We start from the raw sequence: 121,896 nt of genomic DNA on the forward strand, positions 1-121,896 counted from the left end.
AACTGCAACAGATACCTTTCATAAGAAGGTGCTAGAAGTGTCTTATATGGTGAGCTACCGAGTGGCTAGAACAGGCAAGCCCCATACTATTGTGGAGGACTTAATTCTTCCTGCTGCAGAGGATATAGCTGGGACAATGCTGGGGGAAAAGGCCAAACAAACTATATAGACAATGCCTTCATCAAACAACACTTTCACGACGCATCAGTGACATGGCAGGAGATGTTTTGAAACAACTACTGGTTTGCATACAAGCCAGTGAATTATATGCGTTACAGCTGGATGAGTCAACAGATGTGGCGGGCCTGGCACAGCTCCTGGTGTATGTCCGTTACGTTTATGGGGGTGTCAATTAAGGAAGACATCCTCTTCTGCAAACCAGGACAACAGGAGAGGATATTTTTTAAGTACTGGACAGCTTTGTGACATCAAATGGACTTTGGTGGTCAAGATGTGTTGGTTTCTGTACTGATGGCACAAAAGCCATGACAGGGAGACATAGTGGAGTGGTAACGCACGTGCAAGCATTTGCTCCCGATGCCACGAATACACTGCAGCATCCACCGAAAAGTTCTTGCTGCCAAGGGAATGCCTGACAGCTTGAAAGATGTTTTGGACACTACAGTGAAAATGGTTCACTTTGTTAAAGCAAGGCCACTGAACTCTCGTGTATTTTCGGCATTATGCAATGATATGGGCAGCGACCATGTAACGGTTTTTACAACATACCAGTGCACTGGTTATCAAGGAGCAAAGTACGGTCACATTTTTTAATAGAGAGACGAGCTTAAAGTTGTCTTTACTGGCCATAATTTTCACTTGTCTGACCGCTTGCATGACGACAAGTTTCTCACACGACTGGCCTATGTGGGTGATGTTTTTTCCTCACCCGAATGATCTGAATCTAGGATTACAGGGACTCTCCGCAACTAGATTCAATGTGCAGGACAAAATTGAGGCTATGATTAATAAGTTGGAGCTCTTTTCTGTTTGCATTAACAAGGACAACACACAGGTCTTTCCATCACTGTATGATGTTTTTTTGTCCTGCCTCCAGTCCACTTACCAATATCTCAACAAGAGAGCCTCAAGGATATTGCAGCAAGCGGTTCTGTGAAAATTGAATTTAATCAGAAGCCACTGACAGATTTCTGGATAGGGCTGCGCTCAGTTTCTTGCCTTGCTATATCTCGCTATTAAGACACTGATGCCCTTTGCAACCATGTACCTATGTGAGAGTGGATTCTTGGACCTCACTAGCATTAAAACTAAATACAGGCACAGACTGTGTTTGGAAAATGATTTAAGACTGAGACTCTCTCCAATACAACCCAACATTGCAGAGTTATGTGCATCCTTTAAAGCACACCCTTCTCATTAAACTGTGGTGAGTTATTCACAATTTTTGATGAACAAATAAGGTTTTATATGTAAGATGGCTAAATGAAGAGCAAAATTATTTATTATTATATTATTATGTGTGCCCTTGTCCTATAAGAGCTCTGTCACTTCCCACGAGCTGGGTTGTAACAAAAACTCACTCATTCTTATGTTTAATAAATGTATATATAGTATAGTGTGTGTGGCAAGCTTACAATGATGGCAAAAAACAACATTTGAGAGTGTGCTGACCCTGGTGCTAGAGGGGGTACGCAGCTGGAGGTTGAATTTTTGAAGGGGTCCGGAACCACTGCTCTAAGGTATAGTTCAATGTTATTCAGTTGTTGTTACACAGTTGCTATAGGCTACAGTTGGTATAAGCCTATGAAATGATAGCCTCAAACTAATAAATGTCTAACAGACCTTGATGTAGAGCTTATTACAGCCAACTGAACTTTTCTTTACCTTTGAAACCACACCCATTCAGTGTTTTCATACCCTTTGTTCTGGCTTTCCTCTAGAGAGTTGAATTAAGGGGTCCACACACACACACACACACACACACACACACAGCTCTGAGACAAACACAAATTATAAGGATCAGTGGGAGGGTGGGAGGGTTTCCTGAGGACTGTGAATTCTCACAAACAAAGTAACGGAAAATCAGTCCATAGGGATTTAGACAGACACAACTTTGTTGAAATCAACCACTGGATTCCTGAAAAGTATCCCAGAGGCAGCGACATAGCCTGCACTCGAAAGATGTAAACAATTGTTGAAATGACCACCAATAACTAGATTCCTAAACATTTCCCCCAGGGACATAGGCTACACATACCAGAGACAGTACTGATACTGTACAAAACTATGCCCCCTATCAAAAACCAGCCCTAAATCCCATGACATATCCATGAAATTGAATAAACCCAGTAACAGACCATACGTCCACAGGGATTTAGAAAGATATCAAGCACCATGGGATTCCTTTACACATACCACCCACCACACAGTCCAGTACCGTATCAAACTATGTTGCCCACTATCAAAAATCAGCTCTGGCTAAACCCATGAGCTTGTTTTATATTTAGAAAGTGACCAACTGCTTAGGAAATGTTCAGTGCTCTCCACACCCTGTCCAAACAATCCACAGTCTAACGACCACATCCAGAGAGCCTAGCCCACTGTTATAAAGAGAGACCGAGAGACGGGGGGGGGTGAAGAAAGAGGGAGGGAGAGATGGAGAGAGATTGAAGAGAGAGGACACTGGGAGAATGAGGACAAGATTAGAATGCTCAAACGTTACTGAGAGACTAAATATAGATTTATCCAAAGTCAAACAGCTTGTTTGAAGTTGCTTCTCATTTCATAATCATACACAGGTAGACCGACAGAATCTGGTCTTTTTCATCAAATTGACACCATTAATCAAGTTGTTTATTTTTATCATAACACTCCAACTTGATCTCACGAGCGTAGGTCAAATACCACAGACAATGAGTTGAAAAGAGATGATATGTACCTGTAGCAAAAAGTCAGTCAGTAGGCCAATGTCGGTAGGCCTAGTGGTTAGACTATTAACCGAAAGGTTGCAAGTTCGAATTCCCGAGCTGACAAGGTACAAATCTGTCGTTCTGCCCCTGAACAGGCAGTTAACCCACTGTTCCTAGGCCGTCATTGAAAATAAACATTTGTTCAAAACTGACTTGCCTAGTAAAATAAAGGCCAATGTCGGGTAGGCCGTGTGTGTGTGTGTGTGTGTGTGTGTGTGTGTGTGTGTGTGTGTGTGTGTGTGTGTGTGTGTGTGTGTGTGTGTGTGTGTGTGTGTGTGTGTGTGTGTGTGTGTGTGTGTGTGTGTGTGTGTGTGTGTGTGTGTGTGTGTGTGTGTGTGTGTGTGTGTAACAGTGACTCGCATATGGCAGCCAAGCGGTTCGTTAGACTGACAGTGTGAAACAGTGTCAACAAACCATTCTGCTTTGGCTGTACAAGCAGGGCACAGGAGAAGAGAAGAGAAAGAGAACGGACAAACACAAATATGCCTGCCTTACTGAGTCCTACATGGAGCCTCTAAAGGGGCCCTACTTCAGCATAGCTTTTGTGAAGTGGTGTCAAAGAGTGGCTTGTTTTCCCCCTGCTCAGCCATGAAAGTGAATTTGTCTCGCCAGGTTTATTTGGTCCTATATTTAGTGAGAACAGCATTCTCCAACATCACCAACAGTCACATGGTTGCCATGGATAACATGGGGCTGGAGGGGAAGATTCCAGACTCCAGAACAAGAACATCGGTTAGCACATTCTGACAACAGGATTGGGTTCATTCGGCACCAATTGGAACAAAACAGACTGGATCAGGGAGGGACTAACTGGAGTTGTCCAATAAGAAGCACTGGTTTTAAGGGTCCGTTGCACGTTTCGTTAGTGTGTCATAATGAACACAACCCAGGCAAAGACACCAAGGCTGTAGAGCAGTGTTCCTGTCTCTAGGCCCTTGAGAGAGTCACAAGTCCAGGCTTTTACTCTAGCCTAGCACTAAAACACCTGATTCAACTGATCATAATCTTGATCAGTTCAATGTAAGTTAGTTGTGTAGGCTAAATACTGGGTTGGAATAAAACCCTGCACACCCTGTAGCTCTCAAGGACCAAGCGTGAGGAATACTGCTCTAGTCTATAAAGACATTGTCACACTGATCCTCCCATCTCAGAGCTCTAAATCAGAGAAAGTGACAGTTGTATTTTAGTACCAACGCCTATCTTCTCTGCTGCTTCAGCGTGATGATAGAGTTGTAACTTGTAACGACTGGGTGTGAGTGAGTGACTGGCATGTGGTGGTTATAGTGGTGGTAGGTGTTAGCACATGTCTATGAGAACCTGGTGGGCCTCTGACAAAGGCTGGCTGACTGACTCCCAGGCAGTTTAGTAAAGCAGCTCTGTGCAACCCATCCTGTACAACAGAGCTGCTTCAGCAGCACAACACCGCCACGGATCCTCGCTTTCAGGTTTGTCAGGTGACATGAACTACAAGTGCCTTGGCTTGTTGTTGTGACTTGAGAGTAATCTTGGAAACCCAGAACTAAAATCTTTCGGAGTTGCATCAGATGCTCCATTAAGTTCTGTGGGCAGACGTGTTAGAAAAGATACTCGAACGAGGAGCTGAAGCAGGACTGTAGCTCCACCCCGCTCTCTCTGATGGGCCAACTGTTGCCTCCCCTTCCGAAAGATGCGGTCACCTGCGAAGTCGTGATTTGTCCAAATGATCAGTGCTGAAAAATAAGGGCACCAGAGAAGGAAAAAAAAATGTCCTTGTCAGTCATCACATCCAATTTACGTTACGTGTGTCTGTCCTTGAGAAATGAACTTGAGTGAATCACCCAACTTCTCAAGGCCCCCTATAACCACCCGTCATAGCTCTATGAATCATAACTTTAATGTGAAAGAGGTGCATCCCACTCACAGTAACACAAACAGCCCTACGGTGACTGGAGCACTGAACAGGTTCTCTTACTCTGCTATGCTGTGACGAGAGCGTTGCCCTGAAGGGGAGGACGCTGATCTTAATTGCATTGAGTAATGCCCCTAATGCTAACTTCATGCATGGTTTAACAGTGAGAATATATATAGATCATGTCCGGGGCTCTAAATTATAATTTTTCATTGGTAGCACTGGTGCTCCTACCTTTAAAAGTTAGGAGCACCACATGAAATTTAGGAGCACCAGAAAATAAGACATTAAATTGATTGAGACACAGCCTATATTGGACCTGAATTAATTAGAGCTACTTTCAAAGCACATGTTGTGCCCTATAAACAAATATGTAACACCGTAAACACACAAATTTATTATAAAAGTTTAAATGTTGATACAAAATACCCATCAATGAACTTACATTTTTGGAAGATCAGGTTTCGACATTGTGCAAAAGCACTATAGTCCAATTGAGATGCATTACATTGCAAATTGCACACAGTCTTTAGATTTATGATGATCATTGATCTCCCTTTTACTTTCTTCATGTGCCCCCAAATGTTTGCATATTACTGGTCAAGTTAGTGTAACAGTATAAGCTTCAGTCCCTCTCCTTGCCACTACCTGGGCTTCAACCAGGGACCCTCTGCACACATAGACAACTGACACCCACGAAGCATCGTTACCCATCACGGCCCTTGCGCGCACCACCGCTAACTAGCCAGCCATTTCACATCGGTTACATTAGCAGGTTGTTAGCTAGCTAGCCAATGGGGGAACATAGTTGGACAATGTAAACAAGTGGTTGACCACTTTGAGATGCGAGTAGCTTTAGAACTGCCCACAACATGGTTTATGAATGTAAAATGTGGTCCCGGCCTTCCGCTATGGTGCCGGTCATATGGGTCAGAACTTTGCCTTGGTTGGGCTAGAAGCAAGCCGTTTTCGCTGTAGTAATGGTGCAACCACTTGTTTCTTTAGGGCACTCGGAAACAATGGTACAGCGCGAAAACTTATGAATACAATTATTATCTGGGAGAATTTTTGTTCATAGTCGCAGTGCTCCCAAAATAAAACTCCTGGTTGCACAGCAAATTATTTAGTTGCATATGCGACCAAATTGGTCACACTTTAGAGCCTTGACCATGTCTGTAAACATGTCAAAAGTCATGCTTTTGTCGGTATGATTTAAGCCAAGAGACAATATCTCCTGTCTGAGTCAGCATTTGGAGCAGGCCTCATATTCTGTACATTTTCACCCTTAACTCAAAAGACAACATGCCAGTGTACAATAGCGAAGGTGCATAAAGATGACGGCCCTCATGCACTCACCACAAATTCCTATGTTCGCCTGTATTGTACATTGCTCTCGTTACTCTTTTTTTGTATGGTCATTAGTAAACATGATCCCATTTTTAGCTTGAAGACGCAGACAATTACAAAACCAAGTAGATTTTGCTGATTTATCGGAACACTGAACCATATTGCGCGGCGTCACTGGATGGTGCTAAAACAACGACGTCATATTTGAATTCAGCTAATCTTCATGCGCGTTCGCCATTAGGTTAAAATGGTGACTTATAATACAAGTTAGTAACGATATTGGGATGCGAGCACTGTTCTACAGGGTCATAAAAAAACATTTCTTATGGGATTCATTCAGGTAATACTCAACTATCTACCCTCACTCTTTCTACCCTCTCTCCTCCTACCCTCTCTCCTCCTACCCTCTCTCCTTTCATGCCAACTGAACACGACAGGTCGTTGCCACATACGCCTCAACTCTTAACTGTGAAGTAGACTGACAGACACACACACACAGACACACACAGACACACACCTACACACACCTAACTCCTGGGACAGAGGCCGAGTGGTGACAGCCTTGTCTCCTGGTGTTTAATGAGACCATGTGAATTATTCATTCAGCCCTGAAGGAGTGAAGGGAACACAGCCCTTGGTCCATCCTAAAGGAGAACCATGGGATGGGAGACATCATTAACTATTCACAGCCCACAAGCTGTTTGGACTAAATCGTTATATAGCCTAGCCTAACAAATAATGAGTTAAGGAGATGCTGCCCTGCGCTCTATTCTCCATTAGACTTGGCGCAAAACAGAAGTCACAGATGCAGCCTGAATACAACAACTGGCTGTCAATTTGATATAGGCTAGCCCAATTCAATATGGTATGAATTGGAAGAGAAAGCTCTACTGTATTGCCTATGTACTCACAACAAGTGCTTGGTCCAAAAAGCTCTACTGTAAAAGTAGACTGAGAGCAAGTGCTTGTTCCAAACAAACATCTGGTACAAGAAGTCTCAGTGTATCATGGCCAGTGGATTCTAAAGCCCCTAGAGAGGAGAGGGATGATTGGCTGAGATTCAAGCTAGATGTACTTGCGTGGCTCAGCTTTAAAGCCCATGTTCCCGTTCCTGGCCGGACTCAAACTCTCCCTTCTCCACCATACGTGCAACAACAACACAAAGGCTCATCAGCTGTTCTAAAACAAGCGGAAGGAAGTGTCTGTCAGTCACAAGCTTGTCATCTCTCTCAACTGAATCGCTCTAGGCCCTGGCAGGCATGCACACAGAACAGCATGCTACTTTACTGTAGGCTCAATCCCATCCACGTTGTCCACAGTTCAGTTCAGACAACTTAGTATTTCTTAGGAAAACAGCAGCTACTCTTCCTGGGGTCCACGTAAAACATTAGATTAATAGGCAAGCATAGCACAAGGGCAGAACTACATACATTTAAAATGAGAAATGCACACTTTCATACATTTATGCATTTGCATTCCATGCATCGTGTACTCATTACAGCAACACTGTAGTCATTCATTTCCCCATATATTGCTATCCTTTGCTCTACCGCTACAGTTGCTTTGTCTAAGCAGGTCCTGATATCTTAATCTCACAGCACCGGTTGTTCTGTAAACAGCAGAGAGAATCTCAGGAGGGCAGGAACCATCTGTGTCTTTGGTTCAATATCATGTGACTCAGACGCAAGTGCAACACACGAAAACGCAATAATGTTGGGGGGGTGGTGGGGGTTCACCGAAGTTGTTAACTGCTGCTCAGTTCCCCTGGCATGAACAGAGGCACATATCATATGGAGTTGCACCTCATTTTCACCCCTACCATGTTCCCCTGGTGTGAATGCGGCAACAACGAGAAGGAAGGGGACATTAAAGGCCCTATGCAGTCAAACAGGATTTTCCTGTGTTTTATATATATTTCCACACTATGAGGTTGGAATAATACTGTGAAGTGGTGAAAATGACTTCTGTTCAAACAGATGGTGTTAGAAAACACCTACCAGAAAAAAGGTCAGAAAAGGTTATTAGAAATACAAGGCCCCTCCCAAATAATAGCAACATATTTTGTTTGGAAGAATTTTCTTGGCCTTCTGTAAGAAACATTGCCTTGTGCCTAAAAATACCATTTACCCCAAATCCCACATATCTTTAAGATACAGTGCCTTCAGAAAGTATTCACACCCCTTCACCTTTTGTTGTGTAACAAAGTGGGATTCGAAATTGATTTAATTGTCCACACAAAATACTCTAATCTCAGAGTGGAAGAAAAATTGTAACAAATAAAAATAAATGTATATCTTAATTAGAACAGTGCTAGAGGAGTCACTACAGACACCCTGGTTCGAATCCAGGCTGTATCACAAGTGGCCGTGATTGGGATTCCACAGGGCGGCGCACAATTGGCCCAGCGTTGTCCGGGTGTGGCCGTCATTCTAAATAAGAATTTGTTATTAACTGACTTGACAAATAAAGGTTAAATAAATAAATAATAAGGATTCAACCCCCTGTGTCAATACATGTTAGAATCACCTTTGGCAGCGATTACAGCTGTGAGTCTTTCTCGGCAAGACTCTAAGAGCTTTCCACTTGTGATTGTGCAACATTTGCACATTATTCTTTTAAAAATTCTTCAAGCTCTGTAAAATTGGTTGCTGATCATTGCTAAACAACCATTTTCAGGGATTCTCGTAGATTTTAAAGCAAATTTAAGTCACAACTAACTCGGCCAATCAGGAACATTCACTGTCGTCTTAGTAAGCAACTCCAGTGTAAATTTGGCCTTGTGTTTTAGGTTATTGTCCTCCTGAAAGTTGAATTTAACTCCCAGTGTCTGGTGGAAAGCAGACAACCAGGTTATCCTCTAGTATTTTGCCTGTGCTTAGCTCCATTCCGTTTATTTTTTAAATTCAGAAACACTCCCCAGTCCTTAATGATTACAAGCATACCCATAACATGAGGCAGCCACCACTATGCTTGACAATATGTAGAGTGATACTCATCAATGTGTTGTATTTGCCCAAAACATAGCACTTTGTATTCAGGACAAAAAGGTAATTGCTTTGCCACATTTTTGCAGTATTACTTTACTACCTTGTTGCAAACAGGATGCATGTTTTTGAATATGTTTTATTCTGTGCAGGCTTCCTTCTTTTCATTATGTTGTTGATCCATCCTCAGTTCTCCTATCACAGCCATTAAACTCTGTAATTCTTTTAATGTCACCATTGGCCTCTGAGCTGTTTCCTTCCTCTCCGGGCACTGAGTTAGGAAGGACGCCAGTATCTTTGTAGTGAATGGAAGTATTGATACACCATCCAAACTGTAAAGAATAACTTCACCATGCTCAAAGGGATATTCAATGTATGCTTTTTTGTTGTTGTTGTCTGCTACCAATAGGTGCCCTTCTTTGCGAGGCATTGGAAAACCTCCCTGGTCTTTGTGGTCGAATCTGTGTTTGAAATTCACTGCTCGACTGAAGGACCTTACAGCTAACTGTATACGTGAGGGTAGTCATTAAAAAATAATGTTAAACACTCCTGAGTGGGGTTCCCAAGTGGCGCAGCGGTCTAAGGCGGTGTTTTTACTGAAATCAGTTTTATTCATGAGTTATTAAGTGATTAAAACTGGAAATTCTACTATCAAATCAATTGGCTACAATGGGAAATCATAGTAGTCACACACAACAGTTGGGTTGACAAGTTTGGACAGCACAGTAGAGTATAGTAAAGTACACAGAGCACACTAAAGTAGAGTACACTATAATATACTGTATTGTACTATACTCTACTCTGCTGTACTGAATTCTACTCTACTGTCCAAACTTGTGAAACATAGACGTCTATGATTGGCTCAGATGTAGTCCGGTCAGGACAAACCTAATTTGGTCGTGTTTGGGAGCAGAGGTCATTAAAATAATAGCCAGTGAGAAGCATATCCAAATATGCAAGGTGGATGTTGCATGTTTTGTGTACCTATTTAGGATACATCACCATGAAGACAATGACATTCATTTCCAGAATGATGCATTTATGTGTAGTACAGATCAGGGACCCACAATGTAAATCAACTTCACTTCAATAACCAAAATACATTTTCAAGGTGCCATGTCATAGATGACACCCCATTGTCTCTGCAGACATCTTTGAATAACAATTCAGAGCACAGAGTTATTGGAAAAAGTGGACACAACCACAACCAGCAAATTTCTAAAAGTAGTCCTTCTCCATTGGTTTGTTAAACTTTGAGATCAATGGTTTTTGTTTGGCAAACATTTTAAGGGAACATTCTGAGTCTCAGCACAATTCTGTTACTGTGGAATTTCCCTTTTTAGACCAATAAGAATGAGATCCAAACCTCTCTGCTAATAACAGCTAGTTCAGTTTTTCCCTCCCCACTCAGAACCCTCCCAGAGTCCATCAAAATCCTAGCTTGAGAAATTGCTCTTTGCTAAGAAGCTATTTTTGTTTCTTTTTGACCACTAACTGAAAACAATTGTTACCCAGAAATTATTTGACATGGAGATAAAAATGGCTGCATTGGACCTTGAAGGACCTGCCTTATTCTTGTTCTCCATCATCTCCTATCTACAGTGCTGTCACTAATGGGTGCAGGGCACGACATCATCATACTGTATTGTATAGACGCCCATGCACACCTGCCCACACACTCATGCCACAATGTTCCAGAAAACACTCAATAAGATTTTTTTTTTTTTACGGTTTCCTATCGAACAATATGAAAGCAGCAACCGAAAAAAAGAAAAAAAAATCAAATATCAAAAACACCCCGAATAATCTATCATTCATAAGTAAACTCAGTGAACCCTTGCTGACGAAAGCAAATACCTCTGAAAGCAGGAAACAGCCAAATGCTTCTGTAAACTAAGGACGGAAGGACATTTCTCAACTCTCAATGAGGAGAAACTGCCGTTAGTTACCTAGGAAAGGTGAGTCACGTCTAGTCACTCCTGGCTGAACGCTAACACAACAACACGGAGGGCTTTGAACACACACAGTACACTACAGTACATCATCCTCCGAACTATGTCCAACCCCTCCCCTCCCTTTTGTATAAGAGCAGCTCATTTCTACTGCAGCATGCAAAATCTGCATCCCAAATGGCACCCTATTCCCTATACAGTGCACTACCCAGGTCAAAAATAGTGCACTATAAAGGGAATAGGGTGTCAATTGGGACACAGATAAAGAGTTTAGTTGAATGGCCTACTAAATGCCACCATGGCCGTGACCAGCTGAATGAGGCGCATTGTGTCCTCACTGGTCACTGGGGGCTTTGCTCACACACACACACACACACACACACACACACACACACACACACACACACACACACACAGAACTGGATTGTTATTTAAGAGGCCACTTGGCTTGCCTCTGTTCTCATCTAAGCAACCCAACAACAGGCATTTCCGCTCCGACTCGGTTCTGTGGTGGTGTTTGTTATGAGCCGGGCTGGCAGGGGACAAAATATGGTTGTGTATGTCACTCTTTTTTAGACGCTTGTCCCTTGAAGCACAATCCAGCATAGCTTAGCTACTGTCACAGGGGTGGTGTGTGTCACACAGGCTCGCCTACTGAATCTGGGCTAGGGTGGTCATTCAAGGGGCTGCATCTAAAAAGAGTCTGGATGGAATAAGTCATGTGAAACGTGTTAATGACATCGAGTCTCTACTTCCAACTTTGTTACCATGTTATCACTCCTTTATTACACGATCTGAAGGGCTATCTTTCTAATGATCAATCACAATCCATAAATCAGTTGGTTAGGTGATGGAGCGAGCAAGCTTCTCCAGCTGAATGCATTCAGCCCAGGGATGTTTTCAGTGAAGTGTAACGGTCAGATTGAACGTTGCAGATAGGCTAGAGCTGACACGCTTCAAACCCTCTACCTGGCCGACATTCATATCTGTTGCACTACTCAATGGCTTATATTTTATATGTAAACATTCTGAAACGTTGCACCCTCCTGAACAGACCCCAGGGGCACGTTGCGCAGGGCACAACATTGTGTAACGTGCAGATAGAATGTTAAGTAGAACAAACTTGTTTCTCTGACATGTAGAATAAGGAATCATGTCAACTATATTCATGACATTTCTATTGGTAACGTTCCACAATATCTGACTTCTGAACGTTGCCCTGGTGTCAGGGAGGAGACCCGGGCTGCGTTCAGTTCGGTTCAACGTTTCCTATGTCGCGTGGCAGTTTGTACTGAATGACTCATTACTCTAAAACAGTGGGAGCCATTCTTCCTCCCGTTTGGTGCGTGCGATGTGGCCTCATCAATATGGGTGTGACCATTAGAAGTTGCAGCACACCACCATAATCAGGCCCTTCTTCAATCAACTGGTGGTTTAGTACAGTACCGATTCCGTTGAATTAAATGTTTAACACCATTCTGTCATTTCCTGTGTTGCAGCTTTTTTGAGATGGGAGGGAAGGGGGTGGGCATGTGCCACATGTGCACACACACAAACACATCCCCACCCCAACAAACACAGCTCAAGTTAATATTGAGTGTGCCTCAGCAAACAATGGAGCCTAAATGTCATTGGTGTCCAAAGGTTACCCTATCTGGTCAAGCCATGCAGAGGACCGTATAATGTCACATCCTGTCATGTGCTATGAGGTTGACATACCAACATAGTATAGCCTAGACTGGCTACAGGTGCATTTATGATATGTGATGACTATCAGTACTCATGTTTCATTTCAATGATGTTGTCGTTAGTCATCTCCAATTCTTCCAATCACAAACCCACACATTGAGTCGCAGGTTGTGCAATGCAGAATTAACCAACTGAAAACCCAACATTACACTAGGAAATCCACTGACTTACTGGTTATTGACGCCAACCCTGAACTGATGGTCAAGAAGAACCATGATTGCTAAAGACAAAGGCTTTGGCTGAAACCAAGCTGTCATAGCCAGATGACTCTGACAAGTTTGGCTTTGACATTAAATCACAACCGAAATAGTATTAGTATTTATCTGCATAGTTATTTACAGATGAATCAATGGCTTTACATATAAAATAGCTATGAAACGATTGAACCTAGATTGAACGTAGACAAGTGCGAGACGGTCACAGACTAGAGAGCCCATGGCCACAGGGGTTGAGCCATTCTCTTTCTGCTGTCTGTCAATGCAATGCTAGCAGAAAAGGGTTGCTAGCTGGCCAGACATTGGCAGAACACGATTGTGTATGGCTATAATACACTCAAATGTTACAATTTGCCTTATATACTCAAAGAGATACATAATACATAGCGCTAATTTGATAGCCGCAACTGGTGTCTATCTATCTAGCGTAACTACATGAGGTGAATTTGAATTCACTACTCTAGCTTGCTGGCCTCATCCCCTCGTCGCCCTCCTTACCTTCCGATAGCTCCAATTCCAACTCTGCCAAATGGTCTCGAAGCTCTTTCGGTATACCAGAGAAATCCACGCCACGGTCTGCCATGACTTAAAACGAAGTGTGGTTGAAGTAAAACGAAGTGTGCTCTAAAGTAAAAACGAAATCTATTCTGGGTTAAAATACCAGCATCAAGACACAAAACATGAATTTGAAAAGAAGAGACAATCCATTCTCCGCCATAATGGGGAGAGCTCACCAATGGCAATGAGCCGTCACGTGATCTCTCACATACAAGCGGCCAGGCTGCACCCAAAACAGGGTGTATGGATCGAGTCATACAGCTTGTGCTCCCTCTTGTGGTGCTCTAGAGATAGTACAACTGTGCACAATGGATTACAAAAGAATCATTTGATAGTGAGTCCTAAATTAGCATTAAGGTAGATTTGTAAATGTACAGTTGAACTCGACTTCATTTGTATGACACCAGATGACCTGACACGTGGTCTACCATCTCAAATAATTATCTGTGTGAATCATAGACTGTATAAGATTTGCAAATCAACTCAAACTTTATTTGTCACATGCGCCAAATACAAGTGTCGACATTACTGTGAAATGCTTACTTACAAGCCCTTAACCAACAGTGCAGTTCAAGAAGAGTTAAGAAAATATTTACCAAATAAACTAAAAGTAAAAAATTATAAAAAGTAACACAATAACATAACAATAATGGGGCTATATACAGGGGGTACCGCTACTGAGTCAGTGTGCGAGGGTACAGGTTAGTTGAGGTAATTTGTACCTGTTGATAGGTGAAGTGACTATGCATAGATAAACAGCGAGTACGGGGGGGTTCAATGTAAATAGTCCGGTGGCCATTAGATTAGTTGTTCAGCAGTCTTATGGCTTGGTTGGTAGAAGCCTTTTGGTCCTAGACATGGCGCTCTGGTAACGCTTGCAATACGGTAGCAAAGAAAACAGTTTATGACTTGGGTGACTGGAGTCTGACAATTTTATGGGCTTTCCTCTGACACCACCTATTATATACACTACCGTTCAAAAGTTTGGGGTCACTTAGAAATGTTCTTGTTTTTGAAAGAAAAGCACATTGTTTTGTCCATTAAAATAACATCAAATTGATCAGAAATACAGTGTAGATATTGTTCATGTTGCAAATGACTATTAGAGCTGGAAACGGCAGATTTTTTTATGGAATATGCTATTCAAGAGGCTTTATTGGCATGGGAAACATTGCCACAGCAAGTGAAGTAGATAATATACAAAAGTGAAATAAACAATCAAAATTAACAGTAAACATTAAACATACAGAGGTTTCAAAACAATAAAGACATTACAATTGTAATATTACGTATATATACAGTGTTGCAACGATGTACAAATGGTTAAGGGTACACGAGGGGAAATAAATAAGCATAAATATGGGCTTGTATTTACAATGGTGTTTGTTCTTCACTGGTTGCCCTTTTCTTGTGGCAACAAGAATATCTACATAAGTGTACAGAGGCCCATTATCAGCAACCATCACTCCTGTGTTCCAATGGCACGTTGTGTTAGCTAATCCAAGTTTATCATTTTAAAAGGCCAATTGATCATTAGAGGACCCTTCTGCAATTATGTTAGCACAGCTGAAAATGGTATGCAGGTGAATGAGGACCCAAAAGCGACTTTACAGAAACAGAGTTTATTCCAAGTCAAACCAGGAATACAGAAACCCTCTATACAGTAGAGGGGAACAACTGAAGATGCGACCACAGACTGCAGGTCGCTTCGGGAAGGCGCAGGCCGTAGCTGATCAAGACACCTGCTCACACGCAGCATCTGAAGAAGGCAAAAAACATGACAGGACGGAACGAGGACAAGAACAGCGAACATCAAACGAGGATCCGACAAGGACAGAAGCGGAAAGCAGAGGGAGAAATAGGGACTCTAATCAGAGGGCAAAATAGGGGACAGGTGTGAAAAGAGTAAATGAGGTAGTTAGGAGAATGAGGAACAGCTGGGAGCAGGAACGGAACGATAGAGAGAGAGAGCGAGAGAGGGAGAGAGGGAGGGGGAGAGAGGGATAGAAAGAGGGAAAGAACCTAATAAGACCAGCAGAGGGAAACGAATAGAAGGGAAGCACAGAGACAAGACATGATATCCAATGACAAAACATGACAGTACCCCCCCACTCACCGAGCGCCTCCTGGCGCACTCGAGGAGGAACCCTGGCGGCAACGGAGGAAATCATCAATCAACGAACGGTCCAGCACGTCCCGAGAAGGAACCCAACTCCTCTCCTCAGGACCGTAACCCTACCAATCCACTAAGTACTGGTGACCACGTCCCCGAGAACGCATGTCCATGATCTTCCGTACCTTGTAAATAGGTGCGCTCTCGACAAGGACGGGGGGGGGAGGGAAGACGAACGGGGGCGCGAAGAAAAGGCTTGACACAGGAGACATGGAAGACAGGGTGGACGCGACGAAGATGTCGCGGAAGAAGCGGTCGCACAGCGACAGGATTGACGACCTGCGAGACACGGAACGGACCAATGAACCGCGGAGTCAACTTGCGAGAAGCTGTCGTAAGGGGAAGGTTACGAGTGGAAAGCCATACTCTCTGACCGCGACAATACCTAGGACTCTTAATCCTACGTTTATTGGCGGCTCTCACAGTCTGCGCCCTGTAACGGCAAAGTGCAGACCTGACCCTCCTCCAGGTGCGCTCACAACGTTGGACAAAAGCCTGAGCGGAGGGAACGCTGGACTCGGCGAGCTGGGACGAGAACAGAGGAGGCTGGTACCCAAGACTACTCTCAAACGGAGATAGCCCGGTAGCAGACGAAGGAAGCGAGTTGTGAGCGTATTCTGCCCAGGGGAGCTGTTCTGCCCAAGACGCAGGGTTTCGAAAAGAAAGGCTGCGTAATATGCGACCAATCGTCTGATTGGCCCTTTCTGCTTGACCGTTAGACTGGGGATGAAAACCGGAAGAGAGACTGACGGAAGCACCAATCAAACGACAGAACTCCCTCCAAAACTGTGACGTGAATTGCGGACCTCTGTCTGAAACGGCGTCTAACGGGAGGCCATGAATTCTGAACACATTCTCAATGATGATTTGTGCCGTCTCCTTAGCGGAAGGAAGCTTAGCGAGGGGAATGAAATGTGCCGCCTTAGAGAACCTATCGATAACCGTAAGAATCACAGTCTTCCCCGCAGACGAAGGCAGACCGGTAATAAAGTCTAAGGCGATGTGAGACCATGGTCGAGAAGGAATGGGAAGCGGTCTGAGACGACCGGCAGGAGGAGAGTTACCTGACTTAGTCTGCGCGCAGTCCAAACAAGCAGCCACGAAACGGCGCGTGTCACGCTCCTGAGTAGGCCACCAAAACCGCTGGCGAATAGAAGCAAGCTTACCCCGAACGCCGGGGTGGCCAGCTAACTTGGCAGAGTGAGCCCACTGAAGAACAGCCAGACGAGTAGAGACAGGAACGAAAAGAAGGTTACTAGGACAAAGCGCGCGGCGACGCAGTGTGAGTGAGTGCTTGCTTAACCTGTCTCTCAATTCCCCAGACAGTCAACCCGACAACACGCCCTTCAGGGAGAATCCCCTCGGGGTCGGTAGAAGCCACAGAAGAACTAAAGAGACGGGATAAGGCATCAGGCTTGGTGTTCTTATTACCCGGGCGATAAGAAATCACAAACTCGAAACGAGCTAAAAACAACGCCCAACGAGCTTGACGTGCATTAAGTCGTTTGGCAGAACGGATGTACTCAAGGTTCTTATGGTCAGTCCAAACGACAAAAAGGAACGGTCGCCCCCTCCAACCACTGTCGCCATTCGCCTAGGGCTAAGCGGATGGCGAGCAGTTCGCGGTTACCCACATCATAGTTGCGTTCCGATGGCGACAGGCGATGAGAAAAATAAGCGCAAGGATGGACCTTATCGTCAGAATGGAAGCGCTGGGATAGAATGGCTCCCACGCCCACCTCTGAAGCGTCAACCTCGACAATGAATTGTTTAGTGACGTCAGGAGTAACAAGGATAGGAGCGGATGTAAAACACTTCTTGAGGAGATCAAAAGCTCCCTGGGTGGAACCGGACCACTTAAAGCACGTCTTGACAGAAGTAAGAGCTGTGAGAGGGGCAGCAACTTGACCGAAATTACGAATGAAACGCCGATAGAAATTAGCGAAACCTAGAAAGCGCTGCAACTCGACACGTGACTTTGCAACGGGCCAATCACTGACAGCCTGGACCTTAGCGGGATCCATCTGAATGCCTTCAGCGGAAATAACAGAACCGAGAAATGTGACAGAGGAGACATGAAAGGCGCACTTCTCAGCCTTCACGTAGAGACAATTCTCTAAAAGGCGCTGGAGTACACGTCGAACGTGCTGAACATGAATCTCGAGTGACGGTGAAAAAATCAGGATATCGTCAAGGTAGACGAAAACAAAGATGTTCAGCATGTCTCTCAGTACATCATTAACTAATGCCTGAAAGACAGCTGGCGCATTAGCGAGACCGAACGGCAGAACCCGGTATTCAAAATGCCCTAACGGAGTGTTAAACGCCGTTTTCCACTCGTCCCCCTCTCTGATGCGCACGAGATGGTAAGCGTTACGAAGGTCCAACTTAGTAAAGAACCTGGCTCCCTGCAGAATCTCGAAGGCTGACGACATAAGGGGAAGCGGATAACGATTCTTAACCGTTATGTCATTCAGCCCTCGATAATCCACGCAGGGGAGCAGAGTACCGTCCTTCTTCTTAACAAAAAAAAACCCCGCTCCGGCGGGAGAGGAAGAAGGCACCACGGTACCGGTGTCGAGAGAAACAGACAAATAATCCTTGAGAGCCTTACGTTCGGGAGCCGACAGAGAGTATAGTCTACCCCGAGGGGGAGTGGTCCCCGGAAGGAGATCAATACAACAATCATACGACCGGTGAGGAGGAAGGGAGTTGGCTCTGGACCGACTGAAGCCCGTGCGCAGATCATGATATTCCTCCGGCACTCCTGTCAAATCACCAGGTTCCTCCTGAGAAGAGGGGACAGAAGAAACAGGAGGGATAGCAGACATTAAACACTTCACATGACAAGAAACGTTCCAGGATAGGATAGAATTACTAGACCAATTAATAGAAGGATTATGACATACTAGCCAGGGATGACCCAAAACAACAGGTGTAAAAGGTGAACGAAAAATCAAAAAGGAAATGGTCTCACTGTGGTTACCAGATACTGTGAGGGTTAAAGGTAGTGTCTCACATCTGATACTGGGGAGAAGACTACCATCTAAGGGGAACATGGGCGTGGGCTTCCCTAACTGTCTGAGAGGAATGTCATGTTTCCGAGCCCATGCTTCGTCCATAAAACAACCCTCAGCCCCAGAGTCTATCAAGGCACTGCAGGAAGCTGCCGAACCGGTCCAGCGTAGATGGACCGACAAAGTAGTACAGGATCTTGATGGAGAGACCTGAGTAGTAGCGCTCACCAGTAGCCCTCCGCTTACTGATGAGCTCTGGCCTTTAACTGGACATGAAATGACAAAATGTCCAGCAGAACCGCAATAGAGGCAAAGGCGGTTGGTGATTCTCCGTTCCCTTTCCTTAGTCGAGATGCGAATACCTCCCAGCTGCATGGGCTCAGTAACTGAACCGGTGGGAGGAGATGGTTGAGATGCGGAGAGGGGGAACACCGTTAACGCGAGCTCTCTTCCACGAGCTCGGTGACGAAGATCTACCCGTCGTTCTATGCGGATGGCGAGTGCAATCAAAGAGTCCACGCTGGAAGGAACCTCCCGGGAGAGAATCTCATCTTTAATCTCAGCGTGGAGTCCCTCCAGAAAACGAGCGAGCAACGCCGGCTCGTTCCAGTCACTGGAGGCAGCAAGAGTGCGAAACTCTATAGAGTAATCCGTTATGGATCGATCACCTTGACATAGGGAAGCCAGGGCCCTGGAAGCCTCCTTCCCAAAAACTGAACGATCAAAAACCCGTATCATCTCCTCTTTAAAGTTCTGATAAACATTAGTAAACTCCTCCCTTGCCTCCCAGATAGCTGTGCCCCACTCCCGAGCCCGACCATTAAGGAGTGAAATGACGTAGGCGATCCGAGCTCTCTCTCTAGAGTATGTGTTGGGCTGGAGAGAGAACACAATATCACACTGGGTGAGAAAGGAGCGGCACTCAGTGGGCTGCCCAGAGTAACATGGTGGGTTATTAACCCTAGGTTCCGGAGACTCGGAAGACCAGGAAGTAGCTGGTGGCACGAGACGAAGACTCTGAAACTGTCCTGAGAGGTCGGAGACCTGAGCGGCCAGGGTCTCAACGGCATGACGAGCAGCTGACAATTCCTGCTCGTGTCTGCCGAGCATAGTTCCCTGGATCTCGACGGCAGTGTTGCGAGAATCCGTAGTCGCTGGGTCCATTCTTGGTCGGATCCTTCTGTTATGCAGGTGAATGAGGACCCAAAAGCGACTTTACAGAAACAGAGTTTATTCCAAGTCAAACCAGGAATACAGAAACCCTCTATACAGTGTCATGTTTTGTCATTAATTATCATGTCTTGTCCCTGTGCTTCCCCTTCTATTCGTTTCCCTCTGCTGGTCTTATTAGGTTCTTTCCCTCTTTCTATCCCTCTCTCTCCCCCTCCCTCTCTCACTCTCTCGCTCTCTCTTCTCTCTATCGTTCCGTTCCTGCTCCCAGCTGTTCCTGTTCCCCTAATCAATCATTTAGTCTTCCCACACCTGTTCCCGATCCTTTTCCCTGATTAGAGTCCCTATTTCTCTCCTTGTTTTCCGTTCCTGCCCCGTCGGATCCTCATCTATAATTCACCGTGCTGTGTCTATGTTTTGCCCTGTCGTGTCGTGTTTCCCTCAGATGCTGCGTGGTGAGCAGGTGTCTGAGTCTGCTAGGTTCAAGTGCCTTCCCGAGGCAACCTGCAGTTCTCGATCAAGTCTCCAGTCTGTTCTTGTCTTTACGAGTAGTATTATGCTTTTTGTTTTGTAAAGTTTCTTACTGGATTAAAAACTCTGTTTTCGCCAAGTCGCTTTTGGGTCCTCATTCACCTGCATAACAGAAGGATCCGACCAAGGAATGGACCCAGCGACTACAGAGGCTCGTAACACTGCCGTCAAGATCCAAGGAGCCATGCTCGGCAGACACGAGCAGGAATTGTCTGCTGCTCGCCATGCCGTGGAGAACCTGGCTGCTCAGGTTTCCGACCTCTCTGGACAGTTCCAGAGTCTTCGTCTCGTGCCACCTGTTACTTCCTGGCCTGCCGAGCCTCCGGAACCTAGGGTTAATAACCCACCTTGCTACTCCGGGCAGCCCACGGAGTGCCGCTCCTTTCTCACCCAGTGTGATATTGTGTTCTCTCTCCAACCCAACACATACTCTAGTGAGAGAGCTCGGGTTGCTTACGTCATTTCACTCCTTACTGGCCGGGCCCGAGAGTGGGGCACAGCTATCTGGGAGGCAAGGGCTGATTGTTCTAACAATTACCAGAACTTTAAAGAGGAGATGATTCGGGTTTTTGACCGTTCAGTTTTTGGTGGGGAGGCTTCTAGGGCCCTGGCTTCCCTATGCCAAGGTGATCGATCCATAACGGATTACTCTATAGAGTTTCGTACTCTTGCTGCCTCTAGTGACTGGAACGAGCCGGCGCTGCTCGCTCGTTTTCTGGAGGGACTCCACACAGTGGTCAAAGATGAGATTCTCTCTCGGGAGGTTCCTTCCAGTGTGGACTCTTTGATTGCTCTCGCCATCCGCATAGAACGACGGGTAGATCTTCGTCACCAGGCTCGTGGAAGAGAGCTCGCATCAACGGTGTTTCCCTGCTCCGCATCGCAACCATCTCCCTCCTCTGGCTCTGAGACTGAGCCCATGCAGCTGGGAGGGATTCGCATCTCGACTAAGGAGAGGGAACGGAGGATCACCAACCGCCTGTGCCTCTATTGCGGATTTGATGGACATTTTGTTAATTCATGTCCAGTAAGAGGCCAGAGCCCATCAGTAAGCGGAGGGCTACTGGTGAGCGCTACTACTCAGGTCTCTTCATCTAGATCCTGTACTACTATGTCGGTCCATCTACGCTGGACCGGTTCGGGTGCTACATGCAGTGCCTTGATTGACTCTGGGGCTGAGGGTTGTTTCATGGACGAAGCATGGGTTCGGAAACATAACATTCCTTTCAGACAGTTAGACAAGCCTACGCCCATGTTTGCCTTAGATGGTAGTCATCTTCCCAGTATCAGATTTGAGACACTACCTTTAACTCTCACAGTATCTGGTAACCACAGTGAGACTATTTCTTTTTTGATTTTTCGTTCACCTTTTACACCAGTTGTTTTGGGTCATCCCTGGCTAGTATGTCATAATCCTTCTATTAATTGGTCTTGTAATTCTATCCTATCCTGGAACGTTTCTTGTCATGTTAAGTGCTTAATGTCTGCCATCCCTCCCATTTCTTCTGTCCCCACTTCTCAGGAGGAACCTGGCGATTTGACAGGAGTGCCGGAGGAATATCATGATCTGCGCACGGTCTTCAGTCGGTCCCGAGCCAACTCTCTTCCTCCTCACCGGTCGTATGATTGTAGTATTGATCTCCTTCCGGGGACCACTCCTCCTCGGGGTAGACTATACTCTCTGTCGGCTCCCGAACGTAAGGCTCTCGAGGATTATTTATCTGTGTCTCTTGACGCCGGTACCATAGTGCCTTCTTCCTCTCCGGCCGGGGCGGGGTTCTTTTTTGTTAAGAAGAAGGACGGTACTCTGCGCCCCTGCGTGGATTATCGAGGGCTGAATGACATAACGGTTAAGAATCGTTATCCGCTTCCCCTTATGTCATCAGCCTTCGAGATTCTGCAGGGAGCCAGGTGCTTTACTAAGTTGGACCTTCGTAACGCTTACCATCTCGTGCGCATCAGAGAGGGGGACGAGTGGAAAACGGCGTTTAACACTCCGTTAGGGCATTTTGAGTACCGGGTTCTGCCGTTTGGTCTCGCCAATGCGCCAGCTGTTTTTCAGGCATTAGTTAATGATGTTCTGAGAGACATGCTGAACATCTTTGTTTTTGTCTATCTTGACGATATCCTGATTTTTTCACCGTCACTCGAGATTCATGTTCAGCACGTTCGACGTGTTCTACAGCGCCTTTTAGAGAATTGTCTCTACGTAAAGGCTGAGAAGTGCTCTTTTCATGTCTCCTCCGTTACTTTTCTCGGTTCCGTTATTTCCGCTGAAGGCATTCAGATGGATTCCGCTAAGGTCCAAGCTGTCAGTGATTGGCCCGTTCCAAGGTCACGTGTCGAGTTGCAGCGCTTTTTAGGTTTCGCTAATTTCTATCGGCGTTTCATTCGTAATTTCGGTCAAGTTCCTGCCCCTCTCACAGCTCTTACTTCTGTCAAGACGTGTTTTAAGTGGTCCGGTTCCGCCCAGGGAGCTTTTGATCTTCTAAAAGAACGTTTTACGTCCGCTCCTATCCTCGTTACTCCTGACGTCACTAGACAATTCATTGTCGAGGTTGACGCTTCAGAGGTAGGCGTGGGAGCCATTCTATCCCAGCGCTTCCAGTCTGACGATAAGGTTCATCCTTGCGCTTATTTTTCTCATCGCCTGTCGCCATCTGAGCGCAACTATGATGTGGGTAACCGTGAACTGCTCGCCATCCGCTTAGCCCTAGGCGAATGGCGACAGTGGTTGGAGGGGCGACCGTTCCTTTTGTCGTTTGGACAGACCATAAGAACCTTGAGTACATCCGTTCTGCCAAACGACTTAATGCCCGTCAAGCTCGTTGGGCGTTGTTTTTCGCTCGTTTCGAGTTTGTGATTTCTTACCGTCCGGGTAGCAAGAACACCAAGCCTGATGCCTTATCCCGTCTGTTTAGTTCTTCTGTGGCTTCTACTGATCCCAAGGGATTCTTCCTTATGGGCGTGTTGTCGGGTTGACAGTCTGGGGAATTGAAAGACAGGTTAAGCAAGCACTCACGCACACTGCGTCGCCGCGCGCTTGTCCTAGTAACCTCCTTTTCGTTCCTGTTTCCACTCGTCTGGCTGTTCTTCAGTGGGCTCACTCTGCCAAGTTAGCTGGTCATCCCGGTGTTCGAGGCACTCTTGCGTCTATTCGCCAGCGCTTTTGGTGGCCGACTCAGGAGCGTGACACGCGCCGTTTCGTGGCTGCTTGTTCGGACTGCGCGCAGACTAAGTCGGGTAACTCTCCTCCTGCCGGTCGTCTCAGACCGCTCCCCATTCCTTCTCGACCATGGTCTCACATCGCCCTAGACTTCATTACCGGTCTGCCTTTGTCTGCGGGGAAGACTGTGATTCTTACGGTTGTCGATAGGTTCTCTAAGGCGGCACATTTCATTCCCTCGCTAAACTTCCTTCCGCTAAGGAGACGGCACAAATCATTATCGAGAATGTGTTCAGAATTCATGGCCTCCCGTTAGACGCCGTTTCAGACAGAGGCCCGCAATTCACGTCACAGTTTTGGAGGGAGTTCTGTCGTTTGATTGGTGCGTCCGTCAGTCTCTCTTCCGGGTTTCATCCCCAGTCTAACGGTCAAGCAGAGAGGGCCAATCAGACGATTGGTCGCATACTACGCAGCCTTTCTTTCAGAAACCCTGCGTCTTGGGCAGAACAGCTCCCCTGGGCAGAATACGCTCACAACTCGCTTCCTTCGTCTGCTACCGGGTTATCTCCGTTTCAGAGTAGTCTGGGTTACCAGCCTCCTCTGTTCTCATCCCAGCTTGCCGAGTCCAGCGTTCCCTCCGCTCAAGCGTTTGTCCAACGTTGTGAGCGCACCTGGAGGAGGGTGAGGTCTGCACTTTGCCGCTACAGGGCACAGACTGTGAGAGCCGCCAATAAACGCAGGATTAAGAGTCCAAGGTATTGTTGCGGCCAGAGAGTGTGGCTTTCCACTCGCAACCTTCCTCTTACGACAGCTTCTCGTAAGTTGACTCCGCGGTTCATTGGTCCGTTCCGTGTCTCCCAGGTCGTCAATCCTGTCGCTGTGCGACTGCTTCTTCCGCGACATCTTCGTCGCGTCCATCCTGTCTTCCATGTCTCCTGTGTCAAGCCCTTTCTTCGCACCCCGTTCGTCTTTCCCTCCCCCTCCCGTCCTTGTCGAGAGCGCACCTATTTACAAGGTACGTAAGATCATGGACATGCGTTCTCGGGGACGGGGTCACCAATACTTAGTGGATTGGGAGGGTTACGGTCCTGAGGAGAGGAGTTGGGTTCCGTCTCGGGACGTGCTGGACCGTTCGCTTATTGATGATTTCCTCCGTTGCCGCCAGGGTTCCTCCTCGAGTGCGCCAGGAGGCGCTCGGTGAGTGGGGGTACTGTCATGTTTTGTCATTAATTATCATGTCTTGTCCCTGTGCTTCCCCTTCTATTCGTTTCCCTCTGCTGGTCTTATTAGGTTCTTTCCCTCTTTCTATCCCTCTCTCTCCCCCTCCCTCTCTCACTCTCTCGCTCTCTCTTCTCTCTATCGTTCCGTTCCTGCTCCCAGCTGTTCCTATTCCCCTAATCAATCATTTAGTCTTCCCACACCTGTTCCCGATCCTTTTCCCTGATTAGAGTCCCTATTTCTCTCCTTGTTTTCCGTTCCTGCCCCGTCGGATCCTCATCTATAATTCACCGTGCTGTGTCTATGTTTTGCCCTGTCGTGTCGTGTTTCCCTCAGATGCTGCGTGGTGAGCAGGTGTCTGAGTCTGCTAGGTTCAAGTGCCTTCCCGAGGCAACCTGCAGTTCTCGATCAAGTCTCCAGTCTGTTCTTGTCTTTACGAGTAGTATTATGCTTTTTGTTTTGTAAAGTTTCTTACTGGATTAAAAACTCTGTTTTCGCCAAGTCGCTTTTGGGTCCTCATTCACCTGCATAACATACAGTAGAGGGGAACAACTGAAGATGCGACCACAGACTGCAGGTCGCTTCGGGAAGGCGCAGGCCGTAGCTGATCAAGACACCTGCTCACACGCAGCATCTGAAGAAGGCAAAAAACATGACAGGACGGAACGAGGACAAGAGGGATAGAAAGAGGGATAGAAAGGGGATAGAAACGAATAGAAGGGAAGCACAGAGACAAGACATGATAACCAATGACAAAACATGACAGAAAACTGTGGTCCTGATTAAAGAAGCAATAAAACTGTCCTTCTTTGAGTATCTGGAGTATCAGCGGTTGTGGGTTTGATTACAGGCTCAAAATGGCCAGAAACAAAGAACTTTCTTCTGAAACTCGTCAGTATATTCTTGTTCTGAGAAATGAAGGCTATTCCATGCGAGAAATTGCCAAGAAAGAACATTTTAAGGTGGCCATGTTGTTGCATTCCAGAGCCACCAAAAATTTGGCAAACATTTTCTACATTGAGGTTAATTTGGGAGTGTCAGAGTCAGGTAGCGGTGAAGGCTGAATGGCACAATGACGGACCACGCAAAGCTACCACCTTAGCCTGTTTTTGAGCCAGGAAAACCCCTGATATACACTACCATTCAAAAGTTTAATTCCGGGGTTTCTTTATTTGTACTATTTTCTACACTATAGAATAATAATGAAGACATCATACTATGACATAACACATATGGAATCATGTAGTAACCAAAACCAACCAGCTTCATGAGGTAGTCACCTAGAATGCATTTCAATTAACAGGTGTGCCTTGTTAATTTTGTGGAATTTCTTTCCATCTTAATGCGTTTGAGCCAATCAGTTATGTTGTGACAAAGTAGGGTTGGTATACAGAAGATAGCCCTATTTGGTAAAAGACCAAGTCCATAATATGGCAAGAACAGCTCAAATAAGCCAAGAGAAACGACAGTCCATCATTACTTTAAGACATGAAGGTCAGTCAATCCAGAACATTTAAAGAACTTGTGCGGTCGCAAAAACCATCAACCACAATGACGATACTTTTTAATTACAGTTTATATTTTAGGTTTTTCCCTCCCTCAACTTTTTTTTCATTCAAGTTTTTCACTCCACACGTTTTATCTGGACGTGGTTCGTCAGGACCTCCACCAGCCGAAGCGAAGTAGTAACATTAACATGATGCCTTCTAATTGCAGTCGCTGTACTCATAATATACAGGAGAACGATCGCCTTACAGCGACGATAGCTGTGCTGCAAGCCCAGCTTCAGACGCAATCGTTAGGCAAGGGTAATATCAGTGTAGGAAAGGATGAAACCGCATCTGTGCCACCAGTAAGTACAGATAGTAGTATAAATCCCCTCGCACAGTCCCCGCAGCCGGACAACTTTCTTATGGTTTTTGGAGGGAAATGCTGTAGGAATGCTCAACCGGTGTCGCTCATTCAGCCGACAAACTTTCAACCGGTTCTCCCCATTAAGTAGAGTTGGAGTCAGAGGCCGAGCCTTCTCTGGTATCTACTCCTCCCGTTATGCGGTCTGAGACGCCTCCCACCATTAGCTCTGACAAATTGAAAACCCTAGTCATTGGCGACTCCATTACCCGCAGTATTAGACTTAAAACGAATCATCCAGCGATCATGCACTTTTTACCAGGGGGCAAGGATACTGATGTTAAGGTTAATCTGAAGATGGTGCTGGCTAAAGCTAAAACTGGCGAGTGTGAGAGTATAAGGATATTGTTATCCACGTCGGCACCAACGATGTTAGGATGAAACAGTCAGAGGTCACCAAGCGAAACATAGCTTCAGCGTGTAAATCAGCTAGAAAGATGTGTCGGCATCGAGTAATTGTCTCTGGCCCCCTCCGAGTGAGGGGGAGTGATGAGCTCTACAGCAGTCTCACAACTCAATCGCTGGTTAAAAACTGTTTTCTGCCCCTCCCAAAAGATAGAATTTGTAGATAATTGGCCCTCTTTCTGGGAATCACCCACAAACAGGACCAAGCCTGGCCTGTTGAGGACTGTTGAGGACTCCATCCTAGCTGGAGGGGTGCTCTCATCTTATCTATTAACATAGACAGGTCTCTAACTCCCCTAGCTCCACAATAAAATAGGGTGCAGGCCAGGCAGCAGGCTGTTAGCCAGCCTGCCAGCTTAGTTAGACCTCGACCTGGGTTGGGCAAAACGTAACATGGCGGTGTTCGCCTTAGCAATCTCACTGGACTAAAGACCTCCTCCATTCCTGCCATATTGAAAGAGATTGTGATACCTCACATCTCAAAATAGGGCTACTTCATGTTAGATCCCTCACTTCCAAGGCAGTTATAGTCAATTAACTAATCACTGATCATAATCTTGATGTGATTGGCCTGACTGAAACATGGCTTCAGCCTGATGAATTTACTGTGTTAATTGAGGCTCACCTCCAGGTTACACTAGTGACCATATCCCTGTGCATCCCACAAAGGCAGAGGTGTTGCTAATATTTATGATAGCAAATTTGAATTTACCCGCCCCCCCAAAAAACAAAGTTTTTGTCTTTTGAGCTTCTTGTCATGAAATCTATGCAGACTACTGTAACGGCATTCCTCCTCTTACATTTACATTTACATTACATTTAAGTCATTTAGCAGACGCTCTTATCCAGAGCGACTTACAAATTGGTGCATTCACCTTATGACATCCAGTGGAACAGTCACTTTACGATAGTGCATCTAAATCTTAAAGGGGGGGGGGAATACTTATCCTATCCTAGGTATTCCTTAAAGAGGTGGGGTTTCAGGTGTCTCCGGAAGGTGGTGATTGACTCCGCTGTCCTGGCGTCGTGAGGGAGTTTGTTCCACCATTGGGGGGCCAGAGCAGCGAACAGTTTTGACTGGGCTGAGCGGGAGCTGTACTTCCTCAGTGGTAGGGAGGCGAGCAGGCCAGAGGTGGATGAACGCAGTGCCCTTGTTTGGGTGTAGGGCCTGATCAGAGCCTGGAGGTACTGAGGTGCCGTTCCCCTCACAGCTCCGTAGGCAAGCACCATGGTCTTGTAGCGGATGCGAGCTTCAACTGGAAGCCAGTGGAGAGAACGGAGGAGCGGGGTGACGTGAGAGAACTTGGGAAGGTTGAACACCAGACGGGCTGCGGCGTTCTGGATGAGTTGAAGGGGTTTAATGGCACAGGCAGGGAGCCCAGCCAACAGCGAGTTGCAGTAATCCAGACGGGAGATGACAAGTGCCTGGATTAGGACCTGCGCCGCTTCCTGTGTGAGGCAGGGTCGTACTCTGCGGATGTTGTAGAGCATGAACCTACAGGAACGGGCCACCGCCTTGATGTTGGTTGAGAACGACAGGGTGTTGTCCAGGATCACACCAAGGTTCTTAGCGCTCTGGGAGGAGGACACAATGGAGTTGTCAACCGTGATGGCGAGATCATGGAACGGGCAGTCCTTCCCCGGGAGGAAGAGCAGCTCCGTCTTGCCGAGGTTCAGCTTGAGGTGGTGATCCGTCATCCACACTGATATGTCTGCCAGACATGCAGAGATGCGATTCGCCACCTGGTCATCAGAAGGGGGAAAGGAGAAGATTAGTTGTGTGTCGTCTGCATAGCAATGATAGGAGAGACCATGTGAGGTAATGACAGAGCCAAGTGACTTGGTGTATAGCGAGAATAGGAGAGGGCCTAGAACAGAGCCCTGGGGGACACCAGTGGTGAGAGCGCGTGGTGAGGAGACAGATTCTCGCCACGCCACCTGGTAGGAGCGACCTGTCAGGTAGGACGCAATCCAAGCGTGGGCCGCGCCGGAGATGCCCAACTCGGAGAGGGTGGAGAGGAGGATCTGATGGTTCACAGTATCGAAGGCAGCCGATAGATCTAGAAGGATGAGAGCAGAGGAGAGAGAGTTAGCTTTAGCAGTGCGGAGCGCCTCCGTGATACAGAGGAGAGCAGTCTCAGTTGAATGACTAGTCTTGAAACCTGACTGATTTGGATCAAGAAGGTCATTCAGAGAGAGATAGCGGGAGAGCTGGCCAAGGACGGCACGTTCAAGAGTTTTGGAGAGAAAAGAAAGAAGGGATACTGGTCTGTAATTGTTGACATCGGAGGGATCGAGTGTAGGTTTTTTCAGAAGGGGTGCATCTCTCGCTCTCTTGAAGACGTAACGGACGTAGCCAGCGGTCAGTGATGAGTTGATGAGCGAGGTGAGGTAAGGGAGAAGGTCTCCGGAAATGGTCTGGAGAAGAGGGGAGGGGATAGGGTCAAGCGGGCAGGTTGTTGGGCGGCCGGCCGTCACAAGACGCGAGATTTCATCTGGAGAGAGAGGGGAGAAAGAGGTCAGAGCACAGGGTAGGGCAGTGTGAGCAGAACCAGCGGTGTCGTTTGACTTAGCAAACGAGGATCGGATGTCGTCGACCTTCTTTTCAAAATGGTTGACGAAGTCGTCTGCAGAGAGGGAGGAGGGGGGGAGGATTCAGGAGGGAGGAGAAGGTGGCAAAGAGCTTCCTAGGGTTAGAGGCAGATGCTTGGAATTTAGCGTGGTAGAAAGTGGCTTTAGCAGCAGAGACAGAGGAGGAAAATGTAGAGAGGAGGGAGTGAAAGGATGCCAGGTCCGCAGGGAGGCGAGTTTTCCTCCATTTCCGCTCGGCTGCCCGGAGCCCTGTTCTGTGAGCTCGCAATGAGTCATCGAGCCACGGAGCGGGAGGGGAGGACCGAGCCGGCCTGGAGGATAGGGGACATAGAGAGTCGAAGGATGCAGAGAGGGAGGAGAGGAGGGTTGAGGAGGCAGAATCAGGAGATAGGTTGGAGAAGGTTTGAGCGGAGGGAAGAGATGATAGGATGGAAGAGGAGAGAGTAGCGGGGGAGAGAGAGCGAAGGTTGGGACGGCGCGATACCATCCGAGTAGGGGCAGTGTGGGAGGTGTTGGATGAGAGCGAGAGGGAAAAGGATACAAGGTAGTGGTCGGAGACTTGGAGGGGAGTTGCAGTGAGGTTAGTGGAAGAACAGCATCTAGTGAAGATGTGGTCGAGCGTATTGCCTGCCTTGTGAGTAGGGGGGGGAAGGTGAGAGGGTGAGGTCAAAAGAGGAGAGGAGTGGAAAGAAGGAGGCAGAGAGGAATGAGTCAAAGGTAGACGTGGGGAGGTTAAAGTCGCCCAGAACTGTGAGAGGTGAGCCGTCCTCAGGAAAGGAGCTTATCAAGGCAACAAGCTCATTGATGAACTCTCCGAGGGAACCTGGAGGGCGATAAATGATAAGGATGTTAAGCTTGAAAGGGCTGGTAACTGTGACAGCATGGAATTCAAAGGAGGCGATAGACAGATGGGTAAGGGGAGAAAGAGAGAATGACCACTTGGGAGAGATGAGGATCCCAGTGCCACCCCCCCGCTGACCAGAAGCTCTCGGGGTGTGCGATAACACGTGGGCGGACGAAGAGAGAGCAGTAGGAGTAGCAGTGTTGTCTGTGGTGATCCATGTTTCCGTTAGTGCCAAGAAGTCGAGGGACTGGAGGGAGGCATAGGCTGAGATGAACTCTGCCTTGTTGACCGCAGATCGGCAATTCCAGAGGCTACCGGAGACCTGGAACTCCACGTGGGTCGTCCGCGCTGGGACCACCAGATTAGGGTGGTCGCGGCCACGCGGTGTGGAGCGTTTGTATGGTCTGTGCAGAGAGGAGAGAACAGGGATAAACAGACACATAGTTAACAGGCTACAGAAGAGGCTATGCTAATGCAAAGGAGATTGGAATGACAAGTGGACTACACGTCTCGAATGTTCAGAAAGTTAAGCTACGTAGCAAGAGTCTTATTGACTAAAATGATTAAAATGATACAGTACTGCTGAGGAGGAGAAGCGAGAAGGATCGGAGGACCAATGCGTGTCCATAATGTTTTATTTTAAGATATAAACTGAACACTATGAAAATACAACACAATAAACGTGAACATGAACGAAACCGAACCAGTACCGTGTGGCAACAAACACACACACGGAAAACAAACACCCACAGCTCAAAAGTAAAACCCAGGCTACCTAAGTATGATTCTCAATCAGAGACAACTAACGACACCTGCCTCTGATTGAGAACCATACAAGGCCGAAACAGAAACCAAGCATAGAAAAACAAACATAGACTGCTCACCCCAACTCACGCCCTGACCATACTAAATAAAGACAAAACAAAGGGAATAAAGGTCAGAACGTGACAGTACTATAGGGGAGGGTCTGGGTGGGCGTCTGTCCGCGGTGGCGGCTCTGGCGCGGGACGTGGACTCCACTTCACCACAGTTTTTGTCCGCCTCCTCAATCGCCCCCAACGGCCTCTTATGAGCGGCGACCCTCGCCGCCGACCTCCGACTGGGGATTCTAGCCATGGGTCCCGAATGGACGGGAGACTCCAGCAGCGCCAGACAGGCGGGAGACTCCGGCAGCTCCGGAGTGAAGGGCAATTCTGGCATCGCCTGGCTGACTGATGGCTCTGGCAGCTCCTGGATGGCTGATGGCTCTGGCAGCTCCTGGCTGACTGAAGGCTCTGTCAGCTCCTGGCTGACTGGTGGCTCTGGCAGCTCCTGGCTGGCTGACAGCTCTGGCAGCTCCTGGCTGACTGGAGGCTCTGTCAGCTCCTGGCTGACTGGCGGCTCTGGCAGCTCCTGGCTGGCTGGCGGCTCTGGCAGCTCCTGGCTGGCTGACAGCTCTGGCAGCTCCTCATAATCCTGGACTATCAGACCACCATTTTATTACGTTTGCAATCACAACAAATAATTTGCTCAGACCCCAACCAAGGGTCATCAAAAGTTATGTAATAAATTCTCCCTGGTAACTAGCTCCCTGGCATACAGAAAATAACCAAGCTCTGAAGCAAGCTTCCAGAAAATTTGAACGGAAATGGTGCCACACCAAACTGGAAGTCTTCCGACTAGCTTGGAAAGACAGTACCGTGCAGTATCAAAGAGCCCTCACTGCTGCTCGATCATCCTATTTTTCCAACTTAATTGAGGAAAATAAGATGTAAAAAAAAAACGTCTTTTTGATACAGTCGCAAAGCTAATTTAAAAGCAGCATTCCCCAAGAGATGATGGCTTTCACTTCAGCAGTGATAGATTCAGTACTTCTGGCACGACTCCTACCGAAGGGGCTCCTCTTCCTGTTCGGGTGGCGCTCGACGGTCGTCATCACCGGCCGACTAGCTGCCATCGATCCCTTTTCCGTTGGTTTTGTCTGATTTGTTTCACCTATTTCTTGTTTAGATTTTGAGTTGGGCTATTTAAGCCGTTAGGCCTGCCTGATCTTTGTGCGTGCTTGATTATTTTTCCCACTGTGTTGATGGGTGGTAGTGCGTGTTGTTTAGTTACCTGTTTTGGGCATTTGTTTTATTACTCCCAGTTTCGTGGAGAGTACTACTTTTTCCCTGTGCGTAATAAAGCGCTATTCTGAACTTTCTGACTCCTGCACCTGACTCCGCACCCACTACGCCTAGTGTGTTACAACTTCTTTGAGGGAAAGATCATGATCATTAGAAAGGAAAAAACTGACTTCTCTTTAAATATGTGTATTCCTCCAAAGCTCAGTTGACCTGAGTCTGCACAACTCTGCAAGGACCTAGGATCAAGGGAGACACTCAATTGTTTTAGTACTATATCTCTTGACACAATGATGAAAATAATCATGGCCTCTAAACCTTCAAGCTGCATACTGGACCCTAATTCCAACTAAACTACTGAAAGAGCTTCTTCCTGTTCTTGGCCCTCCTTTGTTGTACGTAATAAACAGCTCTCTATCCACCGGATGTGTACCAAACTCACTAAAAGTGGCAGTAATAAAGCCCCTCTTGAAAAAGCCAGAAAATATTTTTTTAAATATCGGCCTATATCGAATCTCTAATTTCTTTCAAATTTTAGAAAAAGCTGTTGCGCAGCAACTCACTGCCTTCCTGAAAATAAATGATGTATACGAAATGCTTCCGTCTGGTTTTAGACCCCATCATAGCACTGAGACTGCACTTGTGAAGGTGGTAAATGACCTTTTAATGGTGTCAGACCGAGGCTCTGGTCTGTTCTCATGCTCCTAGACCTTAGTGCTGCTTTTGATACTATCGATCACCACATTCTTTTGGAGAGATTGGAAACCCAAATTGGTCTACACGGACAAGTTCTGGCCTGGTTTAGATCTTATCGGTCGGAAAGATATCAGTTTTTTTTTAAATTACCCCTTTTTTCTCCCCAATTTCGTGGTATCCAATTGGTAGTAGTTACAGTCTTGTCTCATCGCTGCAACTCCCGTACGGACTCGGGAGAGGCGAAGGTCGAGAGCCATGCGTCCTCCAAAACACAACCCAACCAAGCCGCATTGCTTCTTGACACAATGCCCATCCAACCCAGAAGCCAGCCACACTAATGTGTCAGAGAAAACACCATAAAACACCATATACCTGGGCGCGTAACATTTCAAAAATCAGAAACTTTCTGTTAAAAATTGATGCAGAAAAATTTATCCATGCTTTTGTCACTTCTAGGTTAGACTACTTCTAGGTTAGACTACTAACGTCAGTGGCTGCTAGAATTTTGACTAGAACCCCAAAAATGTATCATATTACTCCAGTGATAGCTTTTTATGGCTGCAGGGGCAGTATTGAGTAGCTTGGATGAAAAGGTGCCCATTGTAAATGGCCAGCTCCTCAGTCTCAGTTGCTAATATATGCATATTATTATTAGCATTTGATAGAAAACACTCTGAAGTTTCAAAACTGTTTGAATTATGTCTGTGAGCATAACAGAACTCATATTGCAGGCAAAAACCTGAGAAATTCCACTTCCTGTTTGTATTTTTTCTGGGGGTGGCAGATTTTCAACCAAGCTCTCATTGAAATTACAGAGAGATATGGATGGGTTTTCACTTCCTACGCCTTGCACTAGATGTCAACAGTCAATATAACTTTGTCTGATCACTCTAATGTGAAGGGGAGTCGAATGAGACAGGAAATAGTCACCAGTGCCACGAGTTGACCATTCTTTCACCATGCGCGTTCACAGGGGAAGGACCTGCGTTCCACCGGTCATCTGAAGTCATTCTAATTCTCCGGTTGGAATGTTATTCAAGATATATGTAAACAACATTCTAAGGATTGATTCAGTACATCGTTTGACATGTTTCTACTGACTGTTACGGAACTTATGGACATTTCGTCACGTTATAGTGGACTCGCTTTGTGACTTTGGAATTGTTTACCAAACGCGCTAATAGTAGCTAATTGGACATAAATAAAGGACATTTTCAAACAAATCAAGCATTTATTGTGGACCTGGGATTCCTAGGACAGCATTCTGATGAAGTTCATCAAAGGTAAGGAAACATTCATCATGTATTTTCTGGTTTCTGTTGACTCCAACATGGTGGCTAATTTGGCTACTGTTCTGAGCTCCGTCTAATATTATTGCATGGGTAGCTTTTTCCGTAAACTTTTTTTGAAATCTGACACAGTGGTTGCATTAAGGAGAGGTATATCTATAATTCCATGTGTAAAACTTGTATTATCATCTACATTTCTGATGAGTATTTCTGTTGAAACAATGTGGCTATGCAAAATCACTTGATGTTTTTGGAACTAGTGAATCTAATACGCCAATGTAAACTCAGATTGTTTGCTATAAATACATGCATGTATTGTGTAACATGAAGTCCTATGAGTGTCATCTGATGAAGATAATTCAAGGTTAGTGATTCATTTTATCTCTATGTCTGCTTTTTGTGAATGCTATATTTAGCTGGAAAATGGCTGTGCTTATTGTGGTTTGGTGGAGACCTAACATAATCGTTTGTAGTGCTTTTGCTGAAAAGCCTATTTGAAATCGGACACTTTGGTGGAATTAACAACAAGATTAACTTTTAAATGATATTTGTTTTAGGAATTGTAATTATGGGATTTCTGTGGTTTGAATTTGGCGCCCTCTATTTTCACTAGTAGTTGTCATATCGATCCCGTTACCGGGATTGCAGCCATAACAAGCTAGCCTCTACACTGGCTTCCTGTTAAGGCAAGGGCTGATTTCAAGGTTTTACCTCTAACCTACAAAGCATTACATGGGCTTGCTACTACCTATCTTTCAGATTTGGTCCTGCAGTGCATACCTACACATACGCTACGGTCACAAGAAGCAGGCCTAACTGTCCCTAGAATTTCTAAGCAAACAGCTGGAGGCAGGACTTTCTCCTATAGAGCTCAATTTTTATGGAATGGTCTGCCTACCTACAGTATGTGAGAGACGCAGACTCGTTCTCAAGACCTAAGTCTTTATTGAAGAATCATCTCCTATGATTGAGTGTAGTCTGGCCCAGGAGTGTGAAGGTGAACGGAAAGGCACTGGAGCAACGAACCACCCTTGCTGTCTCTGCCTGGCCGGTTCCCCTCTCTCCACTGGGATTCTCTGCCTCTAACCCTATTACAGGGGCTGAGACACTGGCTTACTGGTGCTCTTCCATGCCGTCCATAGGAGGGGTGTGTCACTTGAGTGGGTTGAGTCACTGACATGATCTTCCTGTCTGGGTTGGCACCCCCCCTTGGGTTGTGCCGTGGCGGAGATCTTTGTTTATTTTTTATTTGACCTTTATTTAACCAGGCAAGTCAGTTAAGAACAAATTCTTATTTTCAATGACGGGTTAACTGCCTGTTCAGGGGCAGAACGACAGATTTTGTACCTTGTCAGCTCGGGGGTTCGAACTTGCAACCTTTCGGTTACTAGTCCAACGCTCTAACCACTAGGCTACCCTGCCGCCCCAAGGGGCTTCCTTGTGGGCTATACTCGGCCTTGTCTCTAAGTTGGTGGTTGAAGATATCCCTCTTGTGGTGTAGGGGCTGTGCTTGGGCAAAGTCGGTGGGGTTATATCCAGCCTGTTTGGCCCTGTCCGGGGGTATTGTCGGATGGGGCCACAGTGTCTCCCGACCGCACCGCTTCTGTCTCAGCCTCCAGTATTTATGCTGCAGTAGTTTATGTGTCGGGGGGCTAGGGTCAGTCTGTTATATCTGGAGTATTTCTCCTGTCTTATCCGGTGTCATGTGAATTTAAGTATTCTCTCTCTTTCTTTCTCTCTCTCTCTGAGGACCTGAGCCCTAGGACCATGCCTCAGGACTACCTGGCTTGATGACACCTTGCTGTCCCCAGTCCACCTGGCCGTGCTGCTGCTCCAGTTTCAACTGTTCTGCCTGCGGCTATGGAACCCTGACCTATTCACCGGACGTGCTACCAGTCCCAGACCTGTTTTCAACTCTCTAGAGAGAGCAGGAGCGGTAGAGATACTCTGAATGATCGGCTATGAAAAGCCAACTGACATTTACTCCTGAGGTGCTGACCTGTTGCACCCTCGACATCCACTGTGATTATTATTATTTGACCCTGCTGGTCATCTATGAACATTTGAACATCTTTCTCATGTTCTGTTATAATCTCTGCATTTGTGGTTCCCACACTGAAGCATGGAGGTGTGATTTTGCTTTGCTGGTGATACTGTCAGATGTATTTAGAATTCATGGCACTTAACCAGCATGCCTACCACACCATTTTGTAGCGATATGCCATCCCATCTGGTTTTTGCTTAGTGGGACAATCATTTGTTTTTCCAACAGGACAATGACCCAAAACACACCAGGCTGTGTAAGGCCTATTTGACCAATAAAGAGAGTGATGGAGTGCTGCATCAGATGACCTGGCCTCCACAATCACCTGACCCCAACCCAAATGAGATGGTTTGGGATGAGTTGGACCGCAGAGTGAAGGAAAAGCAGCTAACAAGTGCTCAGCATAAGTGAGAACTATTTCAAGACTGTTGGAAAAGCATTCCTCATGAAGCTAATTGAGAGAATGTGTGGTGTGGCTACTTTGAAGAATATAAAATATACTGTATTTTGATTTGTTTAACACTTTTTTGGTTACTACATGATTCCATGTGTTAATTCACAGTTTGATGTCTTCACTATTATTCTACAATGTAGAAAATCGTTTTTTTTTAAACTCTTGAATGAGTAAGTGTGTCCAAACTTTCAACTGGTACTGTCCCCCCCATTTTTCACTTATCCCTGATGTTGACTATTGGCTCTATCATTATTTTCCTCAGTAAATATCTGATGCTGTTACAGGTGGCAACACTGGCATGCATGTGTAACGGATGTGAAACAGCTAGCTTAGTTAGTGGTGGTGCGCGCTAAATAGCGTTTCAATCGGTGACGTCACTTGCTCTGAGACCTTGAAGTAGTAGTTCCCCTTGCTCTTCAAGGGCCGCGGCTTTTGTGGAGCGATGGGTAACGATGCTTCGTGGGTGACTGTTGTTGATGTGTGCAGAGGGTCCCTGGTTCGCGCCCGGGTTTGGGCGAGGGGACGGTCTAAAGTTATACTGTTACACATGTATGTATCTATGGTGATCACAAGATAAGATACAGCACAGGTTGCACATTATTAGTTGGACAAAAATCTTTAGTACAGAGATTGATTGCTGAATTCTGCATTGACCTATGAAGTGACCATGTAAAACAAACATACAGCATGAGATCTATTGTGTGAAATTGTCTGAATCAAATGATTCAGAAACGGTTGATATCCATTAGGTCCTTTTGTTTAATTAAATCCGCAGCACTGTAAGTGTTCATAGTAGTTCCACTTGGACATGCATGGAAAAGTAAATATATTCATATAGTACAGATGTACAGTACAATAAAGGACAATTTCAGAAATGATTAGTTCAATTCTGTGCGAATGAACAATTCAAATAACTAATAGCAACTTTCACAATGTCTTCTCCATACATAAAATTGTTAATTTTTCTTATACAATTATGTTACTTGTTCACAACAACGGTTAATATTTTGAAATATTTATAATAAAAAAAACATTGATTTCCATGAAACCAATGCAACAATAACTTAGTTGGTTTGTGAGTTGTGGGCAGTCCAGACAGAGCAGAGTTCCAGCCATCGAATTAGAATCATGATTTTAACTCTCTGGTTCCGGCACAGTCCGGCTGATACAAACAGTTGGGTTACATTAAAAGTATTTTAGATAGGAAAAATAAAGAAATCGATGTTCTGATACAAATTCATTTCTATATCTCATCATTACAACACAAAAATATATAATAGAAGCGTTTATTATGCCAGCGTATTTGTATATAGTCCTGATGACAAACAATAGCACGCAATAAAGAAAATACCAAAGACAAAAATGAGAAGAAACAAAGTGCCAATGACAAGATCAACTAACATGAAAGCTAAATAAAGTGTTTTTAAATTTTTTTTTAACCATTTTATATGAACAATCGTCTATTAATAAGGGACAGCTAGCCAACTATAGCGTCGGGCTCAGAGTCCTACACAATGCCATACAGGGTCACCATTGGGATTGTCATTGTTGGGTAGCATCCCGAATCACACCCTATCCCCCAATATAGTGCAGTACTTTGACCAGAGCCCTGGTTACTATTGGGATTGTAGGCGTAGAACAAAGAAGTTCAGTCATTTGTGAGATGTGTCAAGTAATTACTGAGTAGCAATCCTTATTGGACTAAGTACTTTCAATCGCGAATGTCCGTCGAACACGCTTTAAAGTTTAGAACCAGGCTAAATCTGTATCCGAGAAACAAGCCCATTATGTATAATATACATTATAAAGACAAAAGAAATAGCCAACTTTTGATGTCACTGAAAGTATTCAAATTAAACCAAAGTATATACAAACACAAACAAAAGAAAACACAATGAATGATAAACCTGCATATTTAAGTGCCTTTAGACATGTCCTTATGTTTTTTGACTGATACTCTAGTTACTTCTGCAGTAATACACCATGCAAATTGTTACATACATTTTCAGATGGATTGTGGGGGAAGTTACATACAAATGCAAAACAAGATGATCCCTTGTTTAAGAGTTGTTTTTCTAAAACAAAATGTCTAAAACTTTGTTCATAAAGGGTATCCCTGAAGAATTGAAACTGTTCCCAGACTGCCACAGGAGTTCTGAAAGAATTTCCCTCAAGGTCCATGTCCAATTCCCGTCCTTGTGAGAAGGTGAAAGTCCTCTTACTCCACTAGATGGCAGCATTATTATCACCCAACAGTGAAGTGTGGTGACTGCAGTGGTGAAGTGTGATGCCATTTTACTCCTGATTTTTTTTAAGGCATCTTCTATACAATCAGCATATAAAATAAATGAATCTATTGTTACTCCTTGTGAATGGCTTTTAACTTCTGAGACAATTATTATTATTTTTCTTCCTAAGGCAGAAGCATTATGTTTTATCATGCAACCCAATCATCTTTGAGGGGTATTTTGGAGGCACGAAAGTGATTCTTTAAGGCAAAATTGTTTTCGAACACATTGTGTGTGTGTGTGTGTGTGTGTTTGTTTGTGTGTTGAGCTGTCACTGAGTGAGTGCTGATCCACAGTATAACAGTTCGGTTACATGTTTGTTCATGTGTCAGTGCCGTTTGTAGACACACAAACGTTCCAGGGGAACACTGCTTTGTTTTGGATAGTCATTCATAAGAGCAGCAACTGTCCTGTTCATTAGGGAGCGAAAACAAAAAAAACATTCCAGAACATTTTGTAATGGCAAACAAAAAGAAGCATTTCTTATTGGACAGATCCAGGTAGTTCCTCATCGTTTCAGTCCATTTTTGTTCCGTTTGGTGTCTAATGAACACGACCTAGAGAGACTAAAGCGCAGCACATTCCACTCCAGAAAGCAGCAAGGATGAACTACTACAGTACCACAAAAAGACAAAGAGAAAGGCCAGATAGACAGCCAGATAACCATTAGAAGAAAAGCTTTCTGCCAGCTAAGATGTCATAAAAGATGGTAATCGTTTAGAAACTAATACATACAAACATTGCATGGGAAAGAGGAAATGGTTACAGAGGAGAGGGGAAGTAGTCTGGAAAAAATGTCTGTGTATAATAAGTGTATAAGTCATTTAGAAATGACGGTGTACAGTGAATCTATTACTTTTAGCTTTCTGTTTCTGTCGCACAGCTTCAGTGACAACCAAAGACACAATTTGGTTCGCTATGGACCAAGCTGCAAATAAATGTGCCGTTAACGTAATGAAAGCTGCACAGGAACACAACTAAAATGCTAATTTAAAAAAATATGTCACATGCTACCAAACCGGATCTTAGTGTATCAGATATTGAAACAACAAATTGCTATTTTCTGCTGTACATAAAAACACACACAGTTTATTAAAACGTATCATAAAAGGCTATAAATGAGGTCCACTTTTGTGAACGACTGACACAGATGCTCAAAATGAAACCACTTAAACTATTAGGGATTCAGGAAAACAGACCAAATTTAAAATATTGGATCCGACCATCTTGACAATGAAAGTATAAAAAAAAACAATGCATCTTTGGATCCGGAGCGTCAATCATCTTTGTGTGTGTGAATAAAACATGTCAACATGTGCAGGAGAGCAAGGCCACAATCCCTTCTTACAATAATATGGACCCCTGCAGTGCTCAGTGTTTTGGTATCTCACGTGATCAACAACAAATGTGAATCAATGCAATGTTTACATTGAGTGTATATGTATGTCTAGTATGTGCACGTGTGTTGTGTGAGTTTGTCCGTGTGTTACCTGTATTTGTTAATTAAAGTCTGAGTGACGAGTTTATCACAACGACCATTACCACCCTCAGGAAGATGCTATGCAGTCCTACAGTTCAGTGAAGTTCATAAGTGCTTGAGGGTGAGGCGAGAGGGTTGTAGGGTGATTTCTTTTTTGGGGGGGGGGGGGGTTGAGGGGGTGTGGAGTCCAGCCCCTGTATGTTGTCTATGGCATAGTGAACAGAACATGAAGCTCTTTCTCTCTTATTGTCCCAGTCCATTCCCAGAAGGCTGTTGTTGCTGAGCTCCAGCAAGGCTCCAGGCATGAGACAAAATGGCTGACACAAAATGGCAACCACAGCAGGGGGAAAGAGGAGGAGGAGTTTGTTTAATTTTAGTAGGAAGATATTATTTCTTCTGGTGTCCCTCCTCCTCCCATTGTCTTACATCAGGTTGCGTCACTCCTACGCAATACTCGGAGGCAGAATTGTCACGCTATCTGATGTAAGACAACGTTTCCTTCCTACTCTTCTGGTCACCTGAGAAGAGAGGAGTTATTTTTAATATATTTTTTATATGTATATATATATATATATATATATTTTTTTTAAACTATCTCCTCCACTCTCCTCCTGCCCGTGTGGGGTGGTGTCGCCGTAGAGTCCCGGGCCGTGATGTGTGATACGCTCATCATCTGGCAGAGTGGTGCGACTGTGTAGCCATGATGACGTGAGAGGAGGGACCATCCCTCCCGTCTCTCCCTCCATCCCTCTCATCTCTCCCTCCATCCCTTTCTCCTCTCCTCTGCTGGTGTTGACCCATCCCAGCCAGCACGGACATGGCCATGGCCTCGGCAGCCGCCCGGGCGCCCACGCCGTTGGGGCCCGAGGAGGGAGAGGGGCTGGGCAGGGAGCTGTGTTGGATGACAGGGGCTGGGGAGCCGGTGGACTCCGACATGTCTCTCATAGGACTGTCCTCTCCTGCAAGACGAAGACACAAGAACAGTGTGTGTTACAGGGATGGGCTTACCAGAGTGACTCTTCATCAGAGATGGGCAGCTTTGGTGGAGGCCACAAAAAAAAAAAAAACGAACTCATCTGCGTACCCACATCCATACCCACTGCCGGCCCTAGCCTTTTGGGGGCCATAAGCAAAATCATTTTTGGTTAGCTGCAATTCTACACATTTTGCCATTCGGCAGAGAGAAAACCTAGCAATTTTCTAACACATTTTATGCAATTGTAATGTGCTGTTTTAAAGCTAATTTCTTGCAATACTATAGATTTTGCCACAGGGTGGCTTGAAATGTTTACCGTTTTTAACGTGATATCGGAGTGAGTGACTATCAAAATCAATGGGGGCCCCACGGTCGGTAATTCGACCTTGATTACTAAAAGTTTAGACAGATTGGTAAGTCTAGTGGCCAGTTAACACATTTTAGCTGCTATGGGCTACTTGAGTGACTGCCAAAATAAGAGAAAAACTGCTGATGCACAACCAAATTTTGAAACTCCACCTTATGTATTCTACTATTCTAGAGTAAATTGAGACCCCCGTGAAAAAGAGAGAATTGATCCGCGGGCCACCAGTTGCCCGTCCCTGCTCTACAGGGTAGAAGGAATCGAGCTACCAGAAACCACAATCAGCTATTTCAACCACTATCCCCTATAAATTAAGAGCTTTAGTATTTTAAATGTTAAATTTTTTTCACCTTTATTTAACCAGGTAGGCTAGTTGAGAACAAGCTCTCATTTACAACTGCGACCTGGCCAAGATAAAGCATAGCAGTGTGAACAGACAACACAGAGTTACACATGGAGTAAACTATTAACAAGTCAATAACACAGTAGGAAAAAAAAGAGAGTCTATATACATTGTGTGCAAAAGGCATGAGGAGGTAGGCGAATAATTACAATTTTGCAGATTAACACTGGAGTGATAAATGATCAGATGGTCATGTACAGGTAGAGATACTGGTGTGCAAAAGAGCAGAAAAGTAAATAAATATAAACAGTATGGGGATGAGGTAGGTCAATTGGGTGGGCTATTTACCGATAGACTATGTACAGCTGTAGCGATCGGTTAGCTGCTCAGATAGCAGATGTTTAAAGTTGGTGAGGGAGAAAAGTCTCCAACTTCAGCGATTTTTGCAATTCGTTCCAGTCACAGGCAGCAGAGAACTGGAATGATAGGCAGCCAAATAAGGTGTTGGCTTTGGGGATGATCAGTGAGATACACCTGCTGGAGCGTGTGCTACGGGTGGGTGTTGCCATCGTGACCAGTGAACTGAGATAAGGCGGAGCTTTACCTAGCATGGACTTGTAGATGACCTGGAGCCAGTGGGTCTGGCGACGAATATGTAGCGAGGGCCAGCCGACTAGAGCATACAGGTCGCAGTGGTGGGTGGTATAAGGTGCTTTAGTAACAAAACGGATGGCACTGTGATAAACTGAATCCAGTTTGCTGAGTAGGGTATTGGAAGCTATTTTGTAAATGACATCGCCGAAGTCGAGGATCGGTAGGATAGTCCGTTTTACTCGGGTAAGTTTGGCGGCGTGAGTGAAGGAGGCTTTATTGCGGAATAGAAAGCAGACTCTAGATTTGATTTTAGATTGGAGATGTTTGATATGAGTCTGGAAGGAGAGTTTACAGTCTAGCCAGACACCTAGGTACTTATAGATGTATACATATTCAAGGTCGGAACCATCCAGGGTGGTGATGCTAGTCGGGCGTGCGGGTGCAGGCAGCGAACGGTTGAAAAGCATGCATTTGGTTTTACTCGCATTTAAGAGCAGTTGTGGAGGCCACGGAAGGTGTGTTGTATGGCGTTGAAGCTCGTTTGGAAGTTAGATAGCACAGTGTCCAAGGAAGGGCCGGAAGTATACAGAATGGTGTCGTCTGCGTAGAGGTGGATCAGGGAAATCGCCCGCAGCAAGAGCAACATCATTGATATATAGAGAGAAAAGAGTCGGCCCGAGAATTGAACCCTGTGGCACCCCCATAGAGACTGCCAGAGGACCGGACAACAAGCCCTCCGATTTGACACACTGAACTCTGTTTGCAAAGTAGTTGGTGAACGAGGCAAGGCAGTCATTAGAAAAGCCGTGGCTACTGAGTCTGCCGATAAGAATATGGTGATTGACAGAGTCGAAAGCCTTGGCCAGGTCGATGAAGACGGCTGCACAGTACTGTCTTTTATTGATGGCGGTTATGATATCGTTTAGTACCTTGAGCGTGGCTGAGGTGCACCCGTGTCCGGCTCAGAAACCAGATTGCACAGCGGAGAAGGTACGGTGGGATTCGAGATGGTCAGTGACCTGTTTGTTGACTTGGCTTTCGAAGACCTTAGATACGCAGGGCAGGATGGATATAGGTCTGTAACAGTTTGGGTCCAGGGTGTCTCCCCCTTTGAAGAGGGGGATGACTGCGGCAGCTTTACAATCTTTGGGGATCTCAGACGATATGAAAGAGGTTGAACAGGCTGGTAATAGGGGTTAGGACAATGGCGGCGGATAGTTTCAGAAATAGAGGGTCCAGATTGTCAAGCCCAGCTGATTTGTACAGGTCCAGGTTTTGCAGCTCTTTCAGAACATCTGCTATCTGGATTTGGGTAAAGGAGAACCTGGAGAGGCTTGGGCGAGTAGCTGCGGGGGGGGCTGTTGGCCGAGGTTGGAGTAGCCAGGAGGAAGGCATGGCCAGCCGTTGAGAAATGCTTGTTGAAGTTTTCGATAATCATGGATTTATCGGTGGTGACCGTGTTACCTAGCCTCAGTGCAGTGAGCAGCTGGGAAGAGGTGCTCTTGTTCTCCATGGACTTTACAGTGTGACAGAACTTTTTGAAGTTAGAGCTACAGGATGTAAATTTCTGCCTGAAGAAGCTGGCCTTGGCTTTCCTGACTGACTGCGTGTATTGGTTCCTGCCTTCCCTGAACAGTTGCATATCGCGGGGACTATTCAATGCTATTGCAGTCCGCCACAGGATGTTTTTGTGCTGGTCGAGGGCAGTCAGGTCTGGAGTGAACCAAGGGCTATATCTGTTCTTAGTTCTGCATTTTTTGAACAGAGCATGCTTATCTAAAATGGTGAGGAAGTTACTTTTAAAAGAATGACCAGGCATTCTCAACTGACGGGATGAGGTCAATATCCTTCCAGGATACCCGGGCCAGGTCGATTAGAAAGGCCTGCTCGCAGAAGTGTTTAGGGAGCGTTTGACAGCGATGAGGGGTGGTCGTTTGACTGTGGATCCGTAGCAGATACAGGCAATGAGGCAGTGATCGCTGAGATCCTGGTTAAAGACAGCGGAGGTGTATTTAGAGGGCCAGTTGGTCAGGATGACGTCAGTGCATTAAGACTCCTTCCCGTTTCCCACATTTTGTTGTTACAGCCTCTAAAATGGATCAAATACATTTGTTTCCTCATTAATCTACACACAACACCCCATAATGATAAAGTGAAAACAGGATTTTAGATGATTTTTTATCTACTTAAGTATTCACGACCCTTTGCCATGACACTCGAAATTGAGCTCAGGTGTAACCTGCTTCCATTGATCATCCTTGAGATGTTTCTACAACTTGATTGGAGTCCAGCTGTGGTACATTCAATTGATTTTACATGATTTGGAAAGGCACACACCTGTTTATATAAGGTCCAACAGATTTCAGCAAAGACCAGGGATTGTCTGTAGAACTCCAAGACAGGATTGTGTCGAGGCACAGATCTGGGGAAGGGTACTAAAAAATTGCTGCGGCATTGAAGGTCCCCAAGAACTCAGTGGCCTCCGTCATTCTTAAATGGAAGAAGTTTGGAACCACCAGGACTCTTCCTAGAGCTGGCCATGGGCCAAACTAAGTAATCGGGGGAGAAGGGCCTTGGTCAGGGAGGTGACCAAGAACCCAAAATGTACTCTGACAGAGCTACAGAGTTCTTCTGCAGAGATGGGAGAACATCCCAGAAGGACAGCCATCTCTGCAGCACTCCACCAAACAGGTTTTTATGGTAGAGTGGTCAGACGGAAGCCACTCCTCTGTAAAAGACACATGACAGCCCGCTTGGATTTGCCAAAAGGCACCTAAAGGACTTTCAGACCATGAGAAACAAGATTCTCTGGTCTGATGAAACCAAGATTTAACTCTTTGGCCTGAATACCAAGCGTCACATTTGGAGGAAATCTGGCACCATCCCTACGATGAAGCATGGTGGTGGCAGCATCATGCTGTGGGGATGCTTTTCAGTGGCAGGGACTGGGAGACTAGTCAGGATCAAGGGAAAGATGAACGGAGCAAAGTATAGAGATCCTTGATGAAAACCTGCTCCAGAGTGGTCAGGACCTCAGCCTGGGGCGAAGGTTCACCTTCCAACAGGACAACGACCCTAAGCACACAGCCAAAACAACGAAAGAGGGGCTTCAGGACAAGTCTCTGAATGTCCTTGAGTGGCCCAGCCAGAGTCCATGCTTGAACCGGATCGAACATCTCTCGAGAGACCTGAAACTAGCTGTGCAACGACGCTCCCCATCCAACAGAACAGTTATAGACAAGAACAACATAAGATAATATTACAAAAGTACATATTAGAGTTTCCCATGTGTTTTCTAGCTGCTGCTAGCTAGCAGGCTCACCCATGTAGGCAATCTTCTTCTGTAGAGTGGTGACAGGGCAGTCCTTGTGAGCCAGCAGTAGCTGTTTGAGATGAGCCACCTCATTCCTCAGGAGAGACACTTCATTCTGAAGAAACACAGTAACACAATGAGTCAATGCTGTTGTGTAACACAATGAGTCAATACTGTGTCTCTACCCAGTACAGCCAGAAGAGGACCGAATATCTTCTATTTTCAAACTGGTTGAAATGTTTCAACGAGTAAGTGGTTCGGAGAAAAGCAGAGATGAGACCGAAGTACAGTGCGGCTTTGTAAACCATCACACACACCGCCAGCGAGACGTTCATGGAGACGAGCTCCTCTGCCTTCTTCTCCAGGGAGTTGACCCAGACTTTGCGTTTCTGTCGGCAACGCGAGGCGGCCGCCCGGTTCCTCTCCAGGAAACGCTGTCGACGGTCGTCCGGGTCGTCCTCCGCCGCACGCCGCCGCCGACCACCAGTAGGCTGGGCCGGAGACACCTGGAGGGAAGGGGGGAGAGGGCGTGGTGGAAATGGAGAGAGAGTGAGGGTTTGAGTCAGATTGTCAACACCTAAAACAAGACTGATACAAAATTGTCTTTCAGTGCCTAAATTATAATGCCCCTGCCCTTCTACTGATGTCAACGAACGTCAGGTCATGAAGATCTAAGTCAAGAGGATTTTGATAATATTCTACTGCCACCAGGGTTGGGGTCGATTCAGGAAGTACACTGAAATTTCTATTTACTTTCAGAATTGACTGGAATTGAAATGGATTGACCCCAACCCTGATTACCAGAAAGTAAAACCCCCATGTGTATTCTTTACAATGAACATGCATGTGCGTGAGTGAGTGAGTGCTTGAGGGAGTAAGAGTGTGTCCATGTCTCCACGTCGTCCTACCTGTGGCTGTGCTGGGGAGGGTGCGTCAGGGTGCTGCACCAGTAACTGGCTCTGTTCCATCCTCTGGGGGTGCATGGGGCTGCCGGCCATACCTCCCATACCATGACCTCCTGAACTCTGCTGGGCCAGCGCTGCCTTCAGCCTCTACAGGAGACAGGACAACCAGGACCATTTTAACATTAAAAACACACATGGACAAAATACACACAAAATAAAAACGACAAACACGTGTTCCTTTATGTTATCACAATTGCTTCTGGACTATGCCATCTCAGTCACGTGACAAACAAACTGAGGTAGGAGGGATTGAAGGGTAAAGGGCAACGAAGGGAGATAGATACATAGCTACAGTTTAAGTCGGAAGTTTACATACACTTAGGAGTCATTAAAACTCGCTTTTCAACCACTAACCGACTTTGGCAAGTCGGTTAGGACATCTACTTTGTGCATGACACAAGTAATTTTTCAACAATTGTTTACAGACAGATTATTTCACTTATAATTCACTGTATCCCAATTCCAGTGGGTCAGAAGTTGACATACACTAAGTTGAATGTGCCTTTAAACAGCTTGGAAAATTCCAGACAATGATGTCATGGCTTTAGAAGCTTCTGATAGGCTAATTGACATAATTTGAGTCAATTGGAGATGTACCTGTGGATGTATTTCAAGGCCTAACTTCAAACTCAGTGCCTCTTTGCTTGACATCTGTGGGAAATCAAAAGAAATCAGCCAAGACCTCAGAAAAACAATTGTAGACCTCCACAAGTCTGGTTCATCCTTGGAAGCAATTTCCAAACACCTGAAGGTACCACGATCATCTGTACAAACAATACTACGCAAGTATAAACACCATGGGACCACAACGCCGTCATACTGCTCAGGAAGGAGACACATTCTGTCTCCTAGAGATGAATGTACTTTGGTGCGAAAACTACAAATCAATCCCAGAACTACAGCAAAGCACCTTGTGAAGATGCTGGAGGAAACTGGTACAAAAGTGTCTATATCCACAGTAAAACGAGTCCTATATCGACATAACCTGAAAGGCCGCTCAACAAGGAAGAAGCCACTGCTCCAAAACCGCCATGAAAAAGCCAGACTATGGTTTGCAACTGCACATGGGGACAAAGTTTGTACTTTTTGAGGAAATGTCTTCTGGTTGGATGAAACAAAAATAGAACTGTTTGGCCAAAATGACCATTGTTATGTTTGGAGGAAAAGGGGGGAATGCTTGCAAGCCGAAGAACACCATCCCAACCGTGAAGCACGGGGGTGGCAGCGTCATGTTGTGGGGGTGCTTTGCTGCAGGAGGGACTGGTGCACTTCACAAAATAGATGGCATATTAAAGCAACATCTTAAGACATCAGTCAAGAAGTAAAAGCTTGATCGCAAATGGGTCTTCCAAATGGACAATGACCCCAAGCACTCTTCCAAAGTTGTGGCAAAATGGCTTAAGGACAAAAGTCAAGGTTTTGGAGTGGCCATCACAAATCCCTGACCTCAATCCTACAGAAAATATGTGGGCAGAACTGAAAAAGCATGTGCGAGCAAGGAGGCCTACTAACCTGACTCAGTTACACCAGCTCTGTCAGGAGGAATGGGCCAAAATTCACCCAACTTATTGTGGGAAGCTTGTGGAAGGCTACCCAAAACAATTGAACCAAGTTAAACTATTATTAAAAGGCAATGCTATTAAAAGGCAACTACTATTTAAAAGACAATGCTACCAAATACTCATTAAGTGCATGTCAACTTCTGACCCACTGAAATAAATCAATCCTTCTCACTACTATTATTCTGGCATTTCACATTCTTAAAATAAAGTGGTGATCCTAACTGACCTAAGACAGTGAATTTTTACTAGGATTAAAAGTCGGTAATTGTGAAAAACGGAGTTCAAATGTATTTGGCTAAGGTGTATGTAAACTTATGACTTCAACTGTACATACATAGAGAAAGGAGAAATGGGGGAGATAGAGGGGGAAAGAACCAGAGAGAGAGAGAGAAGGTGGGTGAGAAAGAGCAAGAGAGGACCAGAAATAGAGATAGATCTCACAATTTTGGTTTCAGAGTGTGTGGTACACCCGAAGGGGTAGACCAAGTGGGACAGAGAGCCTATAGATCGATAGGATAATTTGCATAACTGAGTGTAATTAAATTGGCATGTGTGTGTTTTCATATGTTTGTCATGCGTCTTAATTATCACACGGGCACCACACGCGCATTAAAAAGCCTAGTTTGAGTGGAATATCACCCGTCAGACACAGAGAGCTGCAGTGCCCGGTTGGATAAAACATTGAAATAAATATTCCCCTCATCTTTTCCATTGCAGTTTCCTTAACTTGAAGTCAGTCGCAAACAACTTTTTAAGGCGAATTTCCCCTTTAAATGAAGTGATAAGTGTTTCCCTTAGGGGTTTACTTACCTTAAGGAATACTTTTCCCTTACCTAAGGGAATTGTTTAAGGGCGTTGCATAGAGCCTCACAAATATTTCCTTAGGCAAGGGCAAACAACAAAGCTTAATCCCCATCAGGATACATTTTTATTTTGGGGTGTATTTACCCTTTTATTCAAGTGTGCACCTAGCAAGAGGATGTTGTTTAGCGGTGTTTTTGTAGGGCACTTTGCAACTCCCTTATTTGTTTTTGGTTTGCAAAACAAATATCTGCTGGATTGATGAAAATAATCAAGACATGATTCTGTCAGGTAAGCATAGGCTAATTTTTAGTTAGCATTTCATTGAGAAGGCTTTTGAGAAACATTTCCATCTACACACAGACATTCCCATTGCCTCTTCAGAAAGTTGCAGGAAATACGAATCACTGATGCATTCTGTTTATGTCTTATGATAAACTTGGGCAAATTAATAATTGTTCAATACATTTAGTTGATTCCCTACTAAAAAGGTAAATAGATTTTAGAATATTGTTGAAATCCGTTTTAATACCTGGATTACGTGAGGGACCTAATTATGATATTTGGACCAGAATGAGGCTAACTACACTACCTATTGTTCCTGTAGTGATGATTCACCATCTTCATCTTTTCATAAATGATCTGCAGATAAATCGCCAAAAAGTAGCCTATGCAAATTAGGGAGTCAAATGAACGGCTCTCTCATCGATGCGATTCGGTAGGCTGACGAGACGAGTCACTCACTTTACCGTCACTGTCTGGCAAGCCCCAAAATCCTAGGAAAGGAAGCCTAGGAAATATGAATGAAAACAATAATAGGATTTTGACTCATCGTTACCACTTACATTACATGGGAGGTGCAAATTCATGAGCATCATGCTCTCTCCCTCCTCCGTGCAAAGAAATTTGACTGCAACCAACCATAGCGCACACAAATTATACCGGGGAGGCGGGACAGACAGCAGACTGCAGGTGCCTATCCTATCAATAGATCACTAGAAGATGCATATCGTTCATTCTAGCGAGAGAGGGCTTGACGGACAAGCAAAATGAAAGTAGCCTACTTAATTTGAAGTGGAAAATTTGTCTGTAGCCGCAGCCGGCGCTAATGGAAAACCCTGCTTGCTATTGTTTCAATAGTTTAAAAAAATGTCTGTTTGTATGAACGCATAGTATTTTCTGTTGGTCACATCATTTTTAATGTTTGGAACAAATTGTAAGCGTTTGTTAAGCGGTTAATGAGGGTCAGTTAGATGGCAGAAAAATTGACAGGAATGTGCATCCCTAATAGAGAAAGATAGAAAGACACAGAGAGACAGAGACACACAGAGAGACAGATGCATCTGTTCCTAACCATTTTGGCCTCAGAGTGTGTGGTGTACCCCGAGGGGGAGTTGGAGCCGCTGCTGCCACCTCCCAGAGGAGGACCAGGGATGCCGGGAATGTTGGGCACCATGTGCATGGGCCGGGCCAGCTAGAGACAGGATGCACACACACACATTTTAACAACCAAGGTTGGGGCTCATACAGTGTATCAAAGTGCTTCATGTATTCTCTATGTGAATTAATACTCATTATAGACAACTAGTGCAAGCGTACAATTTAATTATTATATGATCAAACTAGACTCCCTGACTGATATGTTATTACTCTGTTACTAATGTAATAATAATGAGAATAAATGCCAGTCATCTGTGCAAACATTTTACATACGGGCATTCCGAGAATCGAACCCACTATACTGGCGTTGCAAGCGTCATGCTCTACCAACTGAGCTACGGGGGACCAGCTTCCAGGTAATGGTCAGCTTCCACTTGAATCAGAATTGGCAACAACCAATTCAACAAACCAGAGAAGGGCAGAGCGATGAAGGCAGGTTACTTACAGATATGACAGAGGCTATCTGCATGGGTCCAGGGAGGAGCCCGTTGGGAAGGTGCATCATCATGGGGTAGTGGCCTGTGGGAGAGCTAGAAGAGAGAGGTAGAGGGTTACTGATGGGAAGGGAAAAAAACATTATTTGGAAATCTTCATCTTGCCCTCTGATAGGCTAGGTGGAATTTACACCATATAGGATACAATCCAATCCTTTCAGTTCTACAGAAATGGCCTAGGGTAACTGGATCTCCAGGCCCCACGGAGGACTAGCTTGGTTCCAGAACTGCTTATGCCATCTTCAGATCTGGAACCAAGTTTGTGGCGAGAAGACCAGTCACTCACCCCAATACGGTGCGGTTGGATGGTGGGGTGGGTGTGATGACAGAGGTGGGTGAAGGCATGGTGGGCTGCAGGGCGTCGAAGCCCAGGTGGAGGGGCAGAGAGCCTGGTCTGGGCCGCACCGGGAGGGCGCCTGGCCTCATGATTGTGGGGGTGGGGGCCGAACTCAGCGCTGGCCTCGGGGGAGTGTCCTGAGGAGAAGACAGGAGAGATGCTCAGTTCAACACCGGGTGAGCATGAGGTCAATAATGACTTTTTCCAATGCATTCTGGATTGTTCCTTGATAGCACATAGACATAGTAAAGGAGGAGTCCTCTATCCTGTCAGTCATCCATTCGATCCCCATTAACAAACCACAGTGCCCATCCTGGTCTCTCACACCTACTTACTACGTGTTCCTCTGGCCCTCCCCTGTCCCCTACCTTTGGGTGTGACTGAAGGAACGTGACTGGCATGCCAACCCAGAACTCTAATCCTAACCAATTAGGTCATTCAACATGGGTTTGCTGGTCAGTCATGTCCCCTTAGTTTTGACCCCTACCTTTCCTCTTCTCACCATGGTGTCCCTGCTACTGTCTGACATGCTGGAAAAGGAATCTGGACTTCCTGGTGGGGAGGAGTCAACCTCAACAGGCGTCTCCTCCTTCACCTTCACGGCTTCTGCTGAAGGCGTCTGCAGGCTCATGTCCAGGGCCACCTCCCTGTTCGGGGCAGGGAGCTGGAGGAGAGAGGGTGAGAGAGGGAGACTGTGAGACACTACAAAGCACAGGAGAGATAACCCTTCAGAAGATCCAGGACTCCAATCCCATTCCACCCCATTGCTCATGTGACTGACAGGTTCCGATCCTAGTCTTCTGCGCGCAACACTACCATTAGTCCACTGACCTAAAGCCTAGAGCTTACGCAAGTCTTCAGGTCTCAGATGGAGTAACTCGTTAGGCAAACGTGGTCCATGGAACCACCTGCGTTCTACTCACAGGGTTCTTGGCCCGCTTGTCGTCATCCTCCTGGGCCTTCCTGAACTCCTCAGCGAAGGAGCTAGCCAGCTCGTTGAACAGCCCCACCTCCTCGCAGTTCTTCAGGAAGCGAGTGGGAGTAGGGGTCTGGTCTGGAACAGGAGGAAATGAGACACAGAGAAACATCTATTTTAGAAAATCTCTCACCTTTTTTTCCATACTTACCGTGCAAAAAAACAGCCAACGGATGGATGTTTTATTCTGAAACACTTTGGCGTGGATATTTAAAGCTAGAATCCTTAGTTGCTACATACATTTTGACATATATTTATATATACACCCATTGATTATTGAATAATATAACTTAGAAACAGCTCATGAGCTTATATCAACTACCATAACCCATCAGAACCCAAAATATAAACTTGAAGGCATTCGATTATCTGGCCCGGGTTACCCCAGGGGAAGGAGTTTGCACTGGAAGAGTGACTGCATTCGTTTTGGAATCGGGCTGCCTCCCGGGCATGAGGATTCTGTGTTTTCACATGCAAAAGTGATTGCTTTTGATCGAATAAAAACGATCTGCCTTCCCAATGAAAACAAGTCTGAACATTTGAACATATTTTATAGTCTCAAAAACCGACCCTAGGCAAGTGTCCAAGGTTTTGTTTCAATTATGGACTCTTTTGGCATAGAGGAACGACATCTCTGCCTACATCACTACTTTATCTGCTCGATTACAATATCCGCTTGAATAAAATAGTAGCTAGTAAGATGGAGATCACAGAGGTTCTTTTTTTAGGAGTGTATTTCACAAGTGGCTAGTTTGCATCAACTACCACTACAAAAGGTTATGCCTGCAAACTTGGGTTTTGAATTGCGGAGATCTGGCATGTCTGCCTCGTGATTCGTTGGGAGAGTCCCCAGAATGTGTTTTTTCCCCTTTATCGATGTAGGCAGTGGCGTAGTTCCTCTATGCCAAAAGAGACCATCAAGTGTTGCCTAGGGTCGGGTTTTCGAGACTATATATTATTTTAGGAAAATGTTGGATGTTTCTGGATGTTGCACCACGCTGCCTTGTTGACAGCCTGACAGTGCGGTGCAGGAGGACGCTCCTCCCTCACCACTTTTGACCCTTCACATCACGGACCATACACCGGTGCACCACGGCTCAGGATAACAGAACTCCCTCCTCGTTTTACTCCAATGTTTGTAAACAATAGCTAAAACTATCATTTTGATATCATGGAAGGTCATTTATTACATCCCTAGCTCTATGAATTTGAGAAAGGCCACATTTCTCCAGCCCCCCCCCCCCCCCAAAACAAAGGCAGGGTGACCCTTTGTTATTCTTCAACTAAGAATTGTAAGCTTTAAAGATAAACAAAACAATCCAATATTCAACTAAAGGTCTTCAGGGAAATAAAACAGAACAGGACAGGTGGTTACAGAGATGCCATTTCTGACTAAAATGTTTCGGTGATCACAACAAGTGACAAGAGTACCAAAGTAAAGAGGTGACAGTAGAATAATAAAGTTGAATAGACCAGACTCACTAGGAGAACCAGTACCTTGGATAATGACAGAGTCAGTCCTGGCAGGGGCAAACTTCAGACTCATCTCATGTTTGTGTTTGTGTACAGCCAGGTGGTCCTCGTTGGTAAACCTCTGAAGAAAGGTGGGGGGGGGGGAGAGTTTATGAAGATGATTAAACGCACGCACACACATACACAACCAGAGGTCTCCTCGGATCCCGAAATGAGATCCGAACCGGATCCACAAAATTCCCACCCGACCGACAGGATCCAGTCATTTTCTTAGAAAATCCAATTCAGATCCGAGGTGGACCAGATGTTGAGAGAGAATCTCATCCAAATTGGATCGGGTCTGCATTCAATCCAAATTGATTCAAAACATTTATTTTTCATTTAGCTTTTACATGCGGAGACCAGCAAATAATTCACTTTAGTCTGTAATCTTCTGTATTCGTATACTGTTCAACATTAAAATCTAGTCTATTTAACTGTTTTGATAATAATTGATTTAGACTAAAAAAAGCTAGGCTATAGCCGGTTTGACCAGCAAGCTTCAAATAAAAAATAAACGTTAAATAGTCTATGGAAGGATGGAGTCTGCTGCATTTATTCGCAACAATTGGGATTTCAAGCGAACATGTAGGCCTACCATCCGGAGAGTTAATAAAAAAAATGAAGAGAGAAGTCCTGATACTTCTTATACCATGCCTTACACAATGAATCAAATCGGGAGCCTTTCAACATAAGGCGACAATATTTTCTACAATATCAGTCTACTGTACAAACACAACATGAGCAGATTAATAAACAACATTATTGACCAAGTTAAAGACGATCTGAAAGAATGTGTCGGTAACTCTGCATTAAATTATATAACTGATTTATTTTGAACGAAAGCCACGAAACTAGCGTATGCGTGAGTCCCTGCTTTATGCCTACAAATAGCCTATCACTTGAGTCATTCAACGCTACTTACGATTTTTTTTATTAAGATAGCCTACTAAATAGGCCAAGCCTAAACAAATAAATTAAATAAACTAGTAAATTGACTAAATAAAACTAAAATTCAATAGCTAAGGTCTGTAAAATATGGGCAACCTTTCTCCCCTCTTTATATACAATGTGCATAAATGAGGCCCATACAGACGATTTGGCTGTCGGTTTTTCCACCCCTGGCCTGTAGGCTACTCTCTTTCATTCCGTTTCTGCTTCACGTCAGCAAAGAACGACTCCATGTCTCAGAAACTCACTTTATATAACCTATGGGCTATCCCCGATTTCCGCTGCATCGTCGTCCTCTCCTACAAGTATATAATCTGAGGGTTAACTACAAAATGTTTTAATCTGACCTGGTCGGATCCCGGGTAAATCGGGTTGGGGGTAGATCCGTGAAAAAAACAAACAAAGAGACAGACAGAAGGAGAGACGGAGAGAGAGAGGTGATAATCTATTAGGCCTGATGCTCAGTCGGTTAGGTGCAAGAAAGCACCTCAATATCAGATGTCAAGTCACAGAATCATATACATTTGACTTGCTATCTTTTGGAACACATTCATACTGTATCACTTTGGGTTGTGCCACAAAGAATATCTGTGACGTACAATACACTCTGGTTTTTGTACCGCAGCCCTTTCAAACTAGACAACATGTCTTGGAAGAGCCATGGCTGACTATCGCTATATGCCACAAAATGCTGCTGACACTGAAAACACATCGACTCAACAGTTTTCTCAGCAGGGAAGTGGAATGCTAGGCCTGCGTGTTGGCTTACTGTACATAATTTGTTCTTAACTGACTTGCCTAGTCAAATAAAAAAGGCAAAATAATTGATCTAGCATCTGCTGTGCACTTGTTCTACTACTGCATTTGTAAAAAATATTGTCCACTAAACATGTAGCCTAGAGCACAAGTACGTGTTCATTCAAGGTATGCGTTCTTCTCTAGTGCTACAATAGTCTTCCTCTTGTCAGTCTTTCTGTATTTGTTCTCTTCCCTTTTGGAGTTGCTTTGGTTTAGTTTACAGAACTAGGTTGTGTTCATTAGGCACCAAACGGAAGGAAACGCGCTGAAACCGGGATGGACTACGGTGTCACTATGTATAATAAGAAAAACAATTCAGTTTGCTGTTACAAAACTTTTTGATACATTTTACCCTGATGAATGCGACCGTGGAGGTGAATCAGGAGGGGATGCAGTAGGTGGACTTTTAATCATCATGGCTTTAGCATTTAGGCCCAAACGTTACCCTATTTCCTATTTAATGCACGGCCCAAAGGCTCTGGCCGAAAGTGGAGCACTACATAGGGGATAGGGTGCTACTTGTGACGCAGAATTTAGTTTCTCCTCCGTCGTCTTCTGAAATTAAGGCTATTTCTGGCTGCGTGAGTGTCACGGTAACAAGTTCAGGTGTGAGAGAGGGGGGAGAGAGGGAGACAAAGAGAGAGAGCGCCAAGTGGAAACACTGTCAAGTGTCAGGAGCATATTTTTAGCCAGTACCAGCTAGCGGTAGCGTCACCAATACACTCATACGTCTCACAGACTGACAGTATCTTTCCTGTGACCAAGAAAACTGGGTCGGGCTGGGGGAAACCATCTAAAATTAGCCTCTCTGACCTGTACGTACGTAGGAGATACTGGAAGTAAGGATTATCATATCTAACAATAAATAGCAAACAGGTCAAAATGGAGACCCTGTCGCTGTAAACTCAAATTGCACAGAAGGATTCTTGGAAAGGCCAGACTAACACCAGGACAAGGTTTCCCCGTATGAATATGCTGTGTGTCATAGCAAGACAACGTCTGGACATGACCTGAATAAAATCATACTTCTGTTGTGTTTGCACTATATAACACACACAGACACAAAAAAAGGGCAGCCAAGTGTTTGAGTGTGAAGGTGTCAAAACACACCCAAGGAGCATCAACACACTATGCTATGATGATTCACAACGTGTTCACACACACACACACACACACACACACCCACACACACACACACACTAGGGTTGGGCGATGTCAATCTTCATCCTATCATGATTATGTAGCCATAAAACCCCACATTGTGATATACGAGGGTATTGCCCCCTATTGGCCAACCCCATAGTATTTTTACTCAGCTAAAATTACAGTTAGGCTATAGCGTGAAATCGATTGCTTCAACAGGACAAATCATGACAAAAGATCATGTTGAAAGCCCAGGTAGAGACTAAATGCAAGCAAATCTTTTCTAATATGCATTTCTGATGGAGGAGCTGCAGCATAGAACAGGTGTGTGTGTGTGTGTGTGTGTGTGTGTGTGTGTGTGTGTGTGTGTGTGTGTGTGTGTGTGTGTGTGTGTGTGTGTGTGTGTGTGTGTGTGTGTGTGTGTGTGTGTGTGTGTGTGTGTGGTGCCCACATGATGGAACGGTGACTGTCTGATGAGGAATGGTCTTACCGTAGTGAGTAAGTAAGAGAGCACTCTAGGTTCTTCAGAACTGGAAAATAAATAGCTTAATTCGCCCCATAAAATAACAAATCAATAATATTGTTTCTTCTATCTCTCGTAAAGCTTTGATTGAGAAGAGCCTATGCCTAGTCTATTAGACTTCCATTCTTGCGATTTTTGAAAGCAGCAACTTTAGGACAACACCAGGCTAGAATATTTGGCAAATAAGTGACTGTGACTAACTTGTCTTACATTTTTTAAAAGACAGGTTATTATTAGTCATTTTTACATTTTAGTCATTTAGCAGATGCTCTTATCCAGAGCGACATACATTAGTGGGTGTATGAATGTTAATAACAAAAAAAATGTATGGTCCTCTGGCTACCTTTGGTTTTTAGGCTGTTCAAACAACTTTATAAGATGGAACTCCCGTTACGTTTGATCAGGAGAAAGCCACGAATAAAACAATCAATGTGTAGCCTATAGCCCAAAGTCATATTCATAGCCTATCAAATGGAGAGAGAAGGCTATATTTAATATAGCCTACGGTTTTTTAAAAACAGCTCCACACAAGATAGTTAAGTAGTGTCATTTTACGCCGCGTCGGTGGAATTCTCGGCTCCGTCTGGCCTATATTCCTCGCTTGCGTTCTGCATGCAACATACTGATTGAAATAGGAATTTCCCAGAATGTCACTTGTGCTGCCGTGTTGTGCACTTCGAAACACCGTTCTTTCCTGCCAAGTTCAAATAGGCTGAAGCATCGTCTGTCACATCATGTCAATCATCAACGATACTATCATAATATCGCTCAACTCTTCTCACACACACACACTCACACACACAGGCAAGTCAGCTACAGACAGACATCAGTGTTGATTCAACCAAATCTCAAAGGACATCCTGTACCTTTTATTTTAGCATCCATTGTAGCCTTTCTGTAACTGATTAAAATATGAATCATGTCAATAAATTAAATATGTTACAACATTGTTGTCCTTACAGAAGCAAGTCAAGTGGAAGCTGAAGTGTTTGTTGTGGTAGCTTGAATTTCCTAACAGAAGCAAGTCAAGTGGAAGCTAAACTCAGTGTGGTGGTAACTTCAATTGAGTCCCTTGCTGTCCTGAAGGTTCCGAGAGGGAAAAGGAGCCAACAAGCAATCAATTATTCATTTCAGACGCATGTTACAGTGTGTGTGTGTGTGCGCGGCAGTGTCTAAACACTCAAATGCAGAGGACAGCACAGACTACAACACTAATGATTTCTTCTATAACAAAAAGAGACAATGTAATAACATCAATAATTCCATCTCCACTCTCTTAACAATGCAGTCGTCTGTTGCCTGCAAGCTGTCCACAGTAAAATATGTGGTTAACACTTTTAGAAGCATGTGGGAGTCTATATAATTTTTCCTAATAACAAGGTGTATAAGTCTCAAGTCATTGCATCAATAGTCAAGGAGGGAAGAACCAGAGAGCTCGAGGTGTTGAAAAGACAACTTTCTTAACATCTTCACTAGGATTGTATTGTAATGTTGTACTAGGCTTTAAAACAACAACCATGTGCAACTCTGTGTTGTCTGTTCACACTGCTATGCTTTATCTTGGCCAGGTCGCAGTTGCAAATGAGAACTTGTTCTCAACTAGCCTACCTGGTTAAATAAAAAAAATAAAACTAGCCTATAGGTGAAATCTAGCACCTTAGGACAGAGTACAACAACACCTGTCTCGTTATGACTGCTATTCGTCATGTTCTGCTGGCCAAAACCAACATTACATTAGACATGATTGTGGCTTGTGTAGTCGTAGACATACATAACTGCCAAAGCAGTCACTCGTGTTGCGCGTCGCTAACCTCCAGTACGGCCGCATCGCTAACCTCCAGTACGGTTGCGTCCCAAATGGCACCCTATTCCATATATAGTGCGCTACTTTTGATCACAGCCCTATGGGACTAGGGTGCCATTTGGGATGCCGTCAGCCACAGACATTTAGTGCCCAGCCGAGTCACTATATGGGTCTTCAACCTCCGTGTCTGCAGGCCAGTAGAAGTGAGACAGAGACGGGTTGAAACAATAACGGCGCCTAGATTACTCATCTGTACTGCCTGCTGCCTGTGACTCACTGGCTAGCTGAATGGGAAAAGACACATCCTGGTTAGCAATGTATCGCAACACCGCTAGGTTAGCTGTCTCTGTCAGTGATCAGTGTATAGTCCATGTGGGCTCTCAATGAGAAAAAGAAGTAGCCAAGAGACCCATGTTCGACTAGCTAGCATTAACAGTGCAATCAGTGTGTGTGTGTGTGTGTGTGTGTGTGTGTGTGTGTGTGTGTGTGTGTGTGTGTGTGTGTGTGTGTGTGTGTGTGTGTGTGTGTGTGTGTGTGTGTGGTCCATGAGGGCTCTTCCAGAGAAACAGAAGAGCTAATCTATTAAATATCCTACATAAAAATTGTTTCGCAATTCTAGCTTCCAAGCTAGTCATTGTCAAGCCAATAAGGAGTTGGCGAGAGAACAGAAGCAGACTGGCAATAGGAACGTGTTGTGTTGTCCATGTGGACACTCAGTCAGTGACAGAAGCAGACTGGCAATAGGAATGTGTTGTCCATGTGGACACTCAGTCAGTGACAGAAGCAGACTGGCAATAGGAATGTGTTGTCCATGTGGACACTCAGTCAGTGACAGAAGCAGACTGGCAATAGGAATGTGTTGTCCATGTGGACACTCAGTCAGTGACAGAAGCAGACTGGCAATAGGAATGTGTTGTCCATGTGGACACTCAGTCAGAAACATAAGCCGGTTGATGGCTAACTAAAACATGGTCTACTCTCTACCCAAATTCTATTCCACTGACAGCAGTGGGAAATTCCATTCATTTCACTACAGAACTAGGCCATGTACAGTATGAATGAATATCGTCAGTTTCAACTTCCCAATCAACTGATTGAGGAGGATGCTCACTTGAGTTATTCCAGAGTCAACTGCTATAGACAACACACACTAAACACAAAGCCACACACACAAATACCAAGTACAACCATACAAGCACACACACTATGGTACAAACACACACAAATACCAAGTACAACCATACAAGCACACACACTATTGTACAAACACACACAAATACCAAGTACAACCATACAAGCACACACACAAATACCAAGTACAACCATACACACACACACACACACACACACCTGAAACCCGAGACAAGACAGAGGTAGTTGACGGCTTACCTGTCCACAGCCCGGAGCGTTGCACACAAAAGGTCGGTCGTCCCCCATCTTTGCAAAGAGTTTGCAATGTAACTGTGGGAAAGGAGAAGAGAACATGGTTGTCTTTTCTTTTCTTAATTTCCTCAAAGCGGTTCAGTTGGTCCTCCAGTAGACTAGTACAGAAAACAACAACGCAGGAATACTCCTGTCCTGCTGGTAGGCTAGCTGTAGTCAGGGCAGCCAGGAAGCAGAATGGATTTAAAAATAACCTACCCAAGCAGGGAGGAAAAACACACAGACACACACATACACACAAAGCTAGGCAGCGAGATCAGGTCTCCCTGGTGGTGTTTCCTTCATACAAGGGGCTTTCAGCTGGCCAATGAATGAGGAGAAGCTTACAGGGGAGAAGGAAGCTAGCATTTGGTTAATACATAGACTTCTCCATCACACCCACCACTAGTCCCCAAGCACCCATTCTTGACTCCGTCTCTCGCTCTTTTTTTCTGTAAGCTCTCTCGCTCTCCCTCTTTTTGCCAGCTCCCTTAATATTTCAGATTCAACTACCACTCTATAGTCCTGTAGCCTACACGTCAATGACCCCCCCCCTTCACCTAATTTTTGAAGGATGTCATCTCTAATTCCACAGCTTAAATATCTGTGCGCCATACTACCCCCCTAGTGACCCTCAACAACAGTCTTTCACCTCACCTCGGATACATCCCAAATTGCACCGTTTCACTGCATAGTGCACTACTTTTGACCTCAATCCCAAGGGCCCGGGTCAAAAGTAGTGCACTACATAGGGAATAGGGTGCCATTTTGGACGTAGCCCCTTATCATATGATCTCATTTGCCTGTTCTTGTCTGCTGCTGTCACCCCACTTTCTCAGTGACTTTACTGCCACAAGCAAAACAGAAACCAAGCACGTTCAGAATGCCGTACCAAGAACCCCTTAGTCTAACGAGAAGAGACCTAAGCTCATAGCTGAGAAGGGAAGGGCACTACAGTTGATGAATGGGAGACACACTACTCTCAGCTGGTGTTGGAAGGTGTGAATTGTCAAGAGTTTGAAACTCGCTCGTCAAAACTTGTTGCCAATAAGGTACAACACTGTAAATGCGATTTAGGCCTATGCTGCTCTGGGTCGTACTCATTAGTGCACAACGTAGCAAAATATTATGCAACGGACAAAGAAAACAAGCATTGGACAAAATCAGATTGTATTGGACAAATTCCCTCCCGGTTTCAGGACATTTCCTCTAGGCCCACCCACCTCCTCTCTAATCTGCAGTTTCAGTTGTTTTCTCCCACCTCTCTCAACTCACATTTCCTTGCATATGCCTATGCTCTACTACTGACAAATGTGACATAACACACATACAACACCGTTAAGTTTCTCCTCCCAGACCACGTGCGAGTACAGTTGAACTGACATGACCTAAAAGCTTGTTTGGCGGTTACAGGCCTGGGTTCAACTTTGTCTCCCCTCCCTTGCTCGCCCTTCTCCTCACCTCTTCCTCCCTCTTCTGCTCACCCTCTATATTTTCCTCTCTTCCCTCTCTCCCCCACAGTGAAGACAGGTTGGGAAGTTTAGTAAAGATAACTTGGTCATGAAATGTTTATCATGGGATGTAATGTTGGGGATAGGACATTAACATTGAATGACCAAGTTAGCTTTACTAAACTTGCCAACCTGACTTCAAGTGGAGCATGGGAGAAGAGAGGGATGGAGAGACAGGAGAGGGAAGGATGAGAAGAGATGATACTTGGGGGCGGGAGGGGGGGCATTATGGCATACATTTTTCAGCAGCACTCTGTTCTAACGTCCCAGCACAAACCTCTAGATGACGTCTGGCAACAACTATTACACAACGCAAGTCCCACAACAAACACAAACAGATTATACAACAGCATCACGTTCTCCTCCAATAACATCCACTGAAGATGCCATGTAGATCCGTAACCATGTAAATATCTGTAAGAAACCAAGTAATTACAACCTGTTATAGGCCTTTTTACATGGTAATTACATTGCCAGGTAGGCCTACTGTGTAACCGTATTGTAACTGTACATTTACATACTTGACTTACAACCTTTTATAGACCACTAGTTTTAGTAGCACTTATCATGTTTCCACTGTTCAATCTCTCGTCTCTCTCGAAAAATACAAAGGCTGCATCTTATTTGCCTATAAAAAGCAGGCTGGCCTATCCTTCCCCAGTGTGATCAAAAAGGAGGAAACGGAACACATACAAGGCAGAGGAGCAGAGGGCTTGATTCCTAACCGACCTCACAGGCTGAGTCAGCGTCCCAAATGGCACCCTATTCCATATTTAGTGCACTTCCTTTGACCCTTTGGGCCCTCGTCAAAAGCAGTCCCCAACTTCAGTAATAGTGCAAGAGGCTGGTGTCAGGCCTCTTACACTGCCCACACTAATACACAATTCTCTGAGTCGATATGGGCAGAGACGTGTGAGTTCAGTCCATCTACACACAACAATACACCAGCAACTCTTTACACTCATGGTGTGCACTAACGGGCTGTGGGTGCCACATCAAGGATAAAAACTGGACGGAGCAGAAGGCGGGGTGGGGGACAGACTTTTACTTGTACACTTGATTACATGGATATGAAACAAACCATTACACTTCGTAATTATCATGGCATTTCAATATTATTCAGGTAATTACTTCTAAATATTAAAATCAACAAATTAAGAAATGCCAGGTTGGACAGGATCTGTCGCATTTTTGTATTGACAACATTAACAGAGTCAAAATAAAGATATATGCCTAACTTGTCCTTGTCTGTTGGCTTTTCTGCACAAAAGTTTTTTTTAATACAGATTCTATCTCGACGCACAAAACCACTCAAACGAAGTCGGATGGATTTTTTTTACCCCATTTTCCCCAAAAAATATTCACATTACGTCACAGACCTTGCAGCTGCGGTCATTTGATGGCAGTGGCATAAGTTATTCAAAGAGAGAAGGCCGTCGTGAGAGAAATCATGTAGCTTAAGCTACTGAAAATAGGCCTTTTACTAGATTCAATCATAAAAAGGAGCGTTTGAGTCTTATTAAAGAGAGAGATATTTTAGGAAACTTTCTTAATGGAAGTCCAGTGCATTGGGAAAGTGTTCAGACCCCTTGACTTTTCCCACTTCGTTACGTTACAGCCTTATTCTAAAATGGATTAAATACCACACCACCCCCCCCTGAAATATCACATTTACATAAGTACTCAGACCCTTTACTCAGTACATTGTTGAAGCGCCTTTGGCAGCGATAACAGCCATGACACCATAAGCTCGGCACACCTGTATTTGGGGAGTTTCTCCCATTGTTCTCTGCAGATCCTCTCAAGTGCTCTCGGGTTGGATGGGGAGCGTCACTGCACAGCTATTTTCAGGTCTCTCGAAATATGTTAGATTGAGTTAAAGTCCGGATTCTGGCTGGGCCACTCAAGGACATTCAGAGACTTCAAATGAAATCAAATTGCGCCGAATACAACAGGTGTAGGACCTTACAGTGAAATGCTTACTTTACAAGCCCTTAACCAACAATGCTTTAAGAAGTAAAGAAGTTAAGAAAAAAAGTGTTAAATAGAAAATAGTACAAATAACTAAACAGCAGCAGTGAAATAACAAGCGAGGCTATATACAAGGGGTACCGGTACAGAGTCAATGTGCGGGGTTAATGGGGGTAATATGTACTAGTAGGTAGAGTTAAAGTGACAATGCATAGATTATAAACAGAGAGTAGCAGCAGGGATCTTGGTAGCCCTTTGATTAGATGTTCAGGAGTCTTATGGCTTGGGGGTAGAAGCTGTTAAGAAGCCTTTTCGGACCTCGACTTGGTGCTCCGGTACCGTTTGTCGTGTGGTAGCAGAGATAACAGTCTACGACCAGGGTGGCTGGAGTTTTTGATCATTTTTAGGGCCTTCCTCTGTCACCACCTGGTATAGAGGTCCTGAATGGCAGGAGGTTTGGCCCCGGTGATGTACTGGGCCGTACGCACTACCCTCTGTAGCACCTTACGGTGGGAGGCTGAGCAGTTGCCATCCCAGGCTGTGACGCAACCCGTTAGGATGCTCTTGTTTGTGCAGCTGTAGAACCTTTTGAGGATCTGAGGACCCATGCCAAATATTTTCAGTCTCCTGATGTGGAATAGGCTTTGCAGTGCCCTCTTAGTGGGTTTAGACCATGACAGTTCGTTGGTGATGTGGACACCAAGGAACTTGAAGCGCTCAACCTGTTCCACTACAGCCCTGTCAATGAGAATGAGAATGAGAATTTCCTGTAGTCCACAATCATCTCCTTTGTCTTGATCATGTTGAGGGAGAGGTTGTTGTCCTGGCACACACAACCAGGTCTCTGACGTCCTCCCTATAGGCTGGGTCATCGTTGTCAGTGATCAGGCCTACCACTTGTGTCATCGGCAAACTTGATGGTGTTGGAGTCGTGCCTGGCCGTGCAGTCATGAGTGAACAGGAAGTACAGGAGGGGACTGCCTTCGTGTTGAGGATCAGCGTGGCGGATATGTTGTTACCTACGCTTACCACCTGGGGGTGGCCCATCAGGAAGTCCAAGATCCAGTTGCAGAGGGAGGTGTTTAGTCCCAGGCTTAATGATGAGCTTTGAGGTCACGATGGTGTTGAACGCTGAGATGTAGTCAATGAATTGCATTCTCACATAGGTGTTCCTTTTGTCCAGGTGGGAAAGGGCAGTGTGGAGTGCAATAGAGACTGCATCATCTGTGGATCTGTTGGGGCGGTATGCAAATTGGAGTTGGTCTAGGGTTTCTGGGATAATGGTGATTATGTGAGCCATGACCAGCCTTTCAAAGCACTTCATGGTTACAGACGTGAGTGCTACGAGTCGGCAGTCATTTAGGCAGGTTACCTTAGTGTTCTTGTGCACAGGGACTATGGTGGTCTGCTTGAAACATGTTGGTATTACAGACTCAGTCAGAGACAAGTTGAAAATGTCAGTGAAGACACTTGCCAGTTGGTCAGTCCATGCTCGGAGTACATGTCCTGGTAATCCATCTGGCCCTGCGGCCTTGTGAATGTTGACCTGTATAAAGGTCTTAATCACATCGGAAACAGGGAGCGTGATCACACAGTCGTCCGGAACGGCTGGTGCTGTCATTCATGTTTCAGTGTTACTTGCATAGAAGTAATTTAGCTTGTCTGGTAGGTTCGTGTCACTGGGCAACTCGTGGCTGTGTTTCCCTTTGTAGTCTGTAATAGTTTGCAAGCCCTGCCACAGGCAACGAACATCGGAGTTGGTGTAGTACGATTCGATCTCAGTCCTGTATTGACGCTTTGCCTGTTTGATGGTTCGTCGGAGAGCATAGCGGGATATCTTATAGGCTTCCGGGTTAGAGTCCTGCTCCTTGAAAGCAGCAGCTCTACCCTTTAGCTCATTGCGGATGGTGCCTTTAATCCATGGCTTCTGGTTGGGGTATGTCAGCACGGTCACTGTGGAGACGATGTCATTGATGCACTTATTGATGAAGCCATTTCTTTTCTTTTGCAATTCCTATTTTTATTGTTTATTTTGTACTTTAGAGTTACCTTGTTTTGGTGTATGAATGTATTTTGGTATATTTTTCAGTTATCTGCTACATAAGCTGAAGAAGGTTCAAAAGTATGTTCTGATGTTCTTTTCCTCAATGCCATCAAAAGAATCCTGGAACATATTCCAGTCTGTGCTAGCAAAACAGTCCTGCAGCTTAGCATCTGCTTCATCTGACTTTCTTATTGACCAAGACACTGGTGCTTGATGCTTTATGGTCAGACTTGCTAAATGGTGGGCGAGCTTTGTATGGGTCTCTGTGTGTGGAGTAAAGGTGATCTAGAGTATTTTACCCTCTGGTTGTACATTTAATATGCTGATAGAAAGGTAAAACTGATTTGAGTTTCCTTGCATTAAAGTCCCCGGCCACTATGAGCACCGCCTCTGGATGAGCGTTTTCCTGTTTGCTTATGGCCGTATACAGCTCATTGAGTACGGTCTTAGTGCCAGCATCGGTGTTGTGTGGTATATTGACAGCTACAAAAAATATAGATGTAAACACTATTGGTAAATAGTGTGGTCTACAGCTTATCATGAGATACTCTACCTCAGGCGAGCAAAACCTTGAGACATCCTTAGATTTCGTGTACCAGGTGTTGTTTACAAATATGCATAGGCCGCCTCCCCTTGTCTTACCAGAGGCCGCTGTTCTATACTGGCGAAAAAGCTTAAAACCCACCAGATGTATGTTACTCATGTCGTTGTTCAGCCACGACTCGGTGAAACATAATATATTACAGTTAATGTCCCATTGGTAGGATATACACAACCGTTCAAAAGTTTGGGGTCAGTTAGAAATGTCCTCGTTATTGAAAGAAAAGCACATTTAATGTCCATTAAAATAACATCAAATTGATCATTAACAATGTCTACACTGTATTTCTGATGTAAATGACTATTGAAGCTGGAAACAGCAGATTTTTAATGGAATATCTAAATAGGCGTAAAGAGGCTCTCTAGGCTTCTTCCTAGGTTCTGGCCTTTCTAGGGAGTTCTTCCGAGCCACCGTGCTTCTACACCTGCATTGTTTGCTGTTTGGGGTTTTAGGCTGGGTTTCTGTACAGCACTTTGAGATATCAGCTGATGTAAGAAGGGCTTTATAAATACATTTGATTGATTGATGATCTCCACAGAGGAGCTCTGTCAGAATGACCATCGGGTTCTTGGTCACCTCCCTGACCAAGGCCCTTCTCCCGTGATTGCTCAATTTAGCTGGGCGGCCAGCTCCAAGAAGAATCTTGGTGGTTCCAAACTCCTTCAATTGAATAATGATGGAGGCCACAGTTCTTGGGGACCTTCAATGCTGCAGCAATCTTTTGGTACCTTTCCCTAGATCTGTGCCGTGACACAATCCTGTCTTGGAGCTCTATGACAAGGTAAAAATCTGTCGTTCTGTCTCTGAGCAAGGCAGTTAACGGGGCGCCGAAGATGTGGATGTCGATTAAGGCAGCCCGACCCCCGCACCTCTCTAACTCTGAAATGTGGAAGACACATTTCAGTTGAAGGCATTCAGTTGTACAACTGACTAGGTATCCCCCTTTGCTTTCCCTTTTTACACACAATTCCGTCGACCTCATTCATGGCTTGGTTTTTGCTCTGACATGCACTGTCAACTGTGGGGCCTTATATAGACAGGTGTATGCCTTTCCAAATCATGACCAATCAATTGAATTTACCATAGGTGGACTCCAATCAAGTTGTAGAAACATCTGAAGGATGATTTGCAAAAAATTCTAAAAACCTGTTTTCACATTGTCATTATGGGGATGTGTAGATTTTTTATTTTTTTATTTCACCTTTATTTAATTAATCAGTTTGGCCAGTTGAGAACAAGTTATCATTTACAACTGCGACCTGGCCAAGATAAAGCAAAGCAGTGTGACACAAACAACACAGTGTTACACATAAACAAACGGGTTTGGTGACGAATATGAAGCGAGGGCCAGCCAACGAGAGCATACAGGTCACAGTGGTGCTTTGGTGACAAAACAGAAGGCACCATGATAGACTAAATCCAGTTTATTAAATTTTTTATTTTACCCCTTTTTCTCCCTAATTCGTGGTATCCAATTGTTTTAGTAGCTACTATCTTGTCTCGGCGCAACAACTCCCGTACGAGCTCGGGAGAGACGAAGGTTGAAAGTCATGCGTCCTGTCCGATACACAACCCAACCAAGCCGCACTACTTCTTAATACAGCGCGCATCCAACCCAGAAGCTAGCCGGACCAATGTGTCTGAGGAAACACTGTGCACCTGGCAACCTTGGTTAGCGCACACTGCGCCCGGCCCGCCACAGGAGTCGCTGGTGCGCGATGAGACAAGGACATCCCTACCGGCCAAGCCCTCCCTAACCCGGACGACAATAGGCCAATTGTGCGTCGCCCCACGGACCTCCTGGTTGCGGCCGTTTACGACAGAGCCTGGGCGCAAACCCAGAGTCTCTGATGGCACAGCTGGCGCTGCAGTACAGCGCCCTTAACCAGTTTGCTGAGCAGAGTGTTGGAGGCTATTTTATAAATGACATCACCGAAGCCAAGGATCGGTAGAATAGTCAGTTTTACAAGGGTATGTTTGGCAGAATGAGTGAAGGAGGCTTTGTTGTGAAATAGGAAGCCGATTCTAGATTTAATTTTGGATTGGAGATGTTTAATGTGAGTCTGGAAGGAGAGTTTACAGTCTAACCAGACACCTAGGTATTTGTAGTTGTCCACATATTCTAGGTCAGAACCGTCCAGTAGTGATACTAGTTGGGCAGGAGGGTGCGGGCAGCAATCGGTTGAAGAGCATGCACTTAGTTTTACTAGCATTTAAAAGCAGTTGGAGGCCACGGAAGGAGTGTTGTATGGCATCGAAGCTCGTTTGGAGGTTTGTTAGCACAGTGTCCAAAGAAGGGCCAGATGTATACAGAATGGTGTCGTCTGCGTAGAGATGGATCAGAGAATCACCAGCAGCAAGAGCGACATCATTGATATATACAGAGAAAAGAGTCGGCCCGAGAATTGAACCCTGTGGCACCCCCATAGACTGCCAGAGGTCCGGACAACAGGCCCTGACAGGCCCAGAGGTCCGGACAACTGAACTCTGAGAAGTAGTCGGTGAACCAGGCGAGGCAGTCATTTGAGAAGCCAAGGCTATTGAGTCTTCCGATAAGAATTTGATGATTGATGAAGAAACAATTTAATTTAATCAATTTTAGAATAAGGCTGGAACGTAACAAAATTTGGAAAAGGGTCTGAATACTTTCTGAATGCACTGTATAGGCCTTGGCCTAGAGAGAATCAGAAAACTCACACACCCCCATAAAAAAGTCACCAGCATGTCAGGCACAACCTAATATTTCTGTGTGGTTTCCACCGTGAAGGATGGAGGTGGTGGTGTGATGGTGCTTTGCTGGTGATACGGTTATTGATTTATTTAGAATTCAAGGCACACTTAACCAGCATGGCTACCACAGCATTCTGCAGCGATACACCATCCCATCTGGTTTGCACTTAGTAGGATTATAATTTGTTTTTACAACAGGACAATGACCCAAAACACACCTCCAGGCTGTGTAAGGCCTATTTGACCAAGAAGGAGAGTGATGGAGTGCTGCATCAGATGACCTGGCCTCTACAATCACCTGACCTCAACCCAATTGAGATTGTTTGGGATGATTTGGACCGCAGAGTGAAAGAAAAGCAGCCAACAAGTGCTCAGCATATGTGGAAACTCCTTGAAGACTGTTGGAAAAGCATTCCTCATGAAGCTGGTTGAGAGAATGCCAAGAGTGTGCAAAGCTGTCATCAAGGCAAAGGATGGCTACTTTGAAGAATCTAAAATATATTTTGATTTGTTTAACACTTTTTTGGTTACTACACGATTCCATGTGTTATTTCATAGTTTTGATGTCTTCACTATTATTCTACAATGTAGAAAATAGTAAAAAATAAAAACCCTTGAGGTGTCCAAACTTTTGACTGGTACTGTATATTTAAAAAGGTCTTTGTTTACTTACTGTGTGAGGTGAAGAAAACATTACTGAGAAGCCCAGCTGGGCTCTTTCCTACATTTGACATTTGTTAGAAGCAGGCCAGATACTTCTATGCTCGCTCCGTCAACATTAACAGGACAGAGAGACCAGTCACTTGCTCATTGCTCACATGGAGCGTGTAAATGATGGTATGAAATAAACCAAAACTTGTTTCTCACAAGTGTAGCAGGGTGTGAACTCTGCAAACAACGTTTCCACTCAGAGAAGGAGAACAGTAAATTACTGTAATTAATACATGCATTAACAGAAATAAATATAACCAAATGACAGGGATTAACAGTACACTGTTTTAGAAATGGTAGGCTACCACATGAGCGTTCATTAAAGTGCATTGCGAGCCGACACTGTATAGCCTAGCCTACTATTCTACTTTGCGGGGATTGGTGGGTCTGGCATTATTCGCCTAGGGTGGAATATCGGACCCGGCCTGATCACCGTTGATTAGTCTATACATTTAAAGTAAGAAAAGATTCCGCATCAAATTATACCATAGAAAGGATTGGCGCACTGTCCATTTGACACAACATTAGCACATTACAGGACTCAGAGCCAGAACAACCTTGTCTACTGCTGTTTAACAAGTCATGAATAGTCAGACCTGTCCAACCTTTATTAAAGGAAGACCGATGTATTTATTTACTAGCAAGCAATAATGCAAAATGTGCATTGCATGAAAGTTCACACATCCTATAGCGCTCTACACCCCTGTGTATCTAGCGTTTTAGCTGCTGCTCGAGCATCAAAGCACAGTTGGAAAGAGAGGAAGATGTATAAAGTTTGACAGACTAAGTCAGCAAAACAATTGCTTATAATCATTAGTAAACACTCCCACTATTGTGTCAACTTTATCTACACTGAACAAAAATATAAACCCAACAGGTAAAGTGTTGATCCCGTATTTCGTGAGCTGAAATAAAAGATCCCAGAAATGTGCAACACACAAAAAGCTAATTTCTCAAGAATTGAGCACAAATTAGTTCACATCCCTGTTAGTGAGCATTTCTCATTTGCCAAGATAATCCATCCACATGACAGGTGTGGCATATCAAGAAGCTGATTAAACAGCATGATCATTTCACAGATGTACCTTGTTCTGGGGGCAATAAAAGGCCACTAAAAATGTGCAATTTTGTCACAACACAATGCCACAGATGTCTCAAGTTGAGGGAGAGTGCAATTGGCATGCTGACTGCAGGAATGTCCACCAGAACAATTCCCAGAGAATTCAATTTTCATTAAGCCGCCGCCAACGTCATTTTAGGGAATTTGGCAGTACGTCCAACCAGCCTCACAACAGCAGACAGCGTGTATGTTGTCGTGTGGGTGAGCGGTTTGCTGATGTCAACCTTGTGAACAGAGTTCCCCATGGTGGTGGTGGGGTTATGGTATGGGTAGGCATAAGCTCGAGACAACCAACACAATTGCATTTTATCAATGGCAATTTGAATGCACATAGATACCGTGACGAGATCTTGAGGCCCGTTGTCATGCTATTCATCCGTCGCCATTACCACGTTTCAGCATGCCTAGTTAAATAAAAAAAAAAAAAAAAAGGTTTTTAACCTTTAAATGCACAGACCCATGTCGCAAGGATAAGTACACAATTCCTGGAAGCTGAAAATGTCCCAGTTCTTCCATGGCCTGTATACTCAAGACATGTTACCCATTGAGCATGTTTGGGATCCTGTGGATCAACGTGTACGACAGTGTGGTCCAGTTCCCACCAATATCCAGCAACTTTGCACAGCCATTGAAGGAGGGTGGGACAACATTCCACAACGAACAGCCTGATCAACTCTACGTGATGGAAAGTGTCGTGCTGCATGAGGCAAAAGGTGGTCACACCAAATACTGGTTTTCTGATCCTTTTATTTAAGGTATCTGTGACCAACAGATGTATTCTCAGACTAGGGTCTACAAAATAAATGTCAGTAAAATCTTTGAATAGTTGCATGTTGCATTTATATTTTTGTTCAGTATACATGAAAATAAAATTGACCTCCAGCAGGCCACAAATGTGCATGTGTCTACTCAAACGGTCAGAAACAGACTCCATGAGGGTGGTATGAGGGCCCGACGTCCACAGGTGGGGACTTTTTTCATTTGCCAGAGAACACCAAGATTGGCAAATTCGCCACTGGCGCACTGTGCTCTTCACAGATGAAAGCAGGTTCACACTGAGCACGTGACAGTCTGGAGACGCCGTGGAGAACGTTCTGCTGCCTGCAACATCCTCCAGCATGACCGGTTTGGCGGTGGGTCAGTCATGGTGTGGGGTGGCATTTCTTTGGGGGGCCACACAGCCCTCCATGTGCTCGCCAGAGGTAGCCTGACTGCAATTAGGTACCGAGATGAGATCCTCAGACCCCTTGTGAGACCATATGCTGGTGCGGTTGGCCCTGGGTTCCTCCTAATGCAAGACAATGCTGGACCTCATGTGGCTGGAGTGTCAGCAGTTCCTGCAAGAGGAAGGCATTGATGCTATGGACTGGCCCGTCCGTTCCCCAGACCTGAATCCAATTGAGCACATCTGGGACATCATGTCTCGCTCCATCCACCAACGCCACGTTGCACCACAGACTGTCCAGGAGTTGGCGGATGCTTTAGTCCAGGTCTGGGAGGAGATCCCTCAGGAGACCATCCGCCACCTCATCAGGAGCATGCCCAGGCGTTGTAGGGAGGTCATACAGGCACGTGGAGGCCACACACACTACCGAGCCTCATTTTGACTTGTTTTAAGGACATTACATCAAAGTTGGATCAGCCTGTAGTGTGGTTTTCCACTTTAGTTTTGAGTGTTACTCCAAATCCAGACCTCCATGGGTTGATAAATTTGATTTCCATTGATAATGTTTGTGTGATTTTGTTGTCAGCACATTCAACTATGTAAAGAAAAAAGTATTTAATAAGAATATTTCATTCATTCAGATCTAGGATGTGTTATTTTAGTGTTCCCTTTATTTTTTGAGCAGTGTATATACTTGTGTATTGATTTCAAGAAAAGGCATTGAAGTGCTTTTCTCACAAATGCGCTTGTTAAATCACCCGTTTGGCGAAGTGGGCTGTGATTCAATGACAAATTAACAAGCACCGTATTGATTATATGGAACGCAGGACAAGCTAGATAAACTAGTAATATCATCAACCATGTGTAGTTAACTAGTGATTATGTTAAGATTGCTTTTAATAAAGATAAATTTAATGCTAGCTAGCACCATATCTTGGCTCCTTGCTGCACTCGCATAACAGGTAGTCAGCCTGCCACGCAGTCTCCTCGTGGAGTGCAATGTAATCGCCCATGATTGGTGTCCAAAAATGCCGATTACAGATTGTTATGACAACTTGAAATTGGCACTAATTAAATCGGCCATTCCGAAATACCTGCTCGACAAATCTGCCAACAGACAGTGGGGTTAACACTTGCAAAAGTACTCTACAAGAGGCTGTGAACAAGTGATGCGGTGGAATTCTCTGAGCCTCTTTACTGTGTTGCCACCATTGTCGATGCTAGGTACAAGGGCCGCTACTTCAATGCAGACAAGAAACAGGGTTTACATTAAATGTTACAGACACAGCTGGACAAGATGGAAACGGACACAGTGACAGTGTACACTGAGGAAGAGCATCGACAGACAGACAGAGCTGACACTTCACTGCTTGACATGTATGATGAACCCTGGTTGAGACTGAAATGACTGAACAAATGAACAACGAAACAGCACAGCAAGTAAGTGAAAGAAATAGGTTTTGATGTGGTTTTATTGGTAATGGGGACATGCGTAAATGCCAACAAAATTATGTTTTGTTAAGTGTGGTGTGTGTAACCTTCATTTAACTAGGCAAGTCAGTAAATTACAAGTTCTTATTTACAATGGCGGACAAACCCCGAACGACGCTGGGACAAATGGGACTCCCAATCACGGCAGGATGTGATTCAGCCTGGATTCGAACCAGGGACTGTAGTGACGCCTCTTGCACCGAGATGCAGTGCCTTAGACCGCTGCATCCATATGTGTGTGTGTTAAATAATTAGCTGTATGTGTGTTAAATAATTAGCTGTACTAGGATGCCTAAAAATGCAGCTAAAATGTTAAATATTGATTATCGGCATAGGTTTCTTTTTTGGCAAGGGGAAAAAAATAAAAAATTAGATATCGGTATCGGCCAAAAATGTCATATCGGTGCAGCCCTAATTTAAACGGTTTTGACCGTTATTTTATTTTCATGACAGTCTTCATCCATAACCGTTAGTTACACGGTTATTCAATTATCATCACAGCCCTAATCCCATCGTACATCCTGATATTACCAGGTTCTGACCACTAGATGGTGTTATTCCAAGAGATTGTTGTTTTAAGAACCCCCTCCCCCTTAATGGAAACGGAATAGTTCACAAAATTACATATTGGACAAAATATGACAGCAACCCATGCTTTGGTTATGTATACCTGGCCATGGTTTCAAATGCTTACTTTTTTGCATTTGTGGCAAATGGTATCACAGGAGGTTGGTGGCACCTCAATTGGTGAGGACGGGCTCGTGATGCCATACTCGCCATTCCGGCCATTATTATGAGCCATCCTCCCCTCAGTAGCCTCCTGTGAATGGTACCTATAGTTTCCCACTTAATTGAGTTACAAAACACATTGATACTTCATGTGATTTAGACATGAAGCATGAAAATGCTAATATAGGTACCATTGACTTGCATTGTATTTGTGCCACAAATGCTAAAAGGTTTGCCTTTGAAACAGTGGACAACAAAACCAAAGCATGGATTACTTTCATGCCTTTTCCATAGACTGCTTACAGGGTAAAGAAACAGGGTGAATTCTCCCTTTTTACAATTTCTTGGAGAGAATATCTTTATAAAAATCCCCTGGAACACCACCATCTAGTGGTCATAACCTGGTAATATCAGGATGTAGGATGTGATTGACGTGGGGTGTTGCAGGAAGGCCGTGGGTAGCTTTTGGCGATTTCTTTGGATTCCTCGTGTCGAACTCATAGCTGTAAAAAAGGTTTGGTCGAAATCAGATGTTGGGTACTATATTTATTGAATATTAAATTATTTCTATAAATTATAATAACCAATTTGTTTGCGATAAATAAGAAAAAAAAATTCAGAGCTCAAATTATATTTCAACAAAATAAATGTTGCAGAAAGACTAATTGTATGTGTGTCTACAACAGAAACAATTTCAGAAGAAGCAAAGATTGTGGGTGTCTAAATCTTCCTTCTTGTGCTTTTTCAGGTAAAACGCCTCCACATAAATCCTTTTCATTATATCCATTTCAGACATGCGATAGCCTACATATGAGTCAGACTCAGAGTCAGTCCACCCATCTATTTAAGCTTCCATTCATCCAAGGTGACATGGAAACATCAAAAGAAGTCAGCGCAGCCAGTGGGCCCTATTCCAATTGCTCTCTCGGAGCCTGCCGGCAATGTCCCCGTCGTTGTTAACTTGGTCTGCGTCCCAAATCCCAAATGGCCAGGGGAGCGAGCAGGTCGAGCGGTTCTCGGTCTATAATCAGCTACAGGCCTGCAGTGTTTGATGCAGCCTGCTAGGTAACTAGCTAAACAAACTGTATTAATAGTTCTCCCTGCCTGCAGCCAGGGAGCCAAATGACTCAGGAATCTACAGGGCTAGAGTTGCCAGGGTTAGAGGGTAGGGGAGACCAACAACAAACAAAAAAACACAGAGAAAGAGAGAGAGAGAAAGAGAGAAAAAAAAGAAAAGAAAGAAATTGGTTGACTCTGACTTTACTGTGAGATCAAAGGGTATTTGGTAGCTTAAACAGGACATGACCAGTGATGTATATAAACCCTGGATTGCTGATCCTTTCTATTGGCCATTGAGAGGCTTTGAAGCCACAGGTCGGCCATATTGGCACTCCCCAGTAGGAGCAGTCCTCCAAAGGAATGAATGGAATTCCACGGTATTTAAATGAGATGTTTCGTGCACAAAAAGTATTTGTTGTAGCGGTGTCAGTATCATTAGTAATCTAAAAAAGTATACTTTAAAAGGAAAACGTTTTAATATATACTGAACAAAAAAATAACATGCAAAGTGTCCCATGTTTTATAACATGAAATGAAAGATCCCTGAAATTTTCCATCCTCACAAAAAGCTTATTTCTCAAAAATTGTGCGCACAAATGTGTTTACATCCCTGCTAGTGAGCATTTCTCCTTTGCCAAGACAATCCATCCACCTGACAAGTGTGGCATATCAAAAAGCTGATTAAAACAGGTGGTCCTTGTGCTGGGGACAGTAAAGGGCCACTCTAAAATGTGCCGTGTTGTCACAACACAATGCCACTGATTTAGAGGGAGAGTACAATTGGCATGCTGACTGCAGGAATGTCCACCAGAGCTGTTGCCAGAGAATTTAATGTTCATTTCTCTACCATAAGCCGCCACCAACGTTGTTTTAGAGAATTTGTCAGTACGTCCACCCGGCACCACAACCGCAGACCCCAAACAACAGCCTGATGAATTCTATGCAAAGGAAATGTGTCACGCTGAATGAGGAAATGGTGGTCACACCAGATACTAACTGGTTTTCTAAACCACGCCCCTACTTTTTTTTTAAAGTACACTATATATAGTGTGTGTACACAGATTCAAATTAGCGGAGTCGGCCATTTCAGCCACACCCATTGCTGACAGGTGTATAAAATCGAGCACACAGCCATGCAATCTCCATAGACAAACATTGGCAGTGGAATGGCCTTACTGAAAAGCTCAGTGACTTTCAACGTGGCACGGTATTAAGGCGGTGCCACCTTTCCAATAAGTTAGTACGTAAAATGTCTGCCCTTGTTAGAGGTGCCCTGGTCTTAAGTGCTATTATTCCAAACTGCCTCTGGAAGCAACGTCAGCACAAGAACTGTTCATCGGGAGCTTGATGAAATGGGTTTCCATGGCAGAGTAGCCGCACACAAGCCTATGATCACCATGCACAATATCAAGCAACGTCTTGAGTGATGTAAAGCTCGCCGCCACTGGACTCTGAGTTTCCACTGCTCCATTCTCTGGAGTTATGAATTACGCTTCTCCGTCTGACAGTCTCACTAACACCTGTGTTAACGAGTGAATCACTGACATGTCAGCTGGTCCTTTTGTGACAGGGATGAAATGCAGTGGAAATGTTTTTTGGGGTTTCAGTTCATTTGCATGGCAAAGAGGGACTTCGCAATTAATTGAAATGCATCGGATCACTCTTCATAACATTCTGTAGTATATGCAAATTGCCATCATACAAACTGAGGCAGCAGACTTTGTGAAAATGTATATTTGTGTCATTCTCAACTTTTGGTCACGACTGTAGGCTGTTATAGCAGCAAAGGGGGAAGCAACTACATATTAATGCCCATGATTTTGAATTTAGACGTTCGATGAGCAGGAGTCCACATACACTACATGACCAAAAGTATTGGTGACCAACAGATTCATTTCTGTATTCCTGGTCATGTGAACCCATAGATCAGGGCCTAACGAATTTATTTCAATTGACTGATTTCCTTATAAGAACTATAACTCAGTATGTTTAAAATAATAATCTGTGTATTTAAAAAAGTGTATATTATATATATATATTTACCTCATAATAGGCATATAATTTTAAAAGTATTAATAAAAAATAAAAAAGGAACAATATACAATATTGCCTGGTTGCTAAAATACTAATAGTTCGCCTAATTTCAATTTATGTGACAAAACAAGCAATTGTGTAGAGTAGATATTCTCCAGGGGTATGCGCAAGGCTGTCGGATGTACGCCAAATAAAAATGTGATTCACATTTAAAAATAATCATTTTGACATTCCCCCCCCCCACATTTTCAAACAGTTCATTTATATTTTCCAACGGGGCTATACATTTTGGGTGAGGTTTTTGACTTGCCTGAGTAGCCTCATTTCACTGCCAAAATTAAAATAACACAATGTCAAATAAAGGTAGTCTTGTCAAATAATTAACATCCAATCACATTACTCTCTCGCGGGAATTCCAATAACGGTCCGTATGAAGCCAAACGTCATTCCGTTAAAAAAATGTATAAATGGTATAAAAATTTAAAAAATAGGCCCGTTTCCATAGAGACACACATACCAGCTCTACTGGTAGTACTGCTACGACCAGCAATACTACACCTGGACCTGTCGACGACACAAGTTGTTCAGCTTCCACAAGCACATCCAATGCTAACATCAGTAATTCTACATGTTGTACTTAGCCCAGCTAGCAAGGACACTTACAGTTGTGAATCTGACACGGCCAAAGAGCTACTGCCCCCTCACCCGGGACAGCACCGAACAACAGACAGGGCCGCTGGACAATCGAAGAGGTGCAAATATGATGAGAACTACATTGAGTTGGGGTTCACTTATATTGGGTGCCTTTCCTCAGTTCTTTTGCACATATAATACAACTCGATGAAACCTTCACTCTTGCGCAGACATTTAGAAACAAAACATGCCAATCTGAAAAAAAAAGCCTCAGGAGTTTTTTGAGCGAGAATTAAGACGACTTTCGAGTAGTAAGACATGTATAAACTGCAACAGATACCTTTCATAAGAAGGTGCTAGAAGTGTCTTATATGGTGAGCTACCGAGTGGCCAGAACAGGCAAGCCCCATACTATTGTGGAGGACTTCATTCTTCCTGCTGCAGAGGATATGGCTGGGACAATGCTGGGGGAAAAGGCCAAACAAACTATATAGACAATGCCTTCATCAAACAACACTGTTTCACAACGCATCAGTGACATGACAGGAGATGTTTTGAAACAATTACTGGTTCGCATACAAGCCAGTGAATTATATGAGTTACATCTGGATGAGTGGGGGGGGATGTCAATTAAGACATCTTCTGAAAACCAGGAGAGGATATTTTTAAAGTACTGGACAGCTTTGTTACATCAAATGGACTTGTGGTCAAGATGTGTTGGTATCTGTACTGATGGTGCAAAAGCCATGACAGGGAGACATAGTGGAGTGGTAACACGCGTGCAAAGAGTTGCTCCCGACGCCACTTGAGTACACTGCAGCATCCACCGAGAGGCTCTTGCTGCCAAGGGAATGCCTGACAGCTTGAAAGATGTTTTGGACATGACAGTGAAAATGGTTTGTTAAATCAAGGCCACAGAACTCTCGTGTATTTTCTGCAATATGCAATGATATGGGCAGTGAACATGTAACGCTTTTACAACATACAGAAAGTGCGCTGGTTATTAAGGGGAAAAGTATTGACACGTGAGACAGGCTTAAAGTTGTCTTTACTGACCATCATTTTCACTTGTCTGACCGCTTGCATGATGACGAGTTTCTCGCCTGAATGATCTGAATCTAGGATTACAGGGACTCTCCGCAACTATATTCAATGTGCAGGACAAAATTGAGGCTATGATTAAGAAGTTGGAGCTCTTCTCTGTCTGCATTAACAAGGACAACACACAGGTCTTTACATCATTGTATGATTTGTGTGTGTGCAAATGAACTCACGCATACGGACAAAGTCAAATGTGATATAGCGAAGCACTCGAGTGCTGGGTGCGCAATTACGCAGGTACTTTCCCGAAACGGATGACACAAACAACTGGATTCGTTATTCCTTTCATGCCCTGCTTCCAGTCCACTTACAGATATCTGAACAAGAGAGCCTCAAGGATATTGCAACAAGCGTTCTGTAAAAATTTAATTTAATCAGAAGCCACTGACAGATTTCTGGATAGGGCTGCGCTCAGAGTTTCTTGCCTTGCCATATCTCGCTATTAAGACACTGATGCCCTTTGCAACCATGTACCTATGTGAGAGTGGATTCTCGGCCCTCACTAGCATTAAAACTAAATACAGGCACAGACTGTGTATGGAAAATTATTTAAGACTGAGCCTCTCTCCAATACAACCCAAAATTGCAGAGTTATGTGCATCCTTTCAAGCACACCCTTCTCATTAACCTGTGGTGAGTTATTCACAATTTTCAATGAACAAATAATGAGCAAAATTGGCTATATAATGAGCAAAATTATTGATAATTATTACTATAATTAGATTATTATTTATACCTTGGTCCTATAAGAGCTCTTTGTCACTTCCCACGAGCCGGGTTGTAACAAAAACTCACTCATTCTGATGTTTAATAAATGTATTGTTTAGTGTGTGTGTGGCAGGCTTACAATGATGGCAAAAAATAACATTTGAGAGTGCGCTGACCCTGGTGCTAGAGGGGGTACGCAGCTGGAGGTTGAATGTTTTAAGGGGTACGGGACTATAAAACTTCGGGACCCACAGGTGTAGAGAATTATTGTACCATATAAAGCGGAGTGAAATATATTTCCAATAACCAAAAGTATTGTATTTTCAGCTGAAGAGAAGCTGATGTACAAAATCGAAGACGCAAACACTAAACTTAAGAATGGGAAGCATAGAAAATCTACACATCATAGACTTGCTTTCAATAAGAAAGAAAAAATCAGTTATGCATTTGTCAATGTGAATTTGGTCAGGGGTTGTTAAAAAAGTTGCATATTGCAGCTTTATGGTGTCTGTAATATAATAAATATGGCAAAAACAAAAATGTAGACATTCATAAATTAATTTCTATAGCTTCCAAATATATATATTTTTACAATCGTGGGGGACTGCCAAGATGGAGGCATGGTGGCTGTGGCCTCCATCATTGTTTAACGGAGGATGTTTGGAACCACCAAGAATCATTCTAGAGCTGGCAGCCCGGCCAAACTGAGCAATTGGGGTAGAAGGGCCTTGGTCAGGGAGGTGACCAAGAACCCAATGGTTACTCTGACAGAGCTCCTCTGTGGAGATGGTTGTCCTTCTGGAATGTTCTCCCATTTCTGCAACACTCCAACAATCAGGCCTTTATGTTAGAGTTGTTAGACGTAAGCTACTCCTAAGTAAAAGCCACATGACAGCCTGCTTGGAGTTTGCCAAAAGGCAACGAAAGGACTCGCAGACCATGAGAAACAAGATTCTCTGGTCTGGTGAAACCAAGAATTAGCTCTTTGGCCTGAATGCAAAGTGTCACATCTGGAGGAAACCAGGCACTGCTTATCATCTGTCCAATACCGTCCCTACGGTGAAACATGCTGTGAGGATGTTTTTCAGCGTCAGGGACTGGGAGAAAAGTCAGGATCAAGGGAAATATGAACGGAGCAAGTACAGAGAGATCCTTGATGAAAACCTGCCCTAGAGCGCTCAGGACCTCAGACTGGGTCAAAAGTTCACCTTCTTTCATTTATTTTACCCCGTTTTCTCCCCAATTTCGTGGTGTCCAATTGTTTTTAGTAGCTACTAGCTTGTCTCATCGCTACAATTCCCGTACGGGCTCGGGAGAGAAGAAGGTTGAAAGTCACGCGTCCTCCGATACACAACCCAACCAAGCCGCACTGCTTCTTTAACACAGCGCGCATCCAACCCGGAAGCCAGCCACACCAATGCGTCGGAGGAAACACTGTGTACCTGGCAACCTTGGTTAGCGCGCACTGCGCCCGGCCCGCCACAGGAGTCGCTGGTGCGCGATGAGACAAGGACATCCCTACCGGCCAAGACCTCCCGAAAGACGCTAAGCCAATTATGCGTCGCCCCACGGACCTCCCGGTCGCAGCCGGTTACGACAGAGCCTGGGCGCGAACCCAGAGTCTCTGATGGCACAGCTGGCGCTGCAGTACAGCGCCCTTAACCACTGCGCCACCCGGGAGGTAGGTTCACCTTCTAACAGAACGACGACCCTCATAGCCACTCCTCTATTGTATTGGCTTCGGGACAAGTCTCTGAATTTCGTTGAGTGGCCCAGACTTGAACCCATCTAACATCCCTGGAGAGACCTGAAAATGGCTGTGCAGCGACACTCCCCATCCAACCTGACAGAGCTTGAGAGGATCTGAAGAGAAGAATGGGAGAAACTCCAAATACAGGTGTGCCAAGCTTGTAGCGTCATACCCAAGAAGACTCGAGGCTGTAATCGCTGCCGAAGGTGCTTCAACAAAGTACTGAGTAAAGGGTATGAATACTTACGTAAATGTGTTCTTTTTATTTAATACAATTGCAAAAATTTATAAAAACCTGTTTTTGCTTTGTCATTATGGGGTATTGTGTGTGTGGGGGGGGGGGTTAAATACATTTTAGAATAAGGCTGTAAACTAAAAAATATTGGAAAAAGTAATGGGGAATGCTAGCGAAAACTACCAGTGCTAACTTTGTACATCTCCCAGATGATTCCCCCTGAACATAATCTTGGTGATGCATATATTTTTTATTTAACTAGACAAGTCAGTTAAGAACAAATTCTTATTTACAATTACGGCCTACACTGGCCAAAATCGGGAGACGCTGGGCCAATTGCGCGCCGTCCTATGGGACTCCCAATCACGACCAGTTGTGAAACAGCCTGGATTCAAACCAGGGTGTCTGTAGTGACGCCTCAAGCACTGAGATGCATTGCCTTAGACAGCAGCACAGATATAACACCACACTTCGATTTGATATCTTTATTGACTTAGCAGACAAACAAATACTTGTGAATATGGACACATCACAGAACCAGACAAAGTCCCAGACATGGACCCTCAAATATTCAAAAAGTTATACATTGCACTAGAGGTCGACCAATTATGATTTTTCAATGCCGATACCGATTATTGGAGAACCAAAAAAGCCGATACCGATTAAATCCGCCGATTTTTTGCATGCATTTGTAATAATGACAATTACAACAATACTGAATGAACACTTATTTAACTTAATATAATACATCAATAAAAATCAATTTAGCCTCAAGTAAATAATGAAACATGTTAAATTTGGTTTAAATAATGCAAAAACAAAGTGTTGGAGAAGAAAGTAAAAGTGCAATATGTGCTATGTAAGAAAGCTAACGTTTCAGTTCCTTGCTCAGAACATGAGAACATATGAAAGCTGGTGGTTCCTTTTAACATGAGTCTTCAATATTCCCAGGTAAGAAGAATTAGGTTGTAGTTATTATAGGAATTATAGGACTATTTCCCTCTATACCATTTGCATTTCATTAACCTTTGACTATTGGATGTTCTTATAGGCACTTTAGTATTGCCAGTGTAACACTATAGCTTCTGTCCCTCTAGTTAGTGCGCGCTAACCAGCTAGCCATTTCACTTCGGTCACACCAGCCTCATCTCGGGAGTTGATAGGCTTGAAGTCATAAACAGCGCAATGCTTGACGCACAACGATGATCTGCTGGCAAAACGCACGAAAGTGCTGTTTGAATGAATGTTTACGCGCCTGCTTCTGCCTACCACCGCTCAGTCAGATACTTGTGTGCTCAGTCAGATTATATGCAACACAGGACACGCTAGATAATATCATCAACCATGTGTAGTTAACTAGTGATTATGATTGATTGTTTTTTATAAGATAAGTTAAATGCTAGCTAGCAACTTACCTTGGTTTACTGCATTCGCGTAACAGGCAGTCTCCTTGTGGAGTGCAACGAGAGAGAGGCAGGTCGTTATTGTGTTGGACTCGTTAACTATAAGGTTGCAAGATTGGATCCCCCGAGCTGACAAGGTGAAAATCTGTCGTTCTGCCCTGAACAAGGCAGTTAACCCACCATTCCTAGGCCGTCATTGAAAATAAGAATGTGTTCTTAACTGACTTGCCTAGTTAAATAAAAAGGTATAGAAAATAAAAATAAAATACCGATTTCCGATTGTTATGAAAACTTGAAATCGGCCCTAATTAATCGGCCATTCTGATTAATCGGTCGACCTCTACATTGCACCATTGAGAGCATCCTGACTGGCTGCATCACAGCTCGGTATGGCAAGTGCTTGGCATCCGACCCCAAGGTGCTACAAAGGGGAGTGCGTACGGCGCTACAAAGGGGAGTGCGTACATCACTGGAGCCGAACTCCGTGCCATCCAGGTCCTCTCTACCAAGCGGTGCCAGAGGAAAGCCAAAAATGATCAAAGACTCCAGCCACTCAAGTCATAGGCTGTTCTGCACAGCAAGTCTGAGACCAAAAGGCTCCTGAACAGATTCTACCCCCATGCCATAAGATTGCTGAGCAGTTAATTAAATGGCTCTGGAATATTTGCATTGACCCCCTTTTCTGTTGTACTGACATTCTTGTACTGGCTCCAATGCACACTCACTGCACTCTACTAATAATAATAATCTTAGACCACCAAGCCACTCGGGAGCCTTGTCAAATAAATTCATTAGGCCCTAATCTAAGGATTTCACGACTAGGGACACAGAAATGCATCTGTTGGTCACAGATTACTTTAAAAATAAAAAAAGTAGGGTGTGGATCAGAAAACCGGTAAGTGTCTGGTGTGACCACCATTTGCCTCACACAGAGCAACACATATCCTTCACATAAAGTTGATCAGGCTGTTGATTGTGGCCTGTGGAATGTTGTCCCACTCCTCTTGAATGGCTATGCGAAGTTGCTGGATATTGGAAGGAACTGGAACACACTGTCGTACACGTCGATCCAGAGCTTCCCAAACATGCCCAACGGGTGACATGTCTGTTTAGTATGCAGGCCATGGAAGAACTGGGACATTTTCAGCTTGCAGGAATTGTGTACAGATCCTTGTGACATGGGGCAGTGCATTATCATGATGAAACATGAGGTGATGGTGGCAGATGAATAGCATGACAATGGTCCTCAGGATCTTGTCACAGTATCTCATATTCATATTGCCATCGATAAAATGCAATTGTGTTCGTTGTCCGTATACCTGCCCATACAATAACCCCACCGCCACCTGGGACACTCTGTTCACAACGTTGACGTCAGCAACCCGCTCGCCCACAACGCCATACATGCTGTCTGCCATCTGCCCAATACAACTAAAACCGGGATTCTTCCTTGAAGATCACACTTTTCCAGCATGCCAGTGGCCATCAAAGGTAAGCATTTGCCCACTGAAATAGGTTATGCTACCGAACTGCAGTCAGGTCAAGACCTTGGTGAGGACAACGAGCATGCAGATGAGCTTTCCTGAGACAGTTTCTGAAAATTTTATCAGCTATCCGAGTGGCGAATCTCAGACGATGGCACAAGTGAAGAAGTCAGATGTGGAGGTCATGGGCAGGCGTGGATACACGTGGTGTGCGGTTGTGAGGCCGGTTGGACCTACTGCCAAATTCTCTAAAACGACATTGACGCGGCTTATGGTAGAGAAATTAATATTAAATTATCTGGCAGCAGCTCTGGTGGACTTTCCTGCAGTCTGCATGCCAACTGTACGCTCTCTCAAAACCTGAGACATCTGTGGCATTGTGTTTTGTGACAAAACTGCACATTTTAGAGTGGCCTTTAATTGTTCCCAGCACAAAGTGCACCTGTGTAATGACCATGCTGTTTAATCAACTTCTTGATAATCCATCCACCTGACAGGTGTGGTCTATCTTGGCAAAGAAGAAATGCCCACTAACAGGGATGTAAACAAATTTGTGGTCAAAATCGGAGATAAATAAGCATTTAGTGCTTAAGGAACATTTCTGGGATTTTTTTTTCAGTTTATGAAACATGTGACCAACACTTAACATGTTCCGTTTATATTTTTGTTCAGTATAGATATCAAAACAGATAACAATATTGCAATAGAATGGAGGATTGTATATGTTGAGGAATTTGAATCTCCCAGTTTTTAAATAATCAAACTATACTGTAATTTATAACAGGTTATTCTTTCAGCTACACATGGTGTGTGGATCGCTTAACTTGGAGAAAACTTATTGTTAGCTAAAGTTATGAAATTCTCTTCTCAATAAGCAGAATCGAAATCATCGTCTCAAGAAGCAGAATCGCAATGACTTAACTTCTGCTAAAAGTTGAAACCATCAGACTTCTGGCTAAATTAGATGTCTAGCCAAGTTAGCATGCTAGCTGAGACCCGAATACACTTACACACAAGACCTGCCTTTTCCCGCATGAGACCGCCCTTTCTTTTCAAGGATTGGCTACCGATATGTCAATCACCATGATTTCGTACCCTTATCGCTCATTGGGCTGTCAATCAATTCTGACAGAAGAATGTGATTGGTTCATGACGATTCCACTCAAAAGATGGGAGTTTTCGCTAGCTATAACTTTCCCCAGTGCTAACTTCGAACAGGCCGCTACCACAGCCAGGGAAAAGCAATGTGCAGGACTAAAACCTCATCAACAAAAACGAACTTTATGCATGACAACATGAGCATGTCATATAGTCGTGTAGTTTTGCTGATAAATAATTAGTTGACACTTTAGTTAGCTAAATACTAACCAACTTGTTAGCTAGAAAGCTAAAATATGCACTCGAGTGAGAGCGAGAAGACAGACCACAACAGTTCTGTCAACTAACGTTAATTGCCCACTCATATTTCATGGCCGACAGCGCAACGATAGAAACGTACACACTAACTGGAACGACTTTCAATACTTCTATGTCACATTTCCATCGGAATTACGCGTGGATTGTACATTTTGACAGTGATATACTGTTTACAAACTCACCGTTGCGCCCCTCTCTCTCTCCCTCTCTCCTCTTCTCTAGTCTTGGAATTTGACACTCCCCTCCTCCTTGAATCATCGCGAGGTTCTACGTCGAGGTCTTCGTAGTCAATTTTACTCAAATAATAAAAAACAGTGTACGGAATTTACTTTTTAAAAATACAGTAGACTATGCCTATTTCAAAGCTTTTTATGTATTTTTTATTCTACATACGCCTACATTAATTATTTTAAGATGTAGTAGGGGGTGCATACAAAATGGTATAATATATTTTCCCAGGGGCAACATATTCTATTCTATTCACCCTATGTAGCAGATGTTTGAAGTGAGGTGTCATAAGCCTACCTACCATATGTCTGACTGAACACAACACTGAATTTCATACTCACATTGCTCATACTTACAACACAAAAACAGGCAACTTTGTTTTTGCAGCTGTTTTGGTTACCTCAATAAACCTGTTTCTGGAATGTGGCGATGAAATGCATGAAGTTTGTCTATATAGAATAATAGATACTGTCTGTTTCTGGGAAAGGGAATGTGCAATGCATGAAGTTTGTCTATATAGAATAATAGATACTGTCTGTTTCTGGGAAAGGGAATGTGCAATGCATGAAGTTTGTCTATATAGAATAATAGATACTGTCTGTTTCTGGGAAAGGGAATGTGCACAGTGTAAAGCTTTGTTTGCAATCAATCTAATGTTGTTAAAGCTATAATAGAAGCTGGTCGATTTATAAGCAGTCCGGTTCTAAATTCATAGTTTAGAACCGTTCACATGAAACAGGTATTCAATTCAAGATGCAACATAAGAAACTGGTTAAACAGTACACTGTACACTACCAGTACACTGTACTCTCAATGAGTGTTGCTCATAATTATTGCTAACATAAAATTTTCAGCTCATTTGCTTTGTTTGCCAACTGTGTTGTTCCAATATTCTGTACTGAGCCAGGAGTCTGTGGACAAGAAAAGCATGTCTTCATCCCAAATGGCACCCTATCTCCTATATAGGGCACTACTTTTAACTAGAGCACTATTGGCCCTGGTCAAAAGTTGAAAAAAAAGGGAAAAGGGTGCCTTTCGAACTCAGACTATGTAATGAATTATGTATCCAGTCCCTAAGATCACAGTTTGCATAACAACCACTGGCCTGGCCTGCCTCCAACCTTGGGCATGTGGAGCCACATAACTAGAATGATTCCAGAACTAGAATGACCCCAGTTTATTATATTGCTATGTGTAGAAGGAGCACTGTTGTGAGGGATTGTTACAACATTATAGACCATCTCTGGTGAGGGCAGTTACAACAATGCTCTGTCACATTTAAAATGTCACATTTTCTCCTATCATTTTTAATTTAATTTTCTCTTTTAAAAAATCTTTCTGTTTTACATTTCCAAGCCTGATTGATATACAGTGGGGAGAACAAGTATTTGATACACTGCCAATTTTGCAGGTTTTCCTACTTACAAAGCATGTAGAGGTCTGTAATTTTTTATCATAGGTACACTTCAACTGTGAGAGACGGAATCTAAAACAAAATTCCAGAAAGTCACATTGTATGAAAGTCACATTGTATGATTGTTGAGTAATTAATTTGCATTTTATTGGAAGCCAGATCATCTGATGCAGCACTCCATCACTCTCCTTGGTCAAATAGCCCTTACACAGCCTGAAGGTGTGTTGGGTCATTGTCCTGTTGAAAAACAAATGATAGTCCCACTAAGCACAAACCAGATGGGATAGTGTATCGCTGCACAATGCTGTGGTAGCCATGCTGGTTAAGTGTGCCTTGAATTCTAAATAAATCACTGACAGTGTCACCAGTAAAGCACCCCAACACCCTCACACCTCCTCCTCCATGCTTTACTGTGGGAACCACACATGCAGAGATCATCCGTTCACCTACTCTGCGTCTCACAAAGACATGGCGGTTGGAACCAAAAATCTGAAATTTGGACTCATCAGACCAAAGGACAGATTTCAACCGGTCTAATGTCCATTGCTCATGTTTCTTGGCCCAAGCAATTATCTTCTTATTATTGGTGTCTTTAGTAGTGGTTTCTTTACAGCAATTCGACCATGAAGACCTGATTCACGCAGTGTCCTCTGAACAGTTGATGTAGAAATGTGTCTGTTACTTGAACTCTGTGAAGCAAATTTCTGAGGCTGGTAACTCTCATGAACTTATCCTCTGCAGCAGAGGTAACACTGGGTCTTCCTTTCCTGTGGCGGTCCTCATGAGAGCCAGTTTCATCATAGCGCTTGATGGTTTTTGTGACTGCATTTGAAGAAATGTTCAAGATTGACTGACCTTCATGTCTTAAAGTAATGATGGATTGTCGTTTGATCTGTTCTTGCCATAATATGGACTTGGTCTTTTATCAAATAGGGCTATCTTCTGTATACCACCCCTACTTTGTCACAACACAACTGCATTAAGGAAAGAAATTCCACAAATGAACTTTTAACGAGGCACACCAGGTGATTAACTCATGAAGAGAAAGCCAAGAGTGTGCAAAGCTGTCATCAAGGCAAAGGGTGGCTACTTTGATGAAACTCAAATACAACATATAATTTGATTTGTTTAACACGTTTTTGGTTATTACATGATTCCTTGTGTTTTTTCATAGTTCTGATGTCTTCACTATTATTCTACAATGTAGAAAATAGATTTTAAAATAAGAAAAACCCTGAAAAGTGTCCAAACTTTTGATTCTTGCTGTAGTAGAAATGTGCATTGTATTGAACATTTACAGTAGCACCAATGTGAAGACAATCCAGACATTGAACAGATGTGAGTGAATGATAACTACTGTATTGTCCTGTTTTTAAGGAAGGTAGTGTGAGAGAGTGCTGAGAGGGGGCCTTCTTCCTCTCTGTGTTGCTTTAGTTTCCTTCCAGAAATTATCCCCTTTTTTCTGGTTTCCACTAGCTTCTATAGCCACCACGTCAGATTCCAAAGCCACAAAGTCAAAATTAGAAAGATGCATGATATTTTTGGTCTTAATTTATGGTTAGGCATAAGGTTAGCAGTGTGGTTAAGGTTAGGATTAAGGTAAAAGTAAAAATAATAATGTAAGATGATCAATTGTAGAAATGGGCAGGGTTTATGAATTTCTGGCTATAGAAGCTAGTGACAAACCTTTTTTCTCTGGCTGGGAAACAAACGTCCTGTCTTCGTCGGGATATGGGGCCAAAATATAGCATTGGAAATATCGAGAGACAATACCGAAGTAACTCAACAAAGGATTATTATTGAGTGGTACTTTTGAACCTGCACTTATGTCATCAAAGGGGAAGTAGCCAATTAAAACAAAGGCGGGATTTGAAATTTGTCCAATTGCTTTGTGTTTTTACACAGTGACGATAAAGTTAAAAATTAGAGTGGCAGCCACTGTAAATACAGATAAACAGTGAAATATATGTTGTTTACAACAATTCAACTGTCACATCTTCAGTGGTGCCACACCAACAATGGCATACAATAGTACACTGTATTATCCTGTAAATAGGATGTCATTTTGGCACAAGATGTATACAATCATTTTGAGTAGAGTATATACTTCTCAAGATGTTGTTAAACCAATCTTTCTTTCTTGTCATATTTTCCCAATAACACATCACTGAAGATTATTAACACGTTTTTCAATGCTATACTGAGATCTCCTGCTATTGAAGCAAATACAGATTTATTCAATGCCTTTAGAAAGTATTCACACCCCTTGACATTTTCCACATTCTGTTGTGTTACAGCCTGAATTTTAAAGATTCAATTGAGATGTTGTGTCACTGGCCAACACAAAATACCCCATAATGTCAAAATTGAATTGTTTTTAGACTGATTTACAAATTGCATAGACTCATTCTGTGTGCAATAATAGTGTTTAACATGATTTTAGAATGACTACCCCATCTCTGTACCTCACACATACAATTATCTGTAAGGTCCCTCAGTCAAGCAGTGCATTTCAAACACAGATTCAATCACAAAGACCAGGGAGGTTTTCCAATGCCTCGCAAAGAAGGGCACCTATTGAAAGATACAAAATTACATTTTTTTAAAAGCTGACATTGAGCACGGTGAAGTAATTAATTACACTTTGGATGGTGTATCAATACACACAGTTACAAATATACAGGCGTCCTTCTTAACTCAGTTGCAATGTGGAAGGAAACCGGTCAGGGATTTTACCATGAGGCCAATTGTGACTTTAAAACAGTTACAGAGTTTAATGGCTGGGATTAGAGAAAACTGAGGATGGATTAACAACATACTAACATAAATGACAGCGAGAAAAGGAAGCTTGAAAAAATCCAAATACTTCAAAACATGTATCCTGTTTGCAATAAGGAACTAAAGTAAGACTGCAAAAGAATTGGCAAAGAAATGTCCTGAATATAAATCGTTATGTTTGGGGCAAATCCAACACAACACATCACTGAGTACCACTCTCTATATTTTCAAGCATAGTGGTGACTGCATCATGTTGTGTATGCTTGTCATTGGCAAAGACTAGGAAGTTTTTTATGATAAAAATAAACTAAATACAGTTAAGCACAGGCAAAATCCTAGAGGAAAACCTAGTTCATTCTGCTTTCCAACAGACACTGGGAAACAAATGAACCTTTCAGCAAGACAATAACCTAAAACACAAGGCCAAATATACACTGGAGATGCTTAACAAGATAACATTGAATGTTCCTGAGTGGCCTAGTTACCATTTGTACTTAAATTGGCTTGAAAATCTATGGGTAGACTTGAAAATGGTCGTTTAACAACTTGACAGAGCTCAAAAAATATATTAAAAGAATAATGTGCAAATATTGTACAATCCAGGTGTGCAAAGTTCTTAGAGCGTTACCCAAAAAGACTCACGGCTGTAATCACTGCCAAATTTGATTCTAACACGTATTGACTCAGGGGTGTGAATACTTATGTATATGAGACATGTATTTTATTATCAATAAATTAGCAAACATTTCTAAAAACATGTTTTCACTTTGTGATTATGGGTTATTGCATAGATGGGTGAGAATCATTTTTTTTTTTTTACAAATTTGGATTTCAGGCTAACACAACAAAATGTGGAATAAATCAAAGAGTATGAATACTTTCTGAAGGCACTGTTGCAGACTAAAGACTCCTGCTGGACAAATTCAAAATTGCATGTGATGAAACCACATGCACATGATAAGTTGTTGCCAATATCCCCTAGAAGGTTTTGGTGTCGAAACTTAAAATATCAAAAACAACAGTAAGGCGGTACATAGTATAAGGGAAGGCGTTTACTTATTTTTTTTAATTGTTTAACAGAAAATGCACTTCGTAGGTTTACATTGGTGTCTAAGAGAACCAAATGAACTATCAATGTTATGCATGTACACACCTGGCAAACAAGCAAACAGAAACAAACACATTAAACAACTGTGTCACTTGAGTTTCACTACAAACTAAAGTACATTGGTCAAAGCTTCTATAGTTTATATATTTTAAATACAATTTTAAAAAACATCCAAATTCATGCCACTATGAAAATTTCTACAATTACTCTAAGTTTTTGCCTAAAATAAACAATTTTGAAAAATACCTTTATATGGTTTGCTGGTTACATTGTGTATGGTCACATTTAAATCTGTGGTGCACAAAGTTTTGGACCAAAAAAAAGCACCATGGAAAATCCTGATGTAAAAATTATCAAATAAAAGGTTACCTAGGTTCTATAGAAAAAATATCTATAGTTGGCTGTACATCAGCATACTTCAACTAAAATAAGCCAACATACACATTTTTGAATGGAAAAGGTACAGTGTATAGCTAACACAAATAGCAAATCACATTTTGACACATATATTTGACCGGCTGGCATACCCATATATTTAGTCCAGGATGCAGGGTTGGGGTCAATACAGAATTTCTGAATTGAAATTCAAATTCGCCACACTCGACAGGAAGAAGAATTTGAATTAAAGTAGAATTCAATTAAAAACCAATTCAAACTTAGATATGAAACATCAAGTTTCATTCCTTTGACAAATATTTTGCCAGAAGCATCCGCCACCTCTTACTGAAGAATACAGTTACCATTTCAAATATTTGCTTTATTATAACTCACATATGTTTGTATTTTTGTCATGAGATGTTGAGTGGTTGAGCTAATGCATTCTGGAAAACATTTTTATTTGATCTAATAACATGTAAGTGAATTTGAATTATTATAGACAACCTTCAACATTATCTTACAAAATTCCAAACCACTGTAATTATAATAAACTCTTTGAAGGATAATGAGTTTTAAATATAGTATTGGTAACCATACATGTCAAAATAAACATGTGCAGAATGATGTATGCAATAAATAATCCATTTGAATTTCAATTAATTTAATTATACTTAATGTAATTCAAATTCTGCTTCCTGTGGGGTGTGGCCAATTCAAATTCAAGAATGGAATTAAACACCAATTCGCAACTTAATTCAGAATTGACCCCAATCCTGCCAGGAAGTGCTATATGATACAGATGATTTTGTATAAGTCACATATCTGTTAATCAACATTATGTAACAACATTACCCGGCACACTGATCTCTATAATATATTAGTGATTTTAATTGTAATCTACAATTGTTTATTATTTTGTAACATGAAGAGTGATTATACTCAGTTATTATGAAATGCAACATTGAATGAAATGCAATTCCATATTTTACACTATGTTTTTGGGATTGAAAGGCTGATTCTGCAGACCCACTGACTGAGAGGGAAGCACTGAGAAAAAGTGAATCACTCAAATTTTACACACACAACCACATAAGCCCACATAAGCCCCACCAAAGTACTTCCTCTTCTCACTGTGACCTTTTGGACTGCCTACAACACCTCATACTATCTAGAATCAACATGTTGTCAGAATATATGCATCATAAACTGTTAAATAGGTGACATAGGTGCGTGCAACTCTGAGCTAATTTGAGCCAAGCACAGATTTCCAGTCTGAATACAATTGATAGTGATTAAACATCCTGTCACCTCTAGTCCCACCCCCTGTAAGTTCAGTCTCTCAGCAGTAAGTACTCTTTGACTGACTCTGGTAAAGGTAGCTCTTTGACTGCAGTGGGGAGGAACCTCACCCCCAGGCTCTGTCTGACAGCACACCGTGACAGCGCGCGTAGCGTCGGTGCTTCAGCCACCATACTGGTCAGCTTGGCCAGGAGCTGGGGATCCTTACTGAGCTCCCTGGGTAAGGTACCATCTGCCCGGCGGATCTCAAACCTCCCCGCTGCCTTATACAGCAGCTCCAGACACTCCTCCTCCTGCTCTGCCCCCAGGCCCCTGGCAAGTAGGGCTACCAGGCGAGAGATGGGTGTCTGGCCTTTTAGGTTAGTAACATGGACCTGGCCTCCGTATTCTAACAGAACCCTCACACTCTCTAGGTTGCCTTTCATGGCGGCCCAGCTTAACGGAGTGTCATTGTTGTAGTCCCGTGCGTTGGGGCAGGCACTGCTCTCCAGCAGAGCCCTGACGCACTCAGGGTTGTCCTTGAAGGCCGCCCAGTGTAGCGGGGTGTCCTTGTTGCCGTCCAATGCATTGGGCTGGGCCCCGTACTCTAGGAGGAGTTCCACACAGCCCTCGTCCTTTTCTGCTGCGTAGTGCAGCGCTGTGCGGTTGTAGCCGTCCAGGGCATTCACCTGAGAAGACAGGTAGGGGATTCACAGAATACAATAAAACTTTGTTAGTCCATTTGAGAAAGGGAGAGAGAGCATGGTATATTTTACAATTGGAGGCATTGCATAGGTCTATAATAGCTGCTATTTGTTACTAAGTTCAAAGATAAGAGATCCACTATTATTTTCTGAGATTCAGGTGAAGGGGATTCAAGTGGGAGTAATCAAGAGCAGGTTAGATGTATCGATGCCTGCAGCATGTACAGTATAAAAACAAAAAATATATATTTCCTCAGGATGTTGAACTTTTTTTGAACATTACAACATAACACCACAGGCTAAGCAAGTAGCTAAATCTTTTCAAACAAAGTTAAAGTTGGATGAGTGAGAGTTAAAACCATGCCACCATACATACCTCTGCGCCTTTCTCCAACAACAACTCGACACAGTCGGCATCCGCCACCATACAGGCACAGTGCAAGGGCTTCAGAGTGCCGTGCATACGGTTCACGTCAGCTCCCTGAAGGTAGACATGCAATTATGTCATTTTCAACAGTATGCAAAATATGAATAGATACCGATCCCAGACACAACAAGTCATATTCAACTGAATAACATCAAGCACTTAAAATTGTGGCATAGTTAAAAGATAGCTATGAAACTACAAAACATTGACACAATTAAAAACGTGCAGAGAGAATGTGAGGTTGAGGGAGTTATTTTACTACAAAGATGTCAACTCTGGGACACAAATTAGATATGTACAGTGGTGTTCGTGTTAACATTTAATCTCTACATTTCAAAGATAAGCCAACCAGCCAACCTACCCTTCGAATAAGATCCTCCACATTGTCGTGTGGGAAAGAACGTATGGCAGCAATGGTGCGGATGAGCCGCTCGGACAGGGAATATTTACTTTGAATAGATTGCATGATGTACCACATAGTAGAGCTCATGTGGAGCTGAGGAACATTGCACCCAGGCTGGGGTGCACTGACGCCACACCACACTGACTACAACACCTGGCTGGCCAAGTTGGAGTTAAAGATCTGAAAGAAAACACAGTGTTGGTATTATTATGGTGAAGAATTACAGGTGTTCACTTTGGAGAGACATGCTTGTTTTTAGCTAAGTCTACTATATATTCTAGGATATCAATTACGTGCATGGGTATGGCAATCCCCCTCTGGTGAATTTGTAAATGTAACGTTGACTGACATTATGTGCATCAAATAATAACAACTATTTTGACACCCGCCCACACAAACTGAATGGCTCTGTACAAGACAGCTATCATTTCCCAACCTAGCAAGTGTTTTTAGTTTTACCTGTGCATCATTTCGCAAAAAGTAGAAACTTTGCAATTTAGCTTGTTAAGTTAAAAGGTAACGTTAGCTAGCTAGCCTGTTAACCAGCTGTTGCAACACGTCAACTAGCAGCTAATGCTGGCTACCTAATGGCCAACCACCAGTTAGCTAACTTACTTGCATTAGCTAAGTTACCGATATATAAACAATAAAGCTAAGCTATCTAGCAAAAGTCTTATCCATAATTGCAGTTGCTAACCAAAACACAATTTAGCTTAACTAAATGTCGCGACCTCGATCAGCAGTAACGCTAGCTAGCTAGCGTGCTAATCGGCTCGCTGTTTTCCACTCCAAATGACAGTTCGCGCTAGCAGAGATGACCACTAATTATACATTTTATTGATTGTTTAGAATGTATATAATATTTCCATAGCTTGTTTTAAAATTGAAGTTGCATCGTTGGTAATCTCGATATTTTGGGCCCTTACATACCGTTTATGGTCCACAGTTTCAAGGAATGCGCTGTCCAAGCTTGACAAAAACATGGAAACGGCAACGTCATATCATTTGCTGCGAAAACATGCGCCTGGGCTACGCCCATAAAATATCAGCGGTGGGAAAAGTACCCAATTGTCATACGAGACTAAAGTAAAAGTAAAGATAGTTTAATATAAATTGACTCAAACAAAAGTGAAAGTCACCCAGTAAAATACTACTTGAGTAGAAGTCTAAAAGTATTTGGTTTGAAATATATTTCAGTATCGAGAGTAAAAGTAATTGTTAAAATATACTTTAGTAAAAGTATAAATCATTTAAAAATCTTTATATTAAGCAAAGCAGAACATTTTCTTGTTTAAAAAAAATGTATTTATGGATAGCCAGGGGCACACCAACACTCAGACAATTTTCAAACGAAGCATGTGTGTTTCGTGAGTCCGCCTAGATCACAGGCAGGGGATGACCAGGGATGTTCTCTTGATACCTGCGTGAATTGGACCATTTCCTGTCTTGCTAAGTATTCAAAATGTAACGAGTACTTTTGAGTTTCAGGAAAGATGTATGGAGTAAAAAGTACCAAATTTTCTTTCGGAATGTAGTGAATAAAAGTAAAAGTTGTCAAAAATATAAATAGTAAAATACAGATACCCCCAAAAACGTATTTTTTACTTTAAGTACTTTGCACCATTGAAAAATATACACAGGAATCTTCTCAGACTTCGAATGTTGTGTTTTGTAATGTTATTCAGCATCTTACATGTGTTATTTTAATAGTAACAGACTTCATGTAGTGCTGGCATTTATCACATACCATAGTAGCTATGCTTCCTCTCCAAGTATGGGCATCAGGTGGCTCCATTGCTTTCTCTGGGAAGCACTTTAAAAGGCTGACTGCTTGGCAGTGCTATGTTAAATACCTTGTCGTGAAATGCAGCACAGGCAATGCCCATTAATGTGTGTGTGTATGTGTCAGATGTTAACATTGCGTGAGCCATGACATCTATCTATCTAGACACAAACGTAATATTTGCTGACAGATTGAATCATTACATACCTTCTCTATTCTTTCATTTCCATTTCTGTTGAAGCTCTAAACTCAGGGGCACTTCACTGTATAACCTTGTTTTATTTGGTACTTATCACAAAATGAATAACATTTTTTGATACATTTTTTTAGATGTAAGTGGTAATTTCAAAACTCTTACTACAAAACGGATAACACTTGTAATGCCCTGTAACAACAGTCAATGCAATAACACTGGTTAATTTAACAGCTTTTCTAAGTGTGATAACTTTTAAAATGTTTATGTAATAAAACCGGTTAATGTAATACATTTTTCCACTTAATTTAAAACGTTATGTTATCTGGTGGTTATTATGTTATCAGGTGAGTAACAACATTTGTTATTAATAACCTAATTACTGCAACCAATCATATAATAACACACCAAAATCTAAGTTTTTGTTTATTATTTCACTAATTTTAATGCCCATACCATCCTCCACCAATTGCAATCACATACGCAAACCTGTGTGTACTTATACACAAACTCACAAGTACATATTGAAATGTACACATGTAACAGTTGTTAAAAGACTTCATTTCACCAGGTTGATATATTCATAATAGTCCAGGCAACATGTGAAAATGTAGTTTACGGTTTCATAAAAGCATGAAACTTCGTACACTTGTATAATTTGGGGCCAATGATGTATATAAACCCTGCATTGCTGATGATATGCATTGGCCATTGAGAGGTTTGAAGCCACAGGTCAGCCATATTGGCACTCCCCAGTAGGAGCAGTCTTCCATAGGAATGAATGAAGTTCTACAGTACTTCAGTTAAATGTTTTCTAATTTTCCATCAACATACACAGAACATGGTTGCCATCTTCTCAGAATATAAGACATTAATGTTCTAGACACATTTCGTGGGAACTGGGAGTTTATATATATATATATATATAGAGAGAGAGAGAGAGAGTGTTTGCCACTATTTATTTTTCTATCTTACAGTTTATTCTCCGTTCGTCAGCATCTCTACACTAAATCATTTTCTCTGGGTGTGCTCCAGCTTTTTAAAAGTACACTTAAGTAAAATTATTTTTATTGATCATAGTGATTCAGGGGTAACAGTTGAAATGTTCCCTGGCGCACCAAACGTATGGCTCCTGCCAAATGCCACGCCCACAAACGTTTCTTCTCCACAATGAGTCTGGATTTGAGTCCCTCCTAGACAGCAAACACATTCTAACCATTCTGATTGTACCAGAAACCGATGGATTGGGCCAGAGCCAGAACACATTTGGGTAAAGCAGCATATTGCCATTGGCCTTGATACTCTCATTGGTTAGAGACAATCCAATCGCTGATGACTTTGTTTTGTACAACACCCCTCATTTTGACTTCACCATAAATGACTTCAACGATGGCAGTCTCAGACTGAAGTATGTAGCGAACAATAGAGCAGCAGGCAAGTTAAATGCCCCACCAACATTAGACCACTATACAGAAAGCCATAAAATTGGTGAATGAAAATAAAATCAATGATGGGTGATTACTCAGACTGGCAACTGACACAGGCATGGTAGTGTAGCAGAAAGATCGGAATGCTGTGAATCAAGAGATTGTGAGTTCAAATCACAGGGGACATGTTGAATAATAATGAATGTATATATGAGCATGCACAATGTAATCATGTATGTCAAAACGTGTCAAATATATACAGTATATCACAAAAGTGAGCACACCCCTCACTTTTTGTAAATATTTGAGTATATCATTTCATGTGAAAACAATGAAGAAATTACACTTTACTACAATGTAAAGTAGTGAGTGTACAGCTTGTATAAAAGTGTAAATTTGCTGTCCCCTCAAAATAACTCAACACACAGCCATTAATGTATAAACCGCTGGCAACAAAAGTGAGTACACCCAAGTGAAAATGTCCAAATTGGGCCCTATTAGCCATTTTCCCTCCCCGGTGTCATGTGACTTGTTAGTGTTACAAGGTCTCAGGTGTGAATGGGGAGCAGGTGTGTTAAATTTGGTGTCATCGCTCTCACACTCCCTCATACTGACTGGTCACTGGAAGTTCAACATGGCACCTAATGGCAAAGAACTGAGGATCTGAAAAAAATCATTGTTGTTTTACATAAAGATGGCCTGGGCTATAAGAAGATTGCCATTTGTTTTGCATACTCTGCTGTCACATGTGCAGTACAGAAACCTGACAGAAACACCGCTTGTCTAACAAAAGTACTGTGACAAACTTGGCTGGGACATGCTTTCAATGGTGCTCTCCAACATCTGACAACAATATAGTGGATTGGGGGGGGGGGGGGGGGGTGTACTCTGACTGGAGCTCAAACCATGGTCCCTGTGACTGTCATTCCAAAATCATTATACTGTCACAATCATTGCTATTTGAGCCATGATTAGGGTGGCAGGTAGCTTAAGGGTTAAGAGCATTGGGCAAGTAACCAAAAGGTTGCTGGTTTGAATATCCTAGCTGACTAAGCGAAAATTCTGTTCCCTTGAGCAAGGCATTTAACCCTGATTGCTGCTATAAATTGCTCTGGATAAGAGTGTCTGCCAAAATACTTAAATGTAATAATACTATGCCTACCAAGTGGGTTAATCCTATTGGCATGATGCATATGGTGTTTGCCTTTCACGCCACTTTCACGCCACTTCCTTGTCCTGCAGTTTGCTACATTGGTTCCAGAAGTGGGATGGCGGCCATCGAAAAGCACGGCTCGGACGTGCTAGGGGGCTCAGTTGTCGAAGCACAGGGATGCACCTTGAAGTACAGAGGGTGCAGTGTAGCAAACCTTGCTATATGAGTCATGTTACAATTACCAGCAAGTCGGTTCACCCTATTGGTACGATGCGTAGGGTATTTGCCTTTTACACCAGTGACATTCCTGCCCCACCATTTGCTACAATGCCAAAAGGCTAAATTCTCTTGATGTCACTAGGTGTATTACAAAGATTGTTCAGTATTATTGCAAGGGGTACAACTTTTAGATTTTATATACTGAACAAAAATATAAACCCAACATGCAACAATTTTAACGGAGTTACAATTCATAAAAGGAAAGTCAATTGAAATAAATTAGGTCCAATCTATGTATTTCACACAACTGGTCGGGGTGCAGCCATGGGTGGTCCTGGAAGGGGATAGGCTTATCCACTGGGGAGCCAATTAGAATGTATTTTTCACCACAAAAGGGCATTACAGACAGAAATTCTTCTCGGTTTCATCATCTGTCCAGGTGGCTGGTCCCATACGATCCCGCAGGTGAAGAAGCAGGATGTGAAGGTCCTGGGCTGGTGTGGTTACATGTGGTCTGCAATTGCGAGGCCGGGTTGGAATTCATGACAAATTCTCTAAAACGACGTTGGAGGCAGCTTATGGCAGAGAAATAAACATTAAATTCTCTGGCAACAGCTCTGGTGGACATTCCTGCAGTCAGCATGCCCCCTCAACCTGAGACATCAGAAGCATTTTGTGTGGCAAAACTACACATTTTAAAGTGGACTAATTGTCCCCTGCACTAGGTGCACTTGTGTAATGATCATGCTGTTTAATCAGCTTTGTGATATGCCACACCTGTCAGGTGGCTGGATTATATTGGCAAAGGAGAAACTCACTGATAGGGATGTTAATAAATCTGTGCACATAATTTGAGAGGAACAAGCTTTTTGTGCATTAAGAACATTTCTGGGATTTTTCAGCTCATGAAACCAACACTTTACATGCTGCGTTTATATTTTTTGTTCAGTGTACTTTGAAACAAAGAAAGTCAGAACTCAAAAGCCAAATCAAAATAATTTATTTTTTTGTGACATTTCATACAGTTTGAGAATTGTCTCAAACACTTAATTGATCCATTGCCATATTTCGTTGCCACCTCAAAACAAAAAAATAAAAATGCCAAGCATGAGAAAAAAGCTATTCCTGCAGATTTTCACAAGCCCGTCTACCTCAATGTCATTACCATATGCTTCTAAAATGATTTCACATTACTTAAACAGTAAGATTTATTTGTATTTTTTTTAAACAAGTGCATTTATTTCATTACACTAGATCACTAGCTGCTCAAAACTTATTAAATTAAAAAATAAAATAAAAAGCCTCGGTGATTGTTTTAATCATTTAGAACTACATTACTAAACCCCAAGTCAATGCATCAAGTATTTCTCTCAGTTGAAATCTCAAACAATATGTCAAATGCGTGATTCTTTGCCAATGCGAGTTCACACACAACTTTGGGGAAACCAGCCTACCAAGATTGGAAAAAGCGTTGCACAGTACAATTAAAAATAAATCAAATGTAAAAAGCAAATAACGTCCAGTAAGTCCAAACCCAAACTGCAAATACCCAAGTCAAATTTCAGTCTTCATTTTAATCAAATTGGAAAACAGAAAACTCACCCTAAAAAGCACAACATCTGCAGTGGTGGACAGATACCAGTCTGACAAATGCCAGCCTCCCCTTCTCTGGAAGTTCAGCACTAGAACAAATACATTCTCCCACACACAACTCAAGTGAAGGGTTAATAATGTGATATAGCATAGGCAACTACACCTCTACAGGTCTAATGTTCAGTTTAACTGGGACAAAGTTTCCCCAAAGGACTACATTACCTAGCCAACCTTAACGAACGATTAAACTCTGTGCGTCCCAAATGGCACCCTATTACCTATATAATGCACTACATTTGACCAGGGCCCTGGTCAAAATTAGTGCACTTTATAGGTAATAGGATGCCATTTGGGACACAGCCAAAGGTTTTACTCTACCAAGTCAACTAGGATCGTAGGCAGCTGGCACATAGCACATAGAAATGGTCTGATATCGTTTAACCCCTTTACTTCGCTGCCAAATCTATTATATAAGCTAGCTAAATCACTCTCAGCTAACAGCATTCAGCCTACTTCTGAATGATATTGCTATACCATCATTTATTTATATTTACAATACACAGAATGTGTTGCTAAACCTGAATATCCTGCATTGATGTGGAGAAAACGATCTTGCCAAGACCATTCCGGTCAACTCTTCAACCTAAGCACAGGCAGTCAGGTTTGACTGCATCGACCTAAGCCTGGTCTCAGAGCTGTTCGTGCCCTTGCCAACACCATTGCTGTCATTGTTAAGCCAAACATGACAATTACATAAGGAGTTAGGGCAAGAGAGCCGAAACAGACTGGCACCCAGGCTACATCAACATATCTATTCCCTAGGTTTCCATAAAAATAGCCTAACTAAGCTACAATCCCATTGTGAATAGTAAGTTGTAAACAGAGAGCCTGACTGATTATCAGATCTGAATCCGTTAGAAGACGGGAAATCCAGACAAATCAGGAAATAAAGATAAAAATAAATAAAAAATAGATGCAACAACTTCAAATAAACAGCATTGGACCAGGAGACTGCGATCTGCGAGTCGGACCGCGCATTGCGCTGCTCCTACCCAGAGTGGATTTCAGCTTTAAAAAAAATATTATAATAATTCACCCTTCATTCCGCAAACAAGAGCCTTCCAGCTCTGGGAAAAACCGACATAAAACTGTAGCTTGAATATTACCTATAATTTTGTTGACCTTTATACAGATAACATAGTTGAGACAATAATTACCAAACCTCAAATTATATATATTTTATTTTCAATGAAATAACAGAGGATCATCTCTAACGGCCTAATTTCAGGTCATCGATTCCGATTCTAGAATGTTAGAATCACAATGAGCTGCTTGTTCATTCCATGAGAATCAGTGCAACAGCAAACTGAACTGAAGCACTCTGTCCCAATCTGTTTGCTTAGCAGCAGTCAATGCATTAACAGACATCTTAATTAATCAACCCAGCTTATCTACAGTCATTCATCCTTGCCAAACCTACGCTCAGAAGAAAAAAATAATAATAAGATGTCTCGTCGTCACTGTGTTGTTACTGATATCTTCGTATGTGTACACGACATGTATGCATGTATGTTCTTCTCTTTAGTGCATATGTTTCTGGTAGACCAACATCTATTCTTTAAAATCTAAAATGGTAGAGGGCCTTAATACAGGGCCCAAATGTCCCACCTGTTCTCAGTTAGAGAAGAAAATGAAAATGGCCTCCAAAGAAAGCACATTGATTTTAAAATCACTGATTTTAAATTCTGTGAATACATTTGTTTACGAGGCCCAATTGAGATCTTTTTCCTTTTTAAAAAACCAATGTGAAAGTTCACACTTCTTTACGCAGTTTCTTTTTTGCCCTACTTTCTCCTGGATGTCCCCAGGCTTCCATTTTCATTTCATTGTCATTTCACAAAGCTTTTTTTCCTTTCTTTGGGACAATGCTCCAGGAGGCAGACAGGAGGCGGCTACCGTTAAGATTGTTGCTTTTATATGCATTTCATTTTTTATATATTTATATCCACGTATATATTTCATACTTTTTTGTTTGTTTTCGTTATTCATACCGGAAGTTTTACTTTGGCGATACCGGGGGGATGTTCTGCTCTTTGCCGGTGTGTCGGGGGCCTCCTTGGGGGGAGCTGCGGCAGGCTGGTTGGGGGCCCCGTCTCTGTTCACGGAACTTGAGGCCTCCATAGCCTCCCTGTCTGGAGGGCCCATTGCTGCGGTAGTAGCTTCCATCCCGGGAGTCCCGGTCTCGATGGTCACGATCACGGGGACGAGCCTCCTTGCACTCCCAGCCACCATCCCTATCCTGGGCTTTGTCCAGCCGGTCTCCCCTTGGGCGGTCGCCCGAGCTGGTGGTAGAGCTGGAGCTTGGCTCCTCTACCTTATTGACGCGCAGCTCACGCAGAGGCTGGGCTAGCGTGGAAGGGGAGGCTGAGGCTGGGGGGGCCGGAGGGGGGGCTCGCTGGCACACCTCGGCATAGCTAAGCTTACGGGGCTCCTGAACAAGAGCCAGAAAAAAGGAACAATGAGTTCAGAGGAACTCTTAAGAGTTCAGGTAGAGAATGGAAACCAATTACGTTTCATAAAATTAAGAAGCAATACCAATGTAAAACAAAACAATCATCTCTAAATGGCTAGATTAGGAGGTACAGGATTATCTTTGGTGCCTCACCACTGATGCAGGGGTAGCGGTGGTGGCTGGGGTGCTGGGTGTAGCTGGAGTGGAGGACACTGTGCTGGGTTGAGGCTTGGGGCCAGGCATAGCTGGCGGTGTGGAGGGGACTCCGGGTGGGTTGGCTGCACAGGGAGCAGGTGTGGGTGGGGTTACTTTGGGGGCTGGGGCCTCTGTTACCCTCTCCACCTTCTTCTCCTGATGGGGTACACTACAGAAGAACAAAAAGCAGGAAGGAAAGCCCCATTTGACCCAAAGTTTGTTTTAATGCCATTATGACTGAGGCAGACCTTTGTATGCTTCTTTGAGCTCTATTTATTGACGATTCTAGTCAATTCAGCACAACTTTATTGGCAGATCACTAATTAACAAGGCAAGTCTCTAGAATTCATCTGTGACATTAGCTTTACAGCTCATTGACTTGACGCTAGCCAGTGATCTAGCAATATCGTTTAAAGATTGGAGGAGCAGAATTTCCAGCTAACATACAAAAACGTATGCACTCACTAATGTAACTAATGTAAAGCGCTCTGGATAAGAGCGTCTGCTAAATAAAATGTAAACAGACTAACTTCTTTTTGATTAGGGGCAGTATTTTGACAAGCGTGCCCAAATTAAACTGCCTGCTACTCAGGCCCAGAAGCTAGGATATGGATATAAATTGGTAGATTTGGATAGAAAACAAAAGTTTCTAAAACTGTTAAAATAATGTCTGAGTATAACCAAAAAAATAATCCTACCACTGATTTCAATGGCTGGCACTTTTATAGTAGGGCGAAATCGTGCCCGATTGCAGTTCCTTAGGGCTTCCACTAGATGTCAAGTCTTTAGAAAGAGTTTCAGGCTGGTTTTAGGAAAGATTTGACAGAAATTGTAGTTTTTCTAGATGGCTCCCATTTTGGCTGTAGTGTTTCCAAGTGCGTGAATGAGAGCGTGTTCTTTGGTATTTTTTTTCCAGTAAAGAAAATAACGATTCTCAGTCTTACATTTTATTTGAGTATTAGGGTACCTAAGGTTTGATTATAAATGTTGATTGACTTGTTTGGATAAATTCTTTGGTAACGTTTGGGATAAATTCTTTGGTAACGTTTGGGATAAATTTTGAAAGCATTTTTAAATTTGCCGCTCTGCAATTTCACCGGAAGTTGTCGAAATGGGACACTAGCATCCCACTGATCTGCATGAAGTTAAGTCTCTATACACAAAGAGAGTGATATTACACTCTAACCCTATGAAAAAAATGTACAGACTTCAGCCTATTTTCCCTTACCTGGGGGCAGGTACATGGATGGGGGTTCCGTGGGAGAGTACAGCAGGTTTGGCTGCAAGCTGAGCAAGATTAGAGACACACACTGCCTCCTCGTGTCCTGGGGCTGGGGTCGGGGCTGGGACTGATCCGACACCCACTTCCTTGCTGGATTCCTTGTTTGCTTGTTCCGGCATCTGTAGAGGGAGTAAGGAAAGACTGAAGTCAGCATATGAGCAAAAAAAACAACACCCAAAACTAACTTGAGATCTGCATGTAAAATTACAGTTTGTGGTTTATGCAAAAGTCTGAGTTGATCATATGCATCTCAAGTTAGGATTCTGCCCAAAATGAAGTGATAGGAGTGTGGTAGTTAACCATAGGGATCCTGTCTTAACCTTGTCTCTGTTCAGTCCTCGCACCACGTCTGACATCCTGTTCTCCAGTAGGGGCTCTCCCTGTGTACTGGCTACACAGCCCGGCAGCGGGGGGAAGTTAGTAGCGGCCAGGTCAAATTTAGGGACTGGCACCTTTACCTCAGCCAGGGGTATGGGCCTCTGGGGGGGAAAACAAAGAGATAACATTTACATTTTGCACCATTCAAACTCAAAATGTAAATAACAAAATAAGTTTAATAAACAAACAAAACGACATGCAAACCAGAAAAACAAGGCAAGACCAGTTGCGTTGATAACCGGTTTGGTCCAGATTAAATCTATTATGCAAAAGCCAACTAAATCCACATAGTAACTGTCATTCGTCTTGCAACGGTACCGTAATCCGCTCATCCTCTCTCCTCCTTCTTGTGCCTCTGTATGTAGTCCTTCTGTAATCGAGGACAGAAAAGGTTTTTAAAAGTGGTTCAGAAACTAGTACACAAGTGTTCTGTTAACTGACTTAACATTCTCCATCAGACCTTCAGATCTCATAATCTTAGCGCTCATCGGGACAGGTGTGGAGGATCATAGCTTAGGGGAGAGGGGTAGCGTAGGTAGAGGATGAGGAGGAGAGAAGGGAAAAGACCCAAAGCCAGTCACACTCCACAGCCTGCTTTCCCCTCCTGCGCATCAAGTTGTCATCACTAGGTCTGATGAGATGACCTGGAAGAATTCACCACTTCAAAAACAGAATGTCATTGTTCCATTAGGGGGATAATACCATCCCTGAGGACCTCACTGTGTTCTGTCATAATACTGGATCGAGATACATATGTATATTTAACTTTCACCCCTTTTTTGTGATAGCCAAATTGGTATTTTTACAGTCCTGTCCCGTCACTGCAGGTCCCCTATGGACTTAGAAGAGGCGAAGGTCGAAAGCCACACGTCCTCCGAAACACGACCCTGCCAAGCTGCACTGCTTCTTGACACAATGCTTGCTTAACCCAGAAGCACCAATGTGTCGGAGGAAACACCGTCCAGCTGGCAACCAAAGTCAGCTTGCAAGCGTCTGGCCCACCACAAGGAGTTGCTAGATCGCGATGGAACAAGGAAATCCCGGCCAGCCAAACCCTTCCCTAACCCAGACGATGCTGAGCCAAATGTGTGTTCCGGTCACGGCCGGCTGTGATACAGCCTGGGATCGAACCTGCGTCTGTAGTGACGCCTCAAGTGTTGCGATGCAGTGCCTTAAACTGCTGCGTCAATCGGGAGGCCCCCCGAGAGACCTTTATGAATAAAAAAAAGTTCTTAAGTGTCAGGCTCACCTTCCGCGTCCAGCCATGCTGCCGTCATCGTTGAGGTCCGAGGAGGTGGAGATGAGGGGGAAGGCTGAGGTCAGGTCTGGAGGTGTCTGGGTCTGCAGAGGTCCAGGGCCAGTGGTGGGGGGCTGGGGACTCCTCATGCCAGTCAAGCTCTCCAGGGGAACAGGAGCCACTTCGCCTGGTCTCCCCACCTGAGGCTTCACGTGTGCCCTAATAAATACGACCCAGGGTTACAGACGCTAATCTTGGCACAACTGGGACGTGGTGGGATACAAATAGCATGCAGCAGCTAGGCCTACATTTGATGATATATACGCCAACATGCAACTGATGTGCGAAGAAAACTAGAAGACAAATGTCGGCCGAAATTAACTTTGCAAGAGTATTACAAACACAGCACCACCCTTTGAATTCATGCATGTGTTTTTTCAAGCCCATGCTTAAAATAACTTCAGATATCAATCTTTGAACTCGTCGGGACAGGTGCGGAGATTCAGGGTTTTGGCGGGAGAGGAGTAGTTAGGGGTGAGCACAGGAGGAGAAACAGAGAGACCCATTCCCTCCAAAGACTGTATTCACATCAATGTGTCATCAGGTCCAACCAGTGTCAGGGTTATACATGACACAAGAGTACAAAAGAATAAGCCCACTACTGATCTTAAGAAATACATGCATTTGTTAAGTGGTGGACGCATTTGTCAATTTAAAAAAAATACCCTGCAAAGTTAATGTGGGAATCCGTACCAATTCGCCAGCTAAAATAAGGTTATTTCTTATTCAGGTTGAAATGGCAGTTTGCAAAGGAAAAGTTATCAGTCAATCATATTTGGCTGACCAAATCTCCATTCCACATTACAGTAGCTAGCTGTCTAATTTATACAGTCATCATATGAAACAGATTAGGTAACAGGAATTTCCCTCACCTCTTAGTAAAGGCCATTTGGTAGCATGACTACATTAGCAAAGTACAGCTGTACTACGGAAACATTTATAATGAAACTAAGAGATACATGAAAATAAATCAAATGGATGGTTAGTCAGGATGAGAGAAACGGTTAAATGACAAAATGGAGAGCTAGCTAGATCACTGTGGATAGGAGCCAAGTCATAGTTAGAACTGTCATCTGAGCTATAGCCTATACAACTATTAACCAGTGGTGTCAAGTAAAACATATTTTAAAGTACTACTTAGTAAAGTACAGATATCCCAATAAACTACCTATTTATATTTTTGCCAACTTTCACTTCACTACATACCTAAAGACAATGTACTTTTTCATTCATATACATTTTCCCTGACACCCAAAAGCAATTATTACATTTTGACAGGAAAAATGGTCCAATTCACTCACTTATCAAGAGAACATCCATGCTGCCTCTGATCTGGAGGAATCACTAAACAAACGCTTCATTTGTAAATGTTACAAATGCACACAGGCTTGCTGTGCAATTAAACTGAACTTCTTTACTTCAGATCAAAATGTTAACTCACAATCCTCACAGCTCCGTTCACATACAATGTGCTGGACACATTCTTAAACAGTGTTCAATACTCAAGTGAGCTACGACACCACATTACTGAACACAACAGTAAATTGGAGTATTGGAGTGTGCCCCTGGCTATCCATAAATAAAAAATACATTTTGCCATCTGGTTTGCTTAATATAAGGAATTTGAAATGGTTTATACCTTTACTTTTGATACTTAAGTACATTTTTGCAATTCCATTTTCTTTTGACACAAATATATTTAAAACCAAATACTTAAGACTTTTACTCAAGTACTATTTTACTGGGTGTCTCACTTTAACTTGAGTAATTTTCTATTAAGCCATCTTTTCTTTCACGCCACTAATTATTAACTCTTCCAAACATCTTGCAAACAGAAGCTGTCAAATGACTTAACAAATCCTATGTCAATGTTAAAAGTATTAACTGAACTGTTATGCACTGGCTGTCAGAGCTAAGACCAGTTATAGATTTAGTCATTTGGCTGTAGACTAGTATAGTAAGTCATGGGATAATGCTCAACTGTTCAATCAAAATCAAATTTGACGTAGCATATTTAGCAGACATTATTGCGGGTGTAGCAAAATGCTTGTGTTCCTAGCTCCAACAGTGTAGTAGTACCTAAACTGTTAAAAACAGCTATGAACTGACAAAGCTGTCAGTGGTATTGCAAGAGATGGGGAAGCGATGAAGCTGTTATACAGTATAATGGCTGTACCTGAAGGCATTTATTACATTCTTTCTTGAATAGAGGGGTACACTGCAGGGACAGACAGTAAGAGAACAGGTGGTGAATTCAAAACCTTACCCTGGACTGGTTCATTCAATAAGACTCATACACTATTAATATGGAAATGCAAAATCTGTGGTTTTATGTAAGGATATATGCCATTAGGCTACGGCTACAGAGAGGCATGTACAAGAAATACTTTGTATTTGCATTCATCAATAGCCTGATTTTGACAGTCAAAGGTTCAATCCAAGTAAACCATTTTCCCGACAAGCTGCATTAGTAAAAAGGCGAGACTATTGTGCATTTTTGAATGGATAATCTCAAATTGAAAAACCACTGGTTCAAGCCATAATTTCCAGACAATTTCTGTGCGGCTGTAGCCTTATTCTACGAAGGGAAAAAAATGGCACAACGTATTTACCAATTTTACTATTGTTTATCCACCAACTGGCATGTACGGGTTTAAAGCATTTTCACCCACAGAAAGACAACTTGAAACCACTCACGGCACTTCAGAGAGAATACAAGATCAACGTACCGGTTTCGGTTATAGGGCCGAGTCATATTAAGGGAGTTGTTGCCAGTTTTGTAGTGTCCAGTAGAACTGAATCCATTCACAAAGCCACTGTTGGGAAATGGTGCCTGGAGATGTGGGAAAAGGAGGAAGAATACTTCATTGTCAATATTCTTAAACTGATTTTTTCCTTTTTGTATGATCAGCCCAAACCCGAGACACACACACCCCGGGATTGGAAGCACATGTCAGTCAGTGTAGTGCAGGAGAGTTAGTCATTACACAAGTTTCCACCTTACAAATCACATTTATACAGGTCACTGTTGAACAAGAAATATCAATAATATTTTGTAATTCTCAATTTCATTAACCTTTTTGGGATAGGGGAGCAGCATTTATTGTCAAACTGGGATTCCTGGGAGTGCCTTCTGATGAAGATCAAAGGTAAGTGAATATTTATGGTGTTGTTTCTAACTTTGTTGACTCCAAAATGGCGGATATTCCTCTGGCTGTTTTGGGTTCTGAGCGCCGTTCTCAAATTCCGTACCGTTTTTGAAATCTGACACAGCGGTCACATTAAGGGGAAGTCTAATCATTAATTCTGTGAATAACACTTGTATCTTTTATCAATGTTTATTATGAGTATTTCTGCAAAATCACCAGATGTTTTGGAATCAAAACATTACTGCACATAAGGTGCCAATGTAAACTGAGATTTTTGGATATAAATATGCGCATTATCGAACAAAACATACATGTATTGTGTAACATGACGTCCTACGAGTGTCATCTGATGAAGATCAAAGGTTAGTGATTCATTTAATCTATATTTCTGCTTTTTGTGACTCCCATCTTTGTCTGGAAAAATGTCTGTTTTTTCGACTTGGCTATGACCAAACATAATCATATGTTGTGCTTATACTGTAAAGCATTTTTAAATCGGACACGATGGGTAGATAAACATCTTGTTAATCTTACATTTGCTGTATTGGACTTGTTAATGTGTGAAAGTTACATATTTCTAAAAAGTATTTTTGAATTTCGCGCACTGCCTTTTCAGAGGAATGTTGTCGAGGGGTTCCGCTTGCCCTAGAAAGGTTAATAGGAAGACATATCTTCTCTCCTGTAGGATTTTCAATAAGACTACCCGAATGAAATTACAGTTAACACAATTTACGAGGATAAAGTTTATAGTCTGCTGAAACTTTCCAAATAATTTGAATATTATACATTTATACCACAATTAACACCATAAAGATAGTATATTGAGTGTTGATGTTCACCAGAGGAGTCTCGAAGTAGGGTGTAGGAGAGGGTGTCCAGGTCTGTGGTACGATGCCGTAGAGAGGGTACTGCTGCGGAGGGCTGTACACGTGCTGCATGTACAGGTTAGGGTTGTACTGGGACTGGGTCTGGGCAGCGTACATGCTGCTGTCCATGCTACGGTAGCCATTCTTAGCAAAGAACGTGTTGATGGCTTTTATCCTCGCCTGGAAGTTAGACAAATCAAGTCAAATCAAATTTATTTATATAGCCCTTCGTACATCAGCTGATATCTCAAAGTGCTGTACAGAAACCCAGCCTAAAACCCCAAACAGCAAACAATGCAGGTGTAAAAGCAAAAGTCAAATTTTTTAAACGTGTGAAATGAACCAAAATGTGGAAATGTGTCTTTGGCTTCACAATATGATTGTGAAGGGAAGAGAGATTAATAAAGGGAAGTGACAGTCTTAAATTACAAGTGATTGATTGTGTCATGTAACTCACCATGATAGGTTTTCCCTGAAATGTTTTCACCTCTTCTCTTAGATATCTGTGTGCCTGAACAGAGAGAAAGACAACAGACATGCAGAAATTCCATAGGTCTTAACAAAACTGGGACTGATAAATGCTTACACCAATTAGAAGCCTGAATACTACTTTATACGCCAATCGGATCCAGCTTACCTGTTGAGCATCAGTGTCAGATTGGAATGTGATGTACCAGTTGTTGTTGTGCGCAAACTCCACACTAATCACTTTTGGACAGTTGTCATTTTTAAAGAGAGACTCCACTTCCTGAGGGGAACAAAAAAAAAAAAGATAAGAGTATGCGAGTTGTTGCTCAAATATAGCAAATGTGCCAGCATTTTTACTTAGGAGTACTACTAGCAATTCACCTTGTCATTTACAATAATAACACTGGCTACAAATATTGTTGTAATATGATTGCATATTGGTTATAAAGTGTGTGTGTGTGTGTGGGGGGGGGGGGGGGGGGTTAAATTGTATTTTAGTTGTAAGAGTAATGTAACCACGGCAGTAACATGGTAATATATTGGTTTTAACACGGTCATCTGACCTCTACAGGTGTTGACTCAGGAACCTCCCTCAGGATGATGATGCAGCGTTTGTGATTAGGACGCACTTTCTCTCCTTTCTCATCCACTTGTACCATTGGAGAGGCTGAGAACAAGAACAAACACCCGGGTCACAAATTACATCACTATCCATCTACATTACCAGTCAAAAGTTTGGATGCCTACTGATTCCAGGATTCTACTTTATTTTTGACTGTTATCTACATTGTAGAAGACAGCAACACTATGTATACACATGGACTCATGTAGTAACCAAAACTAGTGTTAAATTAAAATATTTTATATTTGAGATTCTCCTAAGTAGCCACCCTTTGCCTTTATGACACACACTTGGCATTCTCTCAATCAGCTTCATGAGGTAGTCACCTGGAATGCATTTCAATTCAATTAACTGACCTTCATGAGGACCACCAAAGGAAGGAAGACCCAGAGTTACCTCTGCCGCAGAGGATAAGTTCATTAAAGTTCCCGGCCTCAAAAAATTGCAGCCCAAATAGAGTTCAACAGACACATCTCAACATCAACTGTTCAGAGGAGACTGTGTGAATCAGGCCTTCATGGTCAAACCGCCATGTCTTTGTGAGACGCAGAGTAGGTGAACGGATGATCTCCGCATGTGTGGTTCCCACCGTGAACCATGGAGGAGGTGTGATGTGTGTGAGTGCTTTGCTGGTGACACTGTCAGTGATTTATTTTGAATTCAAGGCACACTTAACCAGCATGGCTACCACAGCATTCTGCAGTGAAACGCAATCCCATCTGGTTTGCGCTAAGTGGGACTATGATTTGTTTTTCAACAGGACAATGACCCAACACACCTCCTGGCTGTGAAAGGCCTATTTGACCAAGAAGGAGAGTGATGAGTGCTGCATCAGATGACCTGGCCTCTACAATCACCTGACCTCAACCCAATTGAGATGGTTTGGGATGAGTTGGACTGCAAAGTGAAGGAAAACCAGCCAAACAAGTGCTCAGCATTTGTGGGAGCTCCTTCAAGACTGTTGGGAAAGCATTCCACAAGAGTGTGCAAAGATGTCATAAAGGCAAAGGGTGGCTACTTTGAGGAATCTAAAATATATTTTGACTTGTTTAACACTTTTTTGGTTACTACATGATTCTATATGTGCAAATTAACAGTTGATGTCTTCACTATATTCTACAATATAGAAAACAGTAAAAAAAAAAAAAAAAAAAACCCTGGAATGAGTTGGTGTCCAAACTTCTGGTACTGAACATACTGTAACTATAATTGTATGGGTTATACCACTCCATTGTCCAAAAAGTATTTCCATTGGTGCGTAACATTTTTAAAAAAAAGAATAATAATAATAATCAATACCATTCAATCACAAGTCCACTTGTTCCTAGACTGGTCACAGAGCTGTTTGTGCCATCCCACATTGACCATAGGAGTTGGCAAGAAAACACAAACAGATTTGGGACCAGGGTACATAGTTCCACAAAAGTAGCAAAAAATTACAAATAAAACAACGGTATAGTTCCTTACATCGGAGTATGTCTAGAATGAGCTCCATGTCAGTAGTGAGGGCCTTGATGCTCTCCATGCTGGCAATGGTCCATATGGGGACAAACTGGTCACTGTCCATCTGGGACATCAGGTACAGGTCCTTGGACAGGTTCTCCCTAGACATCAAATGAGGTTATTATCATAAAACATACATGGCTATCAAACATTCACATTTATCCTAAAGAATTAACTTAATATATAATCTAATAGCCAAAGCCCCATCAGACTATGGGTCATTCAGTAAGGCATAGTATAGCAAAATATTTGCAACTACAAAACTAATGTTTTTTTATTGGACAAGTTCAGGTACTATCTCCCAGTTACAAACATGGGAACAATTACACTCACCTTGAGGTAGAAGACCTAACCTAGAACACGTGTACTAACCTTGAGAAGCAGAACTCCAGCTCTCTCTTGAGGGAGTCTCTCAGGTTCTCTGATGAGAGGGGCCTTTCCTCAGTCAGCTTCGTCTCCCCTGAAAACCAACATGCGTTTCATTAGCATGTACTAAGGTAGGTCAGAAAACTCCATGAGGTCCGAAAAGACATCCGGAAGAGTTCTGCCGCAATAATGCATCTGTAAAAGTGTTATAATTTGTCAGTGAGAAACATGCAGCTTTGTGGCTATGATTGACTAATCTTAACCATCTTTATTGTATATGGTGCATTATGAGTAGTGTAGTTTAGTTAATTGTGCTACATACCTGATGTGCCGGTAGTGGTCTCAGTGGGGGTGAAGCCCAGGTCTGGGGGATCCATGCCGTTCACAGTGATCTCAGCTGTGGATGCTACCGAGGAGCTGCTATCCTCCAGGATAGTGAAACCAACACTGTACGGTTTACAACCGGGGGAGGACACAGACTCGGAATAACCTGGGTGGGAGAGAGGGTACATCACGGTCTCATTTATTGTTCAATTCTTCAGTTAATAGGATGTGTGATAATTGTAAGAACCTATTAGTAGCCTATTAGAAATTCCACTGCCGAAATGTCTGCACTTAAATAAAAACAGTGCAACAGGGGTCGTCATTTATTGTTAAACTCTTAAACTCTGTGACAAATTGTAACATATAGATTTTGTAAACTAATTTGGATATTGTGACTGGCTATGTCTGTTGTGATTGTGCCACTGCACCCTCTTGGCCCCACAGTTTTATAAAGAGAGTTCTCAATAACAATAGGCCTACAGATTTCAGTATATGTGGCATTGATGTCATGTATAGTACAGCATAGTTTGTGGTATATTCCTTCTGTTGTCAGCCCTAATAGCCCATCAGAGACAAGGGTTATTTCATTGATGTGGTGGATAAGATGAGCTTTCCTTACAATGTAAATGCACTTTGAGCATCTGGAAATGTGTTATGAAATGTATTATGCATAGCCAATCAATGATTATAAATGACACCCGATGTACCCTCTCTCCCATCCAGGTTATTCCGAGTCTGTGTCCTCCCCCGGTTGTAAACCGTACACTGTTGGGTATGGTGCTAGATATGTATGAAACCAAAAACATGTATGCACTCACTTCACTCTAAGGTGCATTGGCTAAAAAAAGTCTGCTAAACGGCATATATTATTATATGTTGTTAAGTGTCGTTTCTCACCCTCAGTGACATCAGCCGGGGGCCACTGTGCTCCGTCAGGAGGGACCTCAGCGGGGGCCACAGACACCTGCCACACCTTGGCATTGGGGTTCAGACCGGCGCCCTTGGAGGTGACCTTGGAACAGGGGGAGAGGAAATGCACTTAAAAGTACAGTATCATACACTTCAGGGTTGAAAAACAACAACATTTGGATTTTTTATGCAACGTCGGTTTACTTTCTAAACAGAACTGAATCAAAATGGAATTAATCCCAATCCTGACATACTTCTATTGTCTCCGTTTTTCATGCTGCCTGAGGAACACTCAAGTCGAAATGAGTTGCGGTAACGCGTCCTGATGTATTGTCACTCTAGGCTGATCTGCTCTATGAATTTCTGTAAATTATTTGCAAATAGTTCACTAAAATTGGTGCCGTCATACTGGCCACTGTCTTTATTTCTTGCCATGTCAAATACATTGCAATATTCTTGCCCATCCTAAAACAAGGGAAACACACTCAGCATAAAATTTGTATTTTGATTGTGCACAACCACTCAAAAGACAAAAAAATATACACTTGTCTGAGCTTCTTACACTAGGTAGACTTGTTTTTGGTAAGGGTTTCCCCAGACTCAGTCCCGGGGCAGTGCTCCACATTTTTCTCCCAGTTTATTTTTGAATCTTTAAAACTGCCCTGTGCACTTCATTTTCCTGTGATTTAGAGAGATGGATATATCCATCTTCACACTGAAAAGGCCACTTGAAATGTGAGCCTGTTGTGGTGGTGAATGAATTTTGGCCTGCTGTAAATTAGTTTATCCACCAATAAGATCGTTCCCAAACCTCTCTCAATAACATATTGTTTTCAGTTTCCCCTCCACACCGAAAAGTACTTGTTACATTTTGAATGGCTAGCAGGACAAGAAAATTGTCAAATTCACACACTTATCAAGAGGATATCCCTGGTCATCCCTACTGCCTCTGATCTGTCCGACTCACTAAACACAAATACTTTGTAAATATGTATGTGTTCTGGTTCTACGTAAATAAATAAAAAACATGAAAATGGTGCCGCCTGGTTTGCTTAATATATGGAATTTGAAATGATTTATACGTTTCCGTTTGATACTAAAGTATATTTTAGTAGTTGTAGCAATTGTATATTATTTTGATACTTAAGTATATTTAAAATTATTTTTTATTACTTTTACTCAAGTATTATTTTACTGGGTAACTCACTTTAACTTGAGTCATTTTCTATTAAGGTATTTTTACTGTTACTCAAGTATGACAATTGGGTACTTTTCCACCACTAGAAAAATGACTCTGCTAAGAAGCCATTTGTTTCCATTTGACCATTTTAATTTAAAATATTCACAGTAAGGTACAGAAATGATTTGATATTGAGATAAAGGTCCAATGCAGAAGTTAAGCGTTCATGTAAATACCATGTAATGTGAACATGTATTGTAATTACCCTGTAATAACATTGGATAACCCCCTAATGTAAATCTGAGAAATGTTAAACGTATTCAGGAGAAATATTTAACAAAAAAATATATTACATCAATCTTGATACAAATATATCAAACGCCTCGAGGATGCATTACATTTGTTTCCATGAGCAAAACATCCACACAAAACCGAAACCAGAAAGATTCATAAACAAGTAGTTAACTAAGCTATTGGGAACCAAATTAAATTCGTGGTCGATTTTTACATTTTATTTTCAGAACAACCACTGATCGATAAACCACTATGACCAAGAAAGCCAAAACAAGCATGGCGCGCTGTCCCCATCCACTATTAACGTTAGCCATTTTCAATTTGCGAGCGTGTTGTGTTGCCTACATTGTATCAAATAAAGATGCTTACCTCGAGATTAACTATTTTGTTGTACTTTGTGGATAAACGTTTAAAACGCCAAGGATCTTCTATTGCGAACAAGAGTGAGAAGCAGAACTTGAGATAATTCACAGTAGTTATTAAAAATATATATTTTTTAATTAAAGACAACCCATAAAATCGATTGTTTTCGAAAAATCAACATGCGGTTCTCATTCAACTCCACCTACATCCTTAGCAGATCGACCCACATGACATGTATCATCAGAGCGCGCGCTCTCTTCCGTACACTTTACCGCCAACCCAAACCCATAATCGCTGTTGGCAGGCAACACCGTCAATCTCAAACACAAGCGATACACATAATGATATTTTGTTGCTGCTGCTACCCCTGCTACTGAGCCCTTAACCATTCCTGAGGATACTTGAGGCACGTGCCACTTTCTCTCGCCCCCGCCCCACGTTCTAAAATGTAATATAGGAATTCGGAAATTAGTATTCTTCACAGGAGCATCTCGTCCGGTCTAGGGAGGATCCCCAATCCCCAGTTACATGACACCATTTTAAAAGCGGGTGTGGATGGGCTGTAGAGGCTTGGCACTAATCCAAAAAGGTGTAGCTAGCGCTACATTTGAGTAATTCAGCAGACTTTCTTATCCAGAGCGACTAACAGAAGCAATTATGGTTAAGTGCCTTGCTCAAAGGCACACCGAAGGATTTTTTACATTGTCGGCTCGGTTACTGGCCCAATGCTCTTAACTGCTAGGCTACATGCCGCCCAAGAGCTGTCAGTTACATTGACTGGATATGACAGACAAAATATGTCCAACTTAGTTTGCCAGTTACATGTGTCATTAAAGCAACAATGCAACAAATAAAAACAATACTGTGAAAACAGATATATACTACTTGACAAACTACAGCATAAATCAGTAAATACTTAGCTAATGATTGGCAATGCCAGCCACGTACTTAAACATTGTTACATACATATGAAGCATTTGTTGGTCGTCATCTTGTTTCACCTTTGAGTCCACAGAGCTAGCTTTAGATAAAATAAGTAATATCTGCCACATAACGTTACCACTGAGGGATCGTACCTAGTCACCACCTGCTACAAAATGATCCAACGTACTAGTCTAACTGTTACTCCTGGCAAGAGCAGCTGTCACATCTCCGTATACATTGTGGTTTTAAAATAATTTGATATATTAAGGAGCACACCTTACACGGTGCACAATGCGTCTGACAGTCCCTTTGTCTAGCAAAGCAACTCGAATTAATCTTTAGCAACATACTTGCAATGCTAGCTTGCTGCCTGGTTGTATCTCGTTACTGTAGCCCCAGTTTCTATATAGTCATCTGACACCGACTGTGCTGCATAGGCCGGGTATTTGCAACGCATGTTAGCTAGCTAGGTAACGTTGATTCGGCGAATTTGCTTGCTGGTTTGGCTGCATAGTTTGATAGCATCGGTGCGCCTGCCCGCCGTCTCCAATCGATAGTATACTAAAGAGCATTACACTTGTCACTGCATATTGATTACTAGGTAAACTCCCAAATTAGCTAGCTAGGCTACTACTGCTAGTTAGGTTAGCAAAATAAATGGCTGCCAAAGTAGATTGCTGAACTAAGCTTCAGATAACCCTTGGCCAGATAGCCAACGTTAGCTGGCTAACTGAATTATTCAATATTATTCTGTTTGCAAAATAAGATAATGGAATAAATATTGTTTGCAACGGTGATTTACCCTAGCAAATCAAATGTGTGGGCTATTGAACGAAAGCAAATAAATCATTCAGCAAAACATATGCGAAACATATGGCAACATACCTAGCTAACGTTAACTATAAATAATCTCAACCAAGTTATTGATATGAATCGGATTGGTAGTTAGCAGAAATCATTGCAAATGTAGGTAATATTATCGGCCTCAAGAGCCTATGACTGAGGCATGATGACCCTATTTGGAAAGGCAGTGGCAGGCAACAAATCATGGTGGTAGGAATGGGACTTAGGAGATGGGGATGGTGTGTTGTGTGTAGGCTAGGCGACGTTAGCTTAGCTAGTTGGGAAGAGCAGAGGCCGCTACTCACCATGCCGCCTGACCCTCCCCCGATCCCAAGTGGTGTGTCGTCCACCACACAGGTCTTCGGTCCCGGATCACCCTCCTCCTGCAGCAGCCGCGGCTCTCCGCCCTGGTCCGAACTCATCGGCCGCTCCTGGCTCACGTCTCCCCCGTCGTTTTCCTCCCAACCCCCCGGTCTGCTTGCCACCCCTAGTCTCTCAAAATACTGGTTTTACTGTCTTACGATCAGCCTGCTTATCTCGTGCTAGAAATGTTTAGCCAACACCTAAAGCTAACTAAATAGGCAAGGTTAGCAAGTAAGCTATCCTACTTAGCTAGCTAGCCGGGTTGAATCAACGTGTATGAACCAAACTCGCACGACAATATACTACAGACGAAAACTATGCCAGATCATGAACCTACTTTTACCACCTTTGTCACTAATGTTTCTTCCCACACATTTTTACAAGCGTCAAAGGCGAATTCTTACCCGGGCAACCGAAGCGGACACTAGGGACACGCACCCTGCACGCACCTTTCTAAGAGCAGGCAGAAGCAGACATTAGTGAAGTCCGCCACCGTCCCAACTCACATTGCGAGTTAGAAATGACCTCAGGAACTTTCGTGGTACTTTCCGTTTCCGGTTGACAAACTTAAAAACAAACAGCTTGGTCAGACAGGAATGTCTTAAAAAACAAACAAAAAAAAAGCTTTCCCTTTATTGTACAATAATTTCGTACGTTTGATCCAAGAAGGGCAATTACTTACCAATGCAACTGGGGTGCAGTTTTTGATAATTATTTGTTAAGAATAGCGTTTCTTAACCAGGGCTCCAACATTGGCCATGGAGAGCTAACGTTACACCTCCCTGTACGTTTTCGCCCCAAACGGTAATCTAGGGCATCTGGTTCTAATAATTAGTCTGGTGTGTTGGTCTTACAGTTGGGTGAAATTTGAGACCAAATATCCACAGGAAAATATTGTTTACCTGTCTTTTTAGGGTGCTTGAACTGAAGTTGAAATGTCTATCACCTGGCACTTGTGCAAAACCATGTAAATACCTTCTGATAACAGTTAGTATGCATGCATTGTGTTGGCCTACACAAGTTTGCTAATGACTGAATGGCACGAGCACAAGATGTAAGTACATGCACGCAATGCATATTAACAGAAGTCAGCAGGTGTTTACATGGGTGGCAAGGCAATGAAGAGACCTCGAGAGGACCCATAATCAACAATAGAATCATGATTATCGCCTTTATATCGTGTGAGTGAAAGGAAGTCACTCTGATGAAGTTCAACTTCAGTGGACCAAACTTTTAGTCGAGCCAAGCGGCATGTGGTCGAAGATGAGGGATGAGAGTGAGTCAGATCCGAAGAATGCACTTTATATTGGGTTATGGCTGGGTCGTGCCGCCGGGGAACTCGGAGGTACTGTGGAAAAAGAAGATAAAGAGCGTAAAGAAACCAGATGTTGAGTTTGAATCCGATGAAGCGAGCAATAACAAGAGATATGGTGTGTTGAGGAAGATTGGTGTTAAGTACAGAGTGAGCTGTACTCCAGACCGAGTTCTGGAGGTGAAATGGAAGAGAATGAGGGAGAATTACCAGAGGTGTTAGGTGTGGGGAAGATATTGGAGCCTAAGCCTCGCTCAAATGGATAAAGATGAATTTGGTCCAGTGGGAGTGACATTTTTGGGGAAAGATTTTGTCAGACCCATATGTGATTTCAGGGTGGGTGGGGAAAGGAGTTGGGTGCAGTTGAATCGGTGAAGGTAACCTGAAGTTGTCTTGTGACCAAAAGGGGCGGACGCTCCACACCACACAAATGAGGAAAAGAG

At 43.3% G+C, this 121,896-nt stretch overlaps 4 protein-coding genes across 11 annotated transcripts in view; all 4 read right to left on the reverse strand.

Annotated features, from left to right (window-relative positions):
• Positions 1–13,807, reverse strand: part of dip2ba (disco-interacting protein 2 homolog Ba) — an 83,031-nt gene extending 69,224 nt beyond the window's left edge. For both annotated transcript variants that reach the window (XM_046366177.1, XM_046366176.1), the window contains exon 1: positions 13,564–13,807. In XM_046366177.1, the coding sequence (XP_046222133.1) occupies positions 13,564–13,648 (85 nt within the window). In that variant the 5' untranslated portion in view covers positions 13,649–13,807. The remainder of the gene's footprint in view (positions 1–13,563) is intronic.
• A 24,684-nt stretch (positions 13,808–38,491) lies between these two features.
• Positions 38,492–87,486, reverse strand: atf7a (activating transcription factor 7a). 5 transcript variants are annotated; one of them, XM_046366180.1, is made up of 12 exons: positions 87,400–87,486; positions 61,289–61,360; positions 54,666–54,762; positions 53,116–53,246; positions 52,680–52,856; positions 52,142–52,329; positions 51,807–51,891; positions 51,276–51,395; positions 47,502–47,645; positions 46,911–47,099; positions 46,603–46,708; positions 38,492–41,962 (listed from the first exon to the last, which is right to left on the reverse strand). In XM_046366180.1, exons 2-12 carry the CDS (start codon positions 61,334–61,336, stop codon positions 41,673–41,675), a joined length of 1,575 nt encoding a protein of 524 aa, XP_046222136.1. In that variant the 5' UTR covers positions 61,337–61,360; positions 87,400–87,486; the 3' UTR covers positions 38,492–41,672. The 5 variants fall into 5 exon arrangements, with proteins under 5 accessions (XP_046222136.1, XP_046222137.1, XP_046222134.1 ...); XM_046366181.1 differs by having other exon boundaries at positions 52,695–52,856; positions 54,651–54,762; XM_046366178.1 differs by having other exon boundaries at positions 54,651–54,762.
• Positions 87,487–92,669: 5,183 nt separating this feature from the next.
• Positions 92,670–97,024, reverse strand: asb8 (ankyrin repeat and SOCS box containing 8). The gene is made up of 4 exons (XM_046366183.1): positions 96,866–97,024; positions 95,894–96,115; positions 95,482–95,586; positions 92,670–95,090 (listed from the first exon to the last, which is right to left on the reverse strand). The coding sequence occupies exons 2-4, from the start codon at positions 96,020–96,022 to the stop codon at positions 94,455–94,457; spliced, it is 870 nt and encodes a 289-aa protein (XP_046222139.1). The 5' UTR covers positions 96,023–96,115; positions 96,866–97,024; the 3' UTR covers positions 92,670–94,454.
• A 4,670-nt stretch (positions 97,025–101,694) lies between these two features.
• On the reverse strand, positions 101,695–120,652 carry LOC124046133 (la-related protein 4). Of its 3 annotated transcripts, none has more exons than XM_046366184.1 (17): positions 120,084–120,652; positions 116,163–116,277; positions 115,264–115,431; positions 114,948–115,035; positions 114,540–114,676; positions 113,014–113,117; positions 112,620–112,730; positions 112,440–112,493; positions 111,956–112,162; positions 110,697–110,800; positions 110,144–110,185; positions 107,920–108,126; positions 106,989–107,040; positions 106,613–106,771; positions 106,239–106,411; positions 104,969–105,179; positions 101,695–104,794 (listed from the first exon to the last, which is right to left on the reverse strand). In XM_046366184.1, the coding sequence occupies exons 1-17, from the start codon at positions 120,198–120,200 to the stop codon at positions 104,363–104,365; spliced, it is 2,481 nt and encodes an 826-aa protein (XP_046222140.1). In that variant the 5' UTR covers positions 120,201–120,652; the 3' UTR covers positions 101,695–104,362. The 3 variants fall into 3 exon arrangements, with proteins under 3 accessions (XP_046222140.1, XP_046222142.1, XP_046222141.1); XM_046366186.1 differs by lacking the exon at positions 120,084–120,652 and adding an exon at positions 118,018–118,214; XM_046366185.1 differs by lacking the exon at positions 110,144–110,185 and having other exon boundaries at positions 120,084–120,651.
• Positions 120,653–121,896: the final 1,244 nt, after the last annotated feature.

This window comes from Oncorhynchus gorbuscha, linkage group LG10, assembly GCF_021184085.1.
Source record: "Oncorhynchus gorbuscha isolate QuinsamMale2020 ecotype Even-year linkage group LG10, OgorEven_v1.0, whole genome shotgun sequence".
Classification (NCBI taxonomy): Eukaryota; Metazoa; Chordata; class Actinopteri; order Salmoniformes; family Salmonidae; genus Oncorhynchus; species Oncorhynchus gorbuscha.

Excerpts from the sequence above, each read along its gene's own strand:
- atf7a (XM_046366178.1), bottom strand. The coding sequence starts at position 61,336 with ATGGGGGACGACCGACCTTTTGTGTGCAACGCTCCGGGCTGTGGACAG. Across the intron at positions 51,892-52,141 it reads TCCAACCGCACCGTATTGGG|CTCTCCCACAGGCCACTACC; the intron begins GTGAGTGACTGG and ends TCTCTCTTCTAG. Across the intron at positions 41,963-46,602 it reads GAAGAAGATTGCCTACATGG|GAGAGGACAGTCCTATGAGA; the intron begins GTGAGCCTGCTA and ends TTCGTCTTGCAG.
- asb8 (XM_046366183.1), bottom strand. The coding sequence starts at position 96,022 with ATGAGCTCTACTATGTGGTACATCATGCAATCTATTCAAAGTAAATAT. Across the intron at positions 95,587-95,893 it reads TGGAGGATCTTATTCGAAGG|GGAGCTGACGTGAACCGTAT; the intron begins GTAGGTTGGCTG and ends GTCTACCTTCAG. Across the intron at positions 95,091-95,481 it reads TGTTGGAGAAAGGCGCAGAG|GTGAATGCCCTGGACGGCTA; the intron begins GTATGTATGGTG and ends CTGTCTTCTCAG.
- LOC124046133 (XM_046366184.1), bottom strand. The coding sequence starts at position 120,200 with ATGAGTTCGGACCAGGGCGGAGAGCCGCGGCTGCTGCAGGAGGAGGGT. Across the intron at positions 114,677-114,947 it reads CTGGAGTTCTGCTTCTCAAG|GGAGAACCTGTCCAAGGACC; the intron begins GTTAGTACACGT and ends TTTGATGTCTAG. Across the intron at positions 108,127-110,143 it reads AATGTAATAAATGCCTTCAG|GGCACACGTGAAGCCTCAGG; the intron begins GTACAGCCATTA and ends CGTATTTATTAG.